Source organism: Urocampus carinirostris, chromosome 16 (assembly GCF_059441175.1).
Source record: "Urocampus carinirostris isolate Australia breed hairy pipefish chromosome 16, RoL_Ucar_1.0, whole genome shotgun sequence".
NCBI lineage: Eukaryota > Metazoa > Chordata > Actinopteri > Syngnathiformes > Syngnathidae > Urocampus > Urocampus carinirostris.
This window is the reverse complement of record NC_142364.1, coordinates 24,278,421-24,400,402: the sequence shown is the minus strand read 5'-3', so window position 1 is coordinate 24,400,402 and position 121,982 is coordinate 24,278,421. Positions and strand designations below refer to the sequence as shown.

The 121,982-nt window shown below is 39.6% G+C and overlaps 5 protein-coding genes across 12 annotated transcripts; 3 read left to right on the top strand and 2 right to left on the bottom strand.

The window, feature by feature from the left end:
• Positions 1 to 3,320: 3,320 nt before the first annotated feature.
• On the top strand, positions 3,321 to 66,708 carry LOC148350777 (electrogenic sodium bicarbonate cotransporter 1-like). 4 transcript variants are annotated; one of them, XM_088319894.1, is made up of 27 exons: positions 3,322 to 3,568; positions 11,363 to 11,436; positions 13,601 to 13,777; positions 25,078 to 25,210; positions 27,727 to 27,887; positions 27,964 to 28,143; positions 29,856 to 29,951; positions 32,019 to 32,095; positions 33,937 to 34,094; positions 34,170 to 34,257; positions 36,239 to 36,393; positions 37,579 to 37,695; positions 37,777 to 37,951; positions 44,494 to 44,627; positions 46,639 to 46,901; positions 47,267 to 47,319; positions 47,401 to 47,586; positions 49,191 to 49,304; positions 51,356 to 51,517; positions 51,590 to 51,768; positions 51,844 to 51,916; positions 56,115 to 56,183; positions 57,383 to 57,556; positions 62,811 to 62,975; positions 63,093 to 63,186; positions 64,311 to 64,384; positions 65,555 to 66,708. In XM_088319894.1, exons 1-26 carry the CDS (start codon positions 3,555 to 3,557, stop codon positions 64,352 to 64,354), a joined length of 3,315 nt encoding a protein of 1,104 aa, XP_088176020.1. In that variant the 5' UTR covers positions 3,322 to 3,554; the 3' UTR covers positions 64,355 to 64,384; positions 65,555 to 66,708. The 4 variants fall into 4 exon arrangements, with proteins under 4 accessions (XP_088176019.1, XP_088176020.1, XP_088176021.1 ...); XM_088319893.1 differs by lacking the exon at positions 63,093 to 63,186 and having other exon boundaries at positions 3,321 to 3,568; XM_088319896.1 differs by lacking the exon at positions 29,856 to 29,951 and having other exon boundaries at positions 3,323 to 3,568.
• A 2,691-nt stretch (positions 66,709 to 69,399) lies between these two features.
• On the top strand, positions 69,400 to 74,516 carry LOC148350776 (neuropeptide FF receptor 2-like). Its single transcript, XM_088320020.1, has 3 exons — positions 69,400 to 69,565; positions 72,042 to 72,141; positions 73,688 to 74,516. The coding sequence occupies exons 1-3, from the start codon at positions 69,415 to 69,417 to the stop codon at positions 74,514 to 74,516; spliced, it is 1,080 nt and encodes a 359-aa protein (XP_088176146.1). The 5' UTR covers positions 69,400 to 69,414.
• Positions 74,517 to 76,283: 1,767 nt separating this feature from the next.
• LOC148350775 (SWI/SNF-related matrix-associated actin-dependent regulator of chromatin subfamily A member 2) lies at positions 76,284 to 94,098 on the bottom strand. Its single transcript, XM_088320140.1, has 6 exons — positions 93,793 to 94,098; positions 89,562 to 89,797; positions 87,278 to 87,383; positions 87,100 to 87,201; positions 77,252 to 77,393; positions 76,284 to 77,177 (listed from the first exon to the last, which is right to left on the bottom strand). Exons 1-6 carry the CDS (start codon positions 93,883 to 93,885, stop codon positions 77,083 to 77,085), a joined length of 774 nt encoding a protein of 257 aa, XP_088176266.1. The 5' UTR covers positions 93,886 to 94,098; the 3' UTR covers positions 76,284 to 77,082.
• Positions 85,459 to 116,425, top strand: mzt2b (mitotic spindle organizing protein 2B). 5 transcript variants are annotated; one of them, XM_088320133.1, is made up of 8 exons: positions 85,459 to 85,588; positions 93,166 to 93,279; positions 93,369 to 93,476; positions 110,215 to 110,286; positions 111,957 to 112,114; positions 112,414 to 112,574; positions 112,689 to 112,826; positions 115,619 to 116,425. In XM_088320133.1, exons 1-8 carry the CDS (start codon positions 85,484 to 85,486, stop codon positions 115,765 to 115,767), a joined length of 1,005 nt encoding a protein of 334 aa, XP_088176259.1. In that variant the 5' UTR covers positions 85,459 to 85,483; the 3' UTR covers positions 115,768 to 116,425. The 5 variants fall into 5 exon arrangements, with proteins under 5 accessions (XP_088176259.1, XP_088176261.1, XP_088176264.1 ...); XM_088320135.1 differs by lacking the exon at positions 110,215 to 110,286; XM_088320138.1 differs by lacking the exons at positions 93,166 to 93,279; positions 93,369 to 93,476; positions 110,215 to 110,286 and having other exon boundaries at positions 85,479 to 85,588; positions 111,916 to 112,114.
• On the bottom strand, positions 96,042 to 108,083 carry LOC148350774 (KN motif and ankyrin repeat domain-containing protein 1-like). The gene is made up of 11 exons (XM_088319966.1): positions 108,064 to 108,083; positions 105,219 to 107,470; positions 103,708 to 103,827; positions 103,085 to 103,193; positions 102,763 to 102,933; positions 101,668 to 101,755; positions 101,221 to 101,440; positions 99,621 to 99,763; positions 99,338 to 99,538; positions 96,467 to 96,565; positions 96,042 to 96,393 (listed from the first exon to the last, which is right to left on the bottom strand). The coding sequence occupies exons 1-11, from the start codon at positions 108,081 to 108,083 to the stop codon at positions 96,370 to 96,372; spliced, it is 3,447 nt and encodes a 1,148-aa protein (XP_088176092.1). The 3' UTR covers positions 96,042 to 96,369.
• Positions 116,426 to 121,982: the final 5,557 nt, after the last annotated feature.

Genomic DNA, 121,982 nt, shown 5'->3' with positions numbered 1-121,982 from the left:
GGGTCGCGGGGCTGCTGCAGCCCATCCCAACTATCTTTGGGCAATTGCCAGACAACTCACTCGCTCATTAACACCTAGGGACAATTTGGACTGGCCAATTAACCCGACATGCATGTTTTTGGAATGTGGGAGGAAAACGGAGTACCCGGAGGAAACCCACGCAAGCACGGGGAGAACATGCAAACCCCACACAGGAAGGTATGATCTCAGAACTGTGCTGCACATGCGCTAACCACTGCGCTGTCGTGCTTCCTCTACTTGAAATAATTTTAAATATTTTTTTACTCAAACGTTAAAATATTCGACCTGTGTCAATCTCATGGCCAAATGTGGCCCGCCACATCATTTTATGTTGCCTGCGGGACAATGCTGAGTGAAGCACAAGAGGCAAATGAGCTCATGTCCAACAATTACAGTTATAAATATGTCCACTGGATTTTGCCAAAGCCAGATGCCATTGATGAAGCACCCACTGTAGATGTATTTGCTGACTACCATTAATTAACCAGAGAACATTAATGAAACTATCTTGAATTTATGTCCTTAAAATGAAAGTCACGGAGGCATTGTTTAAGCGAATGTGAAAACAAAACGCCTGTGTGTCTTTGCAGAAGTTTGAAGAAGCTATACAGTGCATCAGGAAAGTATTCACAGCGCTTCACTTTTTCCACATTTTGTTATGTTACAGCCTCATTCCAAATTGTATTAATTTAATCTCTTATCTCAAAATTCTACACAAAATACTCCATTATAAAAATGTAAAGTTTTTTTTTTTTTTACTTTTTTTGAATTTATTAAAAATAGAAAACTAAAATCACATTTACATAAGTATTCACAGCCTTTGCCATGAAACTCAAAATTGAGCTCAGGTGCATCTTTTTTCCACTGAACATCCCTGAGATCTTTCTACAGCTTAATTGGAGTCCACTTGCAGTAAATTCAGTTGATTGGACATGATTTGGAAAGGCACACACCTGTCTATATAAGGTCCCACAGTTGAGTGTGCATGTCAGAGCACAAACACCAAGCATGAAGTCAAAAGAACTGTCTGTAGACCTGCGAGACAGGATTTTCTTGAGGCATAAATCTGGGGAAGGATACAGAAAAATGTCTGCTGCTTTGAAGGTCCCAATGAGCACAGTGGCCTCCATTATTCGTAAATGGAAGCCATTTGGAACCAAGACTCTTCCTAGAGCTGGCCGGCCTTCTGAACTGAGCGATCGGGGAAGAAGGGCCTTAGTCAGGGAGGTGACCAAGAACCCGATGGTCACTCTGTCAGAGCTCCAGCGTTCCTCTGTGGAGAGAGGAGAGCCTTCCAGAAGGACAACCATCTCTGCAGCAATCCACCAATCAGGCCTGTATGGTAGAGTGGCCAGATGAAAGCCACTCCTTAGTAAAAAGAACATGGAAGCCTGTCTGGAATTTGCCAAAAAGTACTTGAATGACTCTGACCATGAGAAACACAATTCTCTGGTCTGATGAGACAAAGATTGAACTCTTTGGTGTGAATGTCAGGCGCCATGTTTGGAGGAAACAAGGCACCGCTCATCACCAGGCCAATACCATCCCTACAGTGAAGCATGTTGGTGGCAGCACCATGCTGTGGGGTTGTTTTTCAGCAGCAGGAACTGGCAGACTCGTCAGGATAGAAGGAAAAATGAATGCAGCAATATATAGAGATATCCTGGATGAAAACCTGCTCCAGAGCGCTCTTGACCTCAGGCTGGGGCGAAGGTTCATTTTTCAGCAGGACAACGACCCAAAGCACACAGCCAAGATCTCAAAAGATTGGCTTCAGAACCACTCCGTGAATGTCCTGGAGTGGCCCAGCCAGAGTCCAGACTTGAATCCGATCGAACATCTCTGGAGAGATCTGAAAATGGCTGTGCACAAACGTCTCCCATCCAACCTGATTGAGCTTGAGACTTATTGCAAAGAAGAATGGGCAAAACTGCCTAAAGATAGGTGTGCTAAACTTGTGGGATCATATTCAAAAAGACGTGAGGCTGTATTTGCTGCCAAAGGTGGAACAACAAAGTATCAAGCAAAGGCTGTGAATACTTATGTAAATGTGATTTCTTAGTTTTCTATTTTCAAGAAATTCAAAAAAAGAAACTTTTTCACGTTGTCATAATGGAGTATTTTGTGTAGAATTTTGAGATAAGAGATTAAATTAATACAATTTGGAATGAGGCTGTAACATAACAAAATGTGGAAAAAGTGAAGCGCTGTGAATACTTTCCGGATGCACTGTAGGTCCTTTAAATAATAGACATAAAATCTAAAAGTGAAAATCTCATATTTAGGTCAATTTTTTCGCAAAAAATCAAAAGCAGAAAGTCTTTTAAATCGACAATTAAAATCACTATTTGCTATTTTTGTCACTTTCCAGTCTGCATGAATTTCCCCCGAGTCAAATAAAGCGAGTGGAAATGAATTCAATTGTTGTTTTGCTTTGTTCTTTTTTTTTTTTTTAGCTAATGCAAAGTTGAAAATCACTAACAGTTGTAATCTTCGCGAAGGAAAAAGAGCGAGAGCAAGAAGAGATAGAGATTAATACGAAGAGTGAAAGAAATATAACAAGATTGAAAGATGTATACTGTATAACTATTGCTGTTTTCCTTTGGCGGGGTGGTGAAAAAGCCTGATGAGCACGTGTAGCCCGCGGGCTGCAATTTGCCCACCCCTCCTTACACATACAACGGTGACCAGATGATGTAGGTGCTGTATCTGAATCAGATTAAGAGGCTTCTCCTGCTACTGTCATCCATGGAAACCAGTACCATCTGTTTCATGTGGTAGAGCAAACCCATATCCAAAAAAAACGTCTGGAGAGGGATGGCCGCCGCCAGGGTATAGGGAAGTGACCCCACGGAAGAAAACTCAACATTTGTTTTATAATCAAATCTTACATGCCAGATTAATAATGTTAATTCCGAGACTTCACAGTTTTTATGCCATTAATTTACTAGTCTGGCCACTGTGAGAAACTTTTCTACTATATGGCCCCCGAGCTCATATGAATTTGACACCACAGCTCTATTCCTAGCATTAGGTCTAAGAGATGGCCGTAAAAAAAAACGTTTATGGTACATCAATGGAATTTATAGGAACTCACTTGATATCAGTTGCAAAATGCTTTCGGTTGGTTATTGTTGACTCACGTGTAAATGTTTGCTCAGTATTAGTAATTATCATGTAAATCAATTTTAAATATTCACAGAGGTGTGCGCGAGTGTTTCTGCTCACGTGCGTGTAAAGGTGGGGGAGTATTTCGAATGATCCGCCCCCATCGGTGTGACGTCACTGAGAAGGAGGGATGGCACTTAAATGTGTCCAAAGAAGACACTAACCGCCGCGAGAACACGCGGCCGAAAGTTTTTGTGTCTCATTTCCGACCACGATGGCACCTGAACGCCATCTGTAAGGGACTTTTTCTACCCGACCGAGCACCACCGACCCCTGCGGCTTGGACGAGTTTCCTAGTCGGCCTGGAGCGTCTGCCGCTTGGTTACACGTCGGCTTGTTGTTCGTTGAAGTAACAAGTTGCGACCATGAGTTCGGGGAAGTAAGCTAACTGAAAGTTATTATTTTGTTTACTGTCCTCGAAGTTTTTTTTTTTTTTTTTTTTTTTTAAGTGTTCGTCATAATGAGATGGGTTTAAAGGTGACGCTAATCGGTTTTGCGATGAGCTGTCAGCGTGCATTTAGGCGCTGGGGAAACGGGAGCGCGCTCGGGGCTCGCACGATGTCCTGGGCGCGCCCCCCTGCAGGGGGACGGCGAACCGGCAGGGTGGGTGGGGGGGGGGGGGGGTCGTCGTAAGTGGAGGTTTTGTCGGTTTCGACCAAGTTTTTTTTCGCTTCTTCTTTTTTTTACCATTGCAAACAAAATTGGCATGAAACAGTCAAACAACAACACAAAGTTAACCATTTTCAAGGGAACAGAAAGTGCTGCAAAAATATAGAGAACAAACTGCAAATAATTATCTATCCATCCATCCATATCTGCACCGCTTATCCTCAGTAGGGTCGCAGGGGTGCTGGAGCCCATCCTAGCTATCTCCGGGCAGTGGGCAAATCTGAACTGGTTGCCACTCAGTCGCAGGGCACACAGAGACAGACAATTCACTCGCTCATTAACACCTAGGGACAATTTGGACAGGCCAATTAACCTGGAATGTGGGAGGAAACCTGAATCCCCGGAGGAAACCCACGCAAGCACAAGGAGAATATGCTAACTCCACACAGGAAGGTTCTATCTCATGACCTCAGAACTGTTCTGCACACGCGCTAACCACTGCGCCGCTGTGCTTCCCTATATATATATATGTACGGTATATACATGATTGTCAGGTTTAATTTCACAGAATGGGGATATTCCTAAAGTTGGGGTGGGTCTTTTTAGGTGGCCTTAAAAAGTTGAAAATTAAATATTTTTGTATTGAGTAACTGAGTTCAAAGAGCCCTTATGCTTTATTATCCACCACGCTTATCTGCTTTTATTTTACTTCAAGCAAAGCTGTTCGGAGCAGAACACACTAGGTACGAGGAACGGGGTATTAGGGGAGTTCTGAGGAGTGACGTCATGCTTGTCCCTGCGCAGGGTTGGGTAGGGTTACTTTAACTTGATTACTTTCAATTACTTTTGGATTATTCCAATACCAAATATGCTAATAAAAGACAAAAGAAAAAAATTACTAAATTTTGTTCAGGCTTGGGGAGTTACGGAATACATGGAACGGCAAAAACGATGTTGGCAAGCTGTTTGGATTTATTTTCATTTTGTTTCTGTCGCATTTTATGTTATTTTTGCCGGAGATCAAAGAGATCAAAGCCAGGAGAGAAAGCTTACCACGTGTTGTGAGTCATAATTTTATTCATATTTAGTTTATTTTGTCTTTTATTAGCATATTTGGTATTGGAGTAATCCAAAAGTAATCAAGTTAAAGTAACCCTACCCAACCCTGTCCCTGCGTGGGTTTGTATTTGTTAGTGTCATGAAAATGGTGAAAGCATGGAGAGGCCTGCTGAAAACACAATCTAAACCCCAACCTAATCCCCAAAAAGGAAGAAAAACAAAGAATTAAAAAGAGCACGTACTTGCACACACATCGTGAACAAGTAAACAGAAGCTAAAATGATGTAAGCCAGGAGATGGCAGTAAAAGAGTTCCAAATTCCTTACAGCTCCTTTTAAAGTGGAGTGCATTGTTTGAGTTGTCCTTAAGAAGTTGAAAGCAGAATATATTCTCTACTAAGTATGTGTTCACACCGCCCAACTTAGTTCAACGAGCCCATAGGCTTTATTTTCCACCGTGCCTCTATCTGCTTTTATATTACTTTTAGCTAAGCTCTTGGGGGTGGAACACATTAGATAGGAGGAATTTGGGGTGGAGGGTGTGCGGGAGCGTTACTTCCTGCTCGTCCTTACGGTTTTTCTTGGTTTTCTTTTTTTGGTGTAGCATTAAAATGGTGAAAGGAAGAAGAGCCCTCCTTCAAGTATAGTCCAAACGCCAACACAAACCCTAAGAAATATAAATTAAACAACAATGTATTCTAGTGCGTCTAAGAAATGCATGTACTTGAACCCACATAATGAACGAGCTGGGAGGGGCTGCAACAATGACACTTGCCAGGAGATGGCGCCCACAAGTAAAAAAGTTCCAAATTCCGTACAGCACCTTTAAAATAAAATGTTGCCTGATTTAACAGTATTACCTTTTATGATCATTTGTGGTCATAGTGGTTCAGGTTAATCATTTTAGTTATGATTTATGCTGTAATTTAAATAGCTCTGATAATATTAACCTTTTATCAAGTTTTACTATATCTTGTTTCCCTGTCAGATAACAACTTAAAATTTAAAGGCACAGAGTGTATTATTTGACCAATTCACGTTGTAGTGCAACTGAAAAACACAAGGAAGGCCACAAACTACACAGACTCAAATTGACTGAAACGCACCATTTTACTTCTCATTTTTTTGCCCAGCCAGAGGTCAAGGTTTTTGGATACCCCTAGCAGAAAGGTGGCGAACAATTGTGCAGCTCTCTTTAGGTTCGACTCAAGTTATGTAAGATAAAAGTTTATATCTAGACTAGAAAATGCACATTTATACGATTGTACGTGTATATTCGGCTATTGTATAAATCAATATTGTTGTTTTCTATTTTTTTTTTTCACCATTAGGTGGAGATAAATAACACACACTGTCCCTTTAAAACCAGCAATGTCCTAACTTTTTCTGTTTTTGTTTTTGCGATTTAGAAACTAGATATTAAAATCAGCTAAATTATTTACAAGCTTACTACTTAGCTTTATTATTATTATTTTATGCAACATGGTCTTAATCGGCGTCAATGGACAAAATGAGTTATTAGATAGCCTCAGCTAATAATCAGTTTCTTAATAACGAAAAAGGATAATCTGCTGCTGTCTATGGTTATGGATGACTATTCCAGTTACTTGGAAGAAGAAAAATACTAAAAAAAATCGTATGCTTTTGCAATTTCCTGCAGCACACCAATCAAGGGCTCACAGCACATTATTATTACGAACGCTTATGTCACTTACCACAGTTTGTCCTTAATAGTTTTTTATTTCCTGCTCAAAGTCCATTTTATGTTCTTTGTCCTCATTAGTAAAATCAACCAGAGTCATGGTTGACACAGTAAACTAGTAAAATGATTATCTAACTTGTATGTTTTTCTAACTACTATTAGACCTTTTATGTGCTCCCCTGTGGCAAAACTGTATTATTTTCTCTATCTCAACCCTTTCTAATTGTTTGCAATAAGGACACTTGATACCACAATTTTTTCAGACCGTTCCTGAAAAACTGAATCAGTCATCAAAATTCACTGACCAATACCTTTTTTATACATACAATTCCTTGCCTCTGCGAAAAAAAAAAACTTAAAATGGCCACCATCTGAGGTGGATGCAACATGTGGATTTTGGTTTGTAATTCTTAATTTACAAACACAATAATAAAAATTCAAAAATATTTGTCAAAGTGATGGTGTGTATTGTTTATCTCCTCCTAGTGGGGAAAAAATTGTAATTCGTTAGGCTGAGGTTTTCTCCCTTAGGGCCCGGTCACACAGCCGTTTGCGTCTGTATCGCGGCTGAATCACGGCCAGAAATTTCTGCCCGTGAAGCAGACGCTGTTGCCCGCGGTGGAAAATGCGCAAAATTGGCCAACCCGCTGTTCATTCGTGGTATGCCCGCGAAACAGATGCCGGCGGCTGTTCCGCTTCCTCATCGCGTCAATTCCACGTCCTTTCCGCGTGTGGACCACGGGTATAAAAGCTGCCGAGCCGGGCTGTAGAAATCATAACCGCTCAAGACACAGTCCCGTGAAGATCAAGATTTCAAGATCGAAGAAGCCAATATGTTATTATTGTAATAGTTTTTCATTTTTATTTTATTATCTTGTTATGAAATGAAAAGAAATGTCAAGAAATAAAAATTGATTAAGACGAGGTCACTACGGTGACGGGGATCCATGTTCACCCCTTGACGTCTCGAGCACAACTGACGTGTGCTCGGCAAATCGCGCTGAATATATGCGGAGAAAGGCGTTTGACCATCACACGCGTTACACACGCTAATTCACGTGATTCAGCCGCGATACAGACGCAGAACAACTGTGCTCCACCCGCGATTACCCGCTAAAATTCCGCGTCCTATCCGCGTGTAACCGCGCCCTGGCCGCGGCCGTAGCACGTCGTTCCGCGTCTGTACCGTGTCTTTACCTCGTGTGTACCACGTGTGCCGCGCGCGGTTACCCGTGGTCTAAAGTTTTGAGCAGCGCAAAACTTTTTTGCGCGGCCTACCGCGTGTGAATTTCTTGCCGCGTGTAAAGCACGGCTGTATCTCGTCTGTATCGCGATCTCAACGCGGGGAACAGCGTCTGCTTTACGGGCAGAAATTTCGCGATACAGACTCAAACGGCTGTGTGACCGGGCCCTTACATGAAACAGATTGTCGTGGTTTCCATGGTTACCAGTCAAAGAAGCCTCCCGATCTGACTCAGATACAGCATCTTCATCATCAGGTTGCCGTTGTTTTTCGTTGTAAAGCGTCATCCTGCTCTTCAGAGAGGAGCCTGAGCTCAGCATTGATGGGTAGAGTCATCTGACAATACTAATACTAGATCCTAGGTCATTGGGGATAAACTTTTGACGACTTTGTAAACACATACTAGCTATCAACGTAACAAAACGTTATTAATGAGAATAAACTTTTTACCAGTAGACGACTACTACTCGTCACATTGCAATATTCTGCGTGTGAGTATGTTAGCACTTACTAGTAGTGCAGTTAATGCGGAAAAAAAATCTAGTACTTTAGAATAGGGTCAAAATCTTATGGACGGCTCTCATTTCGATACATCGGTAACCTAATTATCTTTCAGATGGCATCAATCAAAAGGAGAAGTCAGATGATATTATCTGGTGGGCAATGTTTTTTTTCTTTAGCGCCATCCCTAAACGCCCGATTTGATGATGATTTTGACTCTAACAGCATTAAGATAAGATCAAGGGAAGAGTTTTGGAGTCTCGGTGCAGCTTATCAGTTACACTCCCATGCACAAAAACTGTGCCAGATTCTGCGATGTGATGCCAGATTTTCCGATGTGAGTGAGAGTTCGTAGCGCACATGATGCAGGTATGTGATAGTGAGAGCGGTTTAATGAGATGTGTGTATGTGCATGAGAAAGCAGTGCTCCTTCCTAGATGAGAAGTTTTTGTATTCTAGAGAATTCTGTTTTAGAAGCGTAGCATCAAGTCAAAGAATTGCAGTTTTTCCCCATACTATAGGAAGATTCTGGTGCTCCACCAGCGGTTTAATTAGTCCCAACAGAGTCTCATAACCATGTATAATTAATATTCTTAGATATACCATATTTAATGGTGTATAATGCGCACATGTGTATAATGTGCACCCTAAATAATCTATTGGAATTTGGAATAAAATCTTGTCTTTTTCTCAGCTCAAATTTTGCTGTTGGATGCAATGACATATGAAAAGGCAGGCGGTTTCAACTCCTTGTCATGCTTTTTTTAGTCATGGTACCATAGACAGATGTTAGTTTTGTTGTGTTTGGAATAGAATAGAATAGAATAGAAGGGGACACATTGACTATGGCTCTAGCTTCTTGATTTTGCTTTAAAAATGCGTCAGATCGATGCATTTGAAATGTACAACATTTTCTCCCTCGGGGCTATGTCCCCAGACTCCCCTAGACCGTCCATCCTCGAGGGTCTCACAAAATTCTATGGGAAACTGAATTGTGTTATGTGTGTTTAAAGGCAGAAAATAATTTATCTTCTTGTATGAAAAGCCTGTGTGAGAGTAGGGTCTTTTAACAAGAGAAGGAGTATATTGGCAATCTAGGAGTGTGAGAAGAGTATCTTAGATTGTAAGTGTTATAAGAGAGGAGTAAGTCAGGTAGTTGTGTGTGTGTTTGCATACAGTACCTGCGTGCTTTTCCACATGAGTGTGTTTTTCCGCATAGAAGCGTTTTTTTCCACGTGTTTGGCGTTTCCGTCCTTCAGTGGTAATTCTGGCCGAACTACCTCCAGAACTTTAAAGTCTTTTTAGGGCTGCAACCTGAGCCTCCTGCTGATCCCAAGGAACCAGTACTTTCTCTTACGGCCAATAGAGGGTGTGGGTTGGTGTGACATCATCTATTTCAAGTTGGTTTCTTTTAGTTGTTTATACAGTGGTAACTAGCAGCTTTACATATGACAAGAAAGCTTTTCCAATACACCGAGGATTGAAACAATAATTCAGGACAAAAATGACAGTCGAAATGAAACTCAACGATATCAAGTAACTGGAGGGAGACACATTTTAAGTGGGATATTTGTTGATATCAGACACAGGCTTTATTTAATATATTTTATGACATCATCAAACATCACACAGTGAAATAAAATGCATCAAAGAGGTAGACGGATAGATAGATGGATACTTTATTCATCCCCGAAGGGAAATTCACACTTCCAACGGTAAATAAAAAAATAACAAAATAAAATAAAACAATAATAAGTAAAAGGAATATAGTACATAAATACCCAACACCCAATGTAACGTGTTGATATAGAGTATTTAAATAGTGCTACATACAATACACACTGTAATAAAAATAGGGTAATATGCAATATGGGGCTGTGGTTTAGTGTGGGCTTTTACTCCCCCGGGTGGAGTTAAAGAGCTTCAAGGCATGAGGAAGAAATGATCTCCTCAGTCTGACCGTGGAACAAGACTGTGACAGCAGTCTGTCACTGAAGCTGCTCTTCCGTTTGGAGATGATGCTGTGTAGTGGATGTGATGAATTGTCCATGTCCAAGTTGCTTTTGTATGGAGATTATTTGGGTGGGTTGTTTAATTTTATTCTTAAAATATATGGTGTGTCTCTCACTGAAAAAAAACCTCACTATTTTGCTTTTTATCGCTTCTATAGTCAAATAGGTTCCCGACAACTGCTTTAATGGTTAGTATTAGTGAACAATGAGACAGGTACGACTCGTTTATTAAACAGCTTTGGTAACAAAGTCCAGTAAAGAGTAAGAGGGAAATGGACTGTATTGTAAGGAACAGTCAATAAAAAGCAGGTAGTACCGTCAAATTAAAAAGCCATTGAGACAAACTAACATTGGTCGTAAAAGGCTGGACCGTAAGACTGCACAGAAACCCTAATAACGGAAAAACAGATTTTAACAAAATGTTGAGGTGATGTCATTATTAAGTACCTCAACGTCCATGGTCACAGTCAATTTTTGTGTTTAAGTGCTTTTAAAAAACATTATGTTTATTAATTTAATTATTCATTATTTTTAAAAGTTTTCCGAGCCAATTCTGATTTCAGAGTATGTATTCTATCTCAAACGTCCAAATGTTGATGAAAATCTACATACAAGACATACATCCTACAAGACAAAGAGTTTGGATACTTTTAATTATTTCAGCTGTCAGTGCTAGTGACTATGTGAAGCGCTAGCATTAGCAGCTAACGCTTTACATTCTTTATTGCTTGGTTGTCTTGGAGTGTTATTTTTAATCTTGTTTTAAACAATGTTCTCTACGTTTTGTATTTATGAAAATAAAGAGTATCCCAACATAACATGTATCACTAGCATAGCTGCCAGCTAAAGTGATGCTATCGCTTTTAGCAACTTCTACGAAAAATACATCTATGAAAAGGAGTTTCCCAATTATTTTCTAAACTATTCAAGAAAAACATGTTTAATTACTTTTTTTTTTTCACCTTTAGACAACCAAGGCAAACTGATTAAGAACTTGAATTGTTTCTTTTTGGCACATAAGAACGTGTTGTTCTTATTTATTTTGCAGAGTGGAAGACGAGGCGGTCCTGGACCGAGGAGCGTCTTGCGTCAAGCACGTTTGCGACGAAGAGGAAGTGGAAGGTGAACATTCACTTATCCCCCCCACTCCCAATAGGACGTTTCTTGTCATGCATATGCTTGGCTAGTGTGGTTGCTTTGGTAAAAAAGAAACGGGAAGTCCCGCTATCGAATAATAACTAAAATAATTATTGTCCAATTGTAGATAGTTAGTAGTTAAATAGTCTTCTCTTGACTTGCCAAATCAGGCTAAGACAAGGATGTCAAAGTCAAATGAATAGAAGGGCCAAATAAAAAATTACTTTACAAGCGGGGGGCCAGACTGATCGAGTGTTGAAAAATGTTAAAATGACTCATGTAGTTAAACATGCTGAAAAGTAAGCAAATAGATGACAATATGGTCAGATGAATAAAACAATATTTTCTTATGGCTCTGTCAGTCATCTTTAATTTTCAATAGGCACAAGAGACGGTTTCCTTGACATAATGGACATTTAATGAAAAAAGCCAGGATTATTGAGGCATCAATAGTAACCTGTAAGGGTGGCACGGCAGATGAGTGTTTAGTGCGTGCGCGGCACAGTTAGGTCATGAGATCAAATTCAGCTACCAGCCATCCTGTGCGGAGTTTGCATGTTTTCCCTGTGCTTGTTTGGGATTCCTCCCACATTCCAAAATCATGCATGTCAGGTAATTTGGCCTGTCCAAATTTTCCCTAAGTGTGAGTGAGCGAGTGAGTTGTCTGTCTCTGTGCGCTGCGTCTGTCTGGCAACCAGTTGAGGGTGTCCCCTGCCCACTGCCCAAAGACAGCTAGGATGGGTTCCAGCACCCATGCGACTCTACTGAGGATATGTGGTGCAGATGATGGATGGATAGTAGCTTGCATTTTATATTTTAGCAAAAAAAGGCTAAAATCACTCCAAAGAAAAAATATTATATTTTTGCACTATAAGGCGCACTGGATTATAAGACACAACCCCCAGAATTTGCTTCTGTGGTATTTTTTCATATATACGCCACATGGAATTAAAAGTATAAGAAGAGCTCGGGTTGCAGAGAAAATGCATTTAAATCAAAATCATTTATTTCATAACATAAACTAAAAACATTACAATTGGTTTTACTCTAAAATTAATTAATTGAACGACCTCCCTAATAACCAGACTTTTCTTAAATTTCTGTTTATTCAGACAATTCAGGTATAGAGTTGGGGTGAAGCTTAAAACAAAGTACTCAAAAAAAAAAACTCCCGTTAGCCTGCTAACGATACATATACATTTGTTACCATAGACAAAAAAAATCTCCAAGTAATCACAAAATGTTGTATATTTTCAGGTATGTACGGGGCGTCAAACTATAAGGCGCACTTTATAATTTCTGGTCAATTTGGGGTTTTAAGGTGCGCTTTGTAGTCCGTAAAATACGATAATGGCAATTTTACATCATACACCTAACGACAAATAAATAAAGTGCAAGGAGACCGTGAAAATAAATGCAAGACAATTCCTAGTCCAGCAAACAATAATGAAGCTTGATTCCTGATCATCCCAGGGGCCAAAGAAAACATTTTGGGGGCCTGATGTGGCCCACGTGCCTTGACTTTGACAGATGTGGGTTAGAACCATGGAATACAGTTTTAAGTATGGAAGTGATGAATGTCTGGTATGCTTGCTCAACCCTTTCCAGATGTTCAGAGCTAATGTATAAAACAAAGCTGGAAGAAATGTTAGGTTCCATCAGGAGAGCGTCAAAAAAGTCTCCTTGTGATTAAGGGCTGTGCAAACAAACATGACTCGACTAGAAGAAAATCCATTTTTGCCTAAAGCAGCTATTTTGATCTACTTATAACATGTAGTTTTCTACTTAAGTCAGTCAAGCTAGATCCTGTCCTGAAACGAAAAAAAAATGTTCACAGATCCTAGGTTGTAGGGGCATAACTTCTTGTGCTGTGTCATGGGCAAGAACTGCCTGTCAGTGCCCATCCCTCTTGGATATGCTCCCCCACATAAAACTGATAGTACTGGTTTGCATCGTAACAAGGAGCAAGAGAAGCCTCCTAAACTGACTTAGATACAGCACCTTCATCATCTGGTCACCGTTGTCTTCGGTGTAAAGCATTATCCTGCTCTTCAGAACTGAGCCGTGTATCTGACAATACTGATACTAGATCCTAAATCGTACACCTCGTATAAAATGTTTTTCTTTACCGCGTTTTGTCTTTCGGCAGGTCACCACACGGTGTACATCGGCGTGCACGTCCCCAAGAGTTACCACCGCCGCAGGCGTCACCGCCGCAAGTCCAGCCACAAAGAGAGACGAGAGCGTCCTGAGCACGGCGCTGAAGGTTACAAGTCTGATGGCGAAAATGCTGATTACGCGAGCGCCAGTCTCCTCAAGCCGCTCAGTAAGTCACCTTTTCAATACAAACCAGCAGACTACCGTATTTTCCAGACTATAAGGTGCACTCAGATATTCGAACATGTGCCCTATGTATGGAAATACCTGGAAATACATACTGGTGTATTATCATATTTGTCCAATTCTGGATCATCCTAATTGCCTAACAATGGTGGTAACGGGGATCGAACAGGTTCAATTCCCATTGCATCCAATTTTAGTGTTTGGCGATATAGTTTGACAGATGAATCGATGCCCAGTTATTGTACTTGTTTATCATTAGTGCAACCCTAGCTCTTACCGTATTTTCAATTATTTGCGCCTCATATCTGAAAGAAATATCACAAAAGACTACTTTTTGGGGGTTCGCCTTATAATTTGGTGCGCCTTATAGTGCGGAACTTCTGGAATGAAACTGTGAATAATTCACACATGCAACAAGTTCCATATGTTTTCAGTCTTTTGGTTGCTTAGTATGATATCATTGGTATAAATATTTTGTTTATTTTTGGAGAACGACTTTGTGATGTTCTGAAGTTAAAAGCTGGAGTGACTACTCCAGTGCCACAGTTAGCAAACAGCTGTGATACCATCTCCTTGGCAGGAAGTTTGTCTACTTTAAGGCCACTAAACGTGCAGGAAGTACTTGATTTAAAAAAAACTTTAACGCACCCATTGCGGGAAATCTTTGTAGTAAATGTGGACCAACCCTTTTGCCCTAGAGGACAACTCATGGTACTTATGAGTACCAGTACTATTTGAGCGCTCGTCGGAACTTGTCATTGCTACATGTCAGTACGCACAAAAAGATCGATGCAAATGGAAATATTGGTATGGTAGGTGAAGGGCGTTGAAAAGCATTCTTAAAAATGCTCATTTGTTAAGTAATTAGATAATTGATTTACTATTTGTAACAGAGCGCAGTTTGAACAACACATTAATAATGAATGCACAGTAAGCCTGCATTAATTACAAAAAGGTTTAAAATAAGAGAAACAATAAAAATGACCTTAAACACATATTCCTGTAATTTTTTTTTTTAATTGGCTCAATGTAGGAAAAAGGTGGTTTGCAGTCAGTGAAAGGGGCAATTTAAGGTAATTAAGGGTCCCAATTTGGGCTCTTAATTATCGAAGAAATATCCTCATATGTAGACATAAATGTAAAAATAGATAAATACCTACAAAGAAATGCTATAGAAATACATAATCACATAAAATAAATCACATAGTACCTACAGTGCAGTGAAAAAGTGTTTTCCTCCTTTCCTGATTTCTGTGTTTTTTGAATATTTATTACTCACAAAGGTTTCAGATCATCAAAACAATTTTAATATCACACAGAAATACAAAATACAGATTTGAAATGTCGATATCATTTATTAATGAACAAAAAAAAACATCAAACCCATCTGTCTCTTTGTGAAAAAGTAATTGTCCCTGAACCTAATTGCTAGTTGGGCCAATTTTCATGGCGATAACCGAAATCGAACGTTTACGATAATTGGTAGTGAGTCTTTCAGGAATTTTGGCCCACTCTTGTTTGCAAAATTGTTTCAAATCTGCCATTTTGGAGCGTTTTCTACCATGAAGTGCACGTCTCAGGTCAAGGTTTTTTTCTTGAGCCATTCAGAGGTGGACTTGCTGATATTTTTTTGGATCGTTGTTCTGCTGCATAATCCAAAAGCGCTTGAGTTTGAGGGCAAGTTGTGCTGGTCTCTAGGTAGCAAAGCAGCTTCAGACCATCATATTGCCACCACCATGCTCTACTGTTTGCATGATGTTCTTTTTCAATTCAGTTCAATTTTTGACTCATCAGTCCGACAGAATGTTTCTCCAAAAGTCTTGAGGATAATCAAGATATTCTTAGGCAAATGTGAGACAACTCTGAGTTCTTTTGTGACAGGGGTGGTTTTTGCCTGGTAACTCTCCCATGGATGTCATTTTTGGCCAGTGTCTGTCTTGTAGTGGACTAAAGGGAAGATCTTAGGCCAGGGCGAGCCAGGCTTCTCTCTCGCTGACTTTTTAAAAATGATTCACTCGTCACGTGTTCTGTGTTTCTTTTTTTTTGTGGAGGATTTGCGGAGCGTGACATGCATGCTAGTCAGCAAGTCCACGAGTCCACTAGTCTGCGCTCGCCGGCACTGTCAGACACAGTCGCAGGGGGCGTAATCATCCAAAATCATGAAATGATCTGCATTTATATAGCGCTTTACAATGTGCTCCACATTTCCCAATAGCGGCCTTGCAGCCATGTAAGGCGCTAACCTGCTTATTGGGGGTATTAGGGGTTCAGTGTCTTACCCAAGGACACTTCGACATGTAACGCGGATGAGCCAGGATTCGAACTGGGATCCCTTGATCCCAAAACGAGCGCTCTACCTCCTGAGCTACTGCCGCCCCTAAAATCACGAATAAAAACAATCAAAATTCGTGTTTGTTTCTGGCTTGTTCCCTCAAATCAAGTTAATTTGTAGAGTCACTGGCTCGACCAGACTTAAATACCCGCTGGCCGGCCTGGATTTTATTTTTTTAGGGGGGATTTTCCTTCTATAGTGGAATCATGAACACTGACCTTAACTGAGGCCAACGAGGCATGCAGTTCCTTGGATATTTTTCGAGGTTATTTTGCAACCTCCTGGATGAACCGTCATTGCACTTTTGGAGTAAACTCGTTTAGGCGAACACTCCTTCGAATATATGCCACTGGTCCCAGTTTTTGCCATTTGTGGATAACGACTCTGACAGTGGTTCATTGGAGAACTACAGCCTTGGAAAGGTTTTGTGACCTTTTCCGTACTGATAGATTTCTATTCTTTTTTTCTATTTTATCCTGGAATTTAGGGGAATCAGGGCATGTCAATTGTGTTTTTGAGATTTTTTTAGCCCACTTTGTCCGGCCGATTCAATTCAAGTGAGTTATAGATTCAAAACACGTAGTGGAAAAACATTCTGGGGGTTGCCTCAGGAATATAACTCAGCTTTCCCAAAACTTTGACGAGTCACATTTCTAATTTAACAAGGGGGGAAATTGACTTTTTCACATAGGGCCAGATAGTTGTTTTTTTTTGGTGCCTTAAAAATTGGAATCAACATTTGAAAACTGCATTTTGGATTTCCTTGGGTTGTATCTATATGATATCAACATTGGTTTGATGATCTGAAACCTTTGTGAGTTATAATTATGCAAAAAAAACACAGAAATCATAATTTTTCACAGGACTGTCAATATATGAAAACAATTATACTCACGTCATATACTTGTGCATTTTGTACTACTACTTTATTATATAGGTTTTCATTTTGTCATTTTTTGATGTTCATTTTGTCATCTACTTTTTGGTGTGTTTTGTCCAGTATTTTGCCGTGTTTGCGTCATGTGTTTTTTGTGTCACATGTATTTTGCCTCAAGAAAAAATGTAATCAGAGTAGGGGGACGGTCAAACTAGCTGAGCTTTTAACCTTTTGGTTGATCATTGCGTAGCCAATTTGTCCAACCAATAGGTGAGCGCAGGCAACTCGGCCACCTCCTCATTTGAACAACATTTTGGTGTGACAAATACATGACAAAATACAGGACAAGATACACAACAAAATACATGACAAGAAATGGATACAAAAATCAATAAAAGTCAAAATAAATGACAAAATATATAAATAAATTGCATTCATGTCATAAATTTGGGTAGTAAGATGGTCTGGTTATTAATACTGTATAGTCATGTTGTTCTGCCACTTCTAAGTGTGTGATAGAATCTTTTGCAGTGTAACCGATTCAAAAACCTAGTCGCACCAGTACTAGAAATTAGCACTATTTACTCCTATGGGTGTCAAAGATCTTATTTAAGTGAGAAGGGAACAAAAAAAGCTAATAATCAACTTTCCCAGGCTCCCCAGCAACAGTTTGCCTTCGAGATGACTTACGCAAACATGCTTGTTGATTTTCACTTATCGAGTTCATGCACCTTAGGGGGTGTAACACGCGTTTGTTTCCCGTTGTCATGTTCTTTCTTTTTAAATGTGATGTGAACCGTTTATATAAAATTGTACTCGAACAGATAAGTGATGGTTTTATGCTAAACAATAAGACTCTTTGTGGCTTTATGTTGCTCTATCTTAATCTACAACCTCTACATTTGGAGCGTAGTCTCTGGGTCGGGACATTCAAAGGATCTCTTGTTCTCTGATCATAGGAAATGTACCTGTAGCTTAGAGCAGTGTTTTCCAACCAGTGTGCTGGGGCACACTAGTGTGCTCAGGAAATAGCCCAATTTTATCTTTGAATAAAAAGCATGCTATTGTTCAATCTCTTTACTTTTTCTTGTGATCAGCCGGGTAACTGTAACATTAATACATATCAGTAGTTGGTAGTAGATTGCAATGTTTATATATATATATATATATATATATATATATATATATATATATATATGCCCTGTGACTGGCTGGCAACCAGTTTAGGGTGTCCCACCTGCCCAAAGATAGCTGGAATGGCTCCAGCACTCCCACGACCCCAGCTATCTTTGGGGAGTGGGCAGGGGACACCCTGAACTGGTTGCCAGCCAGTCGCAGGGCACACAGAGACAGACAACTCACTTGCTCATTCACACTCAGAGATTAATTTGGACCGTCCAATTAACCTGACATGCATGTTTTTGGAATATGGGAGGAAACCAAAGTGCTCGGAGGAAACCCACGCAAGGTCGGGGAGAACATGCAAACTCCACACAAGAAGGTTCGATCTCATGACCTCAGAACTGTGCCGCGTATGCGGTATATACTGTACACACAGTGATCTCTCTTTTTTTTTTTTTTTTTTACAATTATTGTACACCAAAACCAAAGAACACACCCCTTTTACAGGTTCAAGTTTTTTTTATTTATTTTTTTATTTTTTAATTTTTTATTTTTTTACAAATAACTACTGTACCGTCAAATAATAATAATTGGGGAGACTGTTTAGCCAATCATAATGCATACCCCATTGCACGATGCAATTCTGTGAAGAAGCGAAACCGTGAATAATAAATTGTGTCATAGCAATGGATTACTGTACTAATTATCTGCTAGTGATAGTATGGGGAAATGTATTTAATAATGTATTTGTTCGCTGAATGAAACAAAGTAAGAATCTTGAACATACTTTTGCTGATTTTAAATATTTTCTCATTTTACAACAAAGATTGTAAACAATTTTCTCCTTCCTCCGGCAGATTCGTTTTGCTCAGTTTGCGTATTAATTTCTTTTTCATTTTGTTGAAAAAAAAAAGATAAAACTGTAGTAAAAATTGAAAAAAGGTTAAAAATAATATGAAAAAATGCAGCAAAATGATTTACCAAAGTGAATAACCTGTAAAGTTTTGCCTTTTCATACAAGCTTAATTCGTTCCAGGGTCGAGCTCGTAGTTCGAATTGTTTTTCTAACAAGCCATTTTTCCCGATATTAAATAAATAAAAAACAAATTGGTCCAATTACCAACACCCTAAAAGCATCCAGGTTAAGCCTAAATATCTATGAATAACATTTTCCTTATTACAAAAAGAACATATCTAAAAAGTAATTAATAATAAAAATCACAGTAATAAGATGATATTAACAAAATAAAATGGTTTACATTAAGGGAGTTGCCATCACAAGGGATGTGTGCATGGCGCGGGAAGAGTGACAGAGATGAGACTGTGTACACTTCAAATTAAGAAAATTAATGTACACATTCTTTTTTTTTACAGCCAGTTTTTTTGGAGGGCCGGTTTCAGTTTTTATTCATCACTTTCTTTTGCCCTTTTAGCTGTACCCGCAAAGCTTTCACTTTCTAAAGGTTTGTTGAAGAAAAACGTATCCAAGGAGATTTTTCTCCGACTCCCTTTCAAAATGTTACCAAAAAGCATAAGGCTAGTGTCATCAACGACTACTGAGTGGTCTCGAGCGGTCTCTAATGGTATCCTCTAGGAATGCTTTAAACGTGGGTATTTGGTTGTATTTGGAGCAAGATTTCTGTTCCTTAAAAAACCTCGTAAATCGAAATTCTCATGCTTAGAGGTGCTCGTTTAAAGAGGATTGACTGCATTGCCCCCTGAACCACGATGACCACAAATGATAAGAACTATTTCATACTGTCAATATAGTTAACATGAATCATAACATGAAACTAGTGCCGGCAAATTGTTTTTAAACATTCTTGACGGACATTGTGCATCTAGATATTCTAATGAAGTGCCTCGGCTCAAAAGAGTTTGACAAACACGTGTTTAGAACAGGCTCGAATTGTTCCCCTTGGGTCCGATGGAATCAATGAGGGATGCTTGTACTTTTACAGATTTTTACTGTACCTTTTTATTTCTAACATGATCACTGCGTTCTAAATTAAGACAAAGTGTCGTTAGTTGGGATTAGAAGCTCAACTTGGAGCCTCCGGCGATGCCGCTGTTGTGTAACTTTGCAAGTAAACTGTCTCCTTGGCTAATCCACATGGTGGTGTGTCATTGAACCAGTTTGCGGTTTAGCTGTAGTCAATGAATGCAAGAACCACAGCCGGCAACACGTGACCGAGACTTGTTAGTCAACCGTCAGACTGACAATACACTGCTGACATGTCCTCGTTAGACCACACGCCGCTTCCTAGAATGAGGTCATCAATTCCTCAGAACAAGGGTTTAGCAAACAATACTAGTACCCGTTGCATACCAAATGCTATTCATTAAGCTAAAGCTTTGATATCTGAAATCCACCACCTACACCAGGGGTACCCAAACCTTTTCTTATGAGGGCAACATAACTTTTCCCTTCTCTGATGAGGGGCTGGGGTCAGTTTGTAATGGAAAAAGTGTGTTGATTGAAGGAGTGCCTATATGTAAAAATGTATTGTTTTCCAGAAAGCCACCATAAAATAACCCTTTTTGATTTTTCACAGAACAAAAGTTGGAAAAATAATATTAACAATATTTGTGAAATAAAAAATAAGCAAATACAACTCTGCTGGTTCTTCGCAGAAATAAGTTTATGGAACAGGTCCAAGATCAGCTTAGATGACGGAGCACTTGACCACCAGTGGTATAGATTACTTTACATGTACGATTACAATAAGTTCTATTCTATTCTTCTATTCCTAGCACTTTGAGTGACAAAATTATTGTCATTGCAACAAGTGAAATGCTCGTCTCTAGTGTGATAATGAGATAAAAGCCAATGCCTTTTCATTGGTCATCTATATCACTGCTAGTCCATTGGTAAGGGTTGGGCACGCTTACCGCCGCAAAACTTGTTCGAATCACGTTACAACCAAAACACCCACCCAAACCTTGATATCTTTTTTAGCTCCAAAGAAATGAACGTCAAAATGCTCTCTGATATTGATCGGGGGCCAGACCAAATGTGGAGGCTGGCCGTATCTGCCCCGCTGGCTAGAGTTTTGGCACCACTGCCCTATACCTTTTAAATATTTCACAGAAGGTCATATTTTGGTTTCCTCTCCAGTGTTGGCCATAATACTGTAAAATAGTATCAGTTACTAGTTACCTTATTCAAAAAGTAACTCTGTTATCACCCCAGATTATTGACACCAGAAATCTCACGTTACTACGAAAGTAACTATCTTGTTACAAATTATTGTATATACTCGCACAGACGCTGACCCCTAAACTGCTTTGAAATAGCCACCAAATAAGATTAGCAGAAGAAAACATGTACACCAAACTGTGAAAGCAGAATACCCTTCATATGTATTGGCTTGTGCAATCTTGAGAGCTTGCAAATGAACAATTGGCATAGACACTCCATATCTATTTTATCTCTGGGCTTCCAAGCACTCAAAAATCTCTTTTTCCGTTTCTGGTCACTCTCCAAGACAATTTCTTTTTTTTTTCTCCAGGCATTATGTCGTGCAAAATTAATTTTACAAATAAAAAGACCACAATGCAGCACACGTTTATTGTAAATTCTGGACTCCCATTGTCAACGTTTGGTTTGTTGTTACTGTATGAGCCACGTCCCTTTCCCCACATGCTGCTTCTATTCGCTACCTGTGACACACAAGAGAATATGTGTATATAAGCTGACCCCCTTATTTGAGTATTTTATTTCATAGTTGTAAATTAATCTATGATGTGAGTAAATACAGCATAAAACATCTCTATTATAAGAAATTCAGTGTTCTCATTCTCAATAGTCCAATGTACTAGCAAGATTATTATTAATTACAATTTGAATTACAATAAGTTCTATTCTATTCTTCTATTCCTAGCACTTTGAGTGACAAAATTATTGCCATTGCAACAAGTGAAATGCTCATCTCTAGTGTGATACTGAGATAAAAGCCAATGCCTTTTCATTGGTCATCTATATCACTGCTAGTCCATTGGTAAGGGTTGGGCACGCTTACCGCCGCTATAAATAGGGCTCACATTATTTGACAATGAGCCCTTATTCACCTTTGCTTTTGGAGCATTGTTAAATACTATATCCGTATTTGTGATATAGTTATATGATAGTCACTATTTTGAATGTTGACATGATCCGAAAAGATGTGACGTAAACAACTCTGGGAAGAGCTGAAAACTGCTTTAGGTTTGCGGGGCACGCTGCTGTTGGTGTTCTGTTGCCAAAGAAACGTACCACTTTTGACCGTCAGTCATGGTACCAGCGGAATAAATAATGCGTTAGATTACCCCGTTACTAAAAGAAAATAACGCTGTTATGTAACGGCTTTATTTACAACTGCGTTGTTCCCAACACCGTAACACTGTTCTTCTCCATGTGAATTGTCTCTGTATATTTCAAAGTGGAATATTGTGAAATCAATTACTACTTGTATCTCTGTATCACGTTGAGGAAACAAACACCAACATTTTTGCTAGGTGAGAACAATCAAATATGGTCATCACTTACCACCAACGAAAACAACAAGGAAGTAAAGTGGTGAATTTGTCGGGATTTGTGAGTTTCCTGACGACTACTCTCAAAGTAAGCATGCCATCCCCCATTTTTTTATTGTATTTCTTTTTTTCTTTTTAAAATTCACAAGTCTTTCGATGTACTGGGATAACTCAGGATGTCGGTTTTCATATTTTATGGCATACAGTGAAAATGTGAGTTAGCGTAGCATAAAAATCATGATAACCCCAGAATCTTACCACCAAAACCTTCAAAATATTATTACTTATAATATTGTTATTGGTGAAGTACTGCTAAGTGTGTTTATGCTATCACTCAACCCCAGCAGTGTTGCATTATTGATTTATTAATTTCATATACATACTGTATATCCATTGACAAAGATGAAAATCAAATTTAGGAGAAATAATAAATCATCATCAGTTGATATTTAATCAAAACAGTAAAAAGTAAAAATCTTTTTGGGATCCTACACCCATAGTTCAATTACCTTAATATAAAAAATAGATACAATTGAATGAAAAAAATAAACCAAATACATCTATGGTTTTCTTTATTTGTTAGACAAAAAAATAAATAATAATTATAGTAGACACTTTTGCCTGTCACCAGAACCTCCATCAGAGAAAACTTTCTTTACAAGGGTCATTATTATTTTTTCTGTCTGGAAAAAAAAAAAACCTAACCCGTAATCTAAATAATGTGAACAATTGTATTAAATTAGAAATGAGTTTATTACTTGAATTGTTTTAAAGCCTTTTTTGACTAAAAAGAGTGATCCACACCTTTTCAGTTTTCATGCATTATTTTTCTATACACACATCTGCTATATGTTATTGTCTTGGATTTTTGAAAAGTGACTCATTCCTCAATTTATAACCGCAACCACATTCCAATTCTTCCTTTCTCAACGAGTGATCCTGTCACCAAGCTTTGATATAGTTCTTTCTTTATTTTAGCCTTGACACTTCTACTTAACTCCTAGATCAAGCAGCTTAACCCTTATATAAACACCTGATAATAAATAGGTATTATTACATTACCTCTTAAACTTTTACAAAGTTCTTTTGGCTCTTATTTTCCCTTGTAACTTGATACTTTTCCTATCTGGTTGTATCACCAAAGGGCCTAATATGAAGGTCTCATGATGTTCCAAAGACATGAATTATGACTGTGCAACAGTGTAACCCTTTGGCAGTTGCGTGCTGAATTCCTGAAACTACCAACCCAATGAAACATCTCATGACGCAGATAGTCAGGGCCAGCAAGGTCTTCTCTGCTGACCTAACATTAACCAGGCATCATTATCACAATTGGACCATGTCAATTTCATTTTAAATGTGTTTTTTCAAAGTTTATTCAGAGCCGTGAAAAAGTATTTGCTTCTTCCTTATCTCTGTATTTTTTGCATATTTATCACTTACAAAGGTTTTAGATCGTCAAACCAATGTTCATATCACACAGAGACAACCCAAGGAAATGTTGTTTCGATTTATTAAGGCACGATAAGAAAAAGATCTGGCACTATACGAAAAAGTAATTGTTCCCTGATCCTAATAGCTAGTTGGGCCACCTTTGGCAGCGATGAAAGAAATCAAACGTTTACGATAATTGTTAAATGTGTCTTTCACTAGTCTGTGGAGGAACTTTGGCCCACTCTTCTTTGCAAAATTGTTTCGAATCTGCCATATTAGAGGGTTTTCTAGCATGGACAGTATCGCAATTGAATTTAAATCTGGACTTTGTCTTGGCCACTCCAAATTCTTCATTTTCTTTTCTTTTGAGTCATTCAGAGGTTGACTTGCTGGTGTGTTTTGGATCCTTGTACGACTGCATGATCCAAGAGCCCGTTAAATTTGAAGAAGTGACATGTGTCTTGTTATTCGACAGTTACTTAAGTTAAGCAAAGGCAGCGCTATGCAAATCAACCAAACTACATCATAGCTTTTTTTAAGTTAAACATTTTAAAAATGTGTCATGTTGAAATGTTCAACCTACTGTGGCCGGAGGAGATGACAACAAAGATTTGGCCACAGACTTAAATCCATTTACAAGATGGAACTTTTAAAGGAAGCAAGATCTCGTGAGAAGATAAAACTTTGAGGAAAATTAATTTAGTATTTTGTTACTTTTAAATGTTTGCATTTTTCTGTATAGTGATACATTTTAATTTCTGTTTTGATTTCTAAATGCTCTGGAAAATGGCTTGTGTTGTACGCAATTAAGGCAATATGACTCCTAGTCGTGTGCATGTGTGCTTCCATGTACGATTTCTTGAACCGCAATGCCATAAATAATGGTATTTGGATGAATGTTTGTCAAAGCCAGACTAAGTAGGGCAACTCTTAAGGCCTAGGAGTGATATTCACGGCCCGCCACAGGCCTTCCGGTTTCAATTCTTTTGTTCCCTGTTTTTAGTTTCCCCGGCAGAGAGGATCCGCTTCATCCTAGGTGAGGAAGACGAAGGACCTCCTCCCCCGCAACTCTTCACCGAACTCGATGAGCTTCTGGCAGTTGAGGGGCAAGAGATGGAGTGGAAGGAGACTGCCAGGTAAAGGATGTCCTTGCAGCCCTGCCCACTGGTGCGTGGGGCGTTCATTTTGTGTTGGGCACCGCGAGCCAAAAGCATGGTGGTTACAAAACACTTAATAAATTATAAGCGGGCGGGTGCGCTGCCGGTCTGCTCTTATCAGATGAATACCGGTAGTACCTGACCCGTGGGAGCTTGACTGGGGAGAAACTCTCAGAGGGGCCAAATGCACTCACACCCTGTACTAATGACAAAAAGGGTAGATATATGAATACACTAATCCCTCGTTTTTCGCGCAACTTGCGTTCTAAAAAGGTGCCACAATCGTCAAAAGCTGAGATCTATAAACCCTCATTATTTATTAAATACACTATCATACATTGAAACCAAATTGCATTATTATTTTATAAATTAAATGTAATATGCTTTATGAAATATATTTTACCAATAACTTATTGTCAATTTATAATTTAAAAAGTGATCGTGCTGCTTTATTGTGTTACTGTATTGATTAAAGACATGATCCACTTTGCTTTGGATAATATTTTGTCACCATCATGTGGACGAAAAAATGTGGCGTAAAATCAACATTCCACACTACAAATACAAGTACTGTACTGTCAAATTGTAATTTTAAAAATAATCTCACAAGTAGTTCCGCAGGTTCGAGAGCGTTCTCCATCTGGGCCCCGGTGCTGTGGAATGCTCTTCCCCCTGAGATTCGATCTGCAACCTCAGTGGAAATGTTTAAATCTAAGCTTAAAACACACTTCTACTCTATAGCATATGAATAACCTATATTTTATGTTGACAATATATGTATTATTTGCCCTCATGTAGGTTTTAGATGAGGGGATGGTCTCATAATAGTCTGTAGTTTGCAATAGTCTTTGATCTGTGCAGCCCTTTGATACTCCTTGTGATAAAGGGTTATACAAATAAACATGACTTGACTTGACTTAAAATGACATTTCAACTCTGAAATCAAAGACACAATCAATATAACCTAAGAGGCTATACAAATAAAACATGCCTTGACTTGACTTGACTAGTTTAGACTATTGATTTGTTATATGAAATATCATTGGTTGACTGACTTGGGTACTTGTGTGGATAAAGCAGCTTTTTATGGGAACCTGATTCAGGCCAAAATTTCATTTCGGCTCAAAATATTGAACTATTGACTTATATTGGTTATTATATTTCTGCCAGTTTTGTTTGGCAGGCTTTATAAAAAAATAATCAAAGATTGATTTTTAATGTTTGAAAACTATCCACTCCAGATGATATTTTGTTGCCATCATGTGAGGGTTACGGAAATTTTCTTTTACATTCCTTTAGTATGTCGAGAAGTCTAACATTTTTGGCGATAGGAAGCATGTTCCACTGCTTTTTGAGCCCGGCCGCAGTTCAAAGCGGTCCAGGGGATTTTGTTGTCACGATGGCTTTCAAAGAAACTCGAAATTGAAAAAGATTTGCGCGTGCGTAATGTAGGTTCATCAAGCTGTTTTAGGTATGAGTACAACACTGCAGCATTATTAACGCACAGGTTGAAAAGGGGCAGGGCGACTATTTCGCCAATAGGACTCCAGAAGACAATGCTCGATGAAAATCTGAAGTACCAAAACCACAAAATGTTAACTGCGATACAGCTAGGGATAACAGTATATTGAAGCTCCACTATATTCTTACTCAAAAAGTACGGTCTGAATTAGTTTTGAGTACACATGGTATTGACAATTAAATAAAATGCTTACGATATTTCTCGGCAAGTCTCTTCGAAAGGCGGCGTGTGGTTCTGAGTGAAACCTGACGTTCCGTAGGAAACCTGATGCGCCTCAGGTCTTGGGAGAATGGTCCTTTTGTGGTGCTGACATCTGAGACAGGATTAATATAAAGAATCCTTGTCATCTGTGTTACCTGCTTGCCCGCCACGAGGCATCAAGAATTATCTCAATTTTTGGTCTGCATCACAATGATTGGAAATATCCATCTAGTCTTATAAAAAAAATTCAATTTGATCAATTCTGATCAAAAACCTTATAAAGTCAGGGGAAAATATATGAGTAGACAGGAATTTTCCTACCTGAATATTTTGCACTGGATATAGTTAAATTAATAAAATGTTATAGAAAAATGGGTGTGTTAGGTGGGTTTAAAATCATTAACGTCCAGACTCACTGATTAATTGGAAGTTTTACATTTTTGGCCCTATTGCCGTGTCCTAATCCGTTGAATAATGCTACTCAGCAAATTGGATGTAGAGCATGCCGCTAATGCTAATGTGTCCACAAGCATTAACATCCAGCAACACTCCGTAAGTGTCAGGACCGTAAATGGTTGCCGCACAATTGCTGCTAATTATAATGTGGCTAGCATTGGTGACGCTCATTAGCAACTGCCAATGCTAGTATTAGTGCTAAAGTACCATCATATATTTCTTCTGTAAATGTATTGTTTAAAGAGTAAACCGTCAATTTAATTCCAGTGTTTGGAACTTGATTAAAAAAACATTCTGTTGCTCCCTGTTTGTTAAGATGGATCAAGTTTGAGGAAAAAGTCGAAAAAGGCGGCGAGCGCTGGAGCAAACCCCACGTGGCCACGCTGTCACTGCACAGCTTGATGGAGCTCAAGACGTACATCGAGAAGGGCACCATCTTGCTTGATCTGGAGGCCTCCACACTGCCACAAGTCGTCGGTACGGCATGTCGAGCATAACCCGCTAAAATAAAACCGACTTTGACTTTGATCTCTTTTTTCTCTGCCCTCAACAGAGATGCTGACTGAAAGCCAGATCCAGAGTGGCCAGTTGAGGAAAGATCTGAAGGAGAGGGTCATGTACACGTTGCTACGCAAGCATCGCCACCAGACCAAGAAGTCTAACCTGCGCTCGCTCGCCGATATCGGCAAAAGTGTCTCCAGTGCAAGCAGGCTTTTTTCAAGCCAGGAGAATGGTATTGCTCCAGTCAACTACTGGGTATCAACCCCCCAAAAAACCTAGTCGTCTTAATGATTATCATCTACACCAAGAACCAACAAACTACTTCCAAGTTGATCTCTGCCTTACTTTTAGTAGCTTTTTGTGATAACATTATTTAAAGGGACTTTGTGTATCATGTAGCGCATCCTAGTGGTAAAAACATATTCATTAAAAAACAATATTGATCTGAAAAAAAGATGAAATGCATGAACTATCATATGGACAAGCATTTTTTTTTTAAAAAGTCATAGCTCAAGAAATTTGAATTTATTTTATATAACATAAGCCTCACCTAGTGAAGACATGATTCACTCGATCACAAGAAGCATTACCGTGCTGGCAACAGCATTTTAGGTAATTACATTTTCAATTTTTAAAGTTCCATCATTTTACTGTATTTATTTGTGTATGTTGTGCTTTTTTTTTTAGCTAAAAAAATAACCCAGTTTGGTTGAGCGTTATATATGAGGTCCCCCAAAATTGTTTTAAAATTATTGCTGACCTCAACGGCAAAAATATTGGATGCAATGGGAATCAAACCCGGGTCACAGCGGTGAGAACACCGAATCGTAAACCATAGACCACCAGAGATATAGATGACATATGAAAATTTGATTTTATATCATTATCACAATATTTTTAGTCACAGTACCAGAGACGAATGTGAGAGAATGGAGAAAACAGAAAGTCAACGAAAAGATATCAACGCAAAACAGCATCATGAGGGAAAGGACTCTTTGGTGTATCTGCTTATGAATTACACTAAATAAATACATTGTAAATTTGATGTTGGTATTGCGTTCATAGTTTACGTTGACAATAAATTAGTTTAATCATGGCCGCACGTATTCAACAACATTCGTAACTTACAGTGCTTAATTTGAGCTTAGAAAAAGTTCAACACTATTTTATATCAATGTTTTTTTAATTTAAAAAACTAGGGGTGCGTGTTATTGAACAAGTGTGCGTTATACACTAATAAATACGGATATACACGGTTTAACAAAGCGACTGAAAAATAATTTACAATCCGTGCTTGACTGATAAAAATTGGAGAAAAAGGTAATGCATATACTTTCTGTCGCTGGCGCTCATGCTGGGTTCAAGGGATGTGGCAAATCGGAACCTAATTTAGAACAACAAAGATGTCTTATCATCATCATGACATTGTTGTTCTTTCTATTTAATGGGCTCCTTTTAAAACCTGGTTATATTATAGGGATAGCGTGTACTATTTTAGCGCATCCTAGTATTTAAAAAATGTAATTAATTGATTAAAAAAGCCAGAAATCATGAGCTATATAGCATGTCATACATGACTGTCTGCCATCTTGTTGCTATGGGTGCCCCCAAAACCAAAACGTTTGTTTAAGGCTGGGCAATAAATAAAAATATGAATGATGCGATTTGGTCACTTTGACCATTCGTAGTTTGAATTCTTCCTTGCGCTTTTCAGCGATCTTTTTAGTTTACACCACACAGTACAGTGACATATAGGTCAAATATTACAGTGTCCCTTTAAATAATCATAAAAGAGTTATGGTTATATTTTTGGGGCTACCATCTATCTAACCTTATTTTCAATTCCTTCAACTTTCCATTCCATCTTTACACTAATGACTTCCTTTCCTCATTTCTTCCCACTTCCCATTTCATCCTTGTCTTTTGGGGCGTCGGCCGGTAAAGCACGCAACCTCACCGAGCACCCCGTGCCTTTTTTATCCCCGCACGAGCTAGAAGACCCCTGTGAGGTCCTGAGGAGCGCCAGCACGGGATACCTCTGTAAGTGAGGTCGTAGAGAATCTCCATCAGACTTTTGTGCAACCGGAATGATTTCGTGCAATCGCGTGAAACTGACCCTCTCGAAATGTTTGGAGAGGTCTTGACATTTGCTCCTGTCGCGGATTAACGGGCTCTCTGGGATGCAAAAAAGAAGGTTGAAAAGGATCATTCCAGCCATTAACACAATTTAATCCTGTTGCCCAATACCAGAAAAAAACATATCTAATGTGTGACATTACTCCCAAAAATTTTAGTTAGAAAATTGAGGGGGAAATGTAGTACAGTATATAAAATTGTTTCCTTATATCAAAATATTATTTTTCCTATCTTAATATTTTTTTAGATATTATTGTTGGTATTTTAGGTATTACCTTATAGGAAAAATAAGCCTAAACTAAAGTAAGAAAGACAAAATGATCACTATTTTTTTTCTTTTTCTTAATGTACCCAAGGTCTCCACCCTTTTTTTCTGATTTTATTTCTGTTTTATTGACATCACAGTATTTAATTTTCTGTACAGCGACCTTGGGTGTCCTGAAAGGCGCTTTGAAATAGAATGTTTTAATATTTTTATTATTATTAAACAACTCTTGTACCAAACGGGAGTCCATATAATATAAATAAAAGACTTGATGTAATTGTAATCTTGCAAAACTGGACAATCATTAGTTATAATTTATGTCTCCCACTCTAAGCATTTTAGAGGCCCCCAATTTGCACTGAACTAGCAATGGAAGCAATACTGTTTCCTTTGAAGTTACAAAGAAAAAATTGATTTAAGTTTAAATGTGTTTTTCCAAAGCCAAACCGTATTTTGCATAGTTACGAAAAGCTAAAAAGTCAAAAGAAATATCATAGTAAAGGTTACGATACGTAAATCGTAATAAATGTTCGCCCTCTCCTCAACGCAGATTTCAAACATCAGCTACTTGATGACGTGCAGTCAAGGGAGGTGGCTGTGCCTCACTTGTCATCATAAAAATATAAAATATAGTAAATGGTTATATTTATTAAGTGTTAAAAGTTCAATCTTGTTTAAGTTTAAAATTTAGGGAAATTTCTTTTTCAAAATAATAGAATGTTCACACTATATCAGGATTATTATTAATACAATTAGTATGTAACACATTACCATGCTGAGCGTCTGCAGATGCAGAGTGAGACACGCACTTTTCTTGCATCATGGCAGAGGGAGATAGTGAGACCAAGGATCCAGATTTGCCGCACAACTCTTTCACAAAATACCGAGTTAGTGACCGTATTGGCAAGCAAACACATCATGCCATTCAGTAGTTTTTCTCGTAGCATTTACTCTTTTCATAATGGAGGATTATCTATCAATTGATGCATTTATTTAAAAAGAGCAGCGCATCAACCTCACTTATAATTTATATTGCTTTCTTCATCTGCCAATCAACAGATGATTAAGATGTAGGTTTATTTAATTGTAAATCTGACAGTGCCTCGCCAGAACCAAAACTCCCCGGACGTCACTGTAGCTACTCCTGCTTAACCAGAAAATACCTTGGCCTAAGCCCCGATTGTTACTGCTTGAACCGAAGAGAAATTTCCGTACAGGCTAGAATATTAATCCACCCAAAAATGGGATTACCTTAATTCTACACCACGTTGTCCACTGCACTGACAATTAATTAGAATGAATTAGACATCATGCGATTTATATTCATCTTTGATCGGTTCTAATATTCTGCCAAGACAGATTTTTCGATTTAGTCCCTGTTAATCTTCACCTAATGCTAAGTGAAGCGCTATCTATAATCTGACTGTTTACCAAATTTGAACAGGGTTCCCAAGCTAATTGAAAGCATTACTGAGAATTTGCGAGAGCATTCTGACGTGTAAGATGAGCGTACAGCATGAATGAGCGCCTGGCGTCCGTCCCGGGAGGCTGTAATCCTCGTTGCATTTAGCACATGTTTCTAGCTGTGCTCGTTCACTTTGCTGCTGCCTCTTTCTCACTTCTATCCAGGGATTTGCTTTCTCTTAATGTCCTGCCAAAATGGCTTTGCCAGTGTCCTAACAGCCGCTTCCATGGCCTCTTCGCAGGTAGTCCCACCACAGCCCATCGCAACCTTACCTCCAACAGCTTGAGTGACTTCTCGGACAAACCGGAGAAGGATCAGGTAATGTGCTCCTTAACCTACACTAAAGTTTAATTACATTGCAAAACTATATTCATACATACAGTGTGACATCTCCTGTCAAGTCATATTTATTTTATAACCCTTACTCAAAAAGTATCAAGGGTCCACTATTATAACATCCCCTGATCTAGAACCTAGATTTGGTTAAGGTAAAAGGCCCCAAAAACCTCAGCATGAGAAAAATTAGGAATTGAGATGGGGTTGCACATTACATAATCCCCTTTTCAGGATGACCAGGCTGGATTGGGTGTTGCAAGTGCATCAACAGACAATACAAAGTCAATTTCAACAATAAACACAAATAGTATATTTCTATGTTTATAGCTGACTTTAGGAATCTGTGTCTTTTAAAAATATATTCAGCGTCATTTCATAATCTAAACTAGTAGAATGGGCAGTCATATTATTTTTCCCAAGTATGTGCAGGTCATGCTGTACAAACAAGGGCATGACAGATATGGATTTTGTGCCGTTTGGGGGGGTTTATGCACTTTTTGCAAAGAAAATAGAACAATTTTTCAATAGATAGATAAAAAAAGATTGAAAAGGAGTTTTTTTTAAAGTAAACCCCAATTTGGTGGTATTTAAATATTCTAAAAGACATCAGAATCACTTGTGTTCCTTGCTAATGCGTTTAAACCAAAATAGTGCATTCAGAGTACTTTTAAAAGGGTGTGTAACTTTGGGTTAACTTTTTGTATGATCAACCATCATTTGGTTAATGTTTTTATAGTTTCAATTGGCCGATTTTACCCGACAGTTGATTACCGGTCATCGGTCTGGCCCTCTTAAAAAACATTTACACTACTGTTCAAAAATTTGGGGTCACCCAGACAATAGTGCCTTTTCAATGAAAAGTCACACTTTTTTTATTGATTAAATGAGTTGAAAGAATAAAACAAAGTATAGCCGGGAACCTATGGCTCACAAGCCACATATGGCTCTTTTCTTGAGTACATATGGCCCCAATAAATATATGCTACCAGTGCAAATTCCAAGAATTCCAATTGCACTATACTGTTCAGTCCAGTATATACAGGGCACAGTTTTACCAACAGTTTACAGTCAAGGTGTCACACCAACAGACCCCGTTTTGGCTGAACAATGCTAAAGAATCCTTAAAGAAGTAAATGGATGCTTATTAAATAAGGTATGTTTACTGTTGAAACACTTTATGATGAAAACCCACACAAAAACTGTAATTACCTACAAACGCTAGCCAAGCACACAGAGCAATTGTATTGGGTGAGCGGTATGGGTGGGCAGAGTATGCGACACAGTACGCTCGCCTCTCACACTCACCCACTGCGCTGAAGGGAAATACATCTATAAACTTACCGTTTGCAGTTTTTTGTGACGTATACACAAAAGAACTCTGCGTGCACCTTGTTTTGAAACAATTATGTACAAAAAAATGTCAAAATGTGCCTCTATGATCATAAGTAACAGTGGGAGGGATACAAGTTTAAAGTGGTATGTTTGTTGATATGGAACATTATTATCATTTTATCTTAACATTTAAAGACACACAGAGAAATAAAATGCGCTGAAAAATTAGCTTTTGTCTGGAGAGTGGGTTTGGCAATTTTGCCGAATTTTGTCCAAAACTATATAGTATGGCTCTCTCCAAAAAAAGAAAATGAAAATACTTTGCTATTATGGCTCTTTGAGTTTATAAGGTTCCTGACCCTTGGTCCAGACATTGAGAAGATTAGAAATAATGATTTATTTGAAGAAGAAAAAAATTATAGTGAAAATACGGTACTTAACTTGCTTTATCTAATGTTTGTTTTTTTCACCAATACATAATTTTAATTCAGCTGAAAAATAAATTCATGAAGAAGCTTCCCCGTGACGCTGAAGCCTCCAACGTGCTGGTGGGCGAGGTGGACTTCCTGGAGACGCCATTCGTAGCGTTTGTCCGCCTACAGAACGCTGTCATGTTGGGGGCGCTCACCGAGGTTCCAGTACCCACCAGGTAGCTACAAATAATATGTCCCCTTGAAAGTGTGCAATTGATAATGCTATTTGCTAACTCTTTGGTATCTGGCAGGTTCCTCTTTGTGCTGCTGGGTCCAAAAGGAAAAGCAAAGTCTTACCACGAAATCGGACGAGCCATCGCCACCCTGATGTCTGACGAGGTTTGTTATTGAAAGAGAACTTTTCTTCCTCCGCGTGTTCGCTTAACATTCGGATTTTGTGACGTGACAGGTAAAACAAGCCCTGGAGTAAAGCAATTCAGTGGAGGTTTACAATAAAACTGATAAAACAAATAAAACCGAACATTTTGGCTTTGTTAGTTCAGAAAAATGCTGTGATTGTTTCACAAGTGGTCTTTCAAATGGCTGACAATCTGTTAAAACCCAAAGGGGTAGAACATAATGGGTTTCGACAAAAACGAAACATAAGTCAGTGGAAAATTCTTAACATCCCAGCTTCACATCAGTCTTATCTCCAGACGGAATACTGCTGGTGGTTTGATCAGACTCTGACTGCTTCCCTACAGTAAATATGAACACCACTTATAACATGGTTTCAAACACATGGCCCGGAGGTCAAAGTTAGCCCCCGAGAAAGCCCTTGCTTTATTATGAAAGTTTAATGTAAGTGCAGCCATGCAACTTGTTGATTTGTTTATGAAACATTGTTTGAATTTCCCATTAATTCTTTTTTTTTTTTTACATTATTTTGTGCGATAATAAAATAATATATACTTAAGAACAGTGGTTTTTATCTGATATTTTCTTGTGGAAAACCCAATTCGGCCCAACTTCACCCAGACCTTAGAAACCCCTTACTTAGAACAATGTGGAGACAGTATAATAACTAGATTGATTGATACATTGTGGCGACAAGTGAATAAAACAAAAAATAAGTAAACAAATTTTGACAGTGTTGATTATCATAATCTACATTGATAACCACTAAATCAGGGTTGTCCAAACTTGTCCAAGCTGAAAATGTGTGAGGACCAACTATTCAGCCTGGCGTTTTTTGAACAGTATTTAATAAATTCACCCTTCGTGAAAGGTTTGCAGTGCTTGGCGATCAGCTTCGCAACCTCGTAGCTTGCCTTTGTAGAATTTTCATTTGATTCTTAGACTCTTGTGAAAAAGCGCTACTGTGCTGTTAAAACAGCTTCCAGTTGCTTCACCTTTTCACAGCATTAATTCCCAGATAGCTTTTTGCAGTCTGCATGTTTCGTCTGTCAGTGCCTCTTGATATTATATTTGTTAAAAACCGCCACATATTTACAGTTTCCATGTTGGAAATAGGGTGGGCTAAAATTCTCCATCATCGGGTGAAATGTGTTTTTTTGTTGTTGTTGTTTTTTTTTTGTACAAATGTATTTTATACTGCAGTTAACATTACTGGCAGGCCACATATTATTACTTTTATGACAGAGGCTGTGGGCAATTACAAATTTGATCACGGGCCGGACTTTGAACATGCCTGCACTAAATGATTAATTTGATTAATATATCGATGTGATGATTAAAAGAATCAAAATGATGTTATTGGAAAACTCATAAAATCATGACTGTATATGCAGTGACACATTACAACAATACATTCTTATTGTACTTTCTACTGAAAAGTGATACTTTTTAGGCACAAATTTTAGTACAACACTGGGAACTTAGAAGGTTGTGTGTTTTTTCTAAAATTAATCATTAGAAAATAATAAATGTACTTCATAATAATGAACCATCTGTATACTGTATATATATATATATATATATATATATATATATATATATATATATATATATATATATATATTCTTTTTTTCTTAACACTATATTTTGTTGACAGTTTAATTGCAATGGACATATCCAAACTATTCATGCACATTTTAGTGACTTTGTCAGTGTCCTTTGAGGAATGTTGCGGTCCCGTGTTGGCCTCTCCACTTCCCAGAATGCACCCTCTGTCAACACGGCAACACAGGAAGTGCTTTTCCAGGATTTCCTCGTGTTAAACTTTACCCCCATCGACACGTTGAGACGCTCGATTGCACGTGTGCTCGAGCCCCCACCCAATCCTAGATCACTGAGTGACATATTTACAACATGTTTTCCCCCTTAATGGGAGTTTGTGCACATGTTTTTCCTGGGTTAGGTATTCCATGACATTGCTTACAAGGCCAAGGACCGGCAGGACCTCCTGGCCGGCATCGAGGAGTTCCTGGATGAAGTCATCGTGCTGCCACCTGGAGAGTGGGACCCAGATATCAGGATAGAACCGCCAAAGACGCTGCCGTCCTCAGATAAGAGGTGCACTAAATCCTCTTCTTACATTAAAAAAAACATATACCTATAGATTTCAACCAAAATGGCCCGGCATTGCTGGCAAAGCCCATAGAATATTAGATTTGGCTGATAAAGGGGTTGTTGGTCAGGAGCTTTAATACATAATTAGGATGACAGAGGGTGTTAAAGACCCCACAAAAGCAGACCCCATGAAAACAGATGATTATTGATTTTGTTAGTATTTATTATGGGTGCCTTGATACAAGCTAGCTTAAATGGTGTCGACTTCCATCGCCTGACCCGACACGTTAAAAAAGTCTGTTCTCAGCACCGACACTAACCCTGGCATTTCTACACTACAGGCCCCTTTAAAAATAGATGTTTAACTCCCCCAAAATATTTTTCCTTTATACTACTTTTATTTAATTGTAATTTGCCCTCCGTTAATTTCAAATTCCTGATTAAATGGTATATCAGCACTGTTGTTATTGGTACATTCCCATCCCTAGTCATTAATATTATGTAATTTTAAGTAATAATACTATAGTCACTGATTAAGTCTTTTTTGGGGTGGTAATAGAAAAGCTTGTATTATTCTTGTATAGTATCCATAACTACTCAAGAGTTATCAGTATCTCTGGTAAAAAAGCGCTATTGTTTATCGAGTCTATTGTGTTGTAAGCGAAATGCTTTATGTAGTATTGATATCTAGGATCTGTAACTATGACTACTCAAGAGTTCAGTATTAGAATGACATCATTTATCCCTTCTACTACTTCTTTATCATTTTCTGTTAATGTTTTTTTTATCTAGCTAAACCTGTCTTTATTGTATTACTAGTTTTACTTCCTGAGCAGCACTTTGTATGCAGTGATGGTTCATGTATTGTTTTATTGTTAATGTCATAAGAAAAATAATTCAGGATACATTTGATAATAGTTATATATTTTGCTTATTTTGGTACGATTACGTAATCCAAAAAAAATACAGTTGAACTTGATTCTTAATCCTTACATGAATCCTTACATTATATGTATTCAAATTGTCGTGCATGACAAATGGCTTTATGCAATTTATAATATTTAAGCCTTGTGCATGATAAATGAAGTTTCAAGGAAACTGCTATATTTTTTATGGATATTTCTTTATTGATCGAGTATATTTTTTTTCCTGACTTCTTAAATCCAAAATACATGTTGTCGTCCTCAGGAAGAACCATTATGCAGGCTTGGAGCCACCGCCGATGAACGGCGATGCCCACTATGATGCAGGTCAAGGTGGTGGAGGAGGCCACGAAGTTGGAGAGGAATTGCAATGGACCAGAAAGTAAAACAAACTTTCAAAACAAAATGTATTGCAGAATACATAAAACATTTCCATGTAGTCATCGTATTTTTCTCTTTTCAGGTTCTGTGGTGGCCTTGTTTTGGACGTGAAGCGCAAGTTGCCATTCTTTGCCAGCGATTTCTACGACGCGCTGCACATTCAGTCACTCTCCACAATCTTGTTCATCTACCTGGGCACAGTTACCAATGCCATCACGTTTGGAGGGCTGTTGGGGGACGCCACGGAAAGCATGCAGGTGCAACACACACTCATATGCATGCAAAGGTTTTCCTGATGTGTCCTTGCCTCGGCTCTTTTTTTACAAAAACATATTTTTGCTATCAGCACTGTCTCTACACCAGTGTTCATTTTACCTCAGACGAAAACTTGAACCGCGAGACCAAAACAACAATTGCGGATCTGCCTGACGAAAAGTCTGGAGTGCGGTAAATCTTTGTTTAAAAACAATGTAATCGGGTAATAATTTTGTGTCAAAAAAGTTGCGTCCCGGGGACGCACGTTGGCTCGACACTATGCGTCCCCAGCAAAAATGATTCGTCTAGGACGCAGGGACGCGGGCAAACGAGAACACTGCTACACAAATATTTTTTCCCCACCATTTTCAAAATCTAAAAAAATATATCTGAGGGTTTATATTGCGACCAATCACAACTTACTCTAACCATTTTATGGGTCTATAAAAATGTACTGAGTTTATTTATACTATATTCAGATTCACTTTATTGTCATTCGTGTACACGTGTATACAGAACGAAATGTCGATACATCTGACCCGCACAGTTTCTTTGAGCGTCAGCCGGGATGGATAAGATTAACCATGTCTTCGTCAGAATTTTAGCGCAGCAGTTCGTCATCTCGCGGTTCGATGCCACTTCCAGTTGTTAAATGGTCCAGTTTATTGTCAAGAGAGCTAACGTTGGAGAGGAAAATGGATGGGTATGACAAATATGACAGGTAAATTATCTAAGTTGTTCTTGTAAATGCAAATGTAGATACCTCAAGCATTAAAAATACTTTTAATCTATATATCCTTTTTATTTTCTATTTCATATTATCCTTTCATTATTTTATATTTTATTTTTTCTTTATAATGTTAATAATGAAACAACCATTGCAGCCTGTTCATCCTGGAAAGAAGTAACCACCTCCTATTCGGGGATGGTGTAATAATAGTCTGTAGATGGCAATAATCTGTGGTCTGTGCAGCTCTTTGAGACTCTTTGTAATTAGGGGCTATACAAATAAACATGACATGACTATAACAAGCAGAATGTCCCGGCATTGCCAGGCCTTCTCCTTGGGCGAGGTTGTTGGGGTTGGTAGTGAGCCGAGCTGAAAGTGCCGCTTCCTGAAAAGAGCTGGAATTCCCATCACTAATTGCTTGGCCAAAAAAGACCCGGCATAACCAACTCGCAAGTCGTACCACTTCCCCCTGCCCAGTACTTGAATCCCTCCACCACTTGGTAACGGCTTCCGCTTGGCAAGAATGGCTGTGGAAAAAAAAAAAAAAAAAAAAAAAAGCCCCGCCATACCAGCTTTCACCACCAATGAACGTCGCCTGTACACACACTGGGTTGGCCAATTTTAACGCACACGTTTCAGGAAGCCACGGCCCTTAAGTAGAATGCAAGGTAATGTTGGGTCACGTTTAGCAATTTTGTTAGTCTTTATTTATTGGGGGTGGCTTGATACAAAACCAAGCTGACGACACTCCCACAGCCCGAAAGCACAACTATGTAAATTATCACGTAAATCAGTTCAGCTGTTTCAGAACCTTTAAATCACATTAGAATACACACACTCACACATGCACAAATCGGGATTTATAAATACATTTAGATTAGATGGATGGATTATATTTACATTGGATTAGGCACGGCAGCTGAGTGGTCAGCTATGCGCCTTCCTGTGTGGAGTTTGCATGTTCTACCCGTGCCTGCGTGTGTTTCCTCCGGGCATTCCGGTTTCCTCACACATTCTAAACACATGCATGGCTGGTGAATTGGTGAATCCAAATTGTCCCTAGGTATGAGTGAGTGTATACATGTGTGTATCTGTGTGCCCTGCAACTGGCAACCAGTTCAGGGTGTCCTCTGCCCACTGCCCAAAGTCAGCTGGGATGGGCTCCAGTGCCCTGCGACCCTGGTGAGGATAAGCGGTGCAGATAAAAGATTGATAGATTTTGATTAGATAAGTTTAGATAAGTAAATAGTATTGCATACTTAACATGTATTACTTTGGAGCTTTTTGGTGATTTTTTTTTTTTACCTAAACTACACTACTGGTAAATTATAATTTTGATTTCTTTGATTTTTATTTAATCGTAAATACCCTGAGCTTAAAAATATCTTTAAAAGAAGGTTGAAGTTCATTTTTGTCCAAAATGATGTTTTCAAAACAAGGTGCAAGCAAAGTTGTTTTGTAAAAAATTCACAATATACTGCAAACAAGATACCAACATATTTACATTACCTCCTTTGCTTCCTTACATTGCCCTTCAGTGCAGATTGCACTGGGCAAAGGTGAAAGAGTGCAGGCATCTATGTATAGCTCTGGCCATTCCCACCGCTCACCCACTCAAATTGCTCGAGGTGCTTTGCTCGAGCTTCTGGGTAACACATTTGTTTTGGGTTAATGTTTGTTCTGTGAGTTTTCATCATTAGGTGTTTCAACAGTGTACCTATATTGTTTTAATGAGCTTCCATATAAAGGATTATTAAGCAATTTACAGCCAAAACGGGGTCTTCAGTTGTGATACCCTGACTGTCAACTGAAATGATACAGTCGGATGCAAAAGTTTGGGCATCCCTGATCATTTTCAAGATCTACCTTTATAAATCTTTGGTTTTTCGGAACAGCAATTTCAGTAGAATATAAATAGCCAACAAACACAGTGATATCTGAGAAGGATTTTCAGAAAACGTGCAGTAATTGCTTAAACAAAAGTAGACAGGTGCATAAATTTGGGCACCCCATCGGAAAAATGACATCAATATTTAGTAGATCCTCCTTTTGCAGAAATAACAGCCTCTAAACGCTTCCTATAACTTCCAATGAGGGTCTGGATTCTGGTTGAAGGTATTTTTGATCATTCTTCTAAAACATCTCCACTTTAGTCAGGTTTGATGGTTTCCGTGCATGCACAGCCCGCTTTAAATCACACCATAGATTTTCAATAATACTACGTTGAATTCACGAAGTATCCAGCCCCGGCGCAACTTCAGCTTTGTCATTGATTCTAGAACATTGTTCACAAGAATCTGCTGATACTGACTGGAATCCATGCGACCTTCAACTTTAACAAGATTGCCAATACCTGCAGCGTATTTTCTGATCTATGAGGTGCACCGGATCTTAAAGTGCATTTTTAAATATCTGGTTGTAAGCCATCTTCAAATTGCAATTCAAATACCCGAAGCGTTACCTGGAAAAATACATACATTCAAATGATATAATTAAATATTACTTAAAATGGTGTTTCATGTGAAAGCAAACATGTTTCATTTTATTTAGTAAAAATATGTTTTAAACAGAAAGTGATTTTCCCAATTGATTTTTTACTAATTGTATTTTTGTTGCAAACTTTCTATGCTTTAATTTTACGCCAATAAATGAAGTTGATTATTTATTTTATTTTAACCAGTTTGTCTGAGTATTGTTGGGTGAGAAGAAAAGGAGGTATTTTATTGTCTTATATTTTCTTATTGTACATTGATTTTTTTATACAGCATTTTAACTGAAAAAGTTTTATACACATACATTTTGATCTCCATTGAACTTGAGAAAATACTGACTTTCATAACAGTTGAAAAAAACCCCAAAATGATTATTTTAGAAATAACATTTTACATTTCCATTCCTATTGGCTTGTACGATTGAGTGCACACGCACATTTTGTGTCACGTGAAGTTGCATCCTCTTTCGATGCAGGATTTGAGCTGGCCATAAATAACCGCAGATCCAGATTACTCGCTAGCCTTGTCACGTATCTGCGTTCCCATTACCCTCTCCACGCACGCACACAAAGAAACACCCCCGTACTTATATTGAGAAAAGGGAATCCCCCACCCCGTGTGACCTTTTCTTCCCTCCTCCCACGCAAAAGTTTTTCATCCATGCTCTCTTTTGTCAAATATTTTTTTTGTCGTTAAGTGGAAGCTGACACAAGGGAAACCGAAACAGGCCCGTCCTGATTGGCCGGCCAAGCGGCATGGTGCATGTGCCTACCTGTGTACTGTACGTGTGTGTGCGGGGGATTTTCCTGCTGAGTGTGAAGAGTTCAGAGAGTTTGCATTGGTAAAAGGCAGAACAGTCGATGTGTGTGACGTCATTTATTGCCAGTACTCATTCGAGAAACTGCCTATTTAAAATTTGATTTTACATTAAAAAAATACATTGTTTAGAGGAGACTATTACAAGCCCCATTTGGTCTTAAAGGGACATAGTGTATTATTAAGCGCATCACTGTGATAAAAAAAAAATCCTTCATTCATTGAAAAAAAAAAACAATAGTGATTTGAATAAGCAAAAATACACAAACAAAACATGCTCAAAAACCCCTAAAAACAAAAACCGGGAAAAAGAAAAAAGAGCGGTTCGGCCCCTTTAATTGGACAATGTTTAACATTTAGTGCATCCAAGTGGTACAAAAAAACTTTCATTCAGTTTAAAACATTGAACACTAGGCAAAATACCTGAACTATCCATCAAAGTTATTTTTTACTAAAAAAAAATAAAAAAATCATAGGTCGAGACATTTTTTTTTACATAGTGAAATCCCTACCTGGGTCGACGGCATGTTTGTCTTGAGACTTACTGCTACGCTGTGCTCTATGGCACTGGTTTTTGTTCACATAAACAATACAGTGCAATCTAGTATTTAAATATTACACACTGGGGCTTTAAGTCTCCATAGTTTGTATTTTTCCTTGGACTTTGTAACACTAATTTTCAGTTGAACCACACAATACATCTTGTGGTTAAATATTAGTGTCCTTCTTAGGGGATTCATTTATTTTATCTTTAAAATCTAGTGTTCTTTATACGAAAGTAGAAAAAATGGACAGCTACCATAACTAATAACTTATGTACGATTTCCCTTGTAAAAGTTTATACAAAAGAAAAAGTTTTATACTTACACTTACTTATTAACACCACTTTTTTCGCAGGGGGAATTTAATACAGTCGATTTTTTTCGTAGTGCAGTGGTTAGCGCATTCGCCGAACACGCGAAAGTTCCCTGACTCGAGACCGGGTGGCAACATGTTGGCCAGGAGAGTAATGGGCACCACAAGGCTGTACTTGCCCAAGACACACCACAAAAAATGGTGCCCCTACGGCCTTAGTAGTTAAGAGATCCAACCAACCAACCAGTTTTTTCATCACCATGCACAGTTAATTTGGTTGCATTTGCAAGTAAATGGGTCGCATGTTGACTGCATTTTATTCTTGAATTCCTCCCCTTCAAAAAAATCTTTAAAACATGTTTTGTTCCCTTAAACTTAAATTATTTAGCACCTCTTAGTGGTATTGATAACTTTTATCCATAAAAAAGACAATACAAAAAATTGATTTGAATAAGAACCAAAAAATACATGAGAACATGATCATACATCATATAAATGTGCATTATTTTAAATACTTGTAGGAATGTGCATTCAATTTACATAACATGAGGATCACTTAAAGGATGCTGAAATGATTGTCCGCCATCTTGCTGATATGGCTATTGCCAAAAACTTTGTAAAAAAACGGGCAAAAATATTTTGGAAAAATGGTGCAGTTTGTTCACTCAGAGTCTCTGTAATTTGTGTCAAGGTTAAAACTTGAGATTGTATTAGAATAAAAAAAAGAACACACTTTGAGTCGGAGATTTAGATTTTTGATAGCCCTTCCAACGGAGCCGCGTGCTTCAAGGATCGAACCAGGAAGTAATCACGCTCCGCCATGGCTAGAGGCCCATTTATTGGAAAACACAAGAATGAAACAACACATTTGATTGGAGGATAAGTAAGATTACATGAACACAGGAAACAAATCTGATTGGTTTAGACAGGAATCACATGTTTAAATGCAGTGTATATTTTTGGTCACTGATGGTGTGCAAGTATAATGAATGAGCAATAAGAATAATGAAACTTTTTATCACAATACGTCTCTGTAAATGTTGGGAGTCAAGCTCTCGAACGGGCTTGGACTGTAGGGAGGAAAGCCCTCGAGCGGGCTTCCCGGCACTAAAAACCAAGGCCATCTTGAATAATAGTTATCAGGTCCCAAGAGGATACAATTGTTGCAAGAATACAAACAGCACCTGGATATATTCTTTAGCTTTGGTAAGCCACTTTTGAGGATAACATCATACCGTTTGTATTCTTCTTTGTGCTTTGACACACTCAGTTTCGCTTGCACTGCACAATAGAGACATCTCGTAGTCAAATACATCTCGCAGGTCTCTTAGTTGACCTAAGTGTGATTCTGAAATACTGTATTTATTAAGAAAATCCAAGAGGTGCCAGTATAACTGTTCAACAACATGAATAGGTTTTCTGTCTTAGTCCCAAAAGAGGCTTGGGCTTTTGAAATATGAAATGCAAATCTTCAAAAGTATTTAATGTATTCCTATCTGGGAAAGTGTAAAAGATGGAGTCTATTTATTCTTTGATGTAAGTCAAATCTGGTGTCATGTACGACAGCGTTCATGATTTCCAGACTGGCGAACACGCAGCATTTAATTTTGTAGCAACACGATTATAATGAATGTGATTCTGATTCGGACAGGGTGTGCTGGAGAGTTTCCTGGGAACGGCCCTTACAGGCTCCATCTTCTGCCTCCTGGCGGGTCAGCCCCTCACCATCCTCAGCAGCACCGGACCCGTTCTGGTTTTCGAGCGCCTCCTCTTCAGCTTCAGCAAGTCAGTTGTTGCTATTTTATATTTAAATTTGATAGAAAAAGCATCACACAGAATATTTCCAAACTGAAAGTTGAGGATGGGGCCTGGCTCACCCCCAACGTTTGTTGTTTGTTACTTATTCTTCGCTGTATTTTGAGACTTATCCTTAGTTGCAGTGTCCAACTTCTAGAGTTACAATTAAAAGCCCGACCAATCTTAAGCCTCTTCCATGATGAATAATTGAAGCTTGTTTGTTTCATCGCAGTATGTGATTAAGTGCTCACCTTCAGTTTTTGTGCATGTTTAAAGGGATATTGCCCATTATTTAGCACAATAAAAAAAGCAACATGGATTTGAATATAGGAAAAAATACATGGACAATCATATAATCCTGCTTTTTTTTTTTAATACTCGTAGGTCACGGAATTTGTATTTATTTTCCATAACATGAAGCTTACTTTGAGGGAGCATACATGATTGTCCACCTTTTCCTGGTAAAACAGCTGGTGAATAATATAAGAAGAAAACCGGTGCGGTTTGGTCATTTCATAGTTTGTATTCTTCCCCTTGCTTAATAGCACTCATTTTCAGTTGCCCCACTATTGGAGAACCACTGCTTTTGTGGCAGTCTTAGAATCAGGACTGTTTAATTTAGAGGAATATTATATTGGTTTAATTTAGTACAATTTAAGGGAATATACATGGAATTACGGCAGCTCTGTGTTTTTATGTGCTTCTATTTATCTATAGCTGGTAATTGACTGAGTCAGGATTGGTCTGAAATAAGTGGTATCAAGCATCCCCTGTTTGAAAAATATTTGTTTCTAGGACTTTTTTCAGCGCTATTTTTATTTTACTGACTCTCGCTCCATGATAAAAACTTGTTTACATTTCTGGATTAATGCCCAATTTTAAAAATATACGAAATGACTTAAACCAGCATATATCGCGTATACCATATATCCTCGGTTACAAGCCGACCACCTTAAACTGCTTTGAAATAGCCACGTAATTAAAGAAATGGAAAAAAAATGTACACCAGCCTGGGGAAGCAGGGAACCCTCCACGTTTCCTTAACTGTACAATCTTGAGCGTGTTCAAAAAACACTTAGCCAAGGTACTCCATATTTGTTTTGTCCCTGCGCTTCGAACCAATTGAAAACTTCCTTTTCCATTTTTGGGTACCTCTGTTTGCATGTTTGGCCTTTGGTGCAATTTCCAGTGATGTATGCTTTTTCTATCGTCAAGTCAAGTCATATTTATTTGTATAGCCCTTAATCACAAGGAGTCTCAAAGGGCTGCACAGAGCACAGATTATTGCAAACTACAGACTATTATTACACCATCCCCTGATCTAAAACCTATTGCACCATAAAAAATCAAGGAACATTCTATTGACAGAACAAAAAATGACCATTGCTTGATTTTCATTTTTGGGTATTTTTGTATTTTTCATAGAAAACGCGTATTCTGTAGTTTGCTGTAAACTGGTGTAAAAAACTATAGAAAAACTCAAAACCTCAGCACGAGGAAAATAAGAAACCTTGAGAATGGTCCTCATAAGTGGTATTGTCTGACATTATTTTTATTTACACTAAACTTTCTTGCTGCTTCCGGATTGCTTGTTTCTTCACATTTAGTTTGAAGTCAGCAGTATAGGACAGATGTTTTCTTTTTTTCGCCAGGTGTGGTGAATTGCAAATACAGTTTTACAAATCAAATTATTGAAATTCAGCACACTTTTATCGTAAATTCTCTGTCTGCGTGCTCACGTTTGCGTGCAATTACGTTTACCGTTGTTTTTATGTTCCTCTATAAGCCACACCCCTTTTGCATGCTCGTGGTGACACCGAACCAAATATGCGCATGTAAGGCTACCCCCCGTTTTCAGTATTTTAGTGTTTTATATTTGGCTTATATGCGTGTATATACAGTACTACTACTTCATATAGACATATACAGGAAATGAAAGCTTTAAAATTGTATCACAACATAAGAGCAAATCCTGATCGCTTTGGCACTTTGCATTTAGGGAAAACGGCTTTGACTACCTGGAATTTCGCTTATGGATCGGCTTGTGGTCGGGCATCTTCTGCCTGATGCTGGTGGCGACCGACGCCAGCTTCCTGGTGCAGTACTTCACACGCTTCACTGAGGAAGGATTCTCGGCGCTCATCAGCTTCATCTTCATCTACGATGCCTTCAAGAAGATGATTAAACTGGCGCACCATAACCCCATCAACACAAACTTTCGGGCTGATCTCGTCACACAGTACGACTGTTTCTGCGAGCCTGGTGTGTGAACCATTCCACTAAGTATATGGTACTTTTTGGAGCTGTTAAAAAACCCAAATTGGCCAGAAATTTGAAGTGTGCACAAAAAAATGCAGGTGCGCTTTAGATACCGGAAAATACGGTGGATACAATTTGAAAACCATAGTTACACTTAAATTATACTGTTCTGCCTTTGGGAAACACGTAGAGTGATCTTCAAGTGCCCTCTTTTGGTTAATTGTACAAGCATGCTTGTTACATTTTACACCTTATCATTTTTGTGCGACATGCAGAAATTATCTTTGCTTATCTCAACATATCTATACACAAGCCCTTTATCGCCGTTGACTTGATTTTGACATTTTTTTTTTTTTTTTGTCTCCAAGGTAACATCACCGACCTCTATGATGCCGCCGCCTCGACAAACAGTTCTGACTTGGTATGTGGTGTCCTTTGCCGCGCCCACTCCTCATGACCTTTACTCGGCAGTAACCGCCGCAAATCTTTTTGCCGTCAACAGTCTGAGAACGCCACTTGGGCATCGCTCAGTCGGAGTCAGTGCATCAAGTATGGAGGGGAGTTGGTGGGCGATGCCTGCAGCTACGTGCCTGACATCACCCTCATGTCCTTCATCTTGTTCTTTGGAACCTATACTTGCTCGATGGCGCTCAAAAAGTTCAAGACCAGTCGCTTTTTCCCCACCAAAGTGAGTTCAGTTTCTTTTGCAAAAGGACACTCGAACCAGACTAAAAACATTCTTGATTCTCCTCAAAAATACATCCTATTGAGTATTTCTTAGGTATATTTATATTGAAAAAATTGCATCGGGTTTGTAGTACTACATTTCAGCTTTTTTTTCCTCAAAAAAGATAAAAAAAAAAGACAACCTTTATTCTCATCAACACTATCTGGTATGGAAAATAATTTGTCTTATTTTAAGTACAGTACTCTCCAGACCTTAAGGCACACCTAAAACCCCAAAAATTTGACAAAAATTGGAAAGTGCGCCTTATAATCTTGTGCACCTTAAAGGGACAGTATGTATTATTTGACAACTGGATGTCGCTGTATGGTGTCCCACTGAAAACAAGTGTGAAAAAGCACAAGGAAGATCACAAACTTTGAATACTTAAAGTGACTAAAAACGCAGGATTTCACTTCTCATTTTTTTGGTCCAGTTCCCTTTGGGTGAGGCTTATTCATTCATTCATTCATTCATTCATTATCTGCACCGCTTTTCCTCAGTAGGGTCGCGGGGGTGCTGGTGTCCATCCCAGGCATCTTCAGGCAGTGGGCAGGGGACTCTTTGAACTGATTGCCAGCCAGTCGCAGGGCAAATAGAAACATAAAACTCACTCACTCATTCACACTTAGGGACAATTTGGACCGGCCAATTAACTTGACGTGCATGTTTTGGTATGTGGGAGAAAACCAGAGTTGTTGTTAATGCAACCCTTGCTTTTACTGTAGTTTTATTTCATGCGCCTTATAGTTCGGTGCACCATATATGAAAAAAATATTCCTTATGGGGATATATTTGGAGTGCGCCTTGTATTCTCGAAGATACGGTATATTCACTGTAATTACAAAATAAACCAAAAATGTCATAACTTTTGCAACACTGTAATCTTTTTATTCAGATACAATTGCAGAATATTGTGTTGATTTTTGATATATTTATTACTTTCAGGATTAGTTTATCTTTTTCATTTAAAATATTTACTTGGGATGTTTAATTAACATTAATTAATTTGCACAACCATCAGTCATTACAGTACAACAAAAACGTTTTACTTGAAAAAAACAGTTTGGTTCAAACTATGGCCTGATCAATTTGTTGCCAACGAAAATTTGACATCAAATACCTCTTAACATCTTAAAAATAATTCAGGTTGCGGCAATAGCTAAGGAGGTTAAGCACTCGTCTCGGGACCGAGAGGTAGCAGGTTTGATTCCCAGCTCCGCCAAGTAAAATATTGAAGTGTCTTTGGGAAAGGCACTGAACCCCTAATGCCACCAATATGCAGGTGGTCTCCTTGCATGGTTGACTCCGCAATCGCTGTGTGCGCAAATGGGTAAGTGTGAAGCGCTTTGGATGGTTTTCAGTGACTCGAAAAGCTCTATATAAATTCAGACCATTTACCTGTATTTTTTTTTCCACAAAATTCAAAACTAACCTCATAGAAAGGTATCTAAATTTTTCTTTTCAAAACAAAAAACACCTCTATAAATCACTAAGAAAATCCAAATGGCTCTTGCATTTTTCTGTTTGTGGCCCTCTGAGGTAAAACTGCTTGGTGTCTTTTCCAGGTGAGGAAGCTGATCAGTGACTTTGCCATCATCATGGCCATCCTTCTCTTCTGTGGCGTGGACGCCTTGGTGGGTGTGGACACCCCCAAGCTCATAGTGCCAAGTGAATTTAAGGTAAAGTTGCAATCATGTAAACGGATTGGTTTACTTCCCTGTGAATCGGTGTAGCCCCTGGGCCCCCATAACTTGAGGATGAGATTGTTTCTAGAATGCACATGTACTTATGTTTAGTCAGGATTTGGAATTATGAATTAAAAAAAAAATCACTTTCGAGCAAGAACAAATAATTAGGTTGTGCCTGAATAACCATGTGGCTGATATTTAAGACTTGATTTAAAAAGAGCAGTGGTGTGAGGGGGGCCACAGAGCCATCTTTGTTGGTGCTCGTTCACATAGGACCTGGTGATTAAAACCTGCGCCCTTTTCAAAACTCAATGAGGCTTTGGTTAAAAGATTATGCCCCCAGCCAGGTGTCCTAGAGCAGTGTTTCTCAACTGTTGGGTCAGGTTCCAAAAGTGAGTTGGGGACTTGTTTTCAGTGGGACGTGATTCTTTACAATATAATGCTAAAAAAGACGGAGTCAATTACACTCCTTGACAGTAGACGGCACAAATGCCCTGCTCAATCTCCTCTTCCTGTTAAGTCAATGTGCTTGCGAGACAGCACGTCTCATTTCAGTTGGATTCTGTTTGTTTCATTTCCTATATTTGATAATAGCAATGCGTCCCAAAAAGATTAGTGATAAGGGGAAGGTGAAGCTGAGAAAGGTGACAACAACGTTTGAGGCGAAGAAGGAAATTATCGCAAAACACAAACATATTGTATGAGTACCATTGTAGCACTGCTGTATGTACAGTAAATGGTTTTCAAATGTTGTATTTTTAGTGTTTTTCCAGTTTTATTATACACACAAGAAAGTTATTACTGTTGTTAAGGTACATGATTTTTTAATTTGAGTATGAACTTTTTTTAGTAGGTGGTTCTTTTTAAGCAGTTTTAGGGGGTCGCTTATATGTTAGGAGGCTCATATGTGTGTATATACGGTACTTGAGGTCGTTTTGGTTTTGCTGGTCATTTTGTTTTCTGAAGAAAAATCTACCATCTGCTTTAAACTGCACAATCCTTTCATTCAATCAATTTGAGAAGTAGATATTCTTCTTGATTTTGGTCCCAGCTTGTTATTAGGATGGGATGGTTGGTTCTCAACTGGTCTGACTTGAGGACCCCTGTCCTAGAGCAGTGTTTTCCAACCAGTGTGAGACCCTGTCTGGAGGGCCGCGGGAAATTCCCATATTTACCTTTGGAAAAAAGAATGCCATGTTCAGTATCTTTTCTTTCTTCCAGTGTTCAGTCAAGTAACCCTCACATTCATCCATATCAGTAGGTGGCAGCAGATTAGTAGGTTTTTTTTTTTATATACTAATACTGTGCTCATTCGGTAGTACAGGGAAATGTATCTAATTAAGCCGTTTAATCCTGAAACAAGAGCAAAAAACGTTTGTAATGTCTAATGAGATAGTTTTAATATTACAACAGTGGGTCAATAGGGTAGCAGAATTTCCTTTCGGCTGTTTGTATTCATCCTCAGAACAGAAAGGTGAAAACATATATACCTCAGGAAAAAACAACAAATGCATGATTGATGGCTTGTAACAGTAAACAACACAAATAATAATTCCCAAAGTGTTGTTGCCCAGTCAAAGTTTTTATTGTGACAGTTCTACACTTGAGGACTGGGTTAATACACAAATGTTGCACCGATAATTATTTGGAGTCTGAACAAAAGTAACCAATGTGAAGAAAGTCAGCAACAACAAAAAAAAACTAAGTTTCTACCGCTTTTTAAGCAAAAAAAAATGTAATCTTACATTGCTGGGTCTTACAGGGTTATGATTGCACAGCAAAAATAGATCAAATCAGATAATGTCAAAATATTGCAAATCATTTTTAAGCATTTTCAACAGATGTTGTTCCCCCAAATTTTTTTCAAGAAAAAAAGTGTGGCTCAAAAAATATTAGGAAACACTGTCTAAGAGGAAATTAGGCCCAATTTAAACACACTGCATTTTTTCTGTTCTTCTCTACTGTGTATATGGGGAGAAACGGCATTTGAACAGGCCAGAGATTTCTCTATTTGACCCTTGATGTCTCCTGTTTTTCCGTAGCCCACTAGTCCGACACGAGGGTGGTTCATCTCACCTTTTGGGGGCAACCCCGGATGGGTTTACCTGGCCGCCTCCCTCCCCGCCCTCTTGGTCACCATCTTGATCTTCATGGACCAGCAGATCACAGCAGTCATCGTCAACAGAAAGGAGCACAAACTCAAGGTGACGTAAGATTTAGAACCTCTGGCCAAATTAGTCCTCTTGTTCCAACTTGTGTGGCTTTGGGTCCCTCAGAAAGGCGCGGGGTACCACTTGGACCTTTTTTGGGTGGCAATTCTGATAATGGTGTGCTCCTTCATGGGGCTGCCTTGGTACGTGGCCGCTACCGTCATCTCCATCGCACACATCGACTCGCTGAAGATGGAGACGGAGACGTCGGCCCCTGGGGAGCAGCCCAAGTTTTTGGGTGTCAGGTGGGGGACCCTATGATGACATAATCTGTCCTTATCCAAAGCCAGTCCATCAAGAGTGTTTTGTATTCCTTCCAGGGAGCAAAGGGTAACCGGAATCATTGTTTTTATCCTTACTGGACTTTCTGTGTTGATGGCTCCTGTCCTCAAGGTAAGCTCAAGACTTCTTCTCCCTGGCACTTTTACAAAAATGTTTGATGGAAAATTGTTTGGTTTCTGTATGAGGGAAACTTATGTAAAGCTTTTATTTTTTGTGTCTCCAAACATTAGGTTATCTTTTGTTTTGTTTTAACCAATATAACACTTGTAGCTCAAGATTTATTTTGTTTTTTTTACATAACACGAGGCTCACTTAGTAAGAGCTGACACGATTGTCTGCCGTCATGCTGTTAAAGTACCCCCAAAAACCGTGCGAAAGGCTGGGGGGAATATAGAGAAGAAAAATAATACGGTTTGGTCCCTTTGAGTCTCCGTAGTTTGTGATCCACTTCTTTCATTGTAGTAATACATTTTGGCTACACAATACTAGTTACGCAGTGTCCCTTTAGGAAGTGTGCACATTATTTTGTCTCTAATTATGCAAGTCTAACATTATAACAAACAATACTTGAAAACTTCCCCAAAACCACTTATCAAGTATTTATCAGATGTCTATTTAAATGCATACTTCTTTGGAGGGAAAAGCTTTCTTTGGTTTTGAATTTAGATTTTATTCTAATTTTAATCTTAAAGGAATGGTTTTACGCCGATTACATATATAACTTCCGATGGCGATACCAGCATTACTGTATATTAAAGCATCATACGTATGGCAAAGGTGGATGCCAATATGAGCTCTCATTTTGGAATCAGAAATGAAAGGCTGTCTTTGAATCTCAGTAGTTTGTGTTCTTGTAGCACTCGTTTTGAGTTGTACTACACACTACAGCAACACCTAGTGGTCAAATATTATACAGTGTCCCTTTAAAGCTGTGGTCCTGAACTGGTCTGACTTAGGACCCCATACCATCATAATGTCAGCTGCGACCCAACTAAAGAAAACAAATTCCACTTCTTAAATGTATCCAATGCATAGATTGTGAAGTTCATAGCAGAGATAGTGTTTTTTTTCCCAACACTAAAATGACCTCAAGTAATAATTTTTCCATTTGTGCTAAATTAGCAGCATTTTGAATGAAATCTAATATGCGTTTACACAAACTAGTGTGAAATGGCGGGTGCAGGCTATTATCGCCATCTACTGTTAAAGAGTATAATTTTTTGGGTGTTGTGTTTTGTTAGCATTACTCAGGTAATACGACAACCGCAACCCGTTCAAAACTGGTCCCAAAAGTGGGTCGCGACCCACCGCTTGAGACACACTGCTTTAAAGGGATGTGCCTTACTGACTGGCTCGTTTTTGGACAAGCCAATGTCACGCCCCCAGTTCAACCCCCTCTCCCAAAAATGTTCATCTCTTTAGGAATCTTTCAAGTGCAAGTAATGTTTTGTGAAATAAAAAATGATTAACACATTTTATATCTCAGTGCCAGTGACATGAAACATCAGGGTTTTGTTTTTTTTCAGGATTCGACAAAGAGTTTGTCCAAAATGCTTTCATTGTTTTGCTTTTTTTCAGCAGTTTGTTGATACACATTTTTAACCAAATAATATTAGTGGGAAAAGTCTTTTTTATTTTGATAATGTAATCCCTCACGGCCGCACTTGCCAGACTAAAACCCATCTGGAGGAACAAGAATCCAGCAATGAAATCAAAGATCAGACTCATGCAAGCACCGGTTACTTCCATCTTCCTCTACACTTGCAAGACACGGACTCTCCACAGCAAAACTGGAAGATGCGATGCTTCAGGAAACTTCTAGGCATCGTCTTCTTAGCACATGTGACAAACGAAACTATGCGCTAGACCAGGGGTCGGGAACCTTTTTGACTCAGAGCCATAAAAGCAAAAAATATTAATTTTATTTTGGGAAAGAGCCACACCATATATTATGAGCCAAATTTACTAAATTGCTAAACCCGCGCCCCAGACAAAAGCTTAGTCTTCAGCACATTTATTTTTGATGATTTGATAAAAATTATGAAAAGAGAATAATGCCAGAGCCCCTGTCCCAAAATCAACAAACATACCACTTTAAACTTGTCTCTTTCTTGCAATTACTCAAGATCGGTTAAACTCCTTTTGACCCTTTTTTTCATACATATTGGTTTCAAAACCAGATGCAAGCAGTTATTGTGTAAAAACGTCACAACATTCTGCAAATACGGAGCCTGATGAGCTCACTTTTGGTGCAGACGGCGTAGGGCGAGAGATGGGAGGGAGTGCTTGCACTTTTTGCATAGCTCCACCCATCCCTCCCACTCACCCAATCAAATGACTAAGTTCTCTTCCGGTGTTTTGGCGTATTTACAGTTCTGTGGATTCATCATAAGGTATCTGAACACTGAACACAGATTATATAGTGAACTTTTATATAAAGGATTCTTTAGCGTTGTACAGCCAAAAACGAGTTTTTTTCCCCCTTTTTTTTGTGTGACACCTTGACTGTAAATTGTAGTGAAAAACGTGCCCTATATATACTGCGAAGTAATTACACGTCAATTATCTTTGGTTTGGCTTTGCGTGAACCTGGATAGGATAGGCAACACAAGTTTTGAACGAGACGGAGAAATTTTGCATGCAATCAAATTTGTCTCTGAGCCACAGATACTCATAGAAAGAGTCATATATGGCTCGCGAGCCATAGGTTCCCGGCCCCTGCGCTAGACCATTAAAAGGCACATTGGACCCTATGAAGAACTGTTGTCAACTGTTCTAGATGGAAACTTCATTGGTTTGGTCGCGTCACAAGATCATTAGGACTGGCCAAGATAATTCTCCAAGGCACAATCCAAGGGGCCGCTGAAGTTTGCCATTGTGGCCCGCCAAAAATCAACGACAGTTCACTGTTTCGACTGCAATCCATTGTACTAATGCTGACAGGGGTGCCAAGGAATAAAAGTTGTGTCATGCATGGTGGCTCTTTTTTCCATTCTTTCCGCCTAGCTCGAACATCACTCGTGTGACTTTGATTCATTGTCCCCAGTGCTGATAATGGGGGAAGGGGTACTCTGTTTTCCCTGTTTTTCGGTCCCCATTAACTGAGGCAAAAGAAGGATTACCGTAATTCGTCTTAAATAGTAAAACTTTGATTTTTACACGATTAAATGTTTTAAATCTTAACTTTTCAGACGTTGACGTTCAAGGCAGAAAAATGTGACTCAAAACACCCTGACCTCCACTTGAGAAATCTTGACGAGTGTTCATCCTGTTAAGGCTTCTGTTAATGCGGGCGCCAGATTTCGTTTTAATTCTTCCATGGAAAAATGGATTACTGTCACTCTTTTTAGGACAAACTAATGCCCTCCCTCAAACTTTACTGCTTCTGAAATGTTCATTCAGTTAGGGAAGATAAAACTTTTCCAAATTGTCCTTTTGTGTAGATGCTCAGGGCTGTTATAGCTGGACTTGCTCTGCCCCCTTGTGGATATTTTGGAAAACAAATCTAAATTCTTGGTGATAATGACATAAAGGAAAAAGTTCGAAAGGATTCACAATTTAAAAGAATTTAAAGAAAGTATGAGAGAGAGTAGAATGCCACGATTATTTTCAAAAAATTATTTTTAAATAAAGTTGTATATTATAGTCCTGTTTTAATTCAATTTATATGAAGCAATAGAAATGTTTTCTTCTCTTTTCTACCTGTCCTTAATAGGATTGCCATTAATAATTTTGAATTGATGACAATTTAATTGAATTAAACAACGCATTCTTATACTTTTTCAACTCATTTTGAATTTACTTTTGAATTTTAGGTACATATTTTAAATTGCATCTTATTTTATCAGAATTATCAAATTATTGACGATGTTCTGTAAGTACATAAAACCAAGTTTCCTCTTGTTACTTTATCCATGTTGCTCTCAGCATTTACTTTATTTTCTCTGTATTAAATGTTGCCTTTGACCTGCAAAGTTGACCCAGACCTCGAATCAAATAAACTGCTTGCAAAAACAATCCGCCAAATTTTAGAATGCATTTGTTACCAAAACTACAGATATTTTAGGACTGCCTTGAGGAAATGTCAACAAATAAAGTGTCTAAAAATACATGTGCTTACACTGGAGGCCGACTCACTGGTGGACTCAAGGGTTTAATTCTAGAATGTTCAGAGAAAAGCTGCTTTGGGACTATTTTTAAACGTAGCCACATTGCTAAAGTTTTTTGTTGTTTTTTAAATGGAGACATCTGTTTTTAGTAATCGTGTGCTGCTTCAGTTGCATTACATAAGTGAACGTTTGTGTTGCAGTTTATTCCCATGCCTGTGCTGTATGGCGTTTTCCTGTACATGGGTGTGGCCTCGCTCAATGGCGTCCAGGTGAGTCCCTGCTTTCATTTGTTCAGATTTTTGCTATCATGATAAAAAGGTACCACTGTTGTAATAAATAAATACAACCGAACCGGAAATTCCGGACAACAGAGCTCAACTGATTCAAAGCCGCATGCACAAATTCAAGGAAGAAACTCAAATTTGTTTTTGTACAAGCCGCACTGGATTTTAAGCCGCAGGCTTGAACAGCATTAGAATGAACGCATTTTTTTCTTACATAAAAAAAAACTTATCAGGGAAATGATACTGAAAAGTAACACATTGTGCTGCAATTAAGACACTCGTTTGCGGACTGTGTCTGCAGGTGGAGTTTTTAATCTTCTCGCATCTATCAATCAATCTATATATTGAAGCCATATCCCCCTAGTGGGAGGGGGCAGAGTCAAGACACACTCAACAGACATTTATTCCCCTTCGCTCTTTCCAACCTGACACTGAACATTAAGCCTACAACGCAAAATGGGGTGAGTTGATATGCCATGCCACCTTTCATCAGCCGAGAGGCTCGACAGCATACACTGGTTTACCCCCTTTGCATCATATGCGTCGATATCAACTATCCTTCGCCATTCACATCTATCCATTGCACAAACTCTTGCATCTATTATATTAACAGACCTCACATCCAAAGCATGTTTCACCCCAGTCATCCAACCATATTTGAGCCTTCCTCTTGTTCTGCGCGAGTTGATTAAGATTGACAGCTGTTAGCACAGTCAGCAAACAAGTGTCTTAATCGCAGTACAATGTGGTACTCTTCTTTACTAGACATTTCCCCGCTGATTCTACCAAGATTGTGATTTTACTCTATGGGGACAGAGGGAAAGTAGTTCCTCAATTCATGTGCATCCCTAATTATTAAGTCACAATTACTCCAGCTGTTTACCCGCGCTTTATCGATTTTTTTCACTTTGGAATCCAGAGCCCTGAGCTGAAATCACATCGTGTCATCACCCGCCGTGGGAATTCACATTGCTTTGTTTTAAATAAACATTTGGATTCTTTGGTCCGCACCAGTTTTAAGCCGGCAGCAGTGTTTAAAATGTAAGATTAAAAAAAGAGGAGACTTGTAGTCCTGAATGTACAGTACATGCCTGTGGAGGCCTAGATGATGGAATGACAAAAATGTATACTTTTGAGTCCTGAAATTCTGATCCAAATTACGTGATCTGATTTTCTTGCTTTAGTTTATGGATCGCCTGCAGCTCCTGCTGATGCCAGCCAAGCACCAGCCCGACCTCATCTACCTGCGCCACGTTCCCCAGCGCCGCATCCACCTCTTCACTTTCATCCAGGTCTTGTGTCTGGCCCTCCTCTGGGTCCTCAAGTCCACCGTGGCCGCCATCATTTTCCCCGTCATGGTGAGTCTTGTGAGAGCTGTTCAAAAGATGGGAAACAATGTTTGTTGGCCAAATGCATCATTTTTCATATTGTTACCTCGCCCTTCTTTTTACATGCTCAAAATCTTTTTGATAGTGTAATTCACAGAGCTACCAACTAAGACAAATCTTTAATAGTTCACTGCGCCACTTTATAGCAAATTATGATTTATGCATTTTCTATGAAAACTATGCAAATTTTAAGAAAAAAGTCAAATCCGTTAAATCTTAGTTAAATACATTTCCTTCACATCTTTGGACAGAGTGCCATTTAGAGGAATCAACAGATATTACAAATGCTTTATGAAACTCACTATCTAAATTCTATTTCTTAAAGCCGTTGATTGTTATGAATATTAAACAGTTGTATTTATTCCAAATTCGTGTAATCAAGATATTATTGACTGCTACTTTATTGTTTACAGTTTTTTAAGGGATAGCATTATCTAAGAACTACTTCCAACCTAAAAAGTGTGCACTTAATTGTCACTAAGTTTTTTTTTTTTTTAAATTGGTAAATTCTCTTCATCCTTTCTGAAATACAATTTTCAATAAATGGCGCCTCTGCATAAATTGCTAGTGCTAATGCCAATGCAGCTTATATTGCAGTCTCTGCCTCTAATACAGGGGACGGCAACCTTTTTGACCAAAAGAGTCATAAAAGCAAAATATTTTGATTATTATTATTATTGTTTTATTTTTTAGAGAGAGTCACACGAGATATATTTTAAAACAAAATTCGACAAAAACGCCAAACCCGCTAATTCACAAAAGTTAATTCATCAGCATATTTGATTTCATTTTGTGGCATTTGATGATTTGATGAAAGTTAAGAAATGATAATAATGCCAGAGCCTGTGTTCTATATCCAAATAAATAAATCTCTCCTGCAGTTGCTTAAGAGTGTTGAGGCGCATTTTGACCTTCATTTTTGTCGTAAATAATGATGTCAAAAGAAGGTGCAAGCAAAGTTCTTTTTTTAAAAAACTCACAAAATACTGCAAACAAGGATACAGATATATTTACCTTTGGCGCAGATGCCGCCTGGCAAGGAGACGGGAGTACGTGCACGTGTATGGCTCCAACCATTTCTACTGCTCACCCAATCAAATTGCTCTGGGTGCTTTGCTGGCAGTTTGGGGTGTTTACAGTTTTTTCTGTGGGTTTTTAAAAATAAAAGCTCTCAATAGAGAACAGAGAAATGTATCTTTAGCGACGTACAGACAAAACGGGGTCTGTTGGTGTGACACCTTGACTGTAAACTGTACTTGGGCACAGCCAATGTATACTTGACCGACCCACAATTAATTTCTGTGTTGTCCTGGCTTCGCATTTGCTAAAATTGGCTTCGCACGTAACAATGTACTAAATATTTGCTTGAGTTCTAAAGGCCAGATGTACTCATTAAAAGATGGCTAGCCATTGGATCCAGGTACTGGGTGAAGATAGGTTAGCCCAGGGGTCGGGAACCTATGGCTCTTTCTACGAGTATCTGTGGCTCAGAGACAGATTTGATTGCATGCAAAATTTCTCCATCTTGTCCAAAACTTGATTCATCTATCCTATTATGTTACACGCAAAGCCAAACCGGAACTTACTGGTAAATGATTACTTCGTAGTATATATATAGCACGTTTTTCACTACAATTTACAGTCAAGGTGTCACACAAAAAAATGGGGAAAAAAAACTCGTTTTAGCTGTACAACGCTAAGGAATCCTTTATATAAAAGTTCACTATGTAATCTGTGTTCAGTGTTCAGATACTTTATGATGAATCCACAGAACTGTAAATACGCCAAAACACCGGAAGAGAACTTAGTCATTTGATTGGGTGAGTGGGAGGGATGGGTGGAGCTATGCAAAAAGTACAAGCACTCCTTCCCATCTCTCGCCAAAGGTAAGCACATAAGGCTCCCTATTCTCAGAATGTTGTGACGTTTTTACAAAATAAATGCTTGCATCTGGTTTTGAAACCAATATGTATGATTAAAAAAGGGTCAAAAGGAGTTTAACTGATCTTGAGTCATTGCAAGAAAGAGACAAGTTTAAAGTGGTATGTTTGTTGATTTTGGGACAGGGGCTCTGGCATTATTCTCTTTTCATAATTTTTATCAAATCATCAAAAATAAATGTGCTGAAGACTAAGGTTTTGTCTGGGACGCGGGTTTAGCAATTTAGTAAATTTGTCTCATAATATATGGTGTGGCTCTTTCCCAAAATAAAATTAATATTTTTTGCTTTTATGGCTCTTTGAGTCAAAAAGGTTCCCGACCCTTGGGTTAGCCGGTACAGAAAGCTATAGGTGCAATGGCCGCAAATGGTGCTAATGTTAACAGAAGCAGCTAGCAACGCTTCTCAAATCAGGTTTACATGACCTTAGCTGATTCATCAGCAAAATTGCTACTGCGGTTTCCTAGCAGTAATTACAGAGGCATTGAATGGAATGACGCACATCTCTGGCGTTAGCAGCTACCCACGAATGGGTATAAAACAATAAGCTTCCTGTGGGATGTGAGGAACAGTATGAAAAAAACAACAATGACAAATGCCATTACCGGTAATCAAACATTTAATTTCTCATTTGATTAATGGCATTGTGTTTTTTTGTTTTTGTTTTTTTGTTTTGTTTTTCCAACCAATGCTTTGCTTCGCTATTGCATTTCTTCTTCCCCTCGTGATTAACTTCCCCCGTATGAGGCCAGGTGCATAGTGCAAGGATTACGTATCAATCAAGGACATTTATTATGGGCCCTGCAAAAATTGAAGATGGCATTTACTAGTGGTAAATTGTAATAGGGAGAACTTCCTGCAACTGAAAATGTCAGCTACATATACTGTCATTTATCCCCAACACCTGAACGTACTGTTCAGTTATACAAATATATTTGCCATTTACACAAGGTCTAAACATATGTTTTGATAAATGCACATGCAAGATTAAAAATTTATTAAAAATATTTAAATTGCATATATATTTGTGGGTCTGCAAAATACATGATTCACACCGCAATTTTCTTTGAATGGTACTCGAGAAATTGGAAAACTGGCTCTGAAAGTTATTAAAACTGAAAAAGGTACAGACACGGGGTTCCCGCGGATCCTGGTAAGGTCTTCATTATTCTTAAAATTAGGCCTTAATCAGCATTAAAATGACTTAAATCCAATTAATAATGTGAACACAGGAGTAGGATTTATATCGCGGGACAACAATAACGGAACTATCAAAACGGTAATGCGATTTCAGCTGAAATATGTTTTGGGTCTACTCACAAATAACATAGCAACTTCGGACAGAGATATTTACTTTGGACCATGGGAATGTGGCTGTGCCAGGTAGTGTGTACGAGGCAGAATATATATATATATATATATATATATATATATATACATACTGGACTGTCTCAGAAAATTAGAATATTGTGATAAAGTTCTTTATTTTCTGTAATGCAATTAAAAAAACAAAAATGTCATACATTCTGGATTCATTACACATCAACTGAACTATTTCAAGCCTTTTATTATTTGAATATTGCTGATTTTGGCTTACAGCTGAAAAAAACTCAAAAATCCTATCTCAAAATATTAGAATATCATGAAAAAGTATACAAGTAGGCTATTCAACTAATCACCTGAATCATCTAATTAACTCGAAACACCTTGCGATGTTTCCTGAGCCTTAAAAACACTCAGCTTGGTTCAGTAAACTAAATCACAAGTATGGGGAAGACTGCTGATCTGTCTGCTGTCCAGAGGACCATCATTGATACCCTCCATCAGGAGGGTAAGACACAAAAATAAATTTCTCAAAGAGCAGGCTGTTCACAGAGTGCAGTTTCAAAGCATATCCACAAAAAGTCTGTTGGAAGGGAAAAATGTGGCCGGAAACGCTGCACAACCAAGAGAGATGACCGTAGCCTTAACAAAATTGTGAAGAAGAGCCGCTTCCAGAATTTGGGGGAGCTTCAAAGACAGTGGGCTGAAGCTGGAGTCCAGGTATCAAAAGCCACAGTTCACAGACGTGTCCGGGAAATGGGCTACAATAGCCGTATTCCCATGGTCAAGCCACTTCTGAACTCAAGACAACGGAAGAAGCGTCTGACTTGGGCTATGGAGAAGAAGCACTGGACAGTTGCAGAGTGGTCCAAAGTCCTCTTTTCAGACGAAAGCAAGTTTTGCATTTCATTTGGAAGTCAAGGCGCCAGAGTCTGGAGAAAGGCTGGAGAGGAGCAAAATCCAAGTTGCTTGAAATCCAGTGTGAAGTTCCCACAGTCAGCAATGGTTTGGGGAGCTATGTCAGCTGCTGGTGTTGTTCTACTGTGTTTCATCAAGTCCAGAGTAAATGCAACTGTGTACCAAGAGATTTTAGAGCACTACATGCTTCCATCTGCTGAAAAGCTCTATGGAGATGAGGATTTCATTTTCCAGCATGATCTGGCACCTGCCCACAGTGCCAAAACCACCAGTAACTGGTGCACTGACCATGGCATCACTGTCCTTGATTGGCCTGCTAATTCCCCTGACCTGAACCCCATCGAGAATTTGTGGGGTATAGTTAAGAAGAAGATGAAAGACACCAGACCTACAAATGCAAATGAGCTGAAGGCCGCTATCGAAGCATCCTGGGCATCAATAACACCTCAGCAATGCCACAGGCTGATTGCCTCCATGCCACGCCGGATTGATGCAGTAATCCGTGCAAAAGGATTCCCAACCAAGTACTGAGTGCATCAATGGACATTTTCAAATGTTTGATTTAGTTTTGCTGTTATAAAATTATTTTTTTACTTGGTCTGAGGAAGTATTCTAATATTTTGAGATAGGATTTTTGAGTTTTCTTCAGCTGTAAGCCAAATTCAGCAATATTAAAATAATAAAAGGCTTGAAATAGTTCAGTTGATGTGTAATGAATCCAGAATGTATGACATTTTTGTTTTTTTAATTGCATTACAGAAAATAAAGAACTTTATCACAATATTCTAATTTTCTGAGACAGTCCAGTGTATATATATATATATATATATATATATATATATATATATATATATATATATTCGGTTTTTTTTTTGTTTTGTTTTGTTTGTTTCAATTGTAAAGGTGATTGTCGATTTGGTCTTAAATTTGTCTTCAAAAGGCATTAAAAGTTATTTTTTTCCCTGTCGCAAAACCTCCCTGGCATTTTTGTAGAAAAACAACTCTTTTGCTCCACTTGAGCCTCATAATGGATTTTGGGTTTAGATCTTGGCATTGGTGGCTGTGCGCAAGGCCATGGACTACCTGTTTTCCCAGCATGACCTCAGCTACCTGGACGATGTCATCCCCGAGAAGGACAAGAAGAAGAAGGAGGATGAGAAAAAGAAGAAGCACAAGAAAAAGGGCAGCATCGACTCCGAAAACGACTTTGTACGTCTCAGGGGCAGAAGGGTTTTTTTTTTTTTTTTGTATTTTGGTCTTGTTCACGTGTGTGCAGCTCCTCTAGCCGTGACATGTTTAATGTTGTGCCTCCTCCTCCTCCGACAGTCCGAGTATCCCTACCATGCCAATATCCCCAGTATAAAAATCTCAATGGACATGATGGAGCAGGAGCCCATGATGGGACAGAAGTCTTTGGATAGTGAGTACCAGCTGGGTTTGGCTCTTCTTTGGGCTTCTTGCTGCTTCAGCGTCCTCTACGACTCTTTGGCACCGAACCTGTCTCCCCTCTTTCATGTGTTTAGTCGCCGAGGCCTGCTGTTTCTATTTATTTGCAAATTCTGAAGTCTTTTATAGGTACATTTGGGTAGATGAGCAAATACATTTAATTGACAGTGCAAACTGATTACTACAAATTTCATTTAGAGCCCAAAAGCTCTTTGTTCTGTAAAATGTTTGAGGATTTAGAATTAAAATCTCTTTTGTGAACTAAGTAAACACCATTGTCTGGACACTGAAAACAGAAGTACAACAAAATTTGAGTTTTAAGGTATTGCGCAGTCAAAACAGTGAATAAAATATTGATGCTTGATGGTCATAATTTTTTTCAGGTTCAATGGAATGAATTGTCCTTAATTCAAATTATATTGTTGTGTTTAAATTTGTATTGAAACTTTGCTAAGTTCGTGGAAGTTTCTGATTTATTGTTTTTTTGTTAAGAAAATATGACTATTTGTACTGGCGAATAAAATCTTATTTAATTAGACTAATCCTTCATGATTGCAAAATAATTGTTTCTTAGATGTTACAATATTCTCTGCAAAACAACAGGATGTGTTCAATAATCATAAAGTAATTACAAAAATGAGTTCCAAAAAAGGGTTTTGGATTGTTTCTAAAACTCTCGCTGAACATCTTCAGGTTAATATTTTCGATATCTAAATATTTTTGTAAACAAAATTGAAACTAATCCTTGTTAAAGTATTTTTAAAAAGTACCCGATAATGTGAAATACTCTTTTATTAAAATTAACATTTATGTTCGTATCTAAAGCCGGAGTCACGAAAATTAAATAAAGATAAATCTTGATAAAAAATTGTTGTTGGTTTTTTTTGTTTTTTGTTGTTGTTGTTTTTTTAGAATCAAAAATAACTTTAGTGTGTACGTATGATTAAATTACTTGGGAAGTTAACCCCCCCCAAAAAAAGCTTGCATCAATTTGGTTCAAGCACTGATTTGTAACTTTCACAGTTTTCATTTTCTTTACTAATGATTTACAATATTTTCAGAGGGCATTTTATCTTATATTTGACTTTCTTTCCCTAGGAGACACAACACAGAATTTCCCTAGCACACATTCGCCGTGCTGAACACCGCTTGGAATCGTCCACAGTAGCCGAGTGCGTGAGTCAGAACTACAGAGACGAAAACTTTTTGACATTTGAGACATTTTTGTAATTAAGGGCTATATAAATAAATGTGACTTGACTTGACATATTGCCATATTTCAGGCTTTAAACGTATACATGTATCTTGAAACAGAAATATTTGCCCATTCTTCCTGGCCAAACAGCTCAAGCTCTTTAAGATTTGATGGTGATTGTGCACAAATGTTCTATAGGATTGAGGTCTAGACTTTTGCTTGGCCATTCTCCTTTATATTGTTCGTTTCAAACCATTCCATTATAGATTTAGCTTTATGTCTCGGCGCCCCATTCTCAGATCTCTTGCAGACTCCAACAGATTTTCTGCCAGAATCGCCGTGCATTTGGTTCCATCCATCTTCCCATCAACTACTAGTCTTCATAGTCGCTGCTGAAAATAAAGTAACACAAGAGCATGATACTGCCACCACTATGTTTGACAGTGGCGACTGTGTTTTTGGGATGATGCGCAGTGCTACTCTTGTGCTTGACATTCATCACAAAAACTTACATCTTGATCTCATCTGACCATATAACCTTGTTTCGCATTTTATTTGTGTCTCCCATCTGGCCTTTTGCAAACGCCAAACCGGCCTTTTTATGGTATTCTTTCAGAAAGGGCTTTCTTCTTGCCTCTCTTCCATAAAGGGCAGATTCATGCAGAGTACGACTTTTAGTTGTTTTTTGCACAGATTGTCTCACCTCAGCTGTGTATTCCTGCAGGTTATCCCTCATTAGTGTTCTCCTTGTTTGGGACGAAAGTTTGAAAGGACAGCCGGGTCTTGGTAGGGTTTGCAGTGGTTTTATGCTCTCTTCATTTTGATATTATTGCTTGGACAGTGTGCTGTCATCAGGGAACCCTGGTGTCAGTTGGCTGAGCTAAGAGAACAGGAGGCCAATATTTGTGCAACACCTAATTTTCAGTTTTTTTGAGGTAAATCTAAAATGTTGAAATAATTTGCTTCCACTTAACAATTGTGTCTCACATGTTGTTGATTCTTAGAAAATATTTTCAGTTTTTTAGCTCCAAGTTTAATGGAAAATTGACAAAACGTTCTTAGAGGGCGGGGGGATATTTTCGCTAGGCACTGTACATAGTAAATAAAAATAAAAAGTGTTGTTTTTTTTTTCCTGCTCTTTCTCTAGCCTGGAGAGAGGCTCCACGTACGCTAAAGCGTCACCTCATGTCCGGATCGACGGCGACATGGAGGAAAATACTTTCTTCTGGAAAAAGTCGTCTGAGACGGACCTGTGAAAAGATGTCAAGAGTAAATTCATAGTTTTTCTACTCTCCTTCGTGATATTTTTTTTTAATCCTTCACAATCAAAAATGGCTGGTTCTGTTTTTATTTTTATTGCTATGATGAAGCCATGTGCATTTTATCCTCCATTTTGAAATATACCCATTGTTTTTTAGTTTTAGTGAATTAGTGCACTCAATGAGCCTAGAGTTAAAAAAACATAATACACACTCCAGAATGTTTTTTCATATTAAATACAATTTAATCCCGTCCTATATTTTTATTTCATGCCCCATCTTTTCATTTTACATATTCAAAATTCACTCAATCGGAAAAATATGTCTTATTTTTGTTAAGAAAAATGACTTTTCTTAGGTTGAACAGGATCAGTGATTCTTTTCATAATATCATTTTCATATTTTTACTTCATTTTTACATATTGTTTTATTAAAATATATTCAATCTCGTCCTCATTTGCAAATTAATTAATAAATAGAAGAGCGTAGTTCTACCTCTGATTTTTCTGTAGGTGCCAGAAATCGTTTCTCATCATGTGCAGTTATGTCTGTGATCAAAACAATGATTTGTATTTATTTCATTTTTTATTACCTTCCTTTCAAGCGACGTCGCATGAGTCTCTAAATGAATTCATAATTTATCTTTTTTTTTCCCCTCAGTTCTGGTATTTCTGTGTGTTTTCAGTCTACATGGTAGTTTGTGCATTTCAGTAATCGTTTTTTTCTTTCATTGTTATCAATCAATGGTGATTTATGCAACAAGTGAGCTGCACAAAATGTGACTCAATGTTTAAGCTGCTTTCAACCTAAGACTCAAATCAGAGCAAAGTCTTCCATGTATTTTTGTTTGTTTGTGTGCTGATATTTTGCGTCTTTTGTCTTTTTGTTTTGTTTTTGTTTGTTATTTTTTTAGTTTAGGCAATTTTCTACATGCACCTTATGAGCTCAAATAATAACCAAGAATACAGACAGAAGAAACTGTTTTTTTTATGGTGTTGTGTTTTCGAATGACAAAAATAAAACACTTTAAATAATTTTTAAAGATGTGATTGCATTTGTGCATGAAAAGTTCATAAAAATGTTAAAAATGAATGTATTGCACACACACAAGTTTATTTTTCTATTTAAAAAATTCTTATTACCTCCAATAACGTGCAATGAGGTTCTTCTGTGTTTAGGCACTGTCAGGATTATAAATAAATGAATTTACATATTATTCTTTATTTGATGGGCAGAGCCAGAAAGAAATATATAAACTTTATCATGAAAACGTTTTCTTGTCTTACCTTCATCTCATAGATAAAGTCTAAGCGCTGTTCCTTTTGAATAAACACATCAATAGATATCTTCGATTATGAAAAAAAAAGTCTATGCAACAAGAAGAAAAATATTGGACGGCTTGAGTTGCTGTTAGCTTGTCAATACTATCACTAATTCGATTGTTTGAAGCTGAAACGTGTGACAAATCAAAATTGTCTCACCATCGCCCTCCTGTGCCTGCTTCCCTCTTCAGATGCTCAGCGCCGTAATACTCTACATTAGTTACTAAGTGTATTCATCATTTTTATAATGTGAACATCTAGCTATTTTACTCAAGACAATCCAAATATTGTGAAAGTAAATGATAAGAAATGTTAACACTACATAAATATAGCCATTTGATATGTATTTTAAATTTGATATTTCCATGATGACAGGTGAGACACAGCTCTAACTGTATGTCACTGTATATCACTATAAATTGACTATTTCACTGAACTACACAATACATAAATGAATATCATTTTCAAAAGTTTGACGAATAAAAACAAAAGCATTCCAAAGATAATTGTCATGATTACCGATTTGGATCACCTGTGCCCGCTCATTTGGCGCCAACCGCTGCGGGCTACCTGATTGGTTCCCTGTCCCTTTTTAAACCCAGTCCTGTCACTCTCCGGTTGTCAGTCCATCAGCGAACTGCTGTTGTTACAAGGCTAGCATTTTTGACCCTGACTCCCGCCTGTCCCGTTTTTGCACCCGTTTTTTCACCCGTCCGTTCCTGATCTCCCCGCTTGTCCCCGGCTACGAACTGTTTTCGATCCTGACCACGTCTGCTCTCCCGTCCCGGCTTACAACCCATTTTTTGATCTCGACCACCTATTTGCTTTCCTGTCCTGGCTATCGACCTGTTTTTTCCGCCACGGAAGATCCACTTCCGTATTCGGATCATGATCCGATTGCTAGAGCGACTTGCTTCCCGCGAAGAAAAATGACATGTTGATGCTGTACATCATGTGTTAAACTCATGGCCCGGAGACCAAATGTGGCCCGCCACACAATTTTACATGGCCCCCCCACAAGACAATGCTGCTGTTTTAAATTTGTTCACTGGGTGTTGCCAAAGCCAGGCTCCACTCGCAAAGCACCTACTTTAGCTGTATTATCCGTCCATTATCTGCACCGCTTATCCTCAGTAGGGTCGCGGGGGTGCTGGAGCTCATCCCAGCTATCTTCAGGCAGTGGGCGGGGGACACCCTGAATTGGTTGCCAGCCAGTCAACTATCATTAATAAACCAGCGAACATCCCAATTTTACTTTACTTAAAAGTCATGATCGCGGTGTTCAAGGCAATACTAAAAACATATTTAAAAAATATATATATTTAAGAACTTTGGGTGTCTTTGGAGGTGTTTAAAGAAGCTTTAGCCCCCTTTTTTTATAATGGATATGAAATCAGGTAAATCTGAAAGACTTTTAAATCGTTGAATTGATCAATTTAAATTATTGTTTTTAATGCTTTTCTTCTCACATTTCAGTTTGCAGTAGTTTCCCCAAGTTGGATAAACTATAGTGGAAATTAATTCATTTGTTGTTGTTGTTTTTTTTTAACAAATGCACATTTGATAAACACTACCAGTGATGAAATGTCACTTTGCGAAATAAATATTGAGGGGGGTCAGTAATCATTTTATAATCAAATCTTGATCTCAATCCCTGAATCATAATTTAACTGAGAGCCTCCTAAATGACCCCCAGCCCCACCAGCGAAGTTCCCTTTAATGTCATTCATTTTCTAGTCTTGCCCCTGTGATAATTTGTTCTACCATGTGGCCCCCGAGTGAAGATTATTTTGACACCTATGCAGTACATCATATTTATTATTCATGTATACGAAGATGCCCCACCTCCTGGAGTCATCAGCACTTAACACACACGCACGTATTGAGTGATTTTTCTACCCTGCGAGTCTTGTCTGCATTCTGTGGACGCCGAAACAGACGGACAGGTAATCTTAATGGATTAGTTACTATTTAATAACTTAATATGCAATGTAATAATATTTCAAGAGTTAAATATCTTGACCCTTATGTGGTGTTAGGGTCTCCTGTGACCCGTTATAAAATGTATTATGTGTCTCAGGGGTGATGGAATCAAATTAGAATGGGAATATTGACCCCCTAACAACAATTCCCAACACAACATAAGGGTTACATTTTGCTCATTCTTTTTTATTGTATTTAGGTAAGTTTTTATTTAAGATCAATTCCAGATGTATTTAAAAACAAAAAAACAAACCCTTTTTTGTAAAGTGCAAGAGAAGACTATGAAGCAAAGCTTCAGCATTGCCAGGAACTCCTCATGGGGAAACATGCAGCGTTCGTCGCAGATCCGCCAGGAAAATGTCACCTACGTGGACTTCTACCTCCACCGGCCGGCCGTGGCAGCCATGTTTGCCGTCTCCTACCTTTTTATTTTCCTTCTGTGCATGCTGGGTAATGGCATTGTGTGTTTCATGGTGCTACGGCGTCGGAGCATGCGGACGGTCACCAACCTGTTCATCCTCAATTTGGCTGTCAGCGACTTGCTGGTGGGCATCTTCTGCATGCCCACCACGCTGGTCGACAACATCATAACAGGTGAGCTACTCAGAAGATAAAGGGACAGTGTGTATTATTTGACTGCTAGATGTTGCTGTAGGCACGGCAGCTGAGTAGTTAGCACGTCCGCGGCACCCTTCTGAGGTCATGGGATCAAATTCAGCTTCCAGCCGTCCTGTGCGGAGTTTGCATGTTCTCCCCATACCTGCGTGGGTTTCCTCTGGGAACTCTGGTTTCCTCCCACATTCTAAAAACATGCATGTCAGGTTAACTGGCCGGTCCAATGTTTCCCTAGATGTAAATGAGCGAGTGAGTTGTCTGTCCCTGGCAACCAGTTCAGGGTGTCCACTGCCTGAAGATGTCTATGATGGGCTCCAGCGCACCCGGGACCCGACTGAGTATAAGTGGTGCATGGATGGATGGAGGGATGTCGCTGTATTGGTGCTATCGAAAACAAGTGCTACAAATCTCTCCGAAGAATACAAATTACGGGGACTAAAGGTGACCAAACAGCACCATTTTGCTCCTCACTTTTTCACACATCCTTTTAAAATGATTTGCTTTTTTCTGGGGTGCCCTTACCAGAGGGCTCCTCAAATATATTCTGTCGTGTCCCCTTCGGAAAAACAAATTCTCTCGCAGACCCTCCCAACGAACTTGGTGCTAATTTTTTTTTACAAACAGATCAAAGACGATATTAATGAATCAGCACATTTTGCAATACACAGCTTTACTCTGGGCAGCACGACGGCGCAGTGGTTAGCGCTTGTGCGGCACAGTTCATGTCATGGGAACCTGTCGTGGGTTCAAATCCAGCTCCAGACTTCCTGTGCGGAGTTTGTATGTTCTCCCCGTGCTTGCGTGGGTTTCCTCCCACGTTGCAAAAACATGCATTTCAGGTGAATTGGCCGGTCCAAATTGTCCCTTTGTCTGAATGAGCGAATGAGTTGTCTGTCCCTGTGTGCCCTGCAATTGGCTGGCAACCAGTTCAGGGTGTCCCCTGCCCACTGCCCGGAGATGGCTGGGATGGGCTCCAGCCCCCCTGCGACCCTAATGAGGATAAGCGGTACGGCTGATGAGATGAGATGAGCTTTATGCTGCTCCCTAGTGTAGTGAACCTGCAATTGTTCTTGATTAATAAAAAAATAAAACAAGGTTCCTGATGTCAAGCGCGCACCACTTGACACCCCCTTGTTGGAGCCTCGCAGCCCACTATTTGAGGACCACTGCATTAGCATAGAGATGGCGAACAATTACCAAATTTATTTGTGTATAAACACGCACTCGTGTAAAAGGCACACCCCTAAAAAAATCAGTAAAACATTCTGTTTCACTTTTTCTCATCTCAAACTAAGCATTGTAAGTGACAAATTGGTTAAATAAGTGCAGCCACGATTAAAATCATTTGTTGACAACGTAAAATATGAACACAATACCAACATTAAATTTTCAGTGTATTTTTTTTTAATAAGATGGATTCATTATCAGCTCCACCAACGAGTTGTTTCATCTTGCTTTTGTGCTTTTTTTGATATCTTTCGGGATGAAAAAAATTATATATTAAATACAATCGAATGCCTTTTCTTATAGAATTGATTACAAAATCCTGCTCTACACCTACATGGCCATTCATTACCATGCCCCTCCCTACCGCTGCGACCTCCTTCAAACTGCCATGCATCCCGCACCCTCAGATCATCTTCCTCCTTCCATCTCACTATACGCCCTGCCCGCCTCGGCACCATGGGGAGGAGAGCTTTCAGCCGCTCTGCCCCCCAGCTCTGGAACTCATTGCCGCCTGACCTCTGAAATTCTGCGACCCTGTCCACCTTCAAATCCGGATTTAAAACTCACCTCTTCAGACTTGCCTTTTCTGGACCATCTGCACCTTTTAATGTGTTTTATCTGCTATTTATTACTTGCTTCTTTTACTCTTGGTTTATTCTTCCTTTATTGCTGTGTGCTACTTATATGTACAGCCACCTTGGGTGTCCTGAAAGGCGCTTCGAAATACAATGTATCATTATTATTATTATCATCATTATTATTATGTCATCTATATTACTGCTGTAGGGTGGTTAGGATTTGGCACTCACCACTGTGACCCTGGTTTTATTCCTGTGGCATCCAATGTTTTGTGATTGTGGTTTTGACTGATCACGCAATGCACAAATAACAAAAACCTTGTGTAAAGCAAACACCTAAACTTTGATTTATTTTCTTAGGTAAAAACAATGTGCGTTATACCCGAATAAATACGGTATGTCTGCTACCTCTAGGTGAGGCTTTTGTTATGTAAAACAAATGAAAATTTCTAGACCTATGAGTATTTAAAAATGGTATTTAATGTCTATTTGATTAGTATAAATTCTGACTTAAATCAATTATTGAATATTGTTTTATTTTTAATGAGTTCAGTTTTTAACATTAGTGGGTGCTAAATAATACACACTTTCCCTTTAAAATACATTTTCACATGTTGTCTAATCGATTTGTTACGTTTTGTTTTGTTCAGGGTGGCCTTTCGGAAACCTGATGTGCAAATTAAGCGGTATGGTGCAGGGAATCTCAGTGTCGGCATCTGTCTTCACGCTGGTGGCTATAGCTGTCGACAGGTAAAAGTAGCTCTTTATCGTTTTGGACACACACAAAAAACGTAAAATGTATATAAAAAAAAATTATGTTCACAAATATCTGGATAAAGGAAATCTCTGGCATCAGTTTGAAACATCTAAATAGGAAGTACCGTATTTCCTGAGCTAAAAGGCACACCTAAAAACAAAACATTTGTCAGAAATTTGAAAGGGCGCTTTATAATCCAGTGCGGTTTATAGTCCAAACATACAGTTAATAAAATAGAAATGCATGATTACAATGAAAATCTTCTTACGGTAACCATACATGAATGAATGAATCCATTTTAGTAGTAAAAACAGATTTCATAATGTTAAGTTTATGTTCTCTGAAATGCTGTAAGTCACTTTTTATTTTCATTTTTTGGGGGATGGAACTCGATTTAATATGCCGGTGTGTCTCATACAGGACAAATATTTCACAAGTTCTATTTTTTGGGAGCTGCGCCAGTACGCCTTATATATGAAAAATATTTTACATAATACTCTTTTGAGAGTACCTTCAAGTCAAGTCACATTTATTTGTATAGCCCTTAATCACAAGAATGTCTCAAAGGACTGCACAGGATTACAATAACACTATCACTTGATACTGTGCCTTATAGTCCAGAAAATACGGTAAATAACAGCTATTGTTCATCACAGATTATATTGGCACTAACTTATTCAATGTCACAGATGTCATTAGCCATCAGTGGCACTAAATGATACCCCTAGTAAGTAGCTATCTAGTTTAAAATGTTATATACTTTACTTGCATTGAAGCCAACACCCTAAAACTGCTTTAACATTACATCATAATTAAATGAATTGAAGAACACTTGTACACCAACCTGTGGAAGCATTCATTTCATTTATCATATCTGGGTACTGTCCAAGACATTTTATTATTTTCTCCAGATGATGTATTGAAATTTTTTTTTACAAATAAAAAACAAAATAAAATTAAGCACACCTTTAGCTTAAATTCTCTGCCCCACTACTGTAGTTCCAAAATTCCTGTATAAGTCACGCCCTCTCCCTTGGCTGTGTCTACCATTTGGTACTGGTGACACACAACCAAATATGTGCATATAAACTGTACCCTTGATTTTAGTAATTTTATTTTTACACTTGTAAATATGACTTGGATGTGAGTATATAAGGTAGGGAGAATATCTCCATGACAAAATATTCAGTAATTGTATTTAGTTGTACTATGCCTACTCTTCTTAACCGTTGCTCGTGGGTGCTAGGTCATAAGCTATCGTGAGCGAAACCGTATCAGGTAAGAGTCAGCGGAGATTGACGTACATGGTCTGCTTTTAATAAGTAGTGTAGTAATGCACCATGATGTAATGACAGTTGAAATATAAAATTTTATTGATAATGCGTTGCAGTACTTGTTCTTGAGAAAAGTAATTCTAGAAACGTGTTCCCTCCTTGGCAATACCTCTGTTTATCTATAAATATAAATTAAAACTGTGTGTTGATCATTTTAATGCTTGCTTAGTTGTTGATAAATGAATGACCTTTCTTTGTTGTCCAGATTCCGCTGCATCGTATACCCGTTTCAGCAGAAGCTGACCATTGCCAAGTCCAAGTTCATTATCGCGGTCATCTGGATCCTGGCGACGTCAATTTCGTGCCCATCGGGTGTGATGCTCCACGTGGCCCAGGAGCCAAGCGTCCGTGTCGTCCTACACCACCGTGATGACAGCCTCCCTTTCTACTGGTGCCGCGAGAACTGGCCCAGTCCGCACATGCGCAAAATCTACACCACCGTGCTCTTCGTCAACATCTACCTGGCCCCTTTAACCCTCATTGTCATCATGTACGCCCGCATTGGGCTGGCGCTCTTCAAAAGAGCCGTCCCAGGGGCGCCTCCGAGGGGCAGAGGCTCGAGGCCAGACACAGAAGTCCGGCAAGTTGTCCCGAGGAAGAAGAAGCGTGTGATTGTTATGCTTCTCGTAGTGGCACTGCTCTTTGTCCTGTCCTGGTTGCCCCTGTGGACGCTGATGATGCTAAGCGACTATGCTCGCCTGAACGAGCACCAGTATCGTGTGGTCAACATTTACCTGTACCCACTGGCTCACTGGTTGGCCTTCTTCAACAGCAGCGTCAATCCTATCATCTATGGCTTCTTCAACGAGAACTTCCGCCGGGGCTTCCAAGCCGCTTTTAAATTCCAGTTGTGCGCTGTGATCACCGAGCACCAGAGTGGCTTTTCCCTTCGCATCCAGGGGAGTGGCATCCGTCCCAACAGACCCACCACAATGGGGGGATCTGGCTCGGCAAGGGGTTCGGGATCAGTGCGCCAGGAGGGATGTCGAGCAATCTTGAGGGACCACCCTGTCCAGAATGTGGTGGAGCTGTAGGTTTCCACATCCAGTCAAATGTATTTGCTCAAAGCCAGTCTAGATTGTTCTCAAATCAGTTTGACTTAGTATCAGATAAATCTCAGATATGAATTGGACTCAAGTCAATCTGCTCTGTTGACAGTCTATGAGGCAGTCCAGATCTAGTCACCCCACTAAGGTGGGAACCCCGGTCCTCAAGGGCTTGCATTCTTGCTTGATATGGAAGGTTTTTTTTGCTCCAATAAGGGTGACTCCAATCAACAAGATTGTGAGCAGGATCCTGCCAGCTTGCTGACAAGCTGATTTATCACCCTAGTTGAGGAAAACAAACCTTCAAAATCATGCAGGACATGCGGCCCTCGAGGACCGGGGAGCCCATCAATGAGTCATGTCACGAATTAATAATCGAATATTCATATTTTGAATTGCTTATTCATCAATCCCTTTCTTTTAAATAAATCCAGATAGGTGGCTGATCAATAAGGCACATATTTGACACATGAGCTGAGCTATTAGCATGTATTTTTTTCTGGGGTCAGCTTGGAATTGTGAATATGTGTTGTTCTACAGCAAAGATGAGCAAAAAGGCATTTTAATGAAGTAAAACAACTTCCTTGCTAACTTTTGCAAACTGAAGCTTGTGGTACAAATCTGTGTTTGCTCACTTTTTGATGCTGCTGTGATGAACACTATATTGTCGTCGTGCAATATGATTGTAGTTATCTACCCGTTTCCACTATTTAAAAAAACTACAGGTTGTTTTCTATGATAATATTGATTAACAGTTAAAAAAACAAAGTAAAACTAACAAAAAAACAACAACAACCGAATAAATAATTTCTTTGGTCGATGTCCCAGTGCGAATTCTGTAACAGACCTGTGTGGGTTGAAACAGTCTTTTTCTTCAATCTGATCCAGTGCAATTACAGACGGCTTACAGGAACCAAAATGGTTCTAATAGAATCCTTGGAGTATTGTCTTCTCCTGCATCTTAAAAGTGTCCTCCCGGACCAGCTAATCTGCCATTAGGGCGTCAGTTTACAGCTGTTTAATGGAGGCAACTCAATGTTGTTAATCGCTAATCATGTGTCAATCAAACACACGACATCTACAAATGTGATATTCGATGAATCAATTATACGAACATTCAAAAGGGTTAACGGTGGCACACTTTCCCAATAGCTCAGTTACAAAATCCATAACAATTTAGATCAGTCTGGATTGGTCGTCTGTTTACATCGACAATTAATCAAGATTTGTTGGCAGTCAATCACAATCCAGCCAAGAGTAATTGGTCACCGGGCCAAGACCTGAAGACTCGATCTGGATTGAAGCGATGGCAATCCGGAATTTAATAATTATCATGTCTGAAAAGAAATTCAGCCAATAAGTACACTCAAAAGTAGTTAATCACGAAGCCAAGTATAGAAGAATCAATCTGGATTAGATCCCATGTAATGTGGATTTTTTTTTGGACTGTCACGTTTGAAAAGAGACGTACTCAATGAGTAAATTCAATAAAAATATGTTGTTTCCATCAGTATGGAATGCTAGGTAGTAACTCAATTCCTTCCTAGTCATAACAATCAATCCTTGAATCCATCTGTATCAGTTGCTGTTTAATCAGGATTCAATTGGATTTGATCACCACACTTTTGGGACTGGTTTGAGAATTGGCTGCATCAGTGGCCATTGAATCTATCCATTCAACCCAATCTGTCTTGACTGGTTACCATTTATTCTGGAATTTGGTCGATCTCTTTTGTCAAATAACCATGGGAGACATTCTACTTCAAGTGGATTTTGATAAAATGTATTAACAGTAAATCTTAATGGATACAGTACATGTTTCCAGGGATTGTCTGGACGTCGTCGCCGACAACACAGTTCACATACAATGTGTACAAGATGTATCTGCTCGGAATTCACATTCAAAGTCCATGGAGAAAAAAACTCCCTTATAACACGCGCTTTTGTCTTTTCAAAGAGTGAGACCGTAGAATTAAGGCCTCAGTGCGAAAGTACATCATTTCAAGGAAATCTGCCGAGTACAGTGGCACCTTGACTTAAGGCAGTTACTCAATTTACTTGATTTTAGATGTAATGTGAGAAGTAGGTGCCAACTTCGGAAATTGTACAATCCAAAAATCAACAACGAACTGGAATTATTTCATGTCAGGTAAAACTTTAGCGATGTAGCTGTTTTGTTGTGCAGCCATGTTATGTAGCTTTAGCAGTTAGCTAGGAGCAGTACTTTGTACAAAGATGTTCAGATACCGCAATCGTAGTCATGGAATTAACTCTTACCTTGAGCTTTAATTTTTGGAACCACTCAAACCAAATTTTTGTGTAGTCAGTCTTTGAAGGAACACAATTAGGGTGCTTTAGGCTTTTTGACATGTTTGTGTGTTAAAAAGTCTCTGATGGGTTAAATTTATTACAAAGATCCAATCGTATGGTTGTGGTTTTCCCCACGTATGAAACATGGTGATATGAGGGAAAAGCCCTCAAAATGGCATTTTTTTGTCCGTGTGAAGAATGATCACAACAAAGTGAAAAATCCTTTAGAAGATTTTCTGTCGGTTCAGCCATCATCCTTGGAGGGTTTTCCCTCTGTGTTCTGGTCTCGGTATGAAGGCAGTTTTTCGTCCGTCAGATTTGGACTCATCTCCTCGCTATCTAGTGTTTGCAGGAAATTAAACAGTAACAAAGCAGTTTTGGTTTGCAGTTTTTGATCGGTGAGTCTGCGTTACCTCCTTCCAGATCTTCGGGTGCATCGCCGTTGTTGCTAAGGGAGGTGATGGTGGAGACTATCTGCTTGGGTTCCTCGTTGTCCACGATTCTCAACCGGGCACTCTCAAAGACAGACTTGATGACTATGGAGTCCTCGTAGATCTGTGTTTTTATACACAAATTTATGCGCAAACATAAACAACCAAGCTTTGAAATGGTCGTCAAATCATGTCAAGTCAAGTCATGTTTATTTGTATACCCCTTTATCACAAGAGGTCTTAAAGGACTGCACAGACCACAGACTGTTACAGCCTACAGACTATTACTGTATTACACCATCCCCTGATCTAAAACCTACATAAGGGCAAGGAACAACTTAAAACCTAGAATGAGGAAAAGTAAGAAACCTTGAGAACAGACTGCACATGAGGTAATCCCCCAGGCTGCAATGGGTGATTCAGTACACATGTATAGGTCATTTTTAAGCTATAGAATGTAAGTGTGATTTAAACCTATACTTAAATTATCATCAAAACCTTACTATTTGGGAGCGCTCAGAAATTTAATTGCAGCCTGACATTTTATCAAAACTGGCTCTGATAACACTTCTCAGTAGGATAGATCTGTTGCTGGTGGGGTGCAATATTACGCTTCTGGGCTGGAATATTGGGGCCGTTTTGGTCTCCATGAGTAAGCGGCTGTTGTGTCACTTGATGGTGGTCGCATCAGGTTAGCACTGCTCGTTCTATGCGTTTATACTGTCATTGGCGTCGGTTTTAAGAGTATTGTTAATTATTAATTTTACAATTCTAACCATTTTAACATAGTTAGAAGTAAAGCAACCGAGTCCTGCCATGGCCGGGCATTATACCGGCGGGCGGAGACGTAACTGCGTGAGATTCTTGCTCAAAGATGTTGTGGCAATTTCGGAGGGAATGTCAAGGACAGATTTTATTAACAAGTTTGTTGAAAAGATTCTGAAGTTTAAAAAGGAGGAGGTACATGCTGTCATAAAAATGACTTCTGGCAAAGGCTTTGATGTGAGTTTTGAAACGGCAGCTCTTTATCAAGAGTTTTGGAATCGCTTTGAGGGAGTGAGGTCCCAGTTTTCAGGATTTACAGTGGAGAAGCTGACTGATAATACTAACAAGATTGTCGTTGTTAGAATGTTTAGTGAAATGATCAGTGCTGATGACGTCTGTTATTGGTTGAGTAGATACTGCTCAGTAAAAGGCCAGGCTATGAAGGTGAGGTGTGAGAAAGGCTATTGGAATGGTGCCTGGAGGGTACCAGTCCAACTACGGCAAGATCCTCAGGGCTTTCAGGGACTGAAACAAATTCCGTCGACTATATTCCTGGGGGAAAACCGTGGCTTTATCCACTATCAAGGGCAACCGAAACTCTGTCGCAAATGTGGTGAGCATGGGCATCTGGCTGAGGTATGTGATCGAATTTTTTGTGGAAAGTGCAGAACAATTGGACATTCCTTTGAGGAATGTAGCAATAGCAGAAAATGCAATCTCTGTGGAGAAACGAATCACCTCTTTAGAAACTGCCCGAATTCGTTTGCTAACAAATTGAAAGCTAGGAAGGCAGTTAACAAAGACAACAAAGACAATGAAATGATGTCAGACAACATAGATAATGAAATGAATAAATGTCACAAAGACAATGAAGTGAATAAAGATAACAAAGATAATGAAATTAATAAAGTCATGGAAATACAAAATGAAAATGAACAAGAAATTAATGAAGTTATAGAAATACCCAATGAAGATGAACAGGAAATGAATAAAGTTATCGAAATACCCAATGAAATTGATCAAGGAATGCACAAAGAAATTGGACAAGACAAACAAATTGAAAAAACAGATGTACCTACCAAAACCCCTGGAGCAGAGACCAGAGAATCAAAATTGAAACAGGAAGAACCTGGAAATTCTAATTCGATTTCTCATAAAATACCTGAATTTGGACATGACAAACGAATAGAAAAAGCAACTGCCACTCCGAAAACACATATTAATCAGGAAGGGCCTGGAAGAGAGTTCAAATTAGCAAATTTGTTTGCTACGCCATTGCCGGGATTTGGAGAAGACAAACAAATCGAAAAGGCGAATGACTCTCCAAAAACCCATACGGGCACTGGAAAGAGGAGTAAAAGTAAGACAAAATTGGGAGTGGTGAAAAAACCAGAAACAAAGATAAGAGATTTAGAAGAAAGCCGATTGCCGGTGAATAAGCCCACAAGGGAACTGTATGAAGTTGAGACGGAGGAAGTCGGGGAGGGAAAAAACCTGACCCTTAGTGGGCAAGGAAGTAAGAGACCCCTTGATAGGTCCTCTGGCTCACCCCCTAACCCAGAAAAAAGGGGAAGACCTGGAACCACAGACAGAGAGTCAGAGGGTCCCAGAGTTTTCCCCGGTGAGTCTCAAAATGAGGTACTACTCTTAAGTGATGTGTCTGACACAGGTGACACTCTCGATGATCTCGATGATCACCAAAGAATGGACTCAGATCCCCCAGTTTTGTCTAACTAGTTTAAATACTTTTACAACAATTATGAACATTACATTCTCTACTATCAATGTGAGAAGTGTGAGATCAAAGGTTAAGGCTCACAGTGTTTTATCGTTCTTAAAAACTATCAGAACGGATGTGTTTTTACTACAGGAATGCTGCATCCCCTTTCTAAAAAATTATAAACAGTGGGAAGAGATTTGGCCATATCCGTCATTATGGAGTGGCTCGAATGAAAACCGTAACGATGGGGTAGCCATTATAATAAACAACCCTCAACTCATCATAAAGGGGAGTACTGTGATGAGAGACGGACGCGCAATCTTAGCAAGACTTTCTTATATAGGGAATGATTTTAACCTCATTAACATATACGGCCATGCCGACAGACAACTCAGGTACGAACTTTTAGAGGACATCCAGTCGCATATGCTAGGCCATCAACCACTAATCGTGGGAGAAGATTTTAATTGCATCTTAAGTAGGAAGGATAGAAAGAGGAATGATGAGGAGTTTAAAGTAGATAAAACATCAACTTTATTACAAGACATGTGCCGGACATTTAAACTGGTGGACTGTTTCAAATCCATACATCCAGGAGAGGAGGGCTTCACCTGGTTCAGTAGTGACAATGCCAGAGCCTCTCGAATAGACTACATATTTACGAGGGGTTTAGCACAGAGTGATGCAAGATTAATTCCAGTTTTTTTTTCGGATCACTTGCTACTGTCCTGCTCTTTCTCATTTCCTTCAGGTATGACTGTTGGGAAGGGTTTGTGGAAGTTAAACTGCTCCCTGCTGGAGGATGAGGCTCTAGCCGCACAATACAGGGAGCTGTACAAAGACTGGCAGACCCTTCAAGACTCGTATGATTCACGAGCACAATGGTGGGAAATGACAAAGAAACGAACACAGACCTTTTTTAAAAATGCAGGGAAAAACAAGAAACTCAAAGAGATGAAACGCATGTCGGGACTACAAAGAAGACTCCAACGCTATTTCATCCTAACAGAAAAGGGGATGGACTTTAATGATGAAATCAAAGAGACCAAACAAGAACTAAACGCTTTGGCGGAAATAAAGAGCAAAGGCATCATAATAAGAAGCAGAGAAAGAGAAATAGAAGAAGGGGAAAAATGTACACGCTACTTTTTAAAAAAAATTATGGGCAAAAATGAGGGGATTTTTAAACTTCAAAACGAAAACGGGCAAATAACAAAGGAAAGTAGTGAAATAACCAGATTGGTCGAAGACTACTACAAAAAATTATTTGAAAAGAAAGAAACATATGAGAATGAAATGGGGCATGTATTAGATCATATTTCAAGATCAGTGCGTCAAGACCCCTTTTTAACATCGGACTTTACCCAAGACCAACTGAATGATTGCATAAAGACTATGAAAAAAGGCAAATCACCCGGGGAGGACGGACTCAACCTCGAATTTTACCGGACTTTTTGGGATATTTTAGCACCAGATCTGTTAACTGTTTTTAACGAATTTTCCAGTCGAGACCATATGCCAGACAGTTTCAGAATCGGGATAGTTACTCTATTGCACAAAAAAGGAGACAAAATTGACTTAAAAAACTGGCGACCCATAACGCTTTTAAACGTGGACTGTAAAATTTTCAGCAAGCTTCTAGCAACACGAATGTCTGTTGTCTTGGGAGACTTGGTTGATCCAGACCAAACCTGTGCCATTGTGGGAAGGAAGATCAGCGACAGTCTCATGCTGATCCGTGACACCATTTGTTATGCAAGAGACAGAAACATGCGACTAGCGGTCCTAAACCTAGACTTTGAAAAAGCCTTTGATCGAGTCTCGCACCAATACCTCTTCAGGGTATTGCAAAAATGTGGTTTTCCCCAAAAATACATCAATTGGGTAGGACTGCTATACCGAGACATCTACAGCAAATTCATGATTAACGGGAATTTGTCGGAAGCAATCGAGATCAACTGCGGTGTACGTCAAGGTTGCCCTATGTCTCCCCTTCTCTATGTTCTTTGCATTGAACCTTTGGCACAAATGTTAAGAAAAGATAGATTTGTCGAAGGCATCAATATCCCAGGAAGTGGGGGACAAATTACCAAGTGTGTTTTGTACATGGATGATTTTAATATTTTGTGTACTGACCGCGCATCTGTTGAAAGAGCCCTTGACTTGACTGACCTGTTTGGGAGGGCGTCTGGGTCAAGGCTAAATAGAGAAAAATCACAAGTGAAGTTTTATGGAATGTGGAAAGAGACAGAAAAGGCAGGACTCCCGCTGACGGTGTTAAAGACAGACCAGAAAATCCTAGGGATAAAATTCAATGCGGATGGAGGAGGCGAGACCAACTGGGATGACGTGACAAGGAAAGTTAAGCAAAAACTTGTTTTTTGGTCACTAAGAAAACTGACAATAGAGGGGAAGGTCCTAATCATCAAAGCGATCATCCTCCCAATGCTTTTGTCAATCAGTTTAATTTTTATGCCTAAAAGAAACGTGCTGTTACAACTGGACCGAGCCATCTTTCGCTTTGTCTGGGGCTCAAAGTGGGAAAGGATAAAAAGAGATACAATGAAAAAGAAAAAGGAAAAAGGGGGGAAAGGAGTGCCTGACCTCCAGCTTTTCCTGGGAAGCAAATATGTCTCTCTCCACTTCCAAAACGCTGTGGGCCCACCCAACAACCCGAAAAGTCAAGCAATGACCCGGTTTTGGATGGGCTCATATTTGCGGAAGCTAAAGCTTGTACCAAACAATCGTTTGATTCCAGTTTCATTTAACTTGCCACCAACACATCTCTTTATTCGGGATTTTTTGAAGAAGTTTGATTTGGAAACACAAGAATGTCACACTTTACAAAACCACAGGGCCCTTATTGCTATTGTGCAAGAGCGAGCTACAGTAAGCCCTGTGCGGGGGCTTGCGTTTGGCGAATCCACAACGGTTTGGAGCAACGTCAATCATCCTGCCCTCCCAAACAGACTACGAGACTTGTCATGGATGGTGGCTCATGAAGTTCTCCCAGTCAGAGCTGTAATGCACCACCGAGGAATGTCAGCGACTTCGACGTGCCCTCGACCTGGCTGTGGCGCCCAGGAGTCGGTGAGGCACCTTTTTTGTGAGTGCAGCGCTGCCAAGGTCTTGTGGACAATGGCCGAACAACTAGGAAAGTTCCCGGACTTGCCAGCAGGAGAGGTCCCTGATGCACAGTACGTGCTTTACGGGGTGAGTCGGTCGGGGAGGCATCGGAACGACTTTGCCAGGGACTGGCTCACTCTCGCCGCCATCAAGGACGCCATCTGGACCTCCAGAAACCTGCTGGTATGGAGGTGCAGGCAGATCCCCCCCGTGGCTGTGCTCCAAATGGCTGCAGATACCATACAATCTGCGAGCGGCGGGCCTAGGACGCAGCCATAAAGAAGACTCGTCTGTACCCACCCGGAGGGGGGAGCCGGAGCTACGCTGTGGGAGTCCCGGCAGCAACGGCCTGGGTTGTGGAACCCAGAAGGGAGAGGACCCACGCAGAAGGGAAAGGACCCACACAGAGGACTGGAAGAATGCTGCTTGGGAGGGTGGGATGGCAGAGCTATGCCCTTGCACAATAGTATTGCCTTTTACACGCTGGTTAACTACTGTTAAAAGAAAATAACTCTGAAATTGTTTAATTGATGTTGGAAATGTCAGGAAAAAATGTTAAAACGTCATATCGTCACGTCATACTGTCAAATATAAAAAAATTGTGAATATGCTTGATGGCTGTTTTGCTGATGTTGGTGTCAGTGGATTTGTTCAGACCGAAGACAATCGACTTTGGCCTGGACGGATCTATTGACAATAACAAAGATGTTATATAATGAAATTGTGAATATGTTTGATTTTCGAGAAGGTTTGTTCAAACCTCACTTTGTGTTTGCTGTTAAAAACGTAATATTGGAATATAATATTGTGAATGTGCTTAATTGCTGTTGAGATTGTCATGATTGTTTTCTGTTTTTAGTGTCAATAAATTTGTTCAAACCAAAAAAAAATGAGTAAGCGGTAAGGGTGGACGGATCGATCCAAATATCTATATTATCGATACTGAGCGAGTAAATTGTGAATGTGTTTAATTGCTGTTAAAAATGTTGATAAAAATTGTTCAAACCTCATATTGTTAGAATATGATAAAATGAAATTGTGAATGTGTTTAATTGCTGTTAAAAGTGTCAATAAAATTGTTCAAACCAAAAAAAAACGTATCTTAAATATCAAACAGAATATGCAAGATTTTTAGGAGATATTGATTAATCTTTTTGTTAAGTAACTCCAAGTTCAGTCCTTTAACACAGATAAACCTGAATGGAGACCTGAATGTGTGTTATTTGGCCACTGGATGTCGCTGTATTGTGGAATGCAATATAAAAAGAGTGCTATAAAGGAAAAAAAGAAAAACAAATAAGTACAGAGACTCACATCGAACAAACCCCACTGTTTTTCCTTTTCCTTGCCAGCCTTTCCCAAGGTTTATTTTTTTTGTGGCAGGATTGCAGGCAATTATGTCAACTCCCTTTGGGTGTAAAATAATGCACATTTTTTTTAACCACGTCCATTTTAATAAATACACATTTATATGTAACCTAATTTGTATATATATATATATATATATATATATATATATATATATATATATATATATATATATATATATATATATATATATATATATATATATAAAGGGTTGGGTAGGGTTACTTTAACTTGATTACTTTCAATTACTTTTGGATTACTCCAATACCAAATATGCTAATAAGAGACAAAATAAACTAAATATGAATAAAATTATGACTCACAACACGTGGTAAGCTTTCTCTCCTGGCTTTGATCTCTTTGATCTCCGGCAAAACTAACATAAAATGCGACAGAAACAAAATGAAAATATAGCCAAACAGCTTGCCAACATCATTTTTGCCGTTCCATGTATTCCGTTACTCCCCAAGCCTGCACAAAATGTTGTAATTTTATTCATATTTAGTTTATTTTGTCTTCTATTAGCATATTTGGTATTGGAGTAATCCAAAAGTAATTGAAAGTAATCAAGTTAAAGTAATTCTACCCAACCCTGTATATATATATATATATATATATATATATATATATATATATATATATATATATATATATATATATATAATATATGTGATGGCAGCTGAGTGGTTAGCGCGTATGCGGCACAGTTCTGAGGTCATGAGATTGAACCTTCCTGAGTGGAGTTCGCATGTTCTCCCCATGCTTACGTGAGTTTTCTCCGGGCACTCCGGTTTCCTTTCACATTCCAAAAACATGCATCTCAGGTTAATTGGCCGTCCAAAGTGTCCCTAGGTGTGAATGAGCGAGTGACTTTTCTGTCTCTGTTTGCCCTGCGACTGGCTGGCAACCAGTTCAGGGTGTCCCCTGCTTACGGCCTGAAGATAGCTAGGATGGGCTCCAGCACCCCTGCGACCCTACTGACGAAAGTGCTGCGGATAATGGATGGATATACTGTATGTGTATTTTTTTAATTTTAAAAATACAATAGGGCGGGCTATGTTAATACACATTCTCTCTGCACCCAACCAGATTTTCAATGAGAGTCATAGATAAAAAGAAAAAAACAATAGGGTGATAATGGTCAGACGTTTTTTTTTGTTTACATTTGGAATTGAAAGTCATGAAATTGCACATGGGAGTATTAAAATTATTTTTGAAAGTCCCACCCTCTTTGAATGCAGCATTGGCGCCAGAGACAGGAAGCGCCCCTTTTCCACAATACTAAACTTTTTTTTAACCATTCAGGCAGTGACTGTTATTTTCGGGAGCTATTTCACAATGTGAGTATTACATGACATATATGTGAACTTAATGAAACTTTAAACATTGGGAATTAAATGACGACTTGAAATGTCGCTGCTAGCACACTAATGCTAATCGCGATTGCTAACAGGTTAGCATACATACAGGCTAATTATTTCTAAAACAATTTGATAGGACCTCCATAAAATACAAATTAATTACGTTGCGTACTTTACTATTGTAAGTATTTTAGTATCAGGAAATCCAGGTCCAGCTTTAATTGCCTTCATACTATATATCTTACTATGTAAAAGGGTGTTTACATCATATATTTGTCGAGGAAGACGCAAGTTTAATGTACCTGCGCCCTTTTTGCATGAATAAAACTAGCATGACCAGATCCTTATCATGGAAAAGGTGTCAATTTAAGGGGAGCGCTAAATACCATATTGGGAATAACATAACGAGTCTGTTTATTTGTAAAGGGAAATAATCTTATGTGGTCTATAGTCAGGTGCGGCTCATGTATGTACAAAATGATTTTTCCCGATAAAAATGTACTGGGTGGGGCCTATAATCAAGTGCGCCTTATAGTCCAAAAAGTATATACGGTATATATTTTTTTACATGGTTGGATTCACGAGACAAGGATGTAAAGAGGCCATGGTTGCGTACTTTCATTGAATTTGATGGCTGCAAGACAATGTCTTTGGTGAGTTACGCCAGCTTTATAGTTTTTCGGGTATCCTGTTTGGACTGATCGTGATGTTTCTCTGATGATTACACACACACACATATATATATATATATATATATATATATATATATATATATATATATATATATATTATCTCATTAGCCGCACCGCTTATCCTCATTAGGGTCACGGGGGTGCTGGAGCCCATCCCAGCAATCATCGGGCAGTGGGCAGGGGACACCCTGAACTGGTTGCCAGCCAATCGCAGGGCACACGGGGACAGACAACTCACTCGCTCATTCACACCTAGGGACAATTCACCTGAAATGCATGTTTTTGGAATGGAAACCGGAGTGCCCGGAGGAAACCGGAGTGCCCGGAGGAAACCCACGCAAGCACGGGGAGAACATACAAACTCCGCACAGGAAGTCTGGAGCTGGATTTGAACCCACGACAGGTTCCCATGACATGAACTGTGCCGCACAAGCGCTAACCACTGCGCCGCTGTGCTGATATATATATATATATATATATATATATATATATCTTGAATCCCAAGAGTTGAAACATTAAGGGGTTAACTATTGAGCACAATGGCCATTCTAGCATATAGCAATGATGTAAATAATTTTGGTTATTTATCCTAACATTCTTCTTATATTATTTTATCTTTTAAGCAATTATTACACATTTATCCTGGAGTACCAGGTCTAATCTCACTGTAGATAATCTTCATTAAATTGTTATCAATCACATTAAACAAAATTCTAATCTAATACGAATACATTTGTTTTTAATGCATTATTGACATTTTCACATTTCGCAAACCTGCAGCAAATTTTAATGCTTCACCTGAGATCCCTCAAGGTTATATGTCTGAGCGTTGTGACACAAAAGAAAAATGTCCTTCTCCAGGTCCCCCACACATCTGTATTTGTGGTTTCGCACCCGCTCCTGTCAAAACAAACAAATACAAATGATCTAAGTAAGCATCCAATGAATAAGATCCAGCAAATTTATGGATCCTCACCTTGATCCGTCGGAAGTCTACAGGCTTTCGGATCAACTCATAATACTCGGGAGCTTCCTTCCTTGAAGGCAGCTGGATAAAACCTTTGCTGATCTGGCGACCCAAACTGGGAGGACAGGATATGGAGTTAGTTTGTAGTTTTTCTTCACATTAAACCAAGTCAAACTATAACATGTTCTGCGGTTAAGGTACACATTCTATCCAAAAGTATAGAATAGTCTTTATTGTCATTGTTTACAATACAGTGTACATTGTTTACAATAAGATTAGACAAAGCACACCATGAAAAAAAGCAATAAATACGTAGACAATACAAATAAAATAAAAAATAATATTGGGACACGTGGGTAATATTTACAGCGTTGGTTGTTATAGACCGGGGGTCAGCAACCTTTTCAAATTTCCTTAAGATCCCTAAGATTGATAACTCGCACAACATTTTTTAATATGCAACAGAGCTGTCATTTTACAGTCCAAATATACAACATGGATATACATTATAATCGTATAACTCAGTGTTTTTCAATCCTTTTTGAAGCAAGGTACAGTTTTATTTATAAAAAGGTTCCGTGGCACACCGTCTGTCGAAAATGTTTGAAAATTAAGTTATGTCAAATATTTCACTGTTCTACCTCATAAGCAGATAATTAGTGTATAAAAAGAAAAAATACTCAAAATAAAAAGAATTATGTGCTTTATGTTTTTATTTTTTACAGTGCATTCTTAAACTGCTTTGTTAAACAAATTGTTATCAAATGTACTGTGCTACCTCAAGAGCAGATAATTAGTACATAAAAAGTATATAAAAATCTACTGCCACCTACTGATATGGATGACTATTACAGTTCCTCGTCTGAAGAGTGCAAAAATACTGAATAGTGGCCTGATTTTTGGGAAAGATACAATTCTAGCGGCACACTAGACAAGGTCTCACGGTACACTGGTGTGCCCCGGCACACTGGCTGAAAAACACTGGTATAACTGACCTATTTATATTACACTTTTCTTGTTCATCAATCAACTAAAAAATGAATGTGAACAACATGTGGAAAGGCCTGTAGTAATTCTGACTTCAACTTTTTACAACAAGAATTAACCAGAATCGACCATTCTTCATCAACTATAAACTACAATCAAAAAACAAGTAATATGGTCAGCAACTACAGCAATCCCTCAGTTATCGCGGTTAATGGGAACCAAAATGACCCGCGAAAAGTGAAAATCCGCCAAGTAGTGACGCCCCTTCAAAAATGCTATTTTTATTTTTTATTTTATTTTATTTCATTATTATTTTTTTTAGACCTGGTTAATGGGGACCAAAACCACCCGCTAAAAGTGAGAATCCGCGAAGTAGCGACGCCCCTTCAAAAATGCTTAAAAAAAAAAACAATCTTTTTTTTTTTTTTTTTAATTTTATCTTATTATTTTTTAGACCCGCGAAGCTCTGAACCCGCGAACGTGGAACCGCGAAGTAGCAAGGTCCCACTGTGATCAAAATGCACGAATGCATATATTTATTTAACAATAGAAACTTTAATTGATAATTATATCAAAGTAATATCTCCCTTTTTAGGCATTAAATTTAATCATTTGCATTGAAACATTCAATGCAATAGGTCAGAAGTGTTTTATAGAATGACGTGTAATTACTTGATAAATAAATCAGATTTTAAAAAAAGTATCCAGCCATTTGAAAAAAATTAAAATACACCAACACCATTATGATTAGCAGTACTTTTTCCAACATAAATGTTAGCATTATATTAAATGTTTGAATCATCAATTTAAAAGCCCTTATGCTTTTGCTTTTAATTTTCATGAAAATGTTTGCCGGAATTTGGGAACTATTATCGATTATAGAAAGGAGCTACAGCTTCTTTAGATTTCTGTAAACACCCAGGTGTTATTATTTTCATTGTGTATTTTTTCATCTAGGTGAGTGCAATCGTATTTTCTCAAACTGCGTGTCCATGACTTTTACTTTAAGTCGAATAACATCAGTATGGTATGTTTCCTCAACTGTTCTACGGTTGATAGATGGAAGTCAGCAAATACAAATTTGGGAGTGGCGCTCAGCTTTGGCGAGATAGAGTCGACATATCTAAAAATGCGTGTCATTTTTTTGGACTACGCGGCTCATTTTTTCATGCACGTCTCTCAACTTTGTCTGGATTCAATTCGATGGTGGGCCTCATCTGGCCTATGGGCGGTAGTTGCCCACCCCTGATGTAGACTGATCTAAAATCAGAAAAGAGTATGTTACATTTAAACATTGTGTCCTCACCCATCCTTGTAGTTGACAACCATGTCTACCAGTGTGCTCAGTTGGCGGGTGAGCTCGGGCGGATTAGGGGGGAGCTTCTCGGCAGGCGGTCGCCCTCGTTTCCGTTTGACCTTTTCAGTGCTGCTGTCCTGCGCCACCGCTGCCGCTGCCACTGGGGTCTCCTTGTCGCAGCGTTCGTCGTATTTGCGCTTCTTTGGATCGTCGCTGTCCTCCTCCATCTTCCCGCCAGATTCCGGCTGCGGTTTAGGAAGGACTTAAAATTTGTTGCTTTAGTCCAAAACTACACATGTTTGCGACTACTGAAGAATAAATTCATACCTGTTAACTTCAGCCAACTACTCCCCTTATTAATGATTGCAATTCCCCTTATTAGGCGATGATAAACCTTACAAAAGCAAAGTGGCTCCTATTTGCTAACAGCAAGACAATGTAGAATACTGCAACAATATTGGCAATCTATAAAGAAGTTGTTGTCTGCTTCTAATGACTGAGACGATCCAGATTTGAGCAAAAATGAACAATACAAGATCGGTCAAACATTAAAGTTAAAACAAATAATTTACAAACATTGTTATATGGCGTACATAATTCTAAATAGATAAAGCAATTAAGATATGGGGGAAATTGTCATGATTTGTCAATTGCCCTCACCTGCGCTCACTCTTTCAGCCCCAGCTGCCACTCGTTCCCTAACTAGTCCTCCTCCTATTTAAGCATTCTCGTTCACTCCTGCTCAGTCCATCAGCGAGCCTCCGCACATGCAACGCAAACATTTTTGACTCTGGCTCCTGTTCTGTTCCCAACCTGTTTCTGTATCCTGCTCGATTTTGTCCCGTTTCCTGTATCGATCCCCTGTTCCTGGCTTCTCGATCGTCTCCAGTTACCCGACTCGTTCCGATCTCCGACCACGCTCCGTCTCCCTTCCCGGCTTCCCGACCACGCTCCGATCTCTGACCACGCTCCGTCTAACGTCCCGGCTACCCGACTTGATCCGATCTCCGACCACGCACCGTTTTGCTGTCCCAGCTGCCCGACTTGCTCCCGATCCCCGACCACACTTCGTTCGCGAAGGATTTCCTGCTCCTCCCGTCCAGCGAGCACCAGTTCGCTGTTTTTTCGTCTCGCCTTGACTTCCCCGATCCCTCAATAAAGCATTGTGTTAAATGTTACGCATTTGGGTCCACTGCTTGTCCCGGGTCTTGACAGTACTGACTGACCAGAAATGGACCCAGCTAACGCTCACACAAGCGCTGACCGGGGAGTTTCGGAAGCTCCCTCTGCCCTGTAGCGTTTACAAGGGACTGAGGGGGAGGTTCGCTGGATGTCGGGTGACATCGCCCCCCTTCTGCAACAAGTCCAAGAGCAACAACAGCTGGTTCAGCATCAGCATGAGCAAATGGCTATGCTCATGGAGCTCCTTTCACGTCAGCTGCTGTACTGTCGCCTTCCCTGCCCATCCAGCCCACGGACTCGTCCGCCATGGGTTTTGCTGAGCCTTGAGTTGGCTCTCCAGAGCAGTGTTTTTAAACCTGTGTGCCGTGGCACACTAGTGTGCCATGAGACCTTGTCTAGTGTGCCGCTGGAATTTGCCCAATTTTATCTTTCCAGAAAATCGGGCATTATTGAGTATTTTTTGCTATCTTCAGACGAGAAACTGTAATTGTCATTCATATAATTATGTGGCAGTAGATTTTTATATACTTTTTATATACTAATTATCTGCTTGTCCCGTCCGGTCTGGGCCCACTCCTTCACTGCCGGATCTGTCCAAGGATCCCGACTGCTTCCTCCAGGTTCAGGAGGTCTTCAGCAAGGCCAAGGCCACCTCTCTTCCTGGGCACGAGCTCGTGCCACCCCGCTTCGGGCTGTCAGCACGTACTGCGTCGGAGCCAACCGCCGGAGGACCCCTGCCCCTGTCTACCGGGGAGGCCAGAGGGCTTTGTTGTCCACCAAGGACCTCCCCCCCCGGGTGGAATCTTGCAAATTGGCTCCCCGGTGCCTAGGGCCATTCACTGTGAAGCGGGCACTCAGTCCGTCAGCATTTTGGCTTCACCTGCCCAGCGCCATGAGGGTCTATCCGACGTCCACATCTCCCGCGTCAAGCCGGTCCGCCGGTGTCTGTTGTCGCTGGATGCGCCTCCACCTCCAGCTCCAGCTCCTCGTCTGCTGGACGGGGGCCCCGTCTACCCTGTGCGAGATTCATATTTCCCGAGATTCATATTTGGTGAATTGGGAGGGTTACGGTCCAGATGAGAGGTGCCGGGTCCCCACCAGGCAGATTTTGGACTGTACCCTCATCAGGGATTTCCACCAGCGACACCCCGACATCCTACTTTCCGCCGGGGCTGTCCGAGGGGCGCCTGCCCGTCCATTCAGCCTCCGCCTGGTCCAGCTCCTGCAACGCCTCTGGATACTGATACTGTGCTGCCATCCTCCGGGGCATCGGTCCGATCTGAGGAGTACTAAATTTTTTGTCTTTTCTTTTGGGACTTCTGGAGCCGTCCCTCCAGGGGGGGTTCCTTCATGATTTGTCAATTGCCCTCACCTGCGCTCACCCTTTCAGCCCCAGTTGCCACTCGTTCCCTAATTAGTCCTCCTCCTATTTAAGCACGTCATTCTCATTCATTCCTGGTCAGTCCGTCACGCTTCGTTTGCAAGGGCTTCCCGCTCCTCCTGCCCAGCGAGCACCAGATCGTGGTCTTTTTCCTCTCGCCATGACTTCCCCGATCCCTCAATAAAGCATTGTGTTGAACGTTACTCCCTAGCATTCCTTCCACCCCATTTCTACTACCTAATGTGTTCTGCCCCAAACATCTTTTCTAAAAGTAAGGTGAAAGCGGATAGGCACAGTGAAAAATGAAGTGTATGGACTTTTAGAGCGCAGTTGGGCATGGTTAAAACATACTTACTAGAGAAACTATAAAATTTAAACCTTTTTAAGAACACCTCAAACAATGCACACCAACTAAAAAGTAAAACATTGTAAAATTTCATAACTTTGCATTTTTAAAAAGCGACACTTTTTGGGAAAATTGTGCACCAAAAATATTTAAAACACTAAACTAAATAGTAATTATCTCATTACTGGCTAGAATTTAAAAGACGTATCCGTAAAAAATGTTCTGACTGAAAAAATGCTTTTCACTTTAAATACCTGTTTTTAAATAAAGTATTTTTTTAAAGAGATTTTAATTAGTAGGTCCAAAATAATTTAGTGGGATTTTTTTTTTCCTTTCATGGATACATTGATTATCCTGTAATTGATAAAATGCACAACAAGAATTCAGGTAGGAATTCTTTTTTACACAGACTGCTGTAGAATCATTTGTAATATATCAGGAGTTTCTGTGTATCTGTATGATTTAGCATTTTTTACATGAATGTGAAGTAAATTTAGAATTATTGCAAGATTTTGGGAGAATAAAAAACTATTATATATTTATTTATGAACATGCGCCATATTTTGTTTAGCCCAACGTCCCCCCTAATCATTTTCTTTAAAAATACTTTTCACTATTCAACCTTGCTATCGCTCATCATCCAGTTTATGCTGCCGTTGCTGCTTTTGATATATTTTTTTTTACCCTGTTGATAAATTTTGAAGGCATTAGGGACACAAGCGTGCATGCAAACTGGAGGAGAGAATACCAGACAGAATACTGATGATGGCGTTACACTGAAACTCAAAGGACGGAGGGAAAATCTCTTTCGGAAATCAGTGAGTTAGGCGTGTTGGCATTCAATATAATATTCAAAGTTGTACTTATGTATTTTTTCCTCATCTCACTCCCCCGTGTATCCGTCTAGCCCCCTCCAACCCCGGGTGGGAACATATTGAGTCTTCCAAATCAACGGCTGCACATGCTAAACAACGCGGATCGTCAAGGACAAGGCTGTTGGCATGCTAAGATGTTGGTAAACAAACTAAACACACACAAGCAGATCACTCTGTGGTGAGACGATGCAGGGGGGAGGTTGTTTGGAAGTGGTGGAAGAGGTGCTATGGGTGGTGGGAGGTTAGAGAGACTTGGCAAGAGGGGGGCTTGTCTGCAGCATCACCCCAGAGGAATGAAGGCGTAATTCCCCCGGCAGCCGTCCAAATTCCTACAACACCAATCCTCTCCTCTTCCTTGTCTAATCTGGCTGAGATTACACTCCCCCCTCCCTCTCTCACACGAGAAACGCTCCACTCTCACGCTGTCATCCGTCCGAGAATGTCGAGGGCTTTTACCTGAACGCGGTCTGCGGGATCCAGCGCGACGGCGGCAACGGCAGGGGAGAGAATTAGCAAGCCCGCATAGCAGCGAGCCGCTAGTCTCTTCATCAGCTGATTGCTCAACGAGAAGCAAAAAGGGGGAGCATAGAGAGGGGTGGAGGGGAAGCTCTATGTTTTCATATACAAATCAATGACAGAGGAGGGGGGAGTTGATGCGGACGCTCCCCGTCTGCATCGCTTTCCGACGTCTCAGCCGGGCCCGAGTACGTCTCTCTCTCCCACCACATGCTTTCAACATCCGGACTCCCTTACTTCCCTTTGTACCCCCTCTTCGTCCTCCCCTCCTCCCCTCGAATGTCCGCTTTTGACTTTGCATTCTATCCGAGCTTAGCTGGGAAGTGGCCCGACACACTCCCGGCCTGTAAACACGAGGACTCGTATTACAAGTGAGGAAAAAAGGTTGAAAATTGAGAATAGTCTACGGCGGGCGACATCTGGTTGCAGTTAAGGTATTAGTTGTATTTTTCCGTTCGGGAAAATAAAAACTAATAAGAAAAAAAATGATATAAGTCCTATTACGCTTCCCTGGAAGGACTTGGACTGAGCTGTGTACGACAAAAATATGTCTACGGGAAAAAAACAAATTAAAAACGTAGCAACCAAAATGTGTATTAACTGTGAGCGTTCAGATTGATAAACTCAAGGCTAGCGGCAACCGAACAAAATTTCAGACCACATTCTGCTTTCTACTTGATTCTAAATTGAATCGTTTACCAAAATCAAGAGGTAAGATTTGAAGCTGGTCAAGACTAAAATGTCAATCATTATGTTCGGGTCATACCAGCTTTCTACTTTAAGTTGGATAACATCAGGATGGTATGTTTCCTCAACTGTTGTTTCCGCTGCCTTTATATATATATATATATATATATATATATATAAATAATTGTTCTTTGTCTCTCCGCCTGTCTCTTAAAATGCTGCACAAGTCTCTTAAATGTGGTGTCCGTAACTTCACAAATACTCTACTTGTTGACGCCATCTTTTGGCTGAAATAAAAAAAAAATGCATGAAATTTCTGGTTTGTTTCAGGCTCGGTTCTGCAAATCAAGTTAATTGGTTGGGCTTGAGTGGAGTCGAGCTTCATTACCCGCAGGCCTGAGTAGGGTCGGCCTAAATTTTTAGGTTTGATCTTACTTCTACCAAGAACCTGGTAACTGTGACCATAAGATCCCACCCAACACCAGATGTATTTTGGACATTTATTTTGGTCTGGTCTGTTATAGACCCCTTTTGGTCCAAAAATAGATGGCACGGCAGCGTAGTGATTAGCGCGTCCGCCACACAGTTCTGAGGTCATGGAATCAAACCTTCCTATGTAGAGTTTGCATGTTCTCCCCATGCATGCGTGGGTTTCCTCCGGGCACTCCGGTTTCCTCCCACATTCCACAAACATGCATGTCAGATTAAATGTCCGGTCCAAATTGTCCCTAAGTGTGAATGAGCGAGTGAGTTGTCTGTCTCTGTGTGCCCTGCGACTGGCTGGCAACCAGTTCAGGGTGTCCACTGCCCGAGGACAGCTAATATGGGTTCAAGCACGGCAACCAGTTCAGGGTGTCCACTGCCCGAGGACAGCTAATATGGGCTCAAGCACCCCCGCAACCCTACTGATGATAAGCGGTGCAGATAATGGATGGATCGATAGTTACATGTCATAAAACATTATTTCATGCTTTTGATAATCGATTCTTTGATTACTTTACTTTATAATTGGGCTGATGTACAAAGGCTCCTCAATTCTCTTAATCTTTCGTAATATTCCAATCATTTGTGTACAATTCAAAAAGGTGGTAGTTATTTGTCTGGATTAGACTTGAAAGCGAAACGCAGTTAATTGGATCGGCTTTTCTTTGTCCTTCCATTGTCTGTTGAATGAGCATTCAAGGCAGGTTGTGTCGAAACTGCAGGTCCCAATTTATAGCATCAGCCGATTAAAATAGAGAACCAATCAAATAATAAAGGGATTTTTGAAGTCACCTTAACATGAGAATGCTTTTTAATGGCGTTCCGCAGTTGCATTCATCTGTAGCAGATTAATGGGGTGAAACCAGTTGTGCGTTTTCCCAGAAACAGCTTTAAAAAAAAACACTGCCAGTTGCCGTGGCAACAGAAAATTGATAGTTGGCGGGGCATATGTATGATTTGATTGCATTTTCTGGGAAACACAGACACTGAAAACGCACGTTTATACTCTTTGTATTTATTTCTATTGTGCAAGGTTAAGGTTATAAATAACTGGCAATAGGATAACACATTCAATAGTGTTTGTGATAGTAAGTTGTATTTTACAAGCATGTGATGATTCCGATTTTGATTTTATCAATCTAAGGTGGAATAAGAGAATAGCTGAAATTTAGTACCCGATGTTAATTAACACTAACTTCAAATGACAATATACAGTTGCAATACATCTATAACAAAAGAAGAATCTAGCAAATCGTGTTGCATAGTTTGCATTTAAGCAACTAACAATAAGAACTGTTATAATCAATGCTACAAAAATTGTAAATTTTGCTGTCGTCCAGAAAGGAATTAGGACCTTCCACAGTGATGAGCCTGTTTTAGACACACAGAAAAACAGACAATATTTTTACAATTTCATTACAATAAATAACTTTCTCGTGGTTACCTCTGCGTGAACTTTGGAGAAGTTGGTGTGAGCGTAGAGAAGCACGGCAATGTCCTTGTGTCCTGCCTCCAAGGCAATGGACAAGGCTGTGCTGTCATCCTTCAGACAAAATAAAAGAAAGCCGTGGTGAGTTTAATAAACTACACTCTGCTACCATCTGGCGTGTCCTCCTTGTAACAGCTTGTTAGGTTGGCCATCATCTTTCATTGCAAATATTTCTATTTTATAGGTAGGTAACGGATAACAAGATTGAATTGTGATGAGATATTTTAAGTAGAAATATCACTATTTTAACTTGATGCAAACAGGGTATGATACAAAAGTTAATGATCGTAGGTGGGGTTGTAATATTGAAATGTGTCACTGCAATGCATGTACTATACTGTATAGCGCGGTCACCAATCTTGAGAAGTCGACAGTTTGATGCATATTGAAACTGACAACGTATAATGGTGCTATTATGTTGTTACTACGTTGTTACCAGGTTGTAATTATTATAGGTTAAAATGGGCTCAGTCAACCACTAAAACATCATGCCAGTTCAAGATCAAATTTCCTGGAAAATCACAAATGACTTATCACTGGTGGGTTATTTACAGTACCTGTAAATAACTCAGGTGTTCTTTGGGGACGAGTTGATGCCTGCTGGCACCACGTTGGATTCCCCTGTTGTAAAGTCCTGGTCGTGTGAGTTTTCAGCTATAACCTTTTTATTGTTTTAGTCATTGTATAGCTTCTTCGTTCATTAAGTGGTAACAAATTAATTTTAAGATTATAAATTGAATATAGTTATTCTCTTATTTCCTTCACTTGTTGTCTCAGTCTATCTATTATTTAGTTTTATACAGTCTCCACGCTATTGGTGTTCTGATTTACTGTTGGGATGGAGGCCTCGAGGCGTCTGGTGAAAGTAGCCGACAATGAAATTCACTATTTCTATTATTGATTTTTGATGACAACCTTGACTTATTGTTTTAGCCCTAATACAATGAGTCCAGGATGTCATCTTAGGACTAATAAGTACCCCCTGGCGTACAATACTAAATGTTTGGCTTGTCGCTTATTCCAACTGGACTTAAGTATCACTTGTATTATACAGTATTTTTTTTTATATAAGTCACAGTTTTTTTCATAGTTTGGCCTGGGGGTGCGACTTATCCCATGGTGGGACTTATCTATCTGTTATCTGCAACGCTTATCCTCACGAGGTTCGCGGGGGTGCTTGAGTTCTTCCCAGCCCTCTTTGGGCAGTGGGCAGAGGACACCCTGAGCCAGTCGGTGTGACTTAAGTGTGAAATTATTAACACATTATTATATAATATCCCATGTTATTTTCACACGAAAGCACAAGAGGGCGCTCTAGGCCTGTGTTGATGATTTCACCGTTGAAACATGAATATTTCACTGGATTTAATGATTTCGAGGGAAAATTATAGTTTGGTGACCTTTTTATCATGTTCTTTATGCTAGAGTTATTTGAAACACACTTAAAATGTCACGTCGTTACTGACATTACCAAGCATATAAGTCATGTAACCTTATGTTACCTGTATTCAGCCTGTTCTCTATTTGATTTTTTTTTTTTATTTTGGTGTTGCATTTCATAAAGTACGTTTCCCCCAAATACGACTTGTATACTCATACCGTAAAATTCGGACTATAGGGGCGCACCTAATTATAAGTCGCACCCAATACATTTGTAAAGGAAAAAACATTTTGTACATACATCAGCCGCCTGGCGGGCCGCTGGACTTTTGATGAACAAATACGTGTTATGCCACATATTATTGGAAAGCATAAACTCTTGGGATTCAAGATAGGATGACCATTTCAAAATATATTCATCAGAGAAACATCAAGGTCAGTCTGAAACAACATAACCGAAAGCTAAGGCTAAGGTAACTCCTCATTACTTCCCCTGGCCACCTTTGACTTATTTGAGTGTCCACGCAAATGCTTCGTTTTATCAAGGACAATCCATAGAATCCAACCGTGTCAAATATTAACTCCAAAACGCGATAATGCGGACAAAAAAATAAGCCTAAACATATCTGCTTCTTTGGATGTTTCTTCTTGTAATCCATTCGTTTCGCCACATTATTTCCGTTTACAAATAAACAGACTTGTAAAATTATTCCCCTTATGGTAGTTTGCCTTCCCATTTCGATCGACAACTTTTCCATGATGAGGGTCTGTCCATGCTAGTTTTATTCATGTACAAAGCGCGAAGCTTCATGAAACTTGCATCTTACTCGACACATATTCCACGTGTCTCACTCCTACCTTTACTGCTCGGTCATTAAAAAAAATGCATGAATTAGTCGCATCATCGGATAAGCCACAGGGTTAGAAGCTCGGGAAAAAAAGTAGCGGCTTAAAGTCCAATTTTTTTTTCCTTTATTAATTCTGCATAATTTTGGCTTTTTGGCTTTGATTTTAAATTCGGAGCGATTTAAAATTTCAAAATATATGGTAATTGGCGGGCAGCACGGCGGAGCAGTGGTTAGCGCTTGTGCGGCACAGTTCTGAGGTCATGAGATCGAACCCCCTATGTGGAGTTTGCATGTTCTCCCCTTGCTTGCGTGGGTTTCTCCCGGGCACTCCGGTTTCCTCCCACATTCCAAAAACATGCATATCAGGTTAATTGGCCGGTCCGGATTGTCCCTAGGTGTCAATGAGCGAGTGGATGGTTGTCTGTCTCTGTGTGCCCTGCGACTGGCTGGCAACCAGTTCAGGGTGTCCCCTGCCCGTTGCCCGAAGATAGCTGGGATGGGCTCCAGCACCCCTGCAACCCTACTGAGGATAAGCGGTGCAGATAATGGATGGATGGACGGATGGTAATTGGCATTTTTTGGTGTTTTTGGCACTCACACTGTCCATGAGTGTGGCGTCACACTGGGGCTGGTCCAGCAGCAGCTTCACCAAATCGACATGGCCGTGTTCGCTGGCGCACATCAGTGCCGTAGAGCCCTCGTCGTCCTGCGCGTTGACTACTGCGCCGCGGGACAGCAGCGCCCGCGCCATCTCCGTGCGGCCGTGGCTCACTGCCAGCATCAGCGCCGTCTGCCCGGCCTGAATTGTTCATCCACAAAAAAAGCCAGATAACTCACATGAAGTCCTCAAAATAAAACAAAATGATAAAAAGTTGACCGACATGGGTTGCTTTGGCATTAATGTCTCCACTATCAAATAGCTGCTCCACCACGTCCATGTCCTCCGGCCGGTCCACGGCGGCGAGTGCAGCCAACATGATGGGCGTGTACCCGGCTTTGTTTTGCTTGTTGGTGTCACAAACGTCTGCAGAAGGCAGCTCATTAGCAACATAATATTCACTAAAAATCATGTATGGGGAGGTTCGTGTCTGGTTAGGCACAATCAGATTTGCAAGGAAATGAACTTGCATCTTCATCATTTAATTTGCAGAAAGCAACACATAAACTAGCATAGAAAAATAACTTGATGTCTTACCTTAACTTATAAATGCATCAATAGATAGGTAATAAACAGATAGGTGAACAATGAAAAAGAAGTCCATGCATCAGGAAAAAAATTACAGCATGACCTGACTTGCTGTTACCTTGCTATTACAATCACTAAATCTATTGTTTGGGGCAAAGGTGTGCATCAAATCAAAATCATTTGACTCACTATCGCCCTCTGCCACGAGGTAAGAAAATTGCATGCCTCACTCTGCATCTGCATATCGTTAGAACGGTATTACTTTACATAGTAATTGTATGGCCTTTGCAGTCCTTGGAGAAAGAACTTTAACACTGAATAAATATAAACATTTAATGTATTTTTATGTTTTAATATTCCATGATGTAAGATGAGGCACAGCTTTACCTGCCTCCTCCGACTGGACGCTCTGCTCATTAAGTATTCACAATGAGTAAATGTTTAAAAATTTGACTATTAAAAAACAACGTCAAAATTCTTCATCCAAATATTATTGTAAATTGTAAAGGTTAACCAAAAATACATTTATATTCCAATGCAAGCAAATATTTTATTTTAATTATTGCAAAGGTGCATCTTTTATATTTGACTCAAACTGTAAGATTTAAATATTTGGTGTTGGGAATGTAAATTCTGAATATTTAGAAAATGTGTGATCCCCAAATTATTTCAACATTAAAAATAAAATAAAAAATAAAAAAGATTAATCTAATCTTTGATTAATCAGCAAATTAAACGATGTTTTCCTGTCACTGGTGGCCTTTTCAAATTGAAAGACTGCATTAACTCCAGGGCTTTAGATGCAGTTTCATTTTGGACGTTTTCAAATCAATTATGATTAGAAAAGAAAACAAAAGGTTGAGGAACCATTGGTGTAATCGAAAAATTGAAGCTGCCATTTCAGGGAATTTTAGACGCTTCCTTCTTGGGGTTTCTTCAGATTTTTTTCTGTTGTAAACAGTTGTGCTCTTCGTATACTTTATAGGAATTGTACTAAATTGACACGGCAGCGACTGAATGTTACTTTTTGTTTTGGTGTCTGCGTACAGCATGCCAGAAACTTTGACAAAAATGCATTAACGCATTAATTTAACCTTTACTTACCACTGCATAAAAGAGTGACTGGGCGACTTTCAATTTAAATTAGAAGTTTAGGTCCTGGTTTAGTTAACCAACTTCAGACACTAAATTTGTCATTCCTTGGACTTTATTCAACACCACAAAGCTATAAACGCGAAACGATAACCCCTTTTTCTCGGACAAGTCCAAATAAAAGGTTGACGGGCAAGACCTACCAGCGTCCAGAAGTTTTTGGACCACCCCGAAGTTCGAGTGTGACACGCTGTAGTGAAGTGCCGTGTTGCCATTTGCGTCAGCCATGTTGGCAACGTGCCGTAGAAGCGAGGGCGAGATGACACGGAAACCTGACAAGTAGTCCTCCACGGACTCGACAGAGGCGGACTTAGGGCTGGACACGGAAAACCACTCCTGCTGGACTGTCTGCAGGCAGTCACGCTGCAGAGGAGTTCTCAGTCAAATACATGCTTGTTTTGTTTTAAGGCGATTCAACAAACTAACTTAAGATCAAAATCCCACAGATCTGAGTCTCTGTCATGTGTACATGATTAGAGGGCATCAATTAGGCTTACTCTCAGAGTACTCCATCATCCAAATCCCATGGCCCAGATTTTTCAAACTGACCCACTTGTCACTTATAAATTCTTTAGTATTTATAAACCTACCAGTTCTCTGCTAGGTAAGCGCTTGCCGTCACTCAGGTGCGTCTTCAAAGCCTGGCAAGCAGACATCATCTTCTCACTAAACTTGCACCTGAACACAAAGACCAACATTGTGAATTTCCTACTGGTATAATTAGGGCTCGGTGACCTTTTGGGGCGTAGGGGGCCCGCCCCGAGGATGGGATGTTGATAGTCCGAGCCTCGCCTGGGTCATACCTAAGACTTATAACATTGGTACCCAATGCCTCCCTCAGCATTATGGGTTGGAATTGGGGGGTTTGGTCACCTAATAACTCCCAACGAGATGTTGCAACACATTTAACATTTATTTTTGTTGACATTTAAGATATTTGCTGCAATTGCTCTCTACTTTTTCACTGGTGCGAATATCTTTTTTAGTTGGTTGCTCAGTAGAAGATTTGTTGTCACCCTTATTTGTGTAGAACAGTGGTCACCAACCTTTATAAAGCTGTTTTGTGACTGATTAGTACAAAGGTCTACCAGTCTTATATGCATCCTTAAAATATTAATTTAGCATGTTGTTAGCGTGTTGTTATTATTATGTTATCACCAAAAAGTCATTAATAGAAGTAATGTTAACATAGGCTCGGTCCACCACTAAAACATTCGTTTTGTATAAAGAGGACTGAGTGATGTTTATATTTAAATTAGAGGCTAATTGAAAAGAAAATAAATCATTTATTTAAAGACACTGATAATGTCAATGATATCTCAGGCCAGTTAGAAATAAACCACTGGTGAGCTTCTTTCAGAACCGGTCCGCAGCTACTCAGGTATTCTTCGGGTTCTCCCTGGTCAGTACCAGGTCAATGACCCCTAGTGTAGAGGGAACCTTATACATTTGCATTGTGTGACCTGATTTTATTTTGTTTACCAGCAAAAACTGTGCACTTGGCTGCATTTGCAAGTAAATTAATGTAGGTCACAGTGTAAAGCCTTGAGGTGACAATTACAAATCCGCAATGCAGTGTAAAATAATCATATTTCTCTGACTTTTAGCCGTTACCTTACTCGTAACTCATAATCTTACTGGTTTGCATGCACAAAAGTGCCCCCTGAGCTCAACTGCAGTCCTACCTCTTTGTGATTTGGGATTTTGCTGGGCCTTTGAGTACTTTGCTGGTTATCACACTTTTGGCCCGTCTTGCTGGTGCTGGATCCACTGGAACTTCCCGTGACTTCCTGATCGGGCCTCGGTCCACTTCGTCATTGTTATCAGTAGCAGTGAGCTTGTGAGCTGGGTTCAACCTTCATGAAATTATATTTTTGATAAATGAATGTCAAAGATGATAGAAATTCTGGACTTTAAAACATCCACTGATTTTGTTTAAGTCAGGTAAAGATCATTTATATCACTATTAAAAGGATTATAAGTATAAACGATGTAAAATGTGTCTACCCGCTGGTTGCCTTCATGAACTTCATGTTTTTCCTGGTGTTGCTGCAGCCTTGCTCGCTGTTTTCCTTCTTCAAGGTTTTGCGTGGGCCACCGAAAATAGTTGATCCATCTTTACAAAAAATAAATTCAAGTCAGACAACTTCATTATTTACTACTAACCCTGTTGCTGTTATAAATCATATAACGTAGCCACTGGGTCATATTTACAACCTATAGTCTGCTTTTCTATCGAGGTATGACTGATGCGACACCGGCGACTATTTTTTCCTATGTCCACGTACATTTCTGAGGCTTCGCCCATAGATCTTTCGATGCTTTTATTTTTATTCTAAATCACAGACATGCATTGTGAAGGACAACATCTGCTCTTGCACTACTTCTCGCTCCTGACCAAGTTCATTTTTAGAGTCTAGACCACAAATTGCTGTGCGGCAAAAGGACTTCCAAAACCAGATAACATTCCAAACATTGTGAGTGTCTCAGAGGCAGCGACTTTCCTCTTAAACTGAAAGGGTACGTTTAAGTCAAGCGTGAGAACGTGAATAAGGTTCACCTGCACAAGAAGCATTTTAAATCTATTTGAAATTGTACCTATATTTTAAAAGCAATGCTGAGTTGATTACCTCTCATGGAAGATAAAGTCTGTTGTTCTAACAGCTGTATCATTCCTTTCACGTCAAAGTCGTATCCATCCTCCTGACAGGAGTTACAGGAGTCTGCTGGTAGTTGAATATTTCTGTTGGCTGTAGCAGAGAAAAAGACAAAATAGACGTTTTGAATGGAAACTGAAAAAAATGTACCGCAAAATTTGGACTATAAGGCGCACCTGATTACAAGTATAAGCCGCACCCCATGCATTTTTAAAGCGAACAAAAAACAGTTTGTACATACATAGGGGGTGTACATACTACACAGAAATCATTTTAATAATATATTGTACCTTAACCCCTTAACATTCCAACGCCGTGGGCCGCCGGACTTTTGTTAAACAAATACTTGTCTGTATGATGTCACCAGTCACTGAAATATTTCATGCCACATATCATTGGGAAGCTTAAACTCTTTAAATTCAAGCTATGAGGGCCATTTTAAAATATACTCTTCAGAGAAACATCACTATTAGTCTGAAACAAGATACCCAAAACTATAAGGCCGAGGAAACTCACCATTACTTCCACTGGCCATCTTCCACTTCTTTGAATGTCCGCAAAAATGGCTTTGTTAGATCAAGGACAATCCATAGAATCCAACCGTGTAAATTATTTACTCCAAAACACATGATAATACCGACAGATGAAGAGAATCCCCCATAAACATTTGTGCTTCGTTGGAGGCTGCTATTTGTAATCTGTTTGTTTTGCCACATTATTTCAGCTTCCCGTGGTAGTTAGTGGTCCCCATTCGATTGACACATTTTACATGATGAGGGTCAGTTCATGCTAGTTTTATTCATGCACAAAGCGTGATGTTACATTAAACTTGCGTCTTCCTCAACACATTCTCACTTATTTTACGTATCTCACTCTTACCTTTACTGCTCGGGGGCCCCTGGCGGTCGTTAGAAAAAAGGCATTATTTAGCCGCATCATTTCGTAAATTGAAATCTTGGGGGAAAAAAGTTTGGGCTTATAGTCTGAATTTGACTGTGGATGATATTTTGTGGCATATTTAAGAGTAAATTTAATGCCTGCAAATTTAGGGTAAGCGTCAATTTTGATCCAGCAAATTTGAATCACATCTAAAGTTACTGTGGCCAAGAATACAAAAGATTAAATTCTGTCCTTTTGTAATCCTCAAAAAAATAATAATCAAGTTAGATTATTCTTAATAATTAATGTCAAGCAAATCTCAAGTCTTAAGATTAGCAAACTAACTCAGACTTTATTGAAGTTGTCTAATTTGGAGTTCCCCACCTGATTCCTGCAGGTTATCGATTTCCCCATCCTTTAACATTCATAATTCCTATTATCTGTTCGGAAGCCTGTTGACAATTCTGATCTCTTAAATCATGTCTGTTCAGGGGTGGAAACCGACTATGACCCAGGAAGACCAGAATATTGAAACCTGAGGTGCTATCTATATTAGCAACTAACACACAACGTTTTAAGGTGGTGAATAGTCTGCAGTGCACTACCTGAATCTAGAGGTTCTCCTTGAGTGGATGCTTTGTTCCTGGCTAGTTGTGGACGGATGTTTGTTTGCTCAACTAGGCCCTCGGTTTGGAGACAGCTTTGCGTCTTAGGTACTACTGACAGCTTTTCTATCTGGCTTTCAACATTGCTCTGATACAACTCGATTTTTAGTCCAGCTGCACCATTCGAACCAGACAGATCCCGTACCCTCCCCTCCCCAACCCCAATGCTTCTGGTGTTCACCGGATCAGGTAGTTGGGATGGTCCAGAGGCCATATTTTGAGTTTTTAAGCCAACAAGGAAATTGTCATGAATGCTCAAGAATCCTATACCGATGTCTCGGGTATTTGGCCTAGGAACAAATCCTTCCAGGGGGCTGGTTTCTACACCAATTGTGCGCGTCTTTGGGATGCATTTGACATCTTTCAGTCCTTTACCGACTGACACGGTCCTGGTCGTGGCGGCCTTAGAGGTGTTAGTATGTTTGTGCTGGCTTCTGAGGACGGTATTTGTGCTGGAGTCTGTGCTGATGGCATGTCTTGTGTTTGTGAAACGAGACACGGAGCTGGATGCTGCGTTGGTACGCTGAGCTGTCATCTGTGGTAATGTAGCAAGTCCAAGACCTTTGACTGGATCTGTTACTGTGCCTTGAGAAACCATGTCCTTTGCTTTGCAGATGATCACATTCACTGAGCAGTCTCCACATGCAACTGACTTTAATTCCTTGCGCTCCTGCCATGGTCCTTCTGTGTTGCTCTCCGCATCACTCCGGTTCACCTCGACTCTGAATCCTAAAGAGTTGGTTGAAATATGGACCCCCACTCCCTTATCTTTTGTTTCTCCACGCTCTCTGACATCCCAGCGGCTCATGGCAAGATCTGGCCCAATGCTGACAGTATTCAACTCAGGGCCACAGCATGCAGTTGCCACATTTTTCACTTGTATAGCCTTTCCTGTGCTGGCGTCTTTGAGCTCGGTGTGGTTGCCCACACCTCTGTTTGTTATGTCAGGCCTCGCCTGGGTGCTGCAACTTGCAACCAATGGCCTGGCGCAGGAGGCTTTGTCCACTCTGTTTCTAGATTCCGCAGCTTGAAGCTCCAGTTTCAGTCGGTTCATTTCAGCCTGAAGAGTGGATTCTTTTAACTCTGCCTCCAAGTGAAAGTTTTTCTCTTTTAAAGCAGTGATGATTTGTTGCTGCTCTCGAATTTCTGCTTCTAATTCATCACTATGTCCAGTTTGAAAATGTGTTTTGTTGGAACTGTAGTTGGGATGTTTGTTGGCCTCTTCATCAACTGCTTCATCATTATTTTGGCAATTTCTTTCTTGCCATGCTGGATAATGTCCAGTCTTGATGGCTTGTTCAAGTGCCAGCATCTCCTCATCTAAGTTTCTGAAATCATGGCAATCCCTCTCCCCATTAGCCTGCAGATCTTCCTCAGTACTCTGTTTTGGGTCTTTATTCTGGATCTTTAGTTGAGAAACTAGTTTGTTCCTTTCCTCCTGAAGGACGGAGATTTTTACCTTGAGTAAGGGGATGATTTTGACTTGTTCTTCTAGCTCCCTTAGTTTCTGCAGAGCCACTACAATTTGATCCCGGACATTCAGCAACTGCGTTGGGCCAACGCTCGAGACAGGGGTGCTCCTTCCGGATCCCTGTGGGCTTGATTGGAGGCAGCCTGTGCTACCTCTGCTCCCCAGGGAGGGGCTAACTTTATGCATATCGCTACTCGTGTTAGGACACCTTCCACCATTGCTGTTGTTGTTATCATAAGCCCTCAAACCAGTGAATCGAGAGACTGAACCAGGAGAGCTCACACCTCCAAAGCTTGCAAGGCGGCGGCGAACGCCAAGAGAGTTGCTAGTGGCTTCCTGTTCCAGATTTAAGTGTTGCTCTGCAGTTGTCTGCTCCAACCAAGTATTTTGTTTGTGGAAAGAAGCAGCCCGCGAAACAGGTGAAGACTTTGATTCTCCGTTGCGATCCGATCCTTCAATTCTGGAGAAATGCCTGTCGATGGTGGACCCATGTGGCGGAGGAAGAGGAGGTCGACCCAGAAGTCGGGTGTCATCCGTGCTGGAGGATGACAGGGAGTCCACAGAATGGCTAGATGAAATGCTGCTCTGCGTTTTTTCTTCATTTCCAATGGCCACACGAGGCCTCCTCTTTACACTTAAACGCTTAATATTGATGCTGTTTTGGAGACTCTTGAAGAAGTCCTGTAGACTGCCGTGAAAGTTCTCCAGGTATTTCGAACACCTAAAGTGAAAAAGCTCTATAGTTAGACTCTTGCAAAATAAAACAGTAAGTGGTGTAAAAAATTAGGCTTCGTGCGCGGTCAAGACTTACGGTACCTTGATACTCCTCACCCTCTCTGCTTAAAATGATTATTTTAAATCTTTTGCAATGCTTTTGACCATCCTGTCAAATTGGCCGTCCCACACGAAAAGGAGGGACATCAGGAGGTTAGGCCATCCTGCACAGACTGTTTTTAGGAAGAACTATTCCCAAAATGTCATGTTTTGCTACATGGACTGGAGTTACTCTATAATTACTGCTCAAATTTCCCTTTAACTGCCAGCTGCTTCTATTGGCTCTTGTCTTTTCTCCAGACATTTTTTTTTCACGAAAGTTGGAGGAGTTCTTACTTAGCTGTTAACTTCATAAAAAATGTGCACTTGAACAGATATTGGCTTGAACACTCGAAAGCCAGTCAAAAAAAGCAATCATTGTTACCTTAACCATTGCTGAAGCCGACGTCGCTCTTTGCAAAGAGATTTTTTTTAACAGCTCATTCTCTTACAACTGTATACACTGAGAGCCATGTATTGCAATCCAATGTAGTCACGTACTCTTCTTGATTGATCACCATTGTGCAGTTCAAGTGCATCTCACTTTCAAGCTCAGTGCCTCTCTGTCTCTCTTACTTATACACAAGCGTAGGGCATTCTGCAGATGAATGCAGCAAAGCGAACAGTGCTTACATAAAGGAAATGCTACACTATGATTGACTTAGCACTTTCCGAACACCAGTGGTGGCAGGTATTGTACCTCATAATTTTTGTCTCTACTTAGTAATTTATTCGATGTAACCGTTGACTAATTTACTGATGGTCTGCTTTTACTCTTCTCCCCAACATCAATAAACAAATGCTGTCCTTTGTACTCCTTACCTAATTTGAACAAAAACATCATTGCATTTGATCTCATGTTGCCTTCCCCAGCAGAATTACATCCATTCTGGATGGCAGAAACACCAAACGGTCAGCACTTAAATTAGGATTTAATTGAAACTAATATCAATAACAACGACAGATGAATATAACCACCACTTTTTACGATGGTGATTTATTGCTGTGCGGTGGGCAAGGTTGTAAGCCCAATTTGGAATGCAATCCTTTTGATAAAGACAGAAGACGGCAAGATTTATCTGCAAATAGACCGAAGGGACTTGTGTTGTTCCAAGGTGGAATACTGGCAGCCCTGAAGTTTTCCAGGATTTGCAGCAAAGATTTTTTACAAGGTACGTTTAATGTTTTTTCAAACATTTTCATGTTAAGTAGGTACAAGTCAGGGCAACATGGCAGCGCAGTGGTTAGCGCGTGTGCGGCACAGTTCTGAGGTCGTGGGAACCTCCTGCGTGGGTTCAAATCCAGCTAGCGGCCTAACTGCGGAGTTTGTATGTTCTCCCCGTGCTTGCGTGGGTTTCCTCGGGGCACTCCGGTTTCCTCCCACATTCCAAAGACATGCATTTCAGGTGGATTGGCCGGTCCAAATTGTCCCTAGGTGTGAATGAGTTGTCTGTCCCCGTGTGCCCTGCGATTGGCTGGCAACCAGTTCAGGGTGTCCCCTGCCCACTGCCCGGAGATGGCTGAGATGGGCTCCAGCCCCCCCGCGACCCTAATAAGGTTAAGCGGTTCAGCTAATGACATGAGATGAGAGGTACAAGTTATGTCAAAGAGTGCTAACTAGCTACGTTAGCGTCATACTGATTCCAAATCTTACAATGTAAATGTGCTTTGTTTATTGTGATTAGCTAGGGATTCCAAACAGTAATCTTCCAAATATTATATGTACTCAAAATTGTTGTCTGCTCCCCCATAAAGCTTATTGCGCCAAAATAAACTGCCAAACTATCAACGGATAAAATGACGGACGAATGTTTAGAAGAGAAACGTCATTTTGCCAAAATAAATATTTTCAACATGCGCACGAGTAATTTCTATACAAGGTGCAAATGCCCCATGCTTTACTGTTCTATTCCAATTCCGACAAATTTAGATACAAAGTTGTTTTAGTAACATGGGCACATTAATACACACCAGCTAGAAAGAACTGGTAAGCATCCAGACTTTTAGAAGCTTTTAGATCAGCACTTGTGTAAAGGGATACTCCGTTTACAATAAAGTGGTGCAGATGGTGTGGACTGAAGTCAGGCAGAGTGACTGATTTGCTTTGACATGTGAATATGTCACGAAGAAGACATTATTGCTCGCTAGCTAGTATTGCTAATGCTATCCTCCGTTTCTTTATATAGCGCTTTTTGTGTGAGAAGCTGAGCCACCTAAGTCAACAGCTGCACAGTATTCGTTTAACTATTGACTGCTAATTGTGTTGAATGGTAAGCTTTTTTTGTTGTTGTCTACTCTTTACTGCCCTCTTCCACTGTTTACTACGGGCAACAATTGTCCGTCTTGGTTTCGTCACGTGTTTAGGTAAAGTGTGTGCAAAGGGTGAATAAGAAGGTAATAAAAAGGTTGGAAAAAATATATTCCTGCTCATTGACTTAAAATCCAATTATCATCTTGAACAATTCTCATTTCAATTGGATAAAATCACAAAGTTAAGGTGTATTATTTTCTTCCAATGTAATTTGCTTATTTAATATTTTTGTTGATCATATCTCAATTTGACCGAAATTATAGAAACAGGACACATTCAGTACATCTAGGATGGTTAAACCATCACCCAAGTAATCTCCACTATTTTTCTACTTATGTTAGCAGCAAGTCGACATGGCAGCCGGTTGGGTAGCGCACAGCTCCACGGTGCAGGGGTCTAGGATTCAATTCCAGGTACCGGATTCTCTCATGCAGACTTTGCAAGTTCTCCCCATGCTGGCGTGGGTTTCCTCCAGGCACTCTGGATTCCCCACACTTTGAAATAATGCATGACAGGTTGAAATTGTCACTAGGTGTGAATGAGCAAATAAATTGTCTGTCTCTGTGTGCCCTGTGACTGGCTGGTACCCAGTTCAGAATGCCCACTGCTCGTAACTGGATGAGATGGACTCTAGCGCTAAGTGACCCTAGTGAGGATAAACAGTCCAGTTGGCCTGGAGAGAAATGAGCGCTAGCAGGCTGTACTTGCCCAAGACACACCACGGAAAATGGGGCCTCTACAACTCTAATGGTTAAGGGATACACCCATCCTGGTATCACAAAGCGCACTAAGATTTGATGGGTTTTTTTTCCCCATCATGTTAAAAAGATTGATTGCAAGACAAATATTGAAACAAAGTGAAATAAGCTAGATAAAAAAAAATTCCACGGAGAACCTTGCTACAGCATTGTTCACTTTTCATGTCCTTCGTACTTCACTTGTTTTTATTGTGCACTGTGTTCTGAATTCTGATCAGCTAAACAATCTTCAATATTGTTGCAGTTTAATATTGTTGTGGATAAAAATATGTTTGGTTGTTTGGATCCAGGGCAACATATGTTTCCATCCGGTCTCAAACCAAGGACCTTTCGTGTGTCAGGTGAATGTGCTAACCTCTCCACTACGGAAACAAGATTTAGTATATACATGTATGTACAAAAGATTGCCAAATTACCAGTACGTTTGTGCAAATTTTACGGTTCTTTGGTTTAATGTACGTACAATGGAGATGTTAATCATTTGACAACTGTAAGAAATAGGAAGGTTTCTAATTCACGGATTTCCCCTATCCTGGCTTCTTTTTGCATCGCAACATTTGCGATAAATTAGGGTTCACTCTGTAGTCAAGAGGAGCATCCACCTAATGTGTATCTTTCACTCAATTTACAACTGCATGTCCTCAGAAGAATATTGTCCTGTATACACTAGTATTAAATGCTGAATATAGTATGGTTGGTTTGATTTTAATAAAACGTAAAAGGGATGCTCTTCCCCCTGAGACTCGATCAGCAACCTCAGTGGAAATGTTTAAATCTAAGCTTAAAACACACTTCTACTCTATAGCATATGAATAACCTATATTTTATGTTGATAATATGTGTAATATTTGCCGTCATGTAGGTTTAAGATGAGGGGATGGTGTCATAATAGTTTAGTTTGGAATAGTCTTATCTGTGCAGCCCTTTGAGACTCTTTGTGATTAAGGGCCATACAAATAAACTTGACTTGACATGAAAATGTACTCGGACGACATCTCCCACAACCCAACGCGTCTTGTCGCATGGCGATGACGTAGTTGTCAGCGCGCTTGGTCTTACTAATTTGGTTCTGGTAGATGGAAACGACGTTCAAAACGTATTTAAAGGTGTGTGGGTTCTTTTTTTTGCGATTCATAATTGCAAGGCTTTTATTATTTTGTCACGCAGTTATGAATAGGTCACATAGTGAAGCGGTGACGCAAGATTTGAATTCACGACGGCTAATTGTTAAGCTAGCAGGACTCGCTCATCTTTGTTTTTATTAACCTCATTTTCCTGTCCCAGTTTGTTTACTCTTTGCAAACCTAACTGGCATCATGTCCCAGCAAGCGGGACAGTCGGCTACGGACCCCCCGTCGTTGGTTGTCACCACAACGGTGCAGAAATACGCTATGAAGAAAAGGGAGATCCTGAACTCAGAGGAGAGTGAGCTGTACGAGCTGAGCCAAGCTGCAGGCATCACCATAGACCAGGAGGTGTTCAAGTGAGCAGTGGCTATATGCTATACATTTCTCATTTATTAAAACCTCTTGTCCAATTACTGGATATATACTGTGCAGAACTAGAATACAAATGGGTGGTGGTGGAGTTGGAATATCTACAAAAAGCTAACGAATATGGAAAATGGCTAAAGTAGGATACCCAATGCCATGAAATATTAACATAATGGTTGCCTACACAAATTAATCTGATAAGTGTCCAAACTCCGTATACATTTTTGCCCAGATGATCTTAACACCTTTACACTGTGTTTTAGTATTAACACTAGTATTATCTGTTTAGGATCATGGTGGACCTGCTGAAGATGAATGTAGCCCCTCAAGCAGTCTTCCAGACTCTAAAGGCCATGGGCGCTGGTCAAAGGGTTCCAGAGAGCTGCGGCGGAGAAGCTTCTGCTGCCTCACATAGCACTGGCGTCCTTACGTCAAAGGCAGAAGCCAGAGGTCAGTGCTTTATGTTAAAATGCATTTATTGTTGTAGTATTTATGCCCCTGTCTTGATTATATAATGAAAATGGCCTGCATATTCTTATGTCTCCCCCCCTTCAACTTCACAAGATGAGAGTGTGAACTGTGGAAAGAGCTCTAAGCACTCTGCAGGTGGTCCCTCGGGGACCGGGGCCCGAGGCACCAGGGTCAATGCCAAGATGGCAGCCTATGGTGCTCAAGACAACAGCAACGCTCCTCATGCCCAAGGTTTCTATCATGTGTTTTCCCAGTGTTAGCACACGTGTGCTTGTGTCTTTGTGTGCATCAGTTTTAGTGTGTGTTACTTGGTACCTAGTAAAGCCATATGTGACTATGCATCCATCCATTATCTGCACCGCTTATTCTCAGTAGGGTCGTAGGGGCGCTGGAGCCCATCCCAGCTATTTTAGGGCAGTGGGCAAGGGACTGTTTTCCTTTTTTTTTTAGCTCCTACAAAATGTACTTTAAATATAAGTAATTTTGTATCTATAAAAGTGAATTTTCTTTAGAGGCCAATTTAAATACTGAACAATTAAATTTACAAAAACGTTAATTACAGTAAAACAGAATTGTCTTTATTGTGATTGATAACAATGTAGGAAACATTGTTTTTAACAAGATAATATGTGGCACTCCAGATTACACATGTAATAAAAGACTAAAGAAAAATAGGCTATATTTACAAGATAAGTGCTTGCAGACCAGCCTATGATGTATGTGAATCTTAAAATAGTGCAATTACATAGGTATTAATATTTTACAAAATTTAAGATGTAAATTAATAGAATATAAATACTGTATGCATTTTTTCAATCTATAGGCAATTTTTTTTTTCACAGTCTTGCGTGCTGGATTAGAGCTGTGATGGCCCTGGGGAAGAAACTGTCTCTAAGCCCGTTAGTCCTTAAAGGACCTTTAGCATCTGCCTGAAGGAATAAGCTCAAAAGAGGTGGTGGCAGAGGTGAGAGGAGTCTTTAATAATGTTGTCGGCTCCGCTGCGGTAGTGCTTGTCGGCAATATACTCCAGACTGGGCAGAGAGCAGCTGATGAATTTTTGGTCTGTGTTGATGTCCCTCTGTATGGTTTTCCCTTCTGCTGCTCCACTTGTATTATGCCACACTTTGATTCCATATGCCAGTATGTGCTCCACTGTGGCTCAGTTTGTGTTTTTGTAGAAAGAGCATTATATTACCCTGAAAGCATTTTGTTTACCATAAATTCCGGACTATAGAGCGCACCTGATTATAAGCCGCACCCACCACATTTTAAGAGGAAAACCGATTTTGTACTTACACAAGCCGCACCTGTTTATAAGCCGAAAGCTCCCACTTTGAAAAATATAACACAAACACAAAATTAACCCAAACCCGACTTTAAGTCCCGTGATTGAAACTGAATGTCCTTCATTAAAGTAAACAGTCCAAAATTCACAGCCGGCATAATGAACGGAAAATGATACCCGTGCTTAAGGTTTGATGCAGACCTGCAGAGTCCGGGTCCTGTTGAAAGTAATCCAAGGAAAAAAGTGTATGTTGTATACATATATATATATATATATATATATATATATATATATCCACTATTGTCCGCCGCGTCCACAATCACGTCTCACGTTTAATCCACTTCCCGTCAGCCCCCGTTGTTTTTGCCCCTTCTTTTTGATTCGCCCGTTCAAAACATATCAGAATAAGTCTCTAAAATAAATAAATTACAAAAATATACAGTTGCAAATACATATTATACATCTCATCTCATCTCATTAGCCGTACCGCTTATCCTCATTAGGGTCGCGGGGGGGGCTGGAGCCCAGCCATCTCCGGACAGTGGGCAGGGGACACCCTGAACTGGTTGCCAGCCAATTGCAGACATATTATACATGGTTACACATATTTACAAAGAAAGACAGTACACCGAGAGAGTTTTCAAAGCTTTAATAATAATATAACTTAACCATATAACCAAACGGTGCCTGTGACAGGTAGCAACACGCTAGCAACACGCTCGCAACACAGTAAACGGGTCTGTTAAAAAAACATACCGTACTTGTTAAAATCACGGTAAACCGTCCTCATCTTCCTCCTTAGAACTGAAGCCATCAAAGTCGTCTTCCTCAGTGTCGGAAAGAAACTTTGTCTTATAGACGTCGTCCCACGCTCCCTTATTCCAAAACACGCTAGCGACACGCTCGCAACACTTTAAACGGGTCTGGTAAAAAAACATACCGTACTTGTAAAAATCACGGTAAACCGTCCTCATCTTCCTCCTTAGAACTGAAGCCATCAAAGTCGTCTTCCTCAGTGTCGGAAAGAAACTTTGTCTTATAGACGTCGTCCCACGCTCTCGCAGCCGGACTCGCGCTGTCACTGTCGCTGGAACTTTCATCCACTCCTGATTCTGTGCCCTCCTCTCCGTCACGCAGCAGACCGGCTTTTCAGAACCCGTTGGTGATGGTGGATTTTTTTATGCTTCCCCACGCTGGATCCAGGGCAGTCATCTTAAACCTACATGACGGCAAATATTACACATATTATCAACATAAAATATAGGTTATTCATATGCTATAGAGTAGAAGTGTGTTTTAAGCTTAGATTTAAACATTTCCACTGAGGTTGCTGATCGAGTCTCAGGGGGAAGAGCATCCCTTTTACGTTTTATTAAAATCAGGATCCACTGGCAGACTTGCGAAAAAGTTGCCTTTCGCATGTGGCCAGTTTTAGTGAGATTTCTCGCCGCTAGTCAAGCCAAGAAGTTGCAGTCTTTCTCGGCGCATATATTCCACCGGTCTAAATCTTACCTTTTGTACTCGAGCGCCGCTGGCAGGCGTTAGAAAAATTACATAAATTGGCCGCATCACTGAATAAGCCGCAGGGTTGAACGTTTGGGGAAAAAGTAGCGGCTTATAGTCCGGAATTTACGCTACTTTGGTTTCCAACAGAACACATTTTCCCCATCTGAAGTATATGCTGCTCCATTCTTGGCACCATGTCTTTAATTTTTCATCCTTTCTCTTGGTTTACCAGCGATGCGAAGCAAAACGGCCTCTTCATCAACGAATCCAGCCGACAAGGCGCGCGAAGCCTCAAGCCAGAGGGCGCACAGACATCCCAGTGCCAGCAGGGGGCAGAAGACCAAGAGCTCCGGAAGCAGCAGCAGCTCCTCGCAGATGTAAATACTCCTACACGTTTATCATGGACAATATGTACTGCTGTAGCCTGTTACCAATGTACGATTTTTTTAATGTGCTATAACCATTTAAAGTGAGGCTATTTAACACCTGCATTGCATACAGTACTGTAGTAATTTCCAACCTTTGTTGAGTTGTCCAAATATGGAGTTTTAATTACTAGCTGATGATGTGATATCTTAAAGTCAAACTTGATAATTTTTTCAAAACTTTTTTGTTTTAACACAAACACATGATATAAATTTTGCACTTATGTTGTAATTTAATTCAACAAAGCTTTACGATCTGATATAGTCACCTGTGTCAAAATCAATAGACATTTTATATTTTTTTTTAGTTACTGTGCCAGTCACCTGGCTGGGTGGAAGTGCCTCAACAATGTTTTCACAGATGCACATTATCCATCAGCAAAATTGATGCTTCCAAAAATGTGGAGTGGTTTGTAAGTGGAGGAATTACATGCAACAGTGGCTTGTGAGCAAAAAGGTAAATGTCAATGGGGTCTAACACGCAATGTAGTTGTTATTTATGAAAGTCATGTAAGGGATAATAAACAGTCTCGCTCTTGCGACATTTACTGAGCGGGTCTTTCTATATTGTGAAAATCTGTTTTCGTAATAAACTTTGAAATGACTTTTCCCGAGTTATCTTGAATATGATTATTATTATATTTTTTTAAATTACGTTTCGTCATGGTAAGTAGGTTAGCTATAGTGGATCTTCCACAGCAGGGATTTCTATAATTAAGAATAAACCTCTCAATTTGTATTGGTTTTTTTTCACCCGTTGTACACTGGAATCAAAATCTATAGTATTTCACCAAAACATGTTAACAGGCCGAGTTACATTTTAACATCGAACTGGTGAGTTTTTGACATTTTCTTTCTCTACAGTATCAAGGGTATTCTCTTAGCTGAAGAGAACAGTAAAGCTTGACGAGGAGATACTTGTCCCGGCTGTCATTTTTATCCACTATGTAAGTAAATCCCACATCGTAATAATTTGCATAATAATTTGGAAGCGGCATCATAAAGCACTTAGGGTGCAACTTCTGATGTCTTAGCTGTGTCAACTGAATGGTCGATTTGTGCCACATGAGGGCAGTAGAATGACGTGATGATTTCACCCCCCCCCCCCCCCTTTCTCCAATTCACACTCCACCACTCTCTCCTCCCTCCACTTTCCATGCTCAAATTGTTGCAGGGATTCTTCTTGATTGGAGTGAAAGCGGGTCTGAACTGCATGTTTTGTTTGTATATCCGCATGTGTGTGTATAAATGGAGAGGCGGTATGCAGCTCCAGGGGTCATTTTAAAGTCCACGAGCCGCCCGCCTTTTATGTGGCCGTCCATCCTGTTTATACGGCCCTGCCTGCGCACATTGATAGCGCCGTGCCTGTAATTGATGGTGCCATATTGCGGCGCTGCAGCCGGTTTAATGGGCCTTGACGGAGCAAAAGGGGAACGCGGCTCGGGACTGGACTTAACCCTTCCAGTCCCGGCAGCTTGTGAAACCGGGCCCTTGGTGATTAGCGTGCGTCCCGCTCACCGTAATGGCCGCTTGCCTCATGATCAAGGAAGCGCGGAAGCCCCTCTGACTTCGCTCTCAAGAATAAACAGTCGCCAGCTGTCTCCCGTTCGCCTCTGTTGTCGCTTGCGGGCGGCCTAAATGTGTTTGACAAAGCCGGTAAACGGCCAAGAATTTATTCCTGGCCCGCCGGGCCGCGGGGCTCTGTGATGCCGCAAGGGGGCAGTGTGGCCCCGATGTGATGGGGGTTAGCCCCCCAACCCCCCTTCCCCAAACTACCCTGTATCGGTCCAACACGCCTGGCCTTTTGGATGTGTTTATTTTCTTACGAGGGAATTTTACTCTTCCATTAAATAGAGAGTGCTATCCCTCATACACACACAGACTCGTGCATGCGTGTGTGCATGCGTCCACACACTATATGCGCCATTAATCAATAGAGACGACCAAACTGCACGCCTCGGCCGTATTGTACGAGGCAAGCGAGGCGGCACGTTAAAGAATGAGCGTTTGAAATTGTTAACGTAAGCGCTTCGACAAGCACCGAGAAGACGCCATTTTGTGTTTCGTATCGGTGTCGATGGGGTATAGAATTGGAACACAATAGAATTATAAAACATACTTCTTTAAACACTAACTCCCACAGTGCCTTTGATCAGATATTCATAGTTCTGAGGGTGGTCGCCTGATGAAATTAAATTGAAATGAATTCAAATGATAAAAAGTATCGAAATTAAAATTCTCATACTGCGCCGCAGTGTGAAAGGAAGTAATAGTTAATTGAAACAAAAAATAAGGCTTTAACTAATGATTGTTTTAACATTGAATCCACCCGAACCCTATTTTTTTTATCATGCGATAAACCTGCACCAAAATAAGCCAACCTAAATCTCTGAGTTCATAAAACACTGTAAAACGGGAATTTTAACAATTTTGGTGACCGTTTATCCCCTAATGTACCATATTTTCCAGACTGAAAGATGCATCTTATAACTCCAAATAGGCCGGAAATTTGAAAGTGTGCCTTATTATGCTTTGTGCCCGTATATGTCAAGTTGTCATTAGCTGCCCTCTTGCTCTTAGCATGTCAATTGTTATTTAAAGGAAATAAAAGACAAGTGCGGAACTTCAACAACAGATTGCAAATCCTCTTTTGTTGTTGCTTTGGAAAATAATGTGATCACTTTAAAGAACATTTTTGCAACGTTTGTACAAAATAACGCACCATTATTTGAGTTGTTGTTTAATGAAACTGCATATGGGAACTGTTCTGCATCTGAGAAACGTGTGGTCTTTGAGTGCTCTCCTATGGTTAACATTTTCCAAAATTAATTCAAGTGGTGAAACAAGATAATTTATGGTCTTTGAAATAAATTAATTTATTTTAATGTATTGTATTTATTTTTTTATGCAACCCTAGCTTTTTACCGTAGTTTCAGTTCCAGGGGTCTTTTAGTCCATTGAGCCTTGTATTTAAAAAAAGATCACAAAAGACTCATTTTTCGGATTGCACGTTCTAATCTGGTGCTCTTGGTAGTGTGGGATATGCGGTCAAATTTATGTATGTATGTATGTGTGTGTGTATGTATATATATATCTATATATGAGTAAGTAAACATTTTTCTTATGATGAATGATAGCAAATTTACTTAATAATTACTGTTGAAAAAAAAAAAACTTTTCCATGAAATTCAGTGGAGTACTTTCTATCATTCCGTCAACAGATCCATGCAAAATATACTCATCTGTACAGTGACCTTTATGATTATGTTATACTTAATCCTCATTCAGAAATATATAATCTAAATAGAATTCAGTGCCTCCTATAGGATGTCTTTAGGTCTGTAATAAACGGCAAGCGCCATGCTGATATTTTTCAAAACCAGTGCAGTGCACGTGTGCCTTCAAATTGCGGTTCGGTAGGTTTGTGCTTTGCAGTGTTCCCTGCGTGCAGCCGAGTGCATAGGAATCCTGTTTTCTTGCTCAGTGCTTTTTCCCATCCTCCCCACCCTCTCGCTCACCCCCTTACCCCTTCATCCTTCCATCCTTCTCGCCAGGGCCCGCCTGCAGATTGGCTATTTCCCGCGCCCGGCCGGCCGAGCTCTTATCAGCCGGCCGAGTGCTGATTGTTGCTGTGTCTCTCAGGCTGACTGACAGTTGGCGCGCTGGCTGCTGAAATGGCTGATTTGGTCAATGTTTGTCTGTGCCACCTTATCTGCAGCGCTTATATTAACTGCCTTGACAGTGTGCGCCGGCAGTCTCGCTCCATCTTGCGGAGGATTGGGCAAAGGGGGAGGGGACGGCTACACTGTCCCTACCGCCACCACTATCTTTATCCACTGTTATGTGTGTGTGCGTATATATATATATATATATATATATATATATATATATATATATATATATATATATATATACATACTTTTGTTTTCAGGACTACAAAGCAAACCCATAAACCCCAAAATTGATGGTAATATGAATATGCGCCTTATAATCCAGGCCGCCTTATGTACGGGGAAAAATTGGAAATGCGTACTGCCGTATTATAATTTTTTTATATTTACTGACGATCACAATTGCAAAACAGTGGGGCAATGGGGATCAAACCCAGGTAGTGATAGTAAGAGATCGCATCCAAACTACCAAGCCATTCGGGACATAGATGACGTAGGAAAAGGCAATAGTCCTACCTCATTGTCAAACTATTTTTAGTCACGGTACCTGCTACAATTTTTTTACGATACGAGAAAACAGAAAGTGGTTAAAAATCGCTATGAAGTTTTGTTTCACTTTTTCTTAGGTCAAAACTTAGCATTGTAAGTGACAAATGTTTTCAATACGTGCGGCCACGTGTTTGTTTATATTTTTAGTATGACTGAATTGCTTTCAACAATCCCTTTTTCCTTATTCAGTTCGGAATCACATGTGCTTTGCAAAACCTTTGCTAGTCAGCAATACAATACTGTATTTAAGTGGTCCTTCACCCTTTCTGTACCACAGACCGGTTTAATGTCTGACTATTCTCACAGCTCAGCTCAACAATGACCTCAGTAACATTGTATCATGATTGAAAGTAGTGTGATGATGACGTAAAACCTAATGTCTTTTCTTGTGTCGTCTGTATCCCTAGTAGTCTAGTGGATAAAATCCAGCACTCCCTAACGCGATCCAAGTTTGAATCCCGTTGCATCCAATATTTGCAATAGTGATCAGTGATATATTTTGATTGATCAATCAATATGGTACTTGTTTATTTGTACTGCAACCCTAGCCTATACTGAAGTTTTATTATATGTGCCTAATTGTCCAATGGCCCTTCAATATGAAAATAATATCACAAAAGACCATTTTTTTGGGGTGTGCTTTATATTCCGGTGCGCCTTATGGTACAGAAAATACTGAATATTTGTGTATGTTTCTACTTGTAGGGCTGTTATTTGCTTTAATTTTTGGGTTTATATTGGACGGATTTTTTTTTTTTTTTTGAGGGGTGACTTTATTTTGGTTGGACTAGGGATGCAACAATTTATCCTTTGTAAAAAAACTCATTTCTTTTTAAATTCATTGAATACACTTAAAGTGTTGTATTTGAATGTCTGCATTTTAAAGAAGAACAATATTTCAGATGTACAGCGTAAAAATATATTGTCTTGATCGTAACATGAATATAATTCGTGTTATTATCATTTAGGACAATTAATATTTTTAATTGGTTAACTGTTTATTAAAATATTAGTCAATTAAAATGATTCCTTTTTTTATTCTAAGAGTTTCCAAACTTATTTGGCAATAGATGAGGAAAAAAAAGTAAGCCTATTCAATTTTATACATTTTACCGCTGCTGTTTCAAAAATGATTCCATTTTTTTGGAATTTTCATTTTTAGATAAATATTCCATTGAGGCAAAAAATATAAATGGCAGAAAAAGGAGATGATTTGGAAAAGCAGTGACAATATACATTTATGAATAGATAAACTTGGAGTCATGCACATGTTGTATTTCTTTCCTTAATCTACAAATAATTCATCTAATGAAATTGGTTTTGAAACACCCGGAATTAAAGCAAGTATGCTCGTAGTGCCGAGGTCCCGTTCCTCTTTGAAGAACGGGATGGACGCTTTACACCGTAAAACAATAGCGACCAGATGATGAAGGTGCTGTATTTGAGTCAGACCAGGAGGCATTTCCTGCTACTGGTATCCATGGAAACCAGTTATATTTGTTTTATTTGAGGGGGAGCAAACCCCTTACCCCAAAAAACAGCCCGTAGAAAAATGGGCGCTGGCAAGGCGGTACTTGCCCAAGACACACCACTAGAAGTGGTGCCCCAACGACCTATGCGGTTAAGGGATCCGTTAACCGTAAATGGGAATGTAATATGTCCCTTTATAAGCACTAAAATTGATAATATGCATTAAGCCAAACTCAGAAGTGTTCTTTTTTTCAATATTTGTTATAAAAACATACATGAAAAAATTTTAAGAAGACAAATGCAGCACCGAAGCGTGGCACCAAATGAAAACATTTTTATTTGTCGTACTTTCTTTCGATTATATACATATTATCCTCAGTTTTTGTTTTAACATTTGTTAAGTGTTTGCCCGCCCCTACTTTTGGCTATTTTTTGATCAAATATTTTTCATTTAAATCTGGTTTGCAGAATTGGTCTTTTT

Excerpts from the sequence above, each read along its gene's own strand:
- LOC148350777 (XM_088319893.1), top strand. Across the intron at positions 37,952-44,493 it reads ACGCCACGGAAAGCATGCAG|GGTGTGCTGGAGAGTTTCCT; the intron begins GTGCAACACACA and ends TGATTCGGACAG. Across the intron at positions 49,305-51,355 it reads TAGTGCCAAGTGAATTTAAG|CCCACTAGTCCGACACGAGG; the intron begins GTAAAGTTGCAA and ends GTTTTTCCGTAG.
- LOC148350776 (XM_088320020.1), top strand. The coding sequence starts at position 69,415 with ATGCTGGGTAATGGCATTGTGTGTTTCATGGTGCTACGGCGTCGGAGC. Across the intron at positions 69,566-72,041 it reads GGTCGACAACATCATAACAG|GGTGGCCTTTCGGAAACCTG; the intron begins GTGAGCTACTCA and ends TGTTTTGTTCAG. Across the intron at positions 72,142-73,687 it reads GTGGCTATAGCTGTCGACAG|ATTCCGCTGCATCGTATACC; the intron begins GTAAAAGTAGCT and ends TTTGTTGTCCAG.
- mzt2b (XM_088320133.1), top strand. The coding sequence starts at position 85,484 with ATGCAGCATTGGCGCCAGAGACAGGAAGCGCCCCTTTTCCACAATACT. Across the intron at positions 85,589-93,165 it reads TTCGGGAGCTATTTCACAAT|GCATTAGGGACACAAGCGTG; the intron begins GTGAGTATTACA and ends TAAATTTTGAAG. Across the intron at positions 112,827-115,618 it reads CAACGCTCCTCATGCCCAAG|CGATGCGAAGCAAAACGGCC; the intron begins GTTTCTATCATG and ends TTGGTTTACCAG.
- LOC148350775 (XM_088320140.1), bottom strand. The coding sequence starts at position 93,885 with ATGAAGAGACTAGCGGCTCGCTGCTATGCGGGCTTGCTAATTCTCTCC. Across the intron at positions 89,798-93,792 it reads ATCCCGCAGACCGCGTTCAG|CCGGAATCTGGCGGGAAGAT; the intron begins GTAAAAGCCCTC and ends CCTAAACCGCAG. Across the intron at positions 87,202-87,277 it reads TAGACTTCCGACGGATCAAG|GAGCGGGTGCGAAACCACAA; the intron begins GTGAGGATCCAT and ends TTGTTTTGACAG.
- LOC148350774 (XM_088319966.1), bottom strand. The coding sequence starts at position 108,083 with ATGGTGATCAATCAAGAAGA. Across the intron at positions 103,194-103,707 it reads GACTTTATCTTCCATGAGAG|ATGGATCAACTATTTTCGGT; the intron begins GTAATCAACTCA and ends TTTTTTGTAAAG. Across the intron at positions 101,441-101,667 it reads GCTTACCTAGCAGAGAACTG|CGTGACTGCCTGCAGACAGT; the intron begins GTAGGTTTATAA and ends ACTCCTCTGCAG.